A 144,179-nucleotide genomic window follows, 5' to 3' on the forward strand; every position below is an offset into this window, starting at 1 on the left:
ACCACCTAAATACTGTGCAACCTTCTTTGATGAGTTTACTGAACTGCTGTCTATAATCTGTCTTGATTTTGATTGTGTTGTCATTGTTGGTGATTTCAATATCCATGTTGATAATCCCCAGGACAGAGGGTCTATAGAGCTATGTGGTGTCCTTGATAACTATGACCTGACTCAGCATGTAACAGGTCCCACCCACAACAAGGGGCACACTCTAGACCTATCTAATCATCACCAAAGGTCTGGACATTTCCAAGGTTGCTGTGACGGATGTTGCACTCTCTGATCATTCCTCTGTTTTCTTTGAGAGTGCAATCTCCCTGCACACAAATGTCCAAACCAAGGTTGTGACAAAGCGTTACATCACTGAAAACACCAGTGAACTATGTATTCAGAAGTTCTGCTCCACACCAGGCCTCTCTTGCATCTCAGTCAATGAGCTTGTGGATGGCTTCAATTCTAAAGTTAAAAAAGTTATTGACGCCATTGCACCCACTAAGGTGAAGGTTGTCTCGGGTAAGAAAAGATCCCCTTGGAGAAATGCCACGCTGGTCAGAATAGAGAAAAGAGAGTGTCGGAAAGCTGAACGCAGGTGGCGAAAAACTAATCTCCAGGTTAACTGTGGTATCTATAAAGAGAGACTTTACAATTATAATTTGGAACTTAGAAATGCAAGACAGGCCTTCTTCTCTGACATCATAACCAAAAACAAAAACAATACACGCGCCTTATTTGCTACCGTGGACAGGCTAACAAACCCTCAGGTGTCGGTAACGGCTACGCTCCAATCCACCTGGGCATGCAATCAATTTGCCTCCTATTTTGCTGATAAAATTCAGAAAATTAGACAAGCAGTCGGTGGCTCCACACCAACCACAGGATATGTGTTGTCCCCATCTTTAAATAGCATCCATTCAAATATCATGACACAATTTCACTCAATTAACCAAAGAAGCCTAGAAGACATTATACAACATCTGAACACATCCTCCTGCTGCTTGGATATTCTACCAACACACTTTTTCAAAAATATTTCACACTGCATGACCGCTGATCTTTTACAAATTGTAAACACATCCCTTCTCTCAGGTGTCTTCCCACAAGCCCAAAAAACTGCAGTTATTAAAACACTTCTAAAGAAGGCTAGTTTAGACCCCGAAATATTAAAAAAACTATAGACCAATATCAAGCCTCCCATTCTTAAGTAAAATAATGGAAAAAGCGTTTTTTCAACAGCTGAACAACTTCTTGGCCAAAAATAACTGTTTCGATGTCTTCCAGTCCGGCTTTCGTCAGCACCACAGTACTGAAACTGCTCTTGATAAGGTTTTCAACGACATCCACTTAAACACAGACAGTGGCAGAATCTCAGTCTTAGTATTACTGGATCTCAGTGCTGCATTCGACACGGTTGATCATGACATACTACTAGACAGACTGAAAGTCTGGGTAGGACTCTCTGGCGCAGCACTTAACTGGTTTGAATCCTACTTGAAGGACCGACAATACTTTGTGTCGGTAGCTAATTACACATCAGAGCTGACTAGGATGACATGTGGTGTTCCCCAAGGTTCAATACTGGGGCCTCTTCTGTTCAACATCTACATGCTTCCACTGGCTCAGATTATGAAAAACAACAAAGTGTGTTATCATAATTATGCAGATGACACACAACTCTCCATAACTATATCACCAGGGGACTATAGTCCCATACAAGGGCTCGCTAAATGCATTGAAGAAATCAATAACTGGATGTGCCAGAATTTTCTTCAATTAAATCAAGATAAAACAGAAGTAATTGTTTTTGGTCCCAAGGACGAACGATTGAAAGTCAGCGCTCAGCTTCAATCACTAATGTTTAAAACCTCAAACCAAGCCAGAAATCTAGGTGTAGTTATGGATTCAGACCTCAACCTGAACAGCCATATCAAGACAATTACAAAATCAGCCTACTATCACCTGAAGAATATATCAAGGGTTAGAGGACTTTTGTCTCAACAGGATCTGGAGAAACTTGTCCATGCATTTATCTTCAGTAGACTTGACTACTGCAACGGTGTGTTCACAGGCCTCTGTAAAAAGTCAATCAGAAAGCTGCAGCTGATTCAGAACGCTGCAGCTGGAGTCCTCACTAAGACCAGGAAAGTGGATCACATCACTCCAGTTCTGAGGTCTTTGCACTGGCTCCCTGTCAAACAAAGAATTGACTTTAAAATCCTGCTGCTGGTTTATAAAGCACTGAATGGTTTAGGGCCTAAGTATGTTTGTGATCTGCTGCTACCTTATGAACCATCCCGGCCACTCAGGTCGTCTGGGACGGGTCTACTTTCTGTTCCGAGAGTCAGAACTAAACATGGAGAAGCAGCGTTCAGCTTTTCTGCTCCACACATCTGGAACAAGGTCCCTGAAAGCTGCAGGTCTGCTGAGACCTGCAGCTCCTTTATGTCCACATTGAAGACTTTTCTGTTTGCTGCTGCCTTTAATTGAACCAGATTCAATTACTGCATCTCACTACTGCATTTTATTTCTTAAACTGCGCTGCAACTTTTATTCAACTTTTATTTTTTAAGTTGCTTTTTCTACTTTTATTTTGTTTTTTGACTGTTTTAATGTTTTCTTAACTGTTTTTAAATCTGCATTATATTTTGATGCTTTTAATGGTTTTATGTGAAGCACTTTGAATCGCCTTGTTGTTGAAATGTGCTATACAAATAAACTTGCCTTGCCTTGCCTTGCCTTGAAGCAGTTCCTGTCCAGAACCCATTATTGCCCTCCTCACGCATCCAGGCAGCTTTTACAGGCAGCTAGTACACTGTTTCCTCCCCAAAATGACTTTCTGTCTGTCCTTTTCCCACTGTGCTTCTTTGTGTTTGTGGGGTTTAGGTGGGCCATCAAGTGGCAGAACTCTCAGAAACTATACTAATACTATTATTTACAACCCAACATACTATTTTCAAAGAAAACGCCACTCAAAGGCCAGTGAAAAGCAGTGAAACCCCAGTGAAAGTCTCTCCCCTGCTCTCTGCAGCTGCTCTGCTTTCTTCCACCCCTCCCCCACAGACAAGCTCACCGCTGTTATTTTTTTTTACCATTACCATAATGGACCGCAATGTGCCAACATGGCAATGGAAAGCTACGCTTCTTAGCGTTCAGAATCCGTTGGAATTACGTCGATGGCGTAAATATTCGAGGAGTTATGGTAATTTTAGTTTTGCATCCTGTTTGCATGTTACTTCTTGTCGCTGGCGTACTAGAAGGGTTAATATGATTAAAAAGCTCCAGAGAGCAGAATGGAAATGTTGTGATACGTCTCTTTGGGTTTGTCACTGTGAGCAGCACCTCTCACATTACAAGTCAACCGCTTGATTATTTGAGATGACATTTTTACAAATTTCTTGTGTTTTCATATTTGCACCTTTCATAAGAAATACACTTTGTTGAAGGGTTACTGTAATCAGGATGACCATTGAGGACACTGATCAGTGCCTTCTTGTGACCCTTCATCGCAGCTTGTACTCACTGTGTGGACAAGAGTTGTGAGCAGTGCGATTGTTCAGTTTCCCTCATTTGAAGGACTAGTGCAGTGCCCGTTCAGGGCGAGCACATTCAGAGTAGGCCGATTGTTTGGCCCCCGGTGTTGATGATTGCAGCATTGACTCCGGGTGTTGCCATTTGGAATGCATGCTCATCCAGAGCAGGCCGATTGCTTGGCCCCCGTAAGGGCTGCCTGAAGCGGTCTCTGCTCAATGTTTGTTAAATCCAGGGAAGTGGTGGAGAGTTTGTTTGTACATTTGGTATATTCAGCATTCAGCTGCGGACACCATGCTCTTTTTCCATGGATTCGTGGCTGCCTGGAACCTGGCCCTGCTGATACAACCATGGCCCTGCTGATGCAACTGGCCTGGAGCCGTCCTGCCAGCTGCCATGGCCCTGCTTTCTCCTCCCACTGCCCCTGGGATGCCCCTCCTCTCTACCTCCTTCTGCTTAATGGGTCTGGAACATGGACCATGCATACTACTCATTATATGAATCATTTCTGTCACATTCATTGAATGTGCTGTTACGTTATTCATTCTGGCCACATGACATCTATTGCTTCTGTCCATCCGGGGAGAGGGATCCTCCTCTGTTGCTCTCCCTCAGGTTTCTTCCACTTTTTTTCCCTGTGAAAGGGTTTTTACTATCTTTTTGGGGGAGTTTTTCCTGATCCGATGTGAGGTCCCGGGACAGGGATGTCATGTGTACAGATTGTAAAGCCCTCCGAGGCAAACTTGTATTTGTGATGTTGGGCTATACAAAATAAACTGAATTGAATTGAATTGACTGAAGCCCCGCCTCATTCAGCTTAGTAAAGCGTATTTATTCAAAGTCTAATGATATCAACACTGGGTCTTTGGGTCCATCAATACACCCACCAAATGAGAAGTAGATCAGATAGACGGTTCTCGATATATGCATAGAAAACACATGCATACATACGTACGTACTGAAAGAGATTCCTTTTAAAGCCCAAAGAGGTGGGAGTATCTGGTTTGTCACAAAAAAAGCATTGACGAGATTCAATTTATCTTTTCAATCATCTTTTGACCCATCAGATGTAACGAGGGTCTTCATTAAGCCCCCCCCTCCCAAGTTGGAAACCACAAATTTAGATTCAATTTACAAAAGATTTTGTGATTAAAAAATAAATCATTTAGCAGAGTTTCTCCTGTGGGGGTCATGTTTTTCCAAAAATCCTTCCTATAACTCAACTCAACCAGGTTCAGTTTGCCTCTTCTATGCAGTGAGTTGCTGTGCACATTACATGACCTTGTGTATGTAGAATGCCATGAGAGCCACGGATCACAGGGAGGATGACTTGGTGTGAAATTCTCTGTTTGCACGTTTTTGCATGTTAATACAGTAGAGAGAGTTTACAGCCTCTGTGTTTGCTGTTAGTTTCACTGCCCTCTGCAGGGCGTCTGTACAGTGCACGCCACATACAAAACACACATGTGCCCTTTGCCCTTTCTCCAGTGATACAGCAGGTGCACACCCTCTGCAGGGTATTTGCAATAGTATGACAGATGAAATACTTTAAATCCCCTGCATTAGCATTTGATGACACTCTGTTGATGCTCCTTCTGGCATAGATTAATAAACTAATCAACAGAAGCAGCACTCCCGTTAACTTCAGTCACAATACAATCCACAATACACTTTTCCCTCTCTTAGATAGTCTCATTTCAAGTTCTTCCCAGAGCATGACAATTAATCACACAATGCAACATAACGCACCCTGCATGGTGTTCCTTGGGCCTCTAAATGGGGTAAATAACCCCAGCACTCACCAGGCAGGGAGACATTTCGTCAAACAAATATGATCAAAACAAAACTAATGACGTGTAAATTGTTTATGATGTATTCTGAAATGAGCGAGCCCGGCGTGCTGTCTGGGAGTAATCATAGCCACGAGAAAGACATAATCAGGAGGAAATGAATATGAACATAGCTGGAGCGCACTTTGACACTCATCGTTGTGTGTCGGAGTGGTCTGAAGGTGCGTGATGCAAATGTGTGCTCTCCTGGCAGCGGCGAAACATGTGCTCTGCCATTTGTGATAGGTGAGAGGGAAAAAATGCAGTTTGAAGAGCGAATGACTGGCACAGATATGGAAAGGGTTCCTCCATTTCATAAAAGAGCAATCACAATACTGAGTGAAGTGTTATTTGTAAGAGAGGGGAGCTCTATTGAGTTTCCTGAACTGGCTGCTATTGAAAAGTGATTCAATAAATGAACTGAGAGGGCATCATTACACTATATTTCAATTAGCCAACAAAGGCAGCTACAAATATATACATTACAGTGACAGGCATGTGTGAAACAACTACTGTATATCAAACGCATAATGTTTTTTTATGAAAGGAACAATATATACGGCATTATGAACATTAGTATGGGAACAAACAACTATGTGTTATGCACACTAACGTTTACTTGAGAATTAAGTCGCTTTCTTTCCGTGTGTGTTGTAATCCGAGTTTATCTGTTTTCTGCTCTGCAAACCGGGCCAATATCATATAATAATATATTTAACAATGATAATACAAGATCATTATTGCCTGACTTCTTAATCAAAAAATGCTTTGCAACCCTCAGTACTCTGGGACCTTTAGTGTGTATATATTGTGTCACCAAATCAACCAGGACGGAAATCTCAAGGATTGAAAGTTAAAAGTATCACTTTCAATTCAATTCAGTTTATTTTATATAGCCCAACATCACAAAGCCACGAATCCATGGAAAAAGAAAGTAGAGTTAGTAATATGCATTGAAGAGACAATCATTTATCCAGAAGGAGAGAAAGAAGAGGTGAAGAGGAGGAGAGGAGGAGTGAAAGAGGAAGAGAAGGAAAGGAGGAGCTCAGTGTATCCTAAGATGTCCCCCAGCAGTCTAGGCCTACAGCAGCATATCTAGGGGCTGGACCAGGGCAAACCTGAGCCAGCCCTAACTATAAGCCTGAAACAGCCCTAACTATAAGCGCCATTAAAGAGGAAAGTCTTAAGTCTATTCTTAAATGAGGTGACTGTGTCTGCCCCCCGAACTGAAAGTGGAAGCTGATTCCAGAGAAGAGGAGCCCGATAACTGAAAGCTCTAGCCCACAACCTACTTTTTAACACTCTGGGAACCACAAGTAACCCTGCATTCAGTGAGCGTAATGCTCTAGTGGGGTAATATGGCACAATAAGGTCCTTAAGATATGATGGTGCATCACCAGTTAAGGCTTTGTAGGTAAGGAGAAGGATTTTAAATATGATTCTCGATCTTACAGGAAGCCAGTGGAGAGCAGCTAGTACAGGAGTAATGTGATCTCTCTTCCGCGTCCTCCTTAGTACACGAGCTGCAGCATTCTGGATCAGTTGAGAGATCCAAGGGATTTACCGGAGCAGCTTGATAATACGGAGTTACAGTAATCCAGTCTTGAGGTAACAAATGCGTGGATCAATGTTTCTGCATCGCGTTGAGACAGGATGTGCCGGATCTTTGAGATGTTCCGTAGGTGAAAAAAGGTGGTCCTTGAGATCTGTTTCACGTGGGAGCCAAAGGACAGGTCCTGGTCAAAAATAACTCTGAGATTCCTTACGGCGGTGGTAGATGCCAGAGCGATGCCATCCAGAGAAACCATATCATCAGATACTTGATACTTGATACTTCAGCAGCAGGAAGTTGCAGGTCATCCAGGTTTTGATGTCTTTAAGACACGCTTGAAGTTTGACAACCTGGTGGGTTTCATCTGGCTTGATCGACAGATATAGTTGGATCGACAGATACAGAAGGAATCGCTTCCTTAAATCTAGCAACAGCACCGTCAGTTAGACATCTGGTGTAAAAACTCTTGCCTAACGCTGTACAATCTGGTAGTATAAACTCAAAAGTTATAAGGCAATGGTCTGATAAAAGATGGTTCTGTGGAAACACTACTGAATGCTCCACGTCAATGCCATATGTAAGAACAAGGTCGAGGGTGTGGTTAAAACAGTGAGTCGGTTCCTGTACTCTCTGACAGAAGTCAATCGTGCCTCGAGGAATGTGCATATTCACATGACTTGGAGGAGTAGATTCATTTAGGCTGACATATTCCTCATGTCTCAGCCAGGTTTCAGTAAGACACAACACACCAATATCATTATCTGATATTAATTCATTTACTAATACAGCTTTAGAAGACAAAGACCTAATATTTAGGAGTCCACACTTAACTCTCCTATCATGTTGCACTTTTGCAATAGTGGTGTTAACCTTTATGAGGTTATTTTTTATACCTCCTCTCTTGGTTACTTTTAATTTAATTATGTTAAGTGGCCGTGGGACAGACACAGTCTCTATAGAGTTAAAGGTGGGCAGCTGCCCTAAAGAAAATGCAGGGAATGCAGAGAAGGGTGTAAGACTACAACTCTGCTTCTGCTTTCTGGTCTGTCATGTACGAGGTCGACCAATAAACTTGGTCATATTTGCAGAAAGGAGATCCGCTCCATCCGAAGTGGGATGGATGCCGTCACCCCTAATCAGACTTGGGTTTCCCTGGAAAGACCGCCAGTTATCTACGAAGCCCACATTGTTCAGCCATGCTTAACTATTGCTCTACCCAACCTGCCCAAAACATCAGCCATCACTATTGCCCAAAACATCAGCCATGTTATACTAGTATACAAAATGCATCAATCATCACTCATGACTGCAGTTTAATTATAAGACTGAACACAAGTCATATAATCTTTATAACCCCATAGTGAACACATACATATCCAACACAAATCCAGTCAACAAAAGGTACAGGTCAGCTCACTGTCGACCGATATCCATCGCTCTCCCACATAATGCGCCCGTATGTGCACATAGACACACACACACACACACACAGCCCTATTGTACTTTGTGTGCAATAATGTAGTCTGTAATGTAGAAACACAGGTCATTAAAACCTGAAAGTCCTTGAAACACTATTGAGGACATGTCCTCTGTAGGAGTAGTAGCTTCAGTGTTATCTGCCAATAGCCATAGCCTTTACCTCCACTGTGGACGCCTTTCCTCAACCAAAGCAGTGTGGCACTGCGGCCGCTGTGCGACATGTGCAAACCAAAGCCGGGGATATTACCAGTGCTAATCCCTCAGGCGAAGCTGGAGATTTTACAGAGAACAAAAGCTCTATTTCAAAAGTTTGACGGAGGCGTGGACATTTCTGAGGTTTTGTCAGGTCCCCAGAGTGCTACCTAGGAGGGTTTAGGACTGATTGAAGGTACAGACACACAATGCTTTTTGTAGAGATGTTAAGAAATAGGTCTATGTACTGACAAGAATATGGTGATACGATATGTATCATGATACAGGGATTACGATTCAATATATATTCGATATATTGCGATTCTTTAACAACATTTTTGGTGATTGGATTGACTTCATTTCTGTAAACTACTCAGAAACTTGTCAATTGTCAATATACCTACAAAGCCTTACATCCTCTGAGGCCTCTAGTTCTCAGTTGGAACATTTCATGAGGCTGTGATTATGCTAGAGGTCACGTCTTTCCATACAGTGACATCATGTTTTAAAAAATGGTCTCACTATGTGAAATGTCAACTATGGGAACTATTATAATGGATACAGTTGAGCCTACTGGATCCACAAGAGCCTCCGCTTCCCAGTCATACCCAATTTATGCAATTCTAAAACTGTTCAGGGACGACAAAAATATTCAAATAAACCATTTTAGAAAAGGCTGAAGTAACACATTCCTACTGCATGCAAACAACCTGCATGGTTTTGGCCCAAAACTGCATAGGATTATCTGTAATGGGGAGACTCGTAGGTATCCACAGAACTCGTTGTTATTCACATATCTTCAAGTGAAAGGTCAAAGGACCCCTTTGAAAATGGCCATTTCAATTTTTCCCTTGATAAAATGTAGCCCCACTTTCCTTCCTGACAAGTGTTGTGGGATTGGTACCAATGGACGTCGAAGGTCGTCCAGTTCAAATCAAGCCGGTTACAGCGTTTTACCTTGGTTTGGATTGCTGCAATCGGGCAGTTAAATGAATAGTTAAATCCAGCAATATGTGTGAGAGAGAGAGAAAAGATCTACGTCATTCTCATGTTTGTGTGTGACGTTCAGAGCTGGATTCAGGCAACGTGATCTCACAGAAAGACGTGAAGTGACCACGACCAGTGCATCGTGTGGTGGTGGCGGGTCTCATGTTGAAAGGACGTTGGACCCTCTTGGAATCGTTACATAGTTATGTTAGATTCATTGCTGGGCTTAAAGTAGGTACGTGAACTCAATTAAATATGTAAACACGTCACAAAGTAACTTCACATTAGCGCTAGGACCGAGACATCGGTCTCCTGATTGAAAGTCCTGTGCCATCAATATTCTTTACACTACATCACTCGCTCTGTTGGAACCTTTTTTTTGTCCCACATTGGGGCACATTGATAGTAACTGTGTTTACATGGGTGTCCTTTCAATTAATAATCGTTCAATGCTGCAAAATCCAGCAAATATTTTGCTTTCATTCTCTTCTGCTCCTTATCTATCTTTACACGTCTGGAACAGAATGGCACTGTGTTGCAAAACAATCCTCAGACCCAACCCTAGGTCTTCCTATTGAATTATATTTGTAGGGTGAACTCTGTATGTTTCTTTTCCAGCCCTGTATAATAGAACACCCTCCTTATTTCATAGGAAATATATCACGTGCAGCGTTGCCAGGAGTTAATTTACCACGCCGCAGATATCCCGCACTGCTCTACCTGTTTTGATATCGATGTAAATGGATGTGTTTGAGGGCTTGAGGAAACATGATTTCTCCATACAATCTCTGGGTGTAACAGATGGATTTTCCCCTCCAGGAGCTGAATGAAGAAAAAGAACATTCAATATGTAATTACCTTCCATAGACATCGTCACGGTGTTGTCAGGAATTCAATATGCACCCATGACACTGGCGGTGTAACGCAAAGGAAATAAATGTTTGTTTGGTTTTGTGGAGGAGGGGCAAGGGCCACCTGGGCTGTTCATCATGAGAAGCAGGTCTGATCCGGGGAGATGTCTCACCATGCCAACGTGTTCCAGCCAGAAAATACTACACACACACACACACACATACACACACACACCCACACACACACACACACACAAACACACACACACACACACACACACACACACACACACACACCAGCTACGTCTATGTAGTATTTGTAATGGTTGTGTGAGACTCCGGTGCAATATATTTTTTTATTCTTATTAACTGCAAGGGGTGCAATTTGTTTTGAGATACGCAACTTAGAGGAACATAATTGAGTGAAAGAAACAGAAGTGAGCTTAACTATCATTATCAAACTGGGATGATTACAGATGAAGGCCCAGTTTCTTATTTATTTTTACAAGATTTGAAGGTACAGTAAAGAGAAAAGATGCAGAAGCTCACACATATAATGCATACAAAATATGAAGGTGTTTTATGGAGTTTGTCTTTATCTGAATGGAGGGTCTAGTACACAGTACACACATGATGTACACAGCCCCTTGAGACAAATTAGTGATGAATAAAATTAACTTGACTTGATTATTAACATCTGACAAGGGACAACAGATGGACATTAACACAAGTCTGAATCTGAAAACTACTAGGCTACTCTTGCAAATATAAAAAAAGGCATTAGAGAGAGCCTATTCGCTAACCAGTGGCTAATGTGGCCACAAGTTACAATTACGGTAATGAAGTGGAACAATAGCACAAGTTGAGTGGAGTCAATATTGTCAGCCAAATAGCACAAATAGCATTATCAAACCGTAGATAGATATTTAAAGCATTAGGCTTCAGAAACTCTGAATGAACAGAAGTGAGCAAAATGTGTTTTGTTTCTTGTGAGTTCAGAGGAAGTAGTGACACAGACACACATACACACACTCCTATACGTAATAACAATATGTTACTGAACAACAGAATATACAGTGCTATCTGAAGGGCATAGCATTAGCTGCGTGCGGAAAGCCTTCCCATGGCCCGGATGCACCAGCATCCCTTTCAGACTGTGTGTGGTGTGTTGAATCTCTAATAACACTCTTTAATTTCACAGGCAGAGTGATTCATATCGGAGATTGGTGGATGTGATTGAGGATAGTCACACTTACGGGCTTAATTATGTGCTACATATTCACATGTTCTATTTTAATTTGTTTTTCACGATAAAAATGACCAATTTCATCTCGAAGTCAGACATTCATGATAAATAAAGCTTTGGTAAAAGAGTGCGGGTCATCCAGGTTCTATATGGATACCAGTAGGTGATTTCCATCCCCCATTTCAAAATGATCCAAATTAATGTATCATCTTTGATGAAGTCAAAGTTGTAAAATAATGGTTTGTGTTTGTTTGTCCTTGTTGAGATGTGATCAACCTCTATAAGTACAAGGAACGTGCGTCACCTCCTGAGCAGTGCCCAAATGAAATTCCAGGAACTCTATGAACAGTTGAAACAGAAGAAAAAGCTGTCAGTGAAGGCTATATGTTCTATGTTCTATGGGTGTCAAGGGACAGCTGTCAACATGGGAGCACTGTCCCTAATTTGTTTGATTTGAATCTTAACCCTGAACCTTGATCCTGTTTCAACTAATCCTTTAAATATGTCTCCACCTAATAGTTATCACTGGGAAATGCCCCCTTTTTGTCACGATCAAATGTAATTATATTTGCTTGCACACTAACATACATGCATAACGTTCCCGTGACATTATGCACATGGAAGTAATTAACAAGTCCGACGAGGTAGTGAGTGATGATTATGGCCTTACATGGCACATGAGCTCCATCACCGGAGTTCAACCCTCCCAATGTCATGATTATTCAGAAGTGCTGCTTGTTTGTTTACTTGAGGAGGCCCGGAAAGAGCGGCGTTACGATAAGGGAGAAAAACTACAGCTCGTAGTGCACAGTCAGGAGCCCAGACACGTCTATAAAGTGAAAGAAGCACTGCACTGTCGGAATATGACAGCCAATCCATCAGGGAAATGGAGGCTGTGTCTAAAACGCCAAGGAGAGAGTGCCTGGAAGTTTTATAAATAGTACCGCCTTTTAAAGGAAATTGGAAGTTGTCAGACACATGCCATCTGCATTTTTTTGAGAATATCTCCAATAGAGGCAGTCTTTAAACATGACTGAAGCATCATAACATATAAAGTGGCAGAGCTGAAAGCCTATATGGGAGCGATTGGATCTCCCGCTGCACTGAGAGCGGCCTATTCATGGCTCAGTAACACAACGTCAAGGGCTAATGAATAGAGTTTCCATGACATCTATTAACCTTGCTTACTTATGCTGTGTATGTGTTTCTGTGACTGAGTGTGTGTGTTGCTGTGTTTTGTGAACATCTATCTTCATGAGGACAGCTGACAAAAATCCTCGACTCTGTTTTTTATTCTTAGAAGGGGGCCAGTTAACCTCATGGCTGAACATGAGGTCGGTAGGTCCTTAATTAACACAGCTTGCAGAGTCCGATGAGCCTGTTCAAGAGCTCCCTGGGACTGGGGATGATACATGGCCAATGGACCTTTTCCAGTCTTCCACTCAAAGCTCTTTAACACTACATGTCATCATTCATCCATTCACAATCATGCATACACTGATGGGAGGAGCTATACCATGCAAGGTACCACCTCGAACTAACCATTCACAACCATTCATAGCAATTTGGGGTTAAGTGTCTTGCCCAAGCACACATCGACATGGACAAGGGAAGCCAGGTATCGAACCGCCGATCTTTTAATTGGTTGCTTTGGTAACCCAAACTGAGAAAAGAAACCTACTGGCACCTCTATGATGGACCCTTAAAGCATGGTGGAACCAGTTTTGGTTCTAGACTTTTTTTCTTTTCCCCTGTGTTTGAGTTGTCGTAGGAACCCCAAATTAATTCCAATACTTGTGTTTATTTTATGTATTTGTTCAGCAAAAAATTTATATCTGCAAAAAAATTACTTTTAAAAGATATTTTGATCAAAACTATGAACATTCAGCACGATATGAGCAAGATTTCCCCAAAAATGCCTCCTTGAGCGGTCACCGAGTTTCTCAAACTGTATCATGGTGCCCTAACAACAGCCCACATACTAATGAGACTTTTTGGAAAGATTAGGACCTAAAGAATCAGAATCTGCAACTCATATCATAATAGAACACAGCATTTGGGTGTTCAAAGGAGTTTCAGACAAAAAACTGTGTCGTTCGGTTCAAAAATGGAGTTTTTGTAAATTAAAAGGGAATGTTACTTGAATTATGTTTCACACCAGATGTTTCTCCTCACAAGGGTTGCGGTATTGTAGCAATTTAAATGAAGTTAAACAACGATGTGGTTCCGGAGATAATATGTTGTTGTTTTTTGTCTGATAATAGGCGCAGGGGGATTTTCAGGGAACCGCGTAGTAACGTCCAGTTTCGTCAACCCACACAATCTATGACCACTCTAGCAAAAGGTACTTCAACCCCAGGCACAAGGGCCATTGAGCTACAGGGTCTTTCTGATGGAGTTTAATGCCAATAAAAGTTTCCTAATGCCTGAGTGGCCAGCTAATTGTATCCCATGGGCCAGACGTAGCACTTACGATAACACTGCGATTACATGCCATAGATCTCTCTGCAACCCAACACATGTTGTTGGAGATGTTTTTGACAACAACACTGTACCCTCTTCACATTCTGTTGTTAATGTTTGATCTTTTCAAACAAAAATTCGGGCCAGATTTAACATATTGCAACATTTCACGTCATACTTAGTATGTCAATAAGGCAATACAAATGAGCCACAGTTAGGTAACTGCACTAACGCACAGAAATGCAGGTTATTAGTCCTGTCATTCTGATTCTGGTAAATCTGAGTCCGGGCTAACTTTAAGTACATTTTCCACTCAATGATACTACAACCCTTTAAATAATGCTAATTGCCCCAGCCATTGGAATCCTCTCCCACCAGGACTTCTGAAGGCCCCTGACGGAGCAACCACTGTATTAAAAAGAAAGAAAGGAAAACATTTACTTTTATCTTCATCACATTGCATGAAAAGATTGATTTTTACTGAAAGCTAGAAAATGATACTTCTTAAACTATAATTAGTTCAGCACGCCTCAGAAGTAATTGCTTACCAGTCAACATTTTATTGCAACGCATCGGCATGCACTGCCATCCGGTGAGTAATACGATTCACTTTCTCCAGATCTAGAATGGAAAGTAAAGGCAGTCTCATGAAAGATAAATGAAGAATATGGTGTCACATGATTTACACCATATGAATAGATAGATATTCCAATTTAAATGCAAAATCTTCAAGTGGAGGGAGGCTGTATGTGTAGATCAACACAGACATTTTGGTACATTTTACCTCGGGATTCATAAATAACATCCAATGCAATTACTCTTCTTCAAATGAGGTTTTAAACCTTACTTGTCATGGCGCGTCCTTATAGTAATGTTTTTATTTCCTAAACCCAGTGTTATTCTTGCTCTCGATGTAATTGCTTCTGTCCTCTGGCTCATCAAGCTGACTGACACTTCCTCAGCTCTCTGCACAATCTCCTCCACTGCTCCTCTTGTTGCAAGCATCTCGTTTTATCGTCTGCCGCATTTCCTCAGCGTAATGGGTTGAGGGTCATTTTCAATGCGTACAGTATGTTTGTGCACCTCATTTGTCTCGTTTAAATGACTCAAGCCTGTCTGTGCTTTCAAATCACAATATACTAAATAAACAGTTGAGTCCATGTGTGATCATTCAGGATATGCTTTTAAATACGTCATTAAAACATGATCATTTAGGCACATCTTCACCTCTGGCACAACTTCAACAGTCTGTTCTTTCTAAACCAATGAGTGTGCAGCTTCATGGACACATTTTCATTTTAATTTTGTTTTGATATTTCATTACCACCCATGAAGCTATCCTCCGTTTGACAGGATTTCAATTCCTCCAAAACTGTATTGTTTGGATCAAGTACAAAGTAAATATGGCTGAAGAGAGCATGCACCGCTTTTCTCCCAAAAATGGCTTTATATACTCCAGAAAAACTTGATGCAAATACATATTTGCCATCTGTATTATGTTCACTGGACAAACGTTTTCGGTCTAACAGCTAGAGTTTTGAGAGTACAGAACATAAGATACAGGAAGGTGTCCAAAAAGCAAGCTGTTGACTCTGAGTCTTCCCATACTGTGTTCCACCGGTTTAGGCTACTAACACACTTTGTTAGTCCAATTACTGAAATCACAATAAGAACTTCCTGTATGTTTTTGTAGTTCCGAGGAAGGTAAACAATTCTCTGGGCAGATAATATGGCCGTCATCTTACAATTCAAAAGGAAACATGAAAAAAACAAACATGTTCAATCACCTCTGACTGATGTTGGAGCAGAAAGCATTGTGGTGTAAACATGGAGCTATTTTGTATAGCCCAACATCACAAATACAAGTTTGCCTAAGAGGGCTTTACAATCTGTACACATAACATCCTGTCCCGGGACCTCACATCAGATCAGGAAAAACTCCCCAAATAAAGCCTTTCACAGGGAAAAAAGAAAGAACCCTTCAGGAGAGCAACAGAGGAGGATCCCTCTCCCCAGATGGACAGAAGCAATAGATGTCATGTGACCAGAATGAACAACGTAACGGAGTTACGGCACATGAATATGACAGAAATTATTCATATAATTCCTGTGTAGAGTCCTGCTCTCCGTCCTGCTGTCCGCCCGTCAAGCGCAGCTGAGTCCCGGACCACGATGGATCCAGGTCTCTGTGAAGATGTGCAACAAACAAATGCAGTGACATTCATGGGAGCTACCGGCCGCAGCACGTGCACGACTGCTGTTACTGACACAGAGCCTGATAACATCATTGTAAAGAGAAAACATATTGTGTATATTTACATTCTAACTCGGCAATTCTTGGCCAAGCAGAGGTCAGAAACACTTCGATTTTAATTTGATGGTCATCTGACCTAATGTTTAGAAGTGCAGCCTTTACGGCTCTATATCATTTGTACTACTCAGGACCTGTATAAGCTGTGATCTACTTGGTAAAACATTGTAATTCTGTTAAAAGTTACCCCTGGCCTCACTAACATGATCACATTGACCAATGTAATATCAGACCCTCATTTGTCACATTCCCTCCAACACTATCTGGCTGCATCACTGGCTCATGTTGATCAAATCAGGGCAGGAGAGAAAACGATGAAAATACAGATACTGATGATGACAATGATGGCTACTGTGATATCCCCACGCTGTTTTGATGCACGCAGATAAAAGACTACCTCTTTCCAGCACAATGCAGAGCCATTTGTCATCAAGCAAGGACAGTTGTAATCTTCCCTTTTGCTTGCCTACACCATCAGTCTTCCCCTTTCCATGTATCAGGATCAATCTAAGCTCATTTATTTTAATCGCCTCTTATTTGCTAAACTGGCAAAGTCAGTGGAGGACAATAGAAACAAGGCTAATTTTTTAAAATGAGCCAAAGTAGGTTTTTATTTATGCAAAGCATCCTTTGAAAGGAACTTTCCAGTTTCTTCATGAATCCCAAAGAAAGTCTGAATACAGTAAGAGCGTGACTTGTCAATGGTAAAAAAAAAAATGTTTTCTAAAAGAAAAAATTGCAGCAAATTAAGAAACACAATAGGAAATTAATTAGGGGACATTAATTATAGCCCTTTTTTAGCACTCAGGATAATCTAATCGGAACCAATTTAGGTAATGTTAGTACCAAGCTGTTCCAAACATTTAAAAAGAGGGGTCAAAGGGTCTGTTGCGTTGTCACAAACGCTACACAATCGCATCGTCAACAATAACAACTCAAAATAACAAATATTTTCAAAACAGATGGTACAATATAAAATATGAATATATATATATATATATATATATATATATATATATATATATATATATATACACACATACATTGATATTAACACATATACACCCCTATCCTCAAAACACCAAGTGAGGGACTATCGTTTGGAAGAATACAGTTCAATCCTTCCAAAATACTTTTACACACTTGGTTAATCATGGCAAGGAGCACTAAAGCTTTTCTGGTTTTCAGGTGGAATAACACTGAGACACTTAAGGTGTACCTAATGCCAGGTCTTAGCCTAACTCCATACACGGTATACTTGCAAAGCAGGAGGCATTGATATAATTTTTTCTAATATGAATTTCACAATATAGATTAGTCCTAAACGGTCAACTGTCAGTATTGGCCTATCAAGCTTCAGGGCAGACTTACAGCAGATAACACAACAGTTGATGGCGTGTTAAGCCATTTTCAACCCATGAAATGCAGATGTCTTGAAATGTCAATATTACCATCAAAGTACAGTCGTATTATTTAGAGTCACTGTTCTGGGTTCAGCTCTCAGTCTTTGTGAATGCTAATGCTGTACATATGTGTTTACAAAAATAGCAGTATTTCATCTCTAAAGTGATGGAAACGCCATTATTAAATAATACGATCATTAATAATTCTCGTGCATTCGTTTGCCCGCAACGTAACGGTCCTGTGCTGTTCCTCCTCATCTGTCCCATACGTGTCCCCATGGCAACATCCTCCGGTCGTTTATACGTCACAGCGGCTGTTTCCCATTGTCCACATAACATGCTGCTAAAAGGAGAGCCGCCTTGTTCCTTGTAGTAAATACGAACTACAAAGTGAGTGCTGCTTTCCCACGTTGTCGTTTCCCTCTACGGTTCAGCGCGATGTCGTTTAGTTGGATTTAACAACGCGTTTTGTTGCCTCGAACTCCTAATTATCAGCTAGCGGGCTAAGCTAGCTAGCCCAGCTGTGCTTTGTGACTTGCGCCTGGTGTTGCTAATAATGCTAATGCTAATTTGCTCTCCGCACAGTTTTGCCTCTTTACTCGGTCTTTCGTCGTTCGGCCGGCCGGACGCGCTCACACTTCTCTGTCATACTTGTATCTGCGTGGAGCCGACGGAGCGGTCTGTGTGCAACAATGCCGTAATATGACGCGAATGGCCACAGCTAATGCTAGCCACCGTTAGCTACTCCGCTTGGCAGACGAGGACGTGGGCTGCACTCTCGCAACGGACGTGTCCGCGAGGCGTAGTAGTTGTGCACGCGGAGACGTGTTAGCCGAGAGAGAAGCTGCGTGGATAAGCAAATAGCGCTTTGTTAGCAGCGGCGCGCTTTGTTTCCTAACACTAGGCTAACAGCAAAGGCAGTGCGCGCGTGGTTCGTGGCATCGAGCGGACTTCAGACCAGAGGACGTCTCCGGCTGAAGCTGCGGGGCCGAATCCCACGGCGCGCATGGGTCGCGTTTCTGCTTTCACTGCTGGGACTTCGTGCCCGTGGGCCCAGGTGTGCAGAATGTCAACAACAAACACCAGTCGTGGGGCCTTTTTCCTCCAAAGAGGGAGCAGAACCAGAACCCCTGAAACGGGGACTTGACGTAACGTAACCCTTGTGGGTTTTATTCAGCGAACCTGTTCCCGAACAGGCAAACATGGCTCACATGGAGCAGGCTGAGTGGACTGTCCTGGTGAACCTAAAGACACGAAGACCGTTAGTGATGCCGAGAGACCCCTCTTGTTTTACTGTACTAGATAGATAAATGTATACTTTATTCATCCCCAAAGGAAAATGTGTTTGTCACAGTAGCAAGCACGGTTACATAGAAGAAATATCGGAATGAAAATACTCAATATATACAACACATTAGCAGAGTGTATTAATTTAAGAAATTAAAGAATAAAGAAAGTGCAAAAATGCAAAGTATATGCAGTGTATATAAGTATGTACAGTGAGTACAAACAACAAAAGCGGTGCAAGGGCTGTTGATGTTGAATCAATTGATGGAGGATCTGGCCAGAGGTGACTTATTATACAGTCTTATTGCCGTGGGCAGGCATGTTTTCCTGTACGGTCCTTGTGACAGCGGAGCGTGATGAATCTGTTGGATTCGCTCCGCTGACCCTGCAGTAGGCGGTGGAGAGGGTGGTCCGGGTTGTCCAATATGGACAATCATTTTTTTCAGTGTCCTCCTCTCCACCACAGTCATGTTTGCACCCAATGATGGAGCCGGCCTTCTTCACCAGTTTGTTAAGTCTGTTGGTGTCACCGGCTCCAATGCTGCTCCCCCAGCAGACGATGGAGAAGTACAGAGCACTGGGCACAACAGACAGGTAGAACATCTCCAGCATCTTGCTGCACACATTGAAGGATCGACACTTCCTCAAGAAAAGAGTTGACTCATCCCCTCCTTGTACACAGCGTTGATGTTGGCCTTTTCAGTTCAGGCTGTCGTAGATGGAGACGACATCCCTATATGGATTCTTGGTCGTGGATCATGATCACTATTGGTGTGCCGCTGCTGTTCCACTGACGTATGGCGCTTTGAAACAATACAGTGTTTCACTCGTGCTCTACTGGCAAATAGTAGGTCCCACTGGCCCGTACTGGTTCTTACTGACATGCCACTATTGATTAGGGTACAGCCCGCTGTGGGCAACTATTAAATGGCACGTCACTCGTGTTCAGCTGGCAGGCGGCGCTCTCCGCTGACATGTACTGATGGTGTGTCTGTCTTGTTTTAGTGTGTGCCGCTCTGACAAGTGTCGTGTTCCCTCCTACACGTTTCCGATGCCGGTCGGGATCTCTGCTGAGGAAGCTAAAGAAAGAACGCTCCCTGCTTGCCAAACACATGCGTCTTCGCTAGCACCGTTCTATATGAAGCATGTCACATGAGCGAGTAACTCACCTGTGATAGGAGTGAGAGGGTATTAAAAAGTCAAGTTGACTTCTGCACAAACACATAAACGCTTTGTGGTTGAAGTATTCCTTTTGTAATGAAACTGACATGTCGATATGTTGTGCGTGTTCACGCCTCGCAGCTTGATTTTCCGTTGAGCCGGGATACTTCACACATTTCCGTTCAGGTTCATCTGGTTCTTCGTTGGTTGCACGTTGGTTTGTGACGTCAACGCCGTCAAACATCTTAATCGGCTTCACCGTCGTCTCTAAAACCATCGCCTGTGCCAACGCGAGTTAACACACCAACTCATGTACAGGGTTGTGACTCGAAACGCAATATTTACATAACACTAATGCTACTAAAATTGCAAATGTATTTATTTTGGTGTGCGTGTGTTTCTGTTTTTTGGCCCTATTTCTTTTACATGTGAAAAAACTAAAGGCCAAGAAGGCAAACTAGAAGTTGCCTATCCGTCATCGCTCTGTGCCACAAAGTAAAGTGTGCACTGAGCCTAAACACACATATGGCATCTCTCTGGGTTGTGGAGGTGCGTTGCATCTAGTCGGAAAAGCAGTCTGGCGTATGTCACTGGATCTTGAGGGGCAAACTCTACTTTTCAAGCTTGGTGCTTGAAGCAAGTTCAGCTGGATCAATCTCCAAAATATCCCAGGCTGCCTTGGAAAATTTGTGTTGGATAAATTAAAGTTCTGGTTCAGCTTATTTAATTAATCTGTATACATTTACAGAAAGGCATAATGCTGATAAAGTTTCATAAATCTAAGAATAAATGACACCGCTTTGAAGTTATTTACATCTAAATGGATCATGACAAAACACGGCGGCCAACCTCAGCCCTAACCTGATGCTTTTAGCTATATTTGAACGTGTACGGTTTTGATAAGGCTCTGCATGCATATATTTGTAGGAGGACAGAACTGATATTCCTTTGATTAATCTCCCTTTGACGGTTTTCACATTATCACCCATCCGGTGCGTTGGTGCTGTATCTCCTTGTAATGTGTGGGAGCAATCATCTTCAGGCAACACTTTAATAACAGGTTTCATGGGGTCGAGATTTCTCCAACTCAAACTTTGCTTCCTTGGGTTTCAGTGGACCGCAGTCTGAAGCGCCGGCAGGTGAAGCCCCTCGCTGCCTCCCTCTTAGATGCCTTGGATTATGACAGCTCCGATGACAGCGACTTTGAAGTGGGAGATGCTTCAGGTAAGCACAGCCTTGTAATGTCTAGCAGCCATAATTAAAGAGCTAATAAGAAAACGATTCTCAAAGGTAGGATGTGTTGCCAGCCTACTGAAGCTCCCATGACTGTGTACAACCCCCAGGATCGGACGGCACGGGCAAAGACAGCGATGAGGACGGGTCTAAAGGGAGCGCTGCCGGTTCAGGAAGCGACTCGGACAACGGCGCCGGTTCTGCAGACGATGGCATAGATGAAGAGGAGGCCAAAGACCTGGCTGCTGACGACAAGCTTACAGAAGATGAAGAGAAGACCAAACAGCAGGCCTCCTCGGACAGCTCCACCAAAGACCCCCCCACCGCCACCCCACCCAGAAGCCGACGCAAGAGCAAGAAGACGGCGGAGCCCGAGCCGGCGCCCGAGCTGGAGCCCAAGCCGGAGCCCAAGCCTGAGCCCGAGCCGGAGCTGGATCCCGAGCCGGAGCCGGAGCCCACTGCAGGGGCCGGCACTGAATCTACCTCGACGTCCGGGTCGGGCAGCGCGAACACAGAGGAGTCTCAGGCCGAGCCCAAGAAATGGAATTTCCGCAGGAACCGCCCCCTTCTGGACTTCACCACGATGGAGGAGCTGAACGAGATGGACGACTACGACAGCGAGGACGACAACGACTGGAGGCCCACGGCGGGGAAGAAGAAAGGCAAAGCCGCCGCTCAGAAAGGAGGGCCGGAGGACGAGGACGGGGGCAGCGCCAGCGAGGATGATGACGAGGACGACGAGGATGATGACAACGACGACGACGACGACGAGGATGACGATGATGAAGACGATGACAAGGAGGATGGTGATGGCGACAAAACAAACAACAACAACACCAACAACAACAGTAGCAGCGACAGTGACAAAGATGTGAAGAAGCTGAAGAAGAAGACGAAGAGCACCAACTCTTTTGATGAAGAGCTGACGAACGACAGCATGTCCCAGGGAAAAGGCAATGAGGTGAGCACCACTCCAGCTCTCTGTCTACGGAACAAATGTATTGCATATAGTAACCAAATATATTAGTTGCAACTTATTTTCATAAATAATTAACGTCAGGTATATCACCGGCTATTCTATGAAGATATCAGCCAGAGAGCCGGCTGAGACACGACACAGAGATTTCTATTGGCAGCAATTAGTAAACAAAAAAAAGCAATTGTCTGTTACTATTCAGATAATGGATTTTTTTGGTCAGGAAGTTTTTGGGATTCCACATCATAGATGGGAAAAGCTGAAAAGGCTGTTTTCTGAACGGCAGCTGAGCCACGACGGCTGAATAGAGCAATGTTCTTCTACACTGTGAGAAGAAGGGTTCGTCACGGAAGTTCACCGAGTAGCAGTCCAGAAACATTTCCCACTATTTAGTTTTGGGCTGTACCGAATAGTTGGACGCTCCGAAGCTTCACTCATAACGTTGGCATTCACATTTTAAATCCTTATTTAAATGCTGCGCATTTAATGTCGGTACCACTTCTCATGCCGATGTTATATATATAAAATCGGCTCCATTCTTTATCGCACTTTTTATCTTCATTACTAAATATTTGCTTTTTAATATATTATTTAAAAAAAAGAATGAATTCAGAAGAAGATTAGAATTTATATTTAAACTTTACTCAAATTTAAGGATTTGTAGGAAGATTTTAACTTTTTTTCAGGTGGGTTTATTTCATAAAATGTGACAACAGCTTTATAAAAAAAATGTCAATAGCGTTTGAATGCAAAAAACGATTTTTGGTACATCCCTAAGAATTTACTTGGAAAGTGTTAGTAGTTGCTAAATTGTAGTTGTTGCTTGTTGTAGTCGTTATGGTGTGGTACAATGATTTACGTCATAATTGTGTTATTTATGCATGTTTTGGACACATTCTTGTGAACCCGACTCCGTGCTCAGAGTAACGGGCTGAATGAGAGCGGCGACACTATTGAGCTGCTGAGCTTTGAAGCAAAAGCAATTCAGTTTATTTTATATAGCCCAAAATCACAAATACAAATTTGCCTCGGAGGGCTTTACAATCTGTACACAGACGACATCCCTGTCGTCTGTGTACAGCAGTCCTCATTGTAAAAGTTCTGTCCCCACTGCGGAGGACTTGGGCTTTTGGACTGCACATTGGCTTCATAATACCAAACAACAATATGAGTCACTAAGTCACCATATCATCCAATGAGAGGTTTTGATGGTATTGTTTCTGCCTTTGTTCTAATGGACTTAGCCCAGTCCATCAGGAATGTACTAACTAGTCAGTTACTGGATCTATGGTCCGATCAGAGGAGGAGGGGCCGTTGGTAAGTGGCTTTACTGTGTCTCTGTTTCCTGATTCCCCAGGATGCCTTGCTGGACCGGTCCCAAACCTGGAGCACTCAGCACATCCTCATCTGCTGCGTCTGTCTGGGAGACAACAGCGAGGACGCCGATGAGATCATCCAGTGTGACAACTGCGGGGTGACCGTGCACGAAGGTAGGCGCTGAGTTTCACCCCATACGCCGAGGTATTTGTCCCGATCGATGACTTTGTGGCGCATCTCTTTTGGATCGGTGCCGTCCCAGACGTTCATATTTGATGCTGACCATGCGAGGCGGATCAATGTGACGCCGATCATTTTCAATGACTTTATTTATGACTTCATTTCCCCGTGTTGTGCTAATCTAAACGCAGACGCAGAAGAGCTGCTGCTTTTAATTTGAACAGAAAATGTTTATTTTAATTTCAACAAAAATATGCATTTGAACTGATTATTTTAAGGAATTGAATATGATTAATGGATTTCAAGTCACTTGACAGATAAGTTAATAAAGACAAAAACAAAATCCTGCCTCTCCAAAAAATCCAGCCTCTCCAAAGCTGTGACCATCTTTCAAAATATAATAAAAGAATAACGCCACACACACACACACACACACACACACACACACACACACACACACACTGGAGATGCATTCAGAACTATATGGTAATCGTAATGACTTGACATGACAGTAGGGCTGTTCCCAAATCTTGAGTCGTAAAAATAAAGTTCCTTGTTTTAAGTTACGTGAAAAAAATGCCCATGCAGAAACCCTGAGAACAAAGTTTTGCAAAAGTGATGAAATATTGAGCACTGAATACAGACATTCCTTGGGTTACACATCAGCCCAGGTTCACATCCCTGTAACCTCATCGCACATGAAACACACAACATCACACAAACTCACACCGGGACACAGTCCACCATCACTGTGATGTATCAGGGTTCAGCCTTCAGGCAGCGGACACCTGACAGGTGCGAGCAGGACTTGTTGAATTATCACACACAGTCTAAACACACACACACACACACACACACACACACACACACACACACACACACACACACACACACACACACACACACACACACACACACACAAACTGTTGGGTGGGAATCGTCCTAATCACATATTCTCCATAGGCAGACAAGGGGATATTAGGAGCAGGTCTTAACTTTATCTTGTTCGTTGGGTTGCTTGATATTTTCTTCCTCTGAGACACGTGTAATCTCCCTGAAAGAGACACAGAAGGGAGACTAAGTGGTTTGCAGTGGAGGCTTGAGAGTGAGGAGGCAGTGGCAGCAGCACTTGCGGCCAGTTTCCTATCTCCTTCTCCAAGGACATGATGGTCTGGGGAAGTAGAAGATGGAACCGTGTTCCAGTGCACGTGTACTTGTGCTCGCAATGGAGAGATCTAGTGAGCTATTAGAGGTTTAATTCAGTGACTCAGCTGTTGTTTTTTTGTCTAGACATATGATCTTATCCTAGAGATTTACAGCGCAGAATCTAACGACTAAGCGCTTTGCCAATTACTCTGGACGTTTTACAAGAGGAGACGAGACGTCTGTGGTCTCTAACGTTGGATGGCTGTGTGTCGGTCTCCGGTCGAGCTTTCACAGATGTTTCCTCGCTCCATCTGTTTCGGCTCCTCGAAAAACAGACCAGATTAGCTGCATGTTTTTATCGTTGCGTTATCAGGTTCCCTTAAATCTGAACTCTTGCTTTTGGCTTTGCCACCAACCGTTCCTCCATCATCTGGTGACGTGATGAGTGAGCTCTGTCTCCGGCTGCTCCGTGCTGTGAGCTCATACCTTCAACTGCACCACGCTTGGAAGTTTACAAATTTGAGTTTTTTTCCTTGATGAGTGCTGATGCGTGAAAATGAACTAAATCGGTTTTATTTCTATGAAAACATGCAAAACGATGGGGAGTGCGAAGGGCAAGTAATCTAACCGGTGAATGCCGTAACCCTGGTAACACCAACTACCGTGGCAAGCCTACTCCTGGTAGAGTCGCCCAAGGGAAAGCTTCTGATGGCGGGGCTGATGTTACTCGCTCGACTTTATGTGGTTCATTCGCTTCATTCGCTTTTTTCCCCGCGTTATTTGTGCCATTGACGCCATCCGGCGGAAAGTTGCGTTGTTCGCAAGCATTCGCATCTGTGCATTGACTTTGCATGCAATCTACTCGCGCCAAAAATTGGCAACTCTTTTGATGTGAACGCAGCATTAGAGTCCTTCAGAAAGAATAGTTTGTAAGTGGTGGAAAAAAGAGAACAAGACGAAATATATTGAAGGAGGATTCCGTTTATTCACCATCACTGTAAACTACTTATTGTGTAGTACTGATAAAGACTTAGAGTGACTCATGCCTTACACCAGTAAGGCATGAGTCACCCTTTATGGATAACATGTAGTTCAAAGTACCTCAAGGATAACTTTTGGGCCCTATTTAATTGTAGCTATGTCCTGTGTGCCTCCACTGGGCAATGATATAGTGTATTCACTGCAATGGCATATTCTCTTGTGTAAATGATTAATAGATCTACAGACAAATAATGCTCACATAATCCTGCCCTACATTTAAGAATCAGTATATTGACAGGTTTATTCTTTTAATTTGAGTGCTTGGCGAGCTGGATAAGTGATAGTCCTGATGCTGGAGATGAAGCTGTGCTCATAACACCATTTAAGGATCACAAAGTACCTTCAAGGTCAGGAAAAGGTCAAACTAGGAAGGACTTTGAGGCATACGAGTCGGTCTTGCTGCTGGACGTCTTCTCTCTGTTCTCTTTGCACCTCCTCTCCTCTCAGACATGAAAGGTAGGCGCACACACATAAAACGCTGGAATGAGCAGAAGTCAAAGCGAGCGTCGACACAGAGGAGTCCCGTTCTCACCAGCCGGCCTTCTGATGATCAGAGTACAGGCACTCATCATTACCGTAGCACGACAGTCCCCTTTTCTTTTGCCTTTTGAGTCTAAATACCAATCAGGAGTAGGGTTGGGTAACCGGTGCCATAGTGGCACCGGTTCCAACACGTCCGGTACCTACCGGACCGAAAAGCAACGCAGATTTCGGTGCTTCCTTCCGGTGCCTGAGCCGATTTAAATACTTTAAACACAGAGATCGCTGGAGACATGAGCACGAGCTTTTGAACGTCCGTCCTCGGCTTGATGGAACAAATCTCTCCAGTTGATATTAATGACAACAGTGTCTGAGTTCTGTTGCTCACGGTCCCATCAGGCCACCTGATTGACTGGTGTCTGTTCTTTTTTTAAATATATATTTTTATAGTTTGAAGTTAAAAGGTTTGAAGCTGTAGTTTGAAGCGTGTTTTGTATGTACTTATTTATTTATATCTATAGTATACTTTAAACAGTTAATAATATTGTTCAATTTGAAGAAAAAAAATTGCCTTGGCAATAAAAAAGTATCGGTTCAGGCACCGTTTAGGCACCGGTATCGTTTTAAAAGTATCGGTTTAGCACCGGTATCGGAAAAAACCCAAACGATATCCCTCCCTACTCAGGAGTCTGAACATCCAGAACCTTTATTATTTTGTCATTTAAGTGCAACACATTTCTCCTGTCTATGATAGGTTACTGAAGAAAAGGTAAATGTTGTTAATTCCTCACCATCAAGCTGTCATCCTCTTCTGATCCAGTGGAAGTGATGTTGACTTTATACTCAAATGGGAGTTCAATGTACCGTAACCATAAGCGATTGCCACAAATGGCATTCTCAACTCATTTGTTCAGTTTGAGGAAAAAAACGTTTTTTGTCATTATCAACAAATCCCATGGATAACATAAACCAACCCTGTGTCTCTTAATACTGAGACTGTGGTACTAGACTCCAAACATAAACTTAAACATACGTAAAACATCTAACAAATATATATTTTCATTTAGCACAGAGGAATAACGCTTGAGTTGTCTCTTTGCCACCGAGGGATAAAATAATCACTCTAAACTGAAGATTATTTTGAGCTCATATTTTATGTGTGAGTGTTTTTTGGCTATTTGAAAAAAGAAAAAAGAAGAGAATAATTTATAACTACCAGTCATCAACCAGTTGTGATATTTTACTTTGACAGGTTAGTGATGAAAGATTCATTTGTTTAATTTGAACTACTCAGCGTCAGCAGTGTTTGCCACATAGAACTAATGCACCGCATCTGAAAGCATGAAATAATAACTTTTCTGCGTTTGGTTGGCGAAGACTTCTGTTCTGTAAACTGCTCAGAATCCCCTTTATTGATAAAGCCCCAGTCATCCCCAATTCATGCAGTTTCAAGACCCCCAGTATGCAGAAAACATTTTATTTTAAGAATAGGTTAAAATATGACATTTATACTACTGCTTGTTTTCTGCCCCAAATTGCATTTAATTTGCATAAAGGTGGCATGTCTGTAATGGCGAGACCTGTTGGTACCCAGAGAACCCATTGGTTTCATTCCCATGTCTGGAGGTGAGAGGTCAAGGGACCCCTGTGAATATGTCCATGCTAGGGTTTTAGCCTCCTTTCTGACAAGTTAGCATGACATGGTTGATGCCAATGTTTTTCTTCTCGTTTCATATTCTAAGACCACCTTCCCCCTCGCTCTATAAATCGCTCTGCTACCTCTGCATGCCAGGAAGAGGTTGCTGCTGTTGCATCAGGATTACGAAGGCCGTAACATAGGATTCACATCATTTCAATGACCCTTGTTCTTTGTATGGAAACGTCTGCATTCATCATCTTTCTCCACTCATTCATTCACATTTTCCTCTTGATCGGTCACTCATTCATCTGTATTATATGGTAGGTAGATGGATTGATGAATACTAGTAGACTGCTGCCAACTGCGATGTGTTGTCTGAATATCAGTTGCCGTTTTCATTTAGGTGAGGTCCTCATCACTTTTATTTCCATCCCGTGGGAAAACCACCCATGGGAACATTGTCTTTACTGTCTTTCATTCATTCTCACTGCTGGATGCAACCACACCAAGGGGGCTTTTGGCAAAGGCAAGAAAGCAGTTCTTTCTATTAAATCTCAATACAGTTTAAAGTACTGTTCCTGGTTCAGTCAACTCTACCTGGCCCCCTTTTTTTTATTGCCAAGCTCGTCATTCCTGACAAGGATAATCTTTCCTTAAGGGATTATGAAGATATCCAGTAGTCATCACTTTTTGTCAGCTTAGCTCATATTAGCCAGCAACCCGTGGCTTAACAGTCTGAGCTTTGTATCTTGGTTCAAAAGGAACACCGGAGATTTGTGCCCTGGTTCAGCCATAAGTCGGTTAAACCGGCATGGTGGTCGTTCACAGCCCTCAGTTCCACGGTTCAAAGCCCAATCAGGAAGGATGAAGGGCCCAACTGTTACCAAAGCTACTCCAGTAATACCTCTTTCTTTAAGAAAATAAACGTTGAGTAGAGATATATTGGAGCTGGTAGGATTTAGCCTCCTGTCCTCGCCACCTGCTGTGGGGGGAAATGGAGGAAGAAAAATGGGCAGTAGTTACATTCACATCTTGGGTAGTTAGATTCTCAGTGGTTTTCCCATTTTGAAGGTCACAACAAACTCCAGCTGCGACTTAATTGCACCAGTGTAATACTCAGAAGCTTGACTGGTGTATCCTGCCTCTGAAACCAAATCTAGTGGGCTGTATAAACGTAAGATGTGCCCCGCCAGCACCGGAGGAGCTCAAAATGAGTGATTCACCGTGACACACCGCAAAGGTCTCGCAATCAGAAAAGGACATGCGCCCACCAAACAAAGTAATGCTCTGAATAAACAGTGTTTGCTTTCGATGGGCGCCCGACTCCCCGGTGTGGCACACAGTGACGGGCATGCAGAGCATTGAGTTTCTGATTTGCGAGTCTTTCCCATTGCTCAAAAAGCCCTGAAGGCTAGTTGACTGAATTAGGAGTTAGTGTTATCTCCCCAGCGGAGGCAAAGTGCTGATTGCTGCCCTCATTGGTAGCGAGGAGCACGTCTGCCTGGTGTAATAGCTGCCATAGAAACCACATCAGCCAAGTAATTGTTTAGGCAACCTCAGAAAATTAAGAGGACAACATTAAAATGCTTTCGCTTGGCTGCTTCGTGCTTCTCCGGGGCGCTTTTTCATATCAAATGTTCAATTTGTGGTGCTGCAGAGTGCCAGTAGATTGACAGCTTTGAAACCGGAGCCAACCAGGTCTATTTAGTATTTTTAATTTAATATTTTTTGCTTTCGACTTGGTTCCCAGAGTGTTACAATAGCAAACCACATGACTACATGTACTGTACAATTATTGACCAATATTTCATTCAACTATATTCACACTGTGGTTCAGTGTCCAGTCAATTGAAGCCCAGGCATACAGTCCAGCAATGTAGTGTTTCTGGTTTGCCCCTACATTCTGTAGCAGTGGCTCAGGACTGATCTCAGAGCAGCAAACGACAACAGCATTCATGTTGTGCTTTTTGTGTGTCTACGTTTCCCTTCCATGGCTTTGTGTAGTTACTTGAAAGGCACTTGAAAGTAAGATGCACATCCATGTTATCTCTTTCCATTTGGGCTTGATGATTGATGGAATAATATGCCATTCAATTGCAAGGGTTTCTTGAATATTTAACCTCCAGAGAGAGGAAACTTGCAGATGAATATTACTTGTTTCTGATAAATAATGTTCTTGCTCCATGTGAGTTGTGATAGACGACATTATTAAACAAAAGGGGTTTTGTATTATTTCCAATATTTCTTCCACTTATCTGAATTCCATTTTATTACCACCTAGTTCTTGTTTTTGTAGATTTGGTCATCATTTGTGGTTATTACCTTGTACTCAACATGTTAATTGCTGAGAGCTAAAATATAGAATGTGGCCACATTGTTATTGGAAGTCTGACAGGGCAAGAAAGATGAACAGTCAGACGGTTGGAGAGGTCGTAAAGGTCGTTAGCCTTCAGTCGTTATCTTTTATGGAAGAGACAACGAATATGATTGAACATTTTTTTATGGAAAACAATCATCATAGTTTACTTACTTTTTAGATCCACTTCCTATTTCATCTTTGACATAGCGTCTTGTCTTTCTATTGGGCACATTTATTGTTAATACCAACAATTCAGGTGCATTCATTGTCAGTTTTACCTCTGAATAAAGAGGTTTTGTCTACAACTAACTTTAACCATTGGTCCTTTAATTACTGCAAATTGCATTTAAATGGAGTGATTACAATCATGTTTGGAAGTAATAAACTTCATAGATAACAGTAAATAAATTATTTAAAATGAGCTTGAGGTTTTCAGTGGCTCTCAGCTGGAGCCCCTGGAAGCTCACAGACTGCATGTCCTCTGCTTCTCGGTGGACGCAGTATTAACATCATCATCTCTTCTGTGTTTCCAGGATGCTACGGCGTGGACGGCGAGAGCGACTCCATTATGAGCTCTGCCTCAGAGAATTCGACAGAGCCGTGGTTCTGCGACGCCTGCAAGAACGGAGTGACTCCCAGCTGTGAGCTGTGCCCCAACCAGGACGGCATCTTCAAAGAGACGGACGCCGGGAGGTGGGATACAATAACGCATTAACCCGGTGGTCAGCCGCCATTTATGAGAGGCAGCGAGTGGAACGTGTTCAGAGACAAATAATGCCCAATGACCTCAGTCGCTTGAAATGCTGAAGGAAATATACGTACAAGCTAAATTGTACATACAGTATACTCAGCAGTGGAGAGAAAAATAAGTTGGATTAAGGAGGCGGGAGAGAGAGAACTGGCAGAGGAGCGAGAGAAGAGGATGGAGGGAGGAGAAGAGATAGAGAAAGAAAAGGAGTGAGAGAAAAGAGTGTGTTATGTGAAGCGTGGAGACTTCAGCCACGTTATCGCTGATAGTGCTCCTCAGCCAGGCTGCACCCGAATTTACTACTTCACTAGAGCATGAAAAACACAGCAAATTAAACTGTGAAGCGGTTGCTTGCTAGAGATGGATATCTTTATATTGGACTTTGGATTCTCTTCCCTAAAGTCCGCATTTGAAATTGTGTCACACCAACCACAGCTAGAGTCTGGGGCTACATAAATCTATGAATCCATTTCTTTTTGAAGTGTCTGAGCGACTCACTGCAGCCGTTTGATGATATGAAGTTTCTTATTGTCTGCACTAATCCACTGTACTAAATGCAAAAATAAGCACAGCCATAGATTTTAATCAATTTGATGGCGTTGCTCGAAATCAGTGACTGGAAATCAATACATTTTAAATGTCACCATTTTAAAACTAGCACAGGGTTTTCATACTAATGTGTTTTAGTTGTTTTTCTGTTGATTGACAACAAATCAGTTAGATTCTCTTCCTCTTCACCTTTAGATGGGTGCATGTGGTCTGTGCACTCTACGTTCCCGGCGTGGCTTTTGGAGACATCGATAAACTACGACCAGTGACTCTCACAGAGATGAATTATTCAAAATACGGGGCCAAGGCAAGTACTCTTTTTCCATATGTATGCAGCTGGGATTATACATTCCTGTTCATGTCACATGTTCCACATGTTGCAGAGTTCACTGTGTTTTTTATTAGCGTTTCAGGAAGGCTTTGCATGATGGTTGAAGTACTCGAGGAGTTGGAGCCCTGAACGGGTTTCAAGAGTCAGTTAAAGGCTTTAAAGTGACGATACAGCAGTGATCTGAAGCCTCAGGTCATGGCTGATAAAAAGAAAGATCATCTAAGCTATTATCTATACTTATGTGTGTGTGTTATTTTTAGATATTGGGTTTGTATTTTGAGAAATATTATTTTAATTTTCAGAGACTAAGTCTTTATTTTGAGAGTTTCTTGTCATTTTGAGATATTAAATTAAGAAAATGTATTGATTTGAGAATGTTTCTCATTACTTTGTGATACAAAGTTTTCATTTTAAGAAAGTCTTCATGATTGGGATGTACAGGATATATTTATTTTCATCACATTGACATAAATTTGGCTTCCATGCTCAGGTGAAGCAGAAATGCTAAAAACACTTAAAATCACTAAATGCAGTTGATCTCTTGTTTGAAGAACGAGATGAAGCTGAACTGTCGGCTGACGAGTATCAGATGAAAGCGGCTGTCCGTTTATTTGTGAGCGATGAAAACTGTCATGTGGGTTGAAGTGGAAGAGCTACAGATAGTTGTGTTTGCATTTCAAGTGTCACGTAGTGTAATAGCAGGCCATTCTCACAGAAGACATTTGGACTTGTTCTTGTAGGAAAGTGCCCGGTGTTACTAATAACTAATAATGTTCATGTTCATTGTAGGTGTGAGTGACAATGCATGCACAATATCTGAACCCTTAAATCAAAGCAGCTCAACTGGAATTCAGCCATCCTTCATTTAATTACATCTGTGCTTTTCTAAGGGCCTCCAGTCCAAAAGGCCTTGCGCTGAATGTAGCAGTAACGTTACCTCTGTGGTGATAGCTAAAAGAAAGCAGAGTGTGTTTTCTCCTGGCTGCAGCTCCAGCCTGAAGTCTCCCTGTTGTCTTGTGTTGCGTTAGGAGTGCAGCTTCTGTGAGGACGCACGCTTTGCCCGGACCGGTGTGTGCATCAGCTGTGATGCAGGGATGTGTCGCTCCTATTTCCATGTCACCTGTGCTCAGAGGGAGGGGCTCCTGTCTGAGGCCGCAGCAGAGGAGGTGAGTACTTCACCTTTCTGAAGGGGGAAAAACTCAAATCCACATTTTAGGTAACGTGCTGCTTGGCAACTGTCAGGGTTAGCAACCGCTTAAAGAGTTGAGGTTTCATGAGGCAGACACAACATGCACTGTGCATCTTGTACAACAGCTTGTCTGCGTTCGCATCACACCACATGGTCACGGTTAAGTTCTTCAATTACCATATTTACAATTTACCTATGACTTACAGTTTACATATGATTTTCAGCTATGAAGATGTTTTTTTTCTTTGTATGTTTAACTAAACAAATGTATTCTTTACCTCACAGAGACAGTAAACATATTTTGACAAAAGGAGATGGGACTCTACCGAATAGTTCAAAGCACTTGATGCTTCATTCATAACTCTGGCATTACAATTCTAAATAAAATTTGAATGCGGTGCAGGTTATCTTTTGTTTGCGTGTCTATTCTTTGTTTTTTAACCTGGTATTTCTGCACAGAGAAAGATCCGACTACACCGATATTTCATTAATATTATACAATTTGTAGATTCCAGTGGTGGCTGCGTGGGATTGTGTGATCCATATATTTCCAATAAATCACCAGAGTTTTGTAAAGCCTAAAAGTCTATTGAAAAAATATTGGTGTTACTTAAATTCACAATGGGTTTTTATCTCACAATAAATTCTTCTTCAATCCATGATTGTTGGCGTTTAGCCTTTCAAAAACATCTTCACTGTGGCCAAAACCTCACTCGAAGCTTTTAATGTAACTAGATGACATGTCGGGCTCTACAGTGTGAGTTGATCATCAGTCGGGGTATTGAGTCACGGCTCTTAGCTACAAACAGGGAAAAGCCAACAGAAACAGTCTGAGTTCCAACAAAATAATATGACACTTCTGGTTCTGTCCAAAAACTGTCCTGTCCATCAAAGCAGGCTCCACTGTGTCTGCTCTGACAGAGCCTCTCCAAGCAGAACAAAGCACTGCAAATGCATAAGACGTCTATTTTTTGAGGATGGATGAAACTCCAGGTCAAGTTTGAGCTAACCAGCTAAGCTAACAGAAATCCGTAATAATGAATCAATTTATAATATCTATATGTAGAGCGTATGTGTCCAGGTTGTCTTGCCATACTTCCGTCCGTCTGTCCATTCTCATGAACACGATATCTCAGAAACTCCTTGAGAGAATTTCAATACATCTGGCACAACATCTACTGAAGGATGAACTGATTAGAATGTGGAGGTCAAGCTCACTGTGAACTCAATGCTTTGTATGCTAATCATGACACTTTCACACAGATGTCTGAGAGGATAAATAGATGGACAGACGTAAACTGCAACTTGACTGGTTGGCGGAGGCATGTAACCGTGGGCCGATACTTAAAGTTTAGAGAAAGTATTTAAACAAAGAACTGGGATTTTGCTGAGCAGTTCATGTAAGCGGCAGACATCGCCTACTTCTGCACAATAAGCATCCAGAAAAGTGCCTCCCCACAGCAAACCACTTCATCCATTCAAGCCCACAAAAAGGCTTCCGTCAACATGCTGATGTCATCCAGGCAACTAGTTGGGTTAAATGGTTCCAGAAGGCCAGCAGCTAGAAAACCTGCTTCTGCTTGTTGTAACGTTCCTCCTGTGACCGAGGGAGGAAGCAAGGGGTCTGAGCGTGTTTCCATTCATTACCTATTGATACAACTGTTAAAGCATACGTGTGTTTCCGCTTCCTCAGGATATTGCCGATCCGTTTTTTGCGTACTGCAAACAGCACGCTGACCGCTTTGACAGGAAGTGGAAAAGGAAGAATTATCTGGCTTTACAGTCGTACTGCAAAGTGTCCCTGCAGGAGAGGGAGAAGCAGCTCACTCCTGAAGCCCAGGTACTGTTGATTCATTCACGTCAGAACAGCGTTTAAACATTTATGTTTGTGCCTCTCTCCAAATGTGACTTTACAAAGAAAAAATATCCCGTTGTTTGGACAATCTGCTGATGTTTACTTCCTTAGTGGAGTGGTGAAGACTAGGTCTGGATTATGATTATGATGAGGTTTAGCGCAGGAATATAATGAGTTTATCAGTATACAGCTGTATGTGAAGATGTGTCCATCCCACCGCAGGCCCGAATCACCACCCGCCTGCAGCAGTACAGGGCCAAGGCGGAGCTGTCCAGGAACACTCGGCCTCAGGCGTGGGTCCCCCGGGAGAAGCTGCCGCGACCCCTGACCTCTAGTGCCTCGGCCATCAGGAAGCTGATGAGGAAAGCGGAGCTGATGGGCATCAGCACCGACATTTTCCCCGTGGACACGTCCGACGCCAACGCCAGCCTGGACGGACGCAGGAAGCACAAGCAGCCCGCCCTCACAGCCGACTTCGTCAACTACTACCTGGGTGAGGAAACTCGTATCCTGCTCCAGTCGCTGCAAGGCTGTTGTGTTTTTTCCTCTCAGATTGCAGGAATATATCTCTTTGAAAGGGAAATAAATAAATACATTACTAGTAATGCGAGTGGAGAGTATTTCCAGATACTAGTTATCTGATCTGAGTTTTAGAACCAGTTGAGAACCGTTAACCATTTCCCTTCCATTCTTACTGCACCATGATTCTAGTGAAGCATTTCGTAGGATTGCTGCATGATGTATTGTTTCAGCATCGACGTTGGGACAACAGTCAAATGCGCAACAGTCAAACGCCTGTATTCAAAAAGCAGCAGCGACACGAGCAGCACGGCTCTCCTTTTCGTCTCCTCTTCCGTTCTCCTTCAGAGCCGCATGAGGAAGAGCTTAAAACGTGATGCTTATCTGTACGTTCGCTGACAGTCCCTCTCATGGCGGCCCCGTCCGTGCACTTGAATTCATAGATATGCATTTAGAGCATCAACAACATTTTAAAGTAGGAAACGTCTAATCTTCTAATTCTCTTATTTTCACATCCAAAGTGCAAAATCCGGTGTCATGATTGTAATTTGAACAAAGTTGAAAGGGTTTTGCATTTTTCTCTATATTGTGTGTATATATGCAGGATGGTTAAAGGCTTAGTTTGGGTGTTTTGAAGTGGGGTTTTGTGAGGTTATACATAGTCAGTGGTAATATTAGGTCGGCACACCCCCAGTTTGGATAAACGAGCAGGAGTACTGGGTTTCTCCAACTGCCATCTACTGGAGGTAGTAATACACTGACTCTGGATGAGAACATCGTACAACCCCACTTCAAAACACACAATATCCCTTCAGTCATTGCGGGAAGCTTTTTTTTTCCTCCCCAAATAAATGCTGGTGATGCCAGATGTGTGCGATGCCTCTCCAGTAACCTTGCAGCAGAGGGCCTATCTGCCATCAGTACACTCTCATGTGCGTTTTCCTGTGTATATAGATTGTGATCGTACTATTGATTTTTGTCCCATTGATATTCAGAGCGGAACATGCGAATGATCCAGATCCAGGACAACATCTCTGAACAGAAGAACTTAAAAGACAAGCTGGAGAGCGAGCAAGAAAAACTGCACGTGGAGTACAACAAGGTGAGCAACCCGACCCTAACCTCTCTGCTGCACGGAGCTTAACTGCTCCATTTCGTCAGTATTGCAGTAAAATAAGCAGAATTGTGAGGCAGTTATTCCAACACAAGTTACTACACAAACAAGACTATTTGAACAAAGAATGATCCCCTCTGGATAATACCTGATACTGCTGTAATAGGCTCCACCCACCAGTGTCATTCAAAAATCAAGCTAAAGAAAAAAAAATGTGTCTCTTGAAGTATATTGCTCGGTTATCTTTTAGCTTATTTATATTTTGAAAGGAGTTTTAATGTTATTTATTAATTATGTTTAAAGTAAGTAAAATCGGATTAAAAGACATATAATGCAAAAAATCATGGTGAAAAATGGAATTCTAGCAAGAATCCACAGTCATCCTAGCAGTTCTGTGTTGGTGTTGATTCCAAGATCACCATCTTAGTGTGTTAGCGTGCTAAGGTTTGATAATTGGCCCTAAATTTGGTATTTGGTCATAAAACAAAGTATTGGACAAATGTAAATGTTAACCCGATTATGGTGCTGGAGGATTATTTAGGGTATGACTGAAGTTGTGGCAGTTCATTGTGAGGGGAACGCCCATATCTCTACCAAAGGGACTCTTCCCTAAGCCCCGCCCCCTCACTCCGACTTCTTCAAGCCGTCAAAGCTTCCATGGAGCCCACACTGTCACTAACTGCACCTCAGTTTATTTTATATAGCCCAAAATCACCAATACAAAATTTGCCTCGGAGGGCTTTACAATCTATACACATAACATCCTGTCCCGGGACCTCACATCGGATCAGGAACAACTCCCCAAATAAAGATAGTAAAAACCCTTTCACAGGGAAAAAAGTGAAGATGCCTTCATAGAGCAACAGAGGAGGATCCCTCTCCCGGATGGACAGAAGCAATAGATGTCATGTGACCAGAATGAACAACGTAACAGAGTTACAGAAAATTCAATGAATATGACAGAAAGTATTCATATAATGAGTAGTAAGCATGGACCACAATCCATGTCAGCATGGTCATTGGCGCAGTATTTTGCGGCTGTATAAAGGAGGCATTATTCTGCTCTAGACCATTCGCTATGGATGGTCTAAAGCTTTAATAGTGTTGTTACCTGTTGGGTTGCTGGTCTCTGCAGTGCAACAGCGTCAGCATCACCAGTGCTGCTGTATGTGTTCACTTGAAACTGCTAGATTAAGTGAGAGAAGTTGTCAAATAGAACACAATCGATTTGTGAATTTCAAGCGGCGTTTGGTCATTCTTTTACCAAATAGACGGCCATCTTACCTCGGTTTCTTCTGGACAAGGTTGAGCTTATCTTGTGTTATCGTGTGCAGTATCACCACATTAGACATGGCGCCACTACGCTGCGTGGGGAGATCCCGTGTGAGCCTTTCTCTCATCTGCACTCAAACATGTGACCTCTGCAGAGGCTGCCGGTCCATCTGTCAACACGAGGAAGGGAACACAGCAGCGGAGTAAAAGTCACAAGAGTTAATGTTGCGTTCAGTCGTCTGCCGTGCGTGTTAAGCGTTATTAATGGAGTGTGTGTTGCTAATTGCACTGCCTGAGCTGCTTTTACATGACTTTGGCCTTGGAGGAAATGCCAGTGGAGGAATGCCATTACAAGTTTGGCTTTGACTGATATATAGCAGTGGAGCCCAGTGCAAGGTTGACTTTGTGACACAAGGTTCTACTCTTGCAGATCATATGAATATTAAACTGTTAGGTTGACGGCACATTCTAACATGTATAAGGCTACTGTTCTACCCAGGTTGCTAAAAGTTTGGTTGTATAGAAGTCTATATAAATGACTCTACTTCTGTCTTGATTTATTCCCTCAGTAAACATTGTAAACATGAGTTTATGTCTCAATCTCTAGTTTCAAGTCTTCTTCAATACAGCATGATGTTCATTTAGTAAATGATGGTCATTTAGAGTCAAACAGACCATAAAGCAGGGGATGCTTTAGGGGCGGGGCTTACTGCGGCTACCAGAGATGTATACAGCGTCTCTACGTCGCTCCTCCACATTCCAAATATGGTCACTTCCGTTCGTCGGTTGTGAAAAAAAACCAACATGGTGACAGCCGTTATCCAAGATGGCGACGGCGAAGTCGCCGAACTCATCGGTCCACAAACCAACGGGGGACGTCATGATGACTACGTCGACTTTTTATACACAGTCTGGTTCTACCCTTGTGACTGAGCCAATTGACTAACAGAGATACACACACATATGTATTATAAGTAGGGCTGTAACAGAGACACACAGATGTATTATAAGTAGGGCTGTAACAGAGACACACACACAGATGTATTATAAGTAGGGCTGTAACAGAGACACACACACAGATGTATTATAAGTAGGGCTGTAACAGAGACACACAGATGTATTATAAGTAGGGCTGTAACAGAGACACACAGATGTATTATAAGTAGGGCTGTAACAGAGACACACACACATGTATTATAAGTAGGGCTGTAACAGAGACACACAGATGTATTATAAGTAGGGCTGTAACAGAGATACACACACATGTATTATAAGTAGGGCTGTAACAGAGACACACAGATGTATTATAAGTAGGGCTGTAACAGAGATACACACACATGTATTATAAGTAGGGCTGTAACAGAGACACACAGATGTATTATAAGTAGGGCTGTAACAGAGACACACAGATGTATTATAAGTAGGGCTGTAACAGAGACACACAGATGTATTATAAGTAGGGCTGTAACAGAGACACACAGATGTATTATAAGTAGGGCTGTAACAGAGACACACACACAGATGTATTATAAGTAGGGCTGTAACAGAGACACACACATGTATTATAAGTAGGGCTGTAACAGAGACACACAGATGTATTATAAGTAGGGCTGTAACAGAGACACACAGATGTATTATAAGTAGGGCTGTAACAGAGATACACACACAGATGTATTATAAGTAGGGCTGTAACAGAGACACACAGATGTATTATAAGTAGGGCTGTAACAGAGACACACAGATGTATTATAAGTAGGGCTGTAACAGAGACACACACATGTATTATAAGTAGGGCTGTAACAGAGACACACAGATGTATTATAAGTAGGGCTGTAACAGAGACACACAGATGTATTATAAGTAGGGCTGTAACAGACACACACAGATGTATTATAAGTAGGGCTGTAACAGAGACACACAGATGTATTATAAGTAGGGCTGTAACAGAGATACACACACATGTATTATAAGTAGGGCTGTAACAGAGACACACAGATGTATTATAAGTAGGGCTGTAACAGAGACACACAGATGTATTATAAGTAGGGCTGTAACAGAGACACACAGATGTATTATAAGTAGGGCTGTAACAGAGACACACAGATGTATTATAAGTAGGGCTGTAACAGAGACACACAGATGTATTATAAGTAGGGCTGTAACAGAGACACACACACATGTATTATAAGTAGGGCTGTAACAGAGACACACACACAGATGTATTATAAGTAGGGCTGTAACAGAGACACACAGATGTATTATAAGTAGGGCTGTAACAGAGACACACACAGATGTATTATAAGTAGGGCTGTAACAGAGACACACAGATGTATTATAAGTAGGGCTGTAACAGAGACACACAGATGTATTATAAGTAGGGCTGTAACAGAGACACACAGATGTATTATAAGTAGGGCTGTAACAGAGATACACACACAGATGTATTATAAGTAGGGCTGTAACAGAGACACACAGATGTATTATAAGTAGGGCTGTAACAGAGACACACAGATGTATTATAAGTAGGGCTGTAACAGAGACACACACACATGTATTATAAGTAGGGCTGTAACAGAGACACACAGATGTATTATAAGTAGGGCTGTAACAGAGATACACACACATGTATTATAAGTAGGGCTGTAACAGAGACACACACACAGATGTATTATAAGTAGGGCTGTAACAGAGACACACACACAGATGTATTATAAGTAGGGCTGTAACAGAGACACACAGATGTATTATAAGTAGGGCTGTAACAGAGACACACAGATGTATTATAAGTAGGGCTGTAACAGAGATACACACACAGATGTATTATAAGTAGGGCTGTAACAGAGATACACACACAGATGTATTATAAGTAGGGCTGTAACAGAGACACACACAGACATCATGGTTCGGTGGGAGTTTGGTCCACTGTGAAAAAAAACACAAATGTTTTCATTCATTGAGAACAGTCAGTAGAAGATCTACTGCTCACATATTTTTTTACTGAATATCGGATGTTGTCAACTGGCAACTCTGGTAAACAGTTGTTATTATTAAAGATGAGGAATATTTCAAAGACTTTTCCCTCAAGGCAGCAGGTTCACAACGGGCTATAACTGAAAAGCATATCTTATACTATGAAATGTAATACAATTCTCTGTTTTGATATGCTTAATGAAGTCTGAGTGTGTTGGTCGGTGGTGTCCCAGCCTCACGGTGTCTCCTCTCCTCAGCTGTGCGAGTCCCTGAAGGAGCTGCTCAACGTGAACGGAGAGCTGCGGAGCGACGGCCAGGCCATGTGGACTCTGCTGGGCGGCATCCTGGGCCAGGTACCTCCACCATCACTGCCTCTTCACGCTCCATCTCCTCCCTTCTCTGTCCTGCTCTCCACACACAGATCAACGCTTACGGAGCACTCCTGTTGGTAGAATTCATTTTTTAGCGTAGCACTGATTTGCGATGGAGAGTTAATCAGATTGGGACCTGCGCAGCCAGCGGGGTTATTACCGACTGTGCGGTCTGTAATAACCCTGCTTTTTATAAAAATCCTTTCACTTTGCACTAACTGATTGACCTGTCATTCGCCATGAAGTCAGACCTGACTGTGGGGAAGTAAAAGCCGTCTCCCGCTTCCCGTTCCTATGGTAACCAATTGCCAAGATGTGCCACTATGGCTGATGGGTTTTTTAATGAATGTGAACTGCAATCTACAAAAATAGACTGAGAGCTTTGTTTTTTCTTTGGGGGGGACATACAGCATTCCTGTGACTGCTGCAGCATTCAGGTGTTGATGTTGTGATAACACTGAATCTGGTTTTATTTAACACTTTGTGGCACATGAATATGGTGCCCAAAAGGGTCTGGTGTAAAATATACAGCATGAAATGTATGATCCCGATGAATCAAAATGGTAATGTGTATATATATATATATATTTAATGCAAAACAGGTTCACACCCCCACAGCAAAGCAAATATCAGACAGTTACTCATTCAATTGTTCATGATTGAAATATTGGTAAACACATATAATCACACTTTGTAAAATGATCAGTTATCAACAACTAAAACAAGATTTAATTTAAATTTTATTCAAATACAAGTACCAATTCAGGAAAATATAAATATTTACAGAAAAAAAACTGTGACACCAAAAATTGCGATATTTAACAGTTCCCCTTACATTTTTTAATGACTCTTTCTGGCTTTTTATGCATTTTTGGTTGTCCATAATATCTTTCGGCAGTATTTTCTACTTACTCATAGCAATCACGAGTGTCTTTGACCTCTGAGATCAGAGGAAGCTGTTAACTCTGACCCTTACCCTAAAACTATTATTCTTCATTTCCACTGTGGTGCCTGGCACTCCTTCAGGGTTTTTATGTATATAAGTACCAGCTAAAGCCATAAAAAGCCTTATTAAAAGTATGGCCGTTGAGCGTATGAGCTGTGTGGATAAATGGTTGAACGATGCTAATGGCAGTGAATCTGCAACGACCACCATAAATCACCTAATTATGAACACGTACGATTTAAGTAGCAACATCAGTCACAGCACTGCATGCTTTTGTGTCATCTATCTGACACATTCTCATCTCCTATTTGTCATCCTGCCTGTGCATTTGCAGAAATTATTGATGTCCCCAACCGGGACTCTCATCCCTCTTCCAGTTCACAGTCAGAGGTTTTGTCCCTGACGCTTCTGGCAACTTCACAAGAGACTCACAAGACGTTTGCCACCAGCCACTTTAAAATGCCATGAGGCACAAACAGCTACTGGGCAGCAGATATTATATCGGACATAAGGGTTACAGTGTAGTCCAGTTCAGTGTTCATCAACGGAAATATAATTGCCAACTTGGCCTGCAAGCAGATATGCATTTATTTCTATTAGCATCTGAAAATCACAAATGTACAATCTGTACAGCATTATACCTCCTCTGTCCCGGGACCTCACATCGGTTCAGGAAAAACCCTTTAGTGGGAAAGAAGAAGAAGAAGAAGAAGAAGAAGACACCTCAGGGAGAGCAACAGAGGAGGGATCCCTCTCCCAGATGGACAGCAGTGTGATGTATGTTGTGTACAGAATGAACAACATAATACAATTATGACATAGCCGATCCATATGATAGAAGTGATATGTATAATGACAGAAGCAATAGCAGTAGTAACACTAATAATAATAATAATAATAATAATAATAATAGCCCTAACTATATGTGTAATCAAAGAGGACTAAAACTGGTTCCACAGGGCACTGAGGGCGACCAAGAGTCCCAGACTATCGCTGACCGCGTTCACACCAAAAGAGTTGCGAAAAAGCGCTGCAAAAATGTGCTTTTTCGCCCGACTCTGAGTTGCGAAAGCCAATCAGCGTTGAGAAGCTCCGCGCGTCGTCACCGCGAAAATTGGCAACTCTTTTGTGAACGCGGCATAAGGCTGACACAATGGATTTGTTTGTTTTCCTCCTGCAGTGCACACTTCCACTATTTCCCCCAGCATTGAACCTTTGGAGGCCTTGGAGTGCATAGCTGCACTAAAACAATCCTCAATAAATTCTTTGGCCTCTGAGTCACGAGAGTTGAAGTGTCTGTTAGTTTAGGTAGCGTTCTCTGCTTTAAGGCTTAAACCAAAAAGGCAAAACAAGAGAGAGAATGAAACTGAAGAAAAACAACTCCTAAACTAACCACAGCATGCTGTACCAGAACATACTTTTACTTTCTCCAAACTAGAATCATATAGTATAGTATGCGGAATGAAATGTGATTATGAAACAATATGAACAGGAATTGCACAAAAGTCACAAGCACAGTATTGCATGAAATTAAATGAATTTTATAAAACCAAAAGGAATAGATACCCATCTCTGAATGACGTTGAAGCTGAGTGTTATCAAAAGATAATGTATTCATTATAGCGAATAGATTATTACATTTTAAACTTTCCCATCCAACAAAAAGAATAATGTACTGTTCAGTTGACTTCAGTAGTGAATGTTTCGAGAAAAGAAAAACTAATAATATAAAAAACACAGGGTGCAGGTCACGATTATTTCCAATATTGAATATTAATCTGTGATTTTACAAAAACGGAATATGTTTAATTATTATGCATATAATCGTAGAAAACAGGGAAAAGCAGCAAATTGTCATAATTTGGGAAGCTGAAAATGAGTATGATTGCAAACTAAGGCGGATGTTTGTCTTGAAGTGTTGCAAATTTGCGCTTAACAACAATATGGCAACGGTGTCAATATATCAGTATTATGTCAATATGATGATATGAGACTAGAAATCCCCCTAGGTTTTTGGACATAGTCATAATGTAATATGGCATAAGTGTTGTTTTTTACTTGTTTTAAAGGCTGCATTACAGTAAAGTGATCAGATTTTCTGAACTCACTATTATTTTTCTTTACTCAATAAGTCATTATATGCACATTACCAATGATTATTTAAAATCTCACCTGGCAATATAGTCCAGATATCAATATTGAGGTATTACATGGGGCGCAGCTTGTTTCGTTCTAATCGTGTGTGTGTGTGTGTGTGTGTGTGTGTGTGTGTGTGTGTGTGTGTGTGTGTGTGTGTGTGTTTAGGCTTTTACAAAGGATTTCCTTTGTAAAACATAATTTAACACATATATACATAGATACCACCTGACTATATATATATTTGTTATCAGTTGAAATAAAGATCATTCTGATTAATCTAACTAAATCTAATCGATTATTCTATGTAATAAATGTAAAATTCCTATTCAGCTCAGAAACAGAAAGTATCCCAGGCTGCTGCTGCTCTGTGATGTCTCCGGTTTCTCCGAGGACACAGCAGTGTAGCAGGAAGCCAGCCGGCCTCAAGCGGTTCTGTGCGCCTGCCTGTTTCAACTCCCGATTTATAATCTGGACCTTCTAAACATCTTCATCTGTCTGAGAAAGCATGTTAACAATGTTGAAGCTGCTCCGTATCAGCAGCAGAGCACCGTCCTCGTGGCCGGATGCGGGCAGCCTGCGGGTGGAGGAGATAGCCCAGCAGCCCCGTGTGCTGCGGCCCATCTATCAGGCCTCCCTGCGGGGACGCTCCCCCGGCGCTGCAGGCGGAGCGAGCTCGCCCAGATTAGAGCTTCCTCGGGGGAAACCTTGTCTGTTTAGTGACAAACTCAGCCCCTACGAGATAAGTTTTCTAATTAACCTGCGTGGCAGCAATGCACCTGAGATACATGGGAGAATAAACTGGCTGCTTTTCACCTGCACATACAAGAGGTTCCCCTCTCAACTCTGCTGGGAGGGAACTTTCACGGCTCTGCTTTGGCTAACACTTTATTTGGACTGTGTAAACTCTCAGCAATCGCAAAGCAAGGGATCAATAAAGTGTCACTTGCTGGTAATACAACTATAGCCTACAATTTTACTTTTCATTCTACGGGTGCAGTGGATGATAAACAGTTTTCTCCTTATCAACAACATGAACTCTTCCTAAAACTGATTGGACGAACAGACTTTCTAAAAAGATTGAAAGCACTCAGCTTCTGCCAAAAAAAACACAATCAGTTTAAGTGACAGAATTTAACATTCTATTAAATTTAGGAAAAATATGGAAAAACTAAATCTGATATTAATGGATTGAGTCTCAATCTCAGGGTTGCTGTGGAGTTCTCGTCATGGTGTACAGTGACTTCATGGTCCTTTTTAAGTAAAAGATCAGAATAATGTTTCCACCACTGAGTGTCTGTGTCTGCTCCTTATTCACACGGGTGATGTAAGCGTTGCACTTGGACACAGGAAGGGACTTCCAGGCGTGCATAAGTTTGAAAGAACGTATTTACTTCTCTGAAAGCAGAAAATGCACAACGTAGACAACGTAGACGACGCAGGCACATACTGGTCGACTAAATAATGAACATTCTCCTTCTATCTTAAATACAGTTGCACACAACATGCAGCTTCCACTGTTACTCTAACAACTTCATTTAAGCTGCCGACACTCTGCACATTAACACACCTCTCATTCTCACCGGCTACAGGTGGTTACTGGCTCTCGGTCCCCAGACACCTCGTTGCATTCTACTCGCAAAAGTCCATATAAACTATCTTCATTCCTGATAGTCCGTTACTCTTCCAGTTATGATACATTTGTGTCGTTTTGTACAGTTTTTCCACCACTTTAACCCGCCTGAAAGCACAGAAATACATGCACGTCATCAAAGTAACTGCATACTTCAGGCTGTTGGTTCTATGGAATGAAGAAAGCGTAACATTCCCACAAGGACTCTTCAGCTGACTGACGTGAGCTTCACTCAGTGTAACCAAACATTACAAACAGTTTCTATTGCAGATGAACATATGCCATGTGATGAATAAACAAAACAATTAACAAACAATACAAATAATAAATGAGAATATGGGAAGGGTGTCCAGTTCCTATTATTATTATTATTATTATTATTATTATTATGTCCAAAATGACTGGTCATTTTTTAAACACATAATCTCTGTTACAAACACTATTACATTCGCAAGTGTGAGCCCATAAATGAAGGTGTGATGTCAAGCTATACGATTCAGCAGCAGCAACTTTTCTAACTTTATTCTAAAAAGATCCAGCAACTCCAGTGTTGACAGTTTTGAGTAGAACCACTTCCTTCATAAAGTGACAATCCGTGTGGAAACGGCGTGTTCTGTGGGTTAGCAGGAGGACAGGCTCTGGGTGAAGCCGGGACAGGGTCACTGTTTTGGGGAAGAAATGTTTCTGCTCATAGGTGTAACATGAACACACGTCTGCATCTTTTTTTGGCAGAAACTGAACACCCCAGCTGTTCTGAAAGCCCCAAAAGAGAGGAAGCCCAGCAAGAAGGAGGGAGGATCCCCAGGGAAATCATCCAGCCTGCCAGCAATCCTCTACAGGTGAACTCACGGTGTCCTGAGAGATGCTAAGCAACAAATAGGAAGGATTAAAGATGAAGGTTAAATGATAAAGTAAATATAGTGAAACTAGGGTGCAGTTGTTTTAAATATCATCGAATGCCAGAGGCAAAAACATGTGTTGCACTGCAGCCCATCATTGTTTTTAGACCATTTAGGGTTGAGTGTGTGTGTTAAATCTAAAACACATGGGACTCTTCTGTCACACGGTTTCTCAAAACCCTGCTTTTCCTGCCAAATAACCAGTGACCGATCTTTTCTCACGCATTACTTCACATGTTTTCCTGCAGTTGTGGCATCTGTAAGAAGAACCAGGACCAGCATCTGCTGGTGCTGTGTGACACCTGCAAGCTGTACTACCACCTGGGCTGCCTGGAGCCACCCCTCACACGCATGCCCAAGAAGACCAAGAACAGCTACTGGTGAGAGAACCAGGGGGATGGGGATACATCCTGGAGGTTAGGGACCTGAAGGCCACGTAGACTCCGTTAATGTCAGGAGTGTGTTGTTGGAGGCAGACGGCTGGAGAGCCGGTAGTGAAGGTTACGCAGTTCAAGATTCCTCAGAAGGAACACTCAGTGTGCCGCTCCGCCGGTCCTCCATCCGCTGCTTCATGACATCATCCAGCACTGAATATGAGAGGAAAAGGGAAGAAAGAGAAAAAGAAAGGGCAGCTGCAGTAGAAACGCATTCAACTAAAAAAGAGAGAAATATTATGAGTTATCTGAACACACAGATCTATTCAAGAGACTTAACATTTTCTCAGCCAATTAAGATTTTTTGTTGTTCTTGCTCTGAAGGATAATTGACAGCCAGACTCCAGACTAAGTTATTTCTCCACAGTCCCGGCTCCCAAAATAATGGGTCAGAATCAGTGTACCCTTTAAGCTGTGCGCGTTTTTTTTCAGGGGTTAAAAAATGTTTTTGCGCCAGTGTTTCTGAGATAGGAGTGAGCCATCTCCGCAATAATAAGATCTTTGATGTGTCGAGTCTTCTTGGCCAATCAGCGTCCCGTTTCTCGGCATGCGCTCTCTGTACCTCTGCTAGCGCTCTGCCTCCGTTAGCACCCCCCACCCCCGCTGTCCTCCTCCGGGCGCCAGGAGTGAAGCTCGCCCAGAGCGCCACATGAGCTCGGGCCGGCGCTGTTTAGGCTCCTCTTGACGGGCCCTACTCCAGCAGTTATAGGCCTCCATGGCGAAAAGAAAGGCAGAGCAGGCGCCCCAGAAAAAGGTCTGCCTAACGTTCAATCATGAGTGGATAGATGAAATAGTCCAAACTGACACAGGTAGGATGAAACTTTCAGACATATTTAAATATGAAGAATATGAAGTTATTAAATTGTTTATATAGGCTACCTTTAGGAATAGGCCTGTAATTATTGTTAAGCACTGCATTAGTATTTTTCTTGTCTTAACCAGTGAACCAGTCATAACCTCCCCTTGTTGAAGTTCAACAAAGATCCTTTAAGTTCAACTAAACTGACTGGTAAAACACCATCATTAAAATGTTCCCAAAGTCCAGCCATTATAAAGGATATTGAATAAATATCAACCTTGTATACATATTGATGCATTTGCTGTCATCTCTTTGAATCCCCTATGGCTAACGCAGGCTTGTGGTCATTTTCGGCAGGTCGCGTGGTTGCGAATTGCTCACAGTGCTGAAATGTGCGCTCAGAAGAAGAAAAAAAATGCTCAATGCTGAAAAAAATTAGAGGGAACATTGGTCAGAATATACCTTTAGAAATTCTAAATATTTAAGTTGTCAAATGATTCGTAAAAAGTCTCTCCCCAAACTCATCCGAGACTGCACTAACCTTTCAATATTCTAATCACAAATCACATTTGTTTTTATTGACGGATCATAATTCCCTCTCTATCTATTTCATATTACCGTGAAAATCGTCAAACAACTGCATTTATTCAAGGTCTAGCCAAAACTACATTTTACAAGATTGTATCTGAACCCATCATGATAGCGTTATAATTCGCCCTCGCTTAATAGACATTTTTACTGACTAGAGCTTGAACACACCATAATGCAGCATGCATGGGAATGAATCCACATGTAATGTGTGTGATGCAGTTAGTCGCTCCTCATGTGTTACGGTTGTTCCTCCAGCACTTATTTATTGTGCACTTTCAGTTTCCACACGTCAAGATCTTAGTTTTTTCCTGACTTGACCAGCTTAACGCAGAATTCTGAGAAAAGGTTTCTTCAAGCGAATGCATTATGCTTCCAAACATTTCTACATCCAGTCATCAGCATTAACATGAGACTTAATGACTGTTACCAACGGGCCAACTCTGCTGAACATCAAGTACCATTTCACAGCCTCTCAAGACTTCTCCACTTCCCCGTGGATCTCTCACAAACCAAATTGCTTTACTACATTGCACCAGCAGGGTATTAGGATTAGGTGTTGGATATTGTATTATTATATTTCAAGAAACTCATACTTTTTGATAACCCTGACATCATAAAACATCTCCCCTGTGTGAATATGAACAGGCGAGTGCGTTACATATTCATTATCCGTCTGCTCGCAGTAGCAACGCATTGGGATCCAGAGGATGTTTAGTCCTATTAGTTTTGACATTTGAGGCCAGTCGGTGGCGGCGGGATTATCAGATGACGGATGCTGAGACGGTGGAAATGTCACAGTCTCTTCTCTCAGCTACTGCACTTCCTGATCTCGACAGGAGATTTAGTGCATCTCCCCCACACATGATAGCTCTGAGATATTCTGTTGTTAGTGAAGTACTTCTTCCTCTGTTGGGGAAAAAGAGTCTCTCTGCTGAATTAAGGAAATGAAGAGATGGAGCTGGTGTTACAATACAATATGTATTTGTGTTTGTCTCACACAATCTGCCTGTGACTGGAGTAATTCATTTAGCATTAATTTGACTGACAATAAGAACCCATCCTTATGATAAGTGTGGAGACATGACTGATGCACGCTGTGGACGCTGTCAAACAGACGAGGCGCTGCTTCTGTACAACAGAGGAGGCGGCTGGTTTTTGGGAAGTGTGTTCACTCTCAGGTCCAAGGCTGACGTGATGCAGTAAATATCAGTATTATCTCACGGGGTTGTGTATTGGCAAGGACATCTGATAAGGTTTGGGTGTAGACTTTAGCAAACGCTGAACCAGGTACGGGAGCTGAGGACGTTTACCTCCATTTCTCTTCTGAAATACTGAGTGTGGCGCCTCTCAGACATGGGGATGTGTGATCCATCATCAGCACCAAAACACACTGATAACCATCCGCTCCGCTCACACAACACTCACACAATAATTCAGGCTGTTTACTTTTGACTGATACACGCTCAGTGTCCCTAGAATGCAGGTTTCATTCCTCTTTATTCATGTGTGCAGGCTCAAAAGATATATTTTCATCTGATTTAAAATATTGTGGAAACGTTATTAACTTGAGTTTAGTTCCTGGTTCAGCTCGGTGGACGAGTTCCACTAAATCCCATTATTGCCATCATATTTTCAGGGACATATACATACAAACAACAACAGCATCAAAACTACAAACGATATCTCAACAGGTTTCCACTGCGGCGCAAGCAGCTGTACTTGGGCACAGTGGTGTTTTGAGCTAACGTTAGCGTATTAGCAGCCAGCACAAAGAGCAGCAGAGGATGATGGGAATCATTAGTTCAGCTGGTTGGTGGTCATAAACCACTCTGACCTACTGATGGCTGAGAGACGTCTCATGGTGACCCGCCAACCTGCTGCACCAAAGTAGATTTGCATCAATCCAATATCGGTCAAGATATTCCAGTCTGTGCAACATATTGTTTATTGATTTTCTTTCTTTTGTGTCTCCTCTCTTTTATTTTCTCTTTTGATGAGAAGAAGCTGTAGTTTTTTCTCTCTTACAGTAAAGATCGGGGTCTGTGATAAAGAAATCAATCCAGTTGAGTGAGAGCAGTTCTGTTCCTTCTCCTCAGGCAATGCTCCGAGTGCGACCAGGCCAGCAGCGATGAGGCCGATATCGCCATGGAGACGCTGCCGGACGGCACCAAGAGGTCCAGGAGGCAGATCAAAGGACCGATCAAATTCATCCCCCAAGAGATGTCCCCGGAGCCCAAGAAACATCAAGTGAGAGGCCCGGTGTGTGTCGACACACCGGGAGTTTCCAATGTGATCAGTAGTGATTAGAGTGCAGCCGATTGATCGACTGCATACATCACAAGTAATTAACTTGAGCGCTCGTTGACCTCACGCTGTCTTTAAGGTCATCAGAAAGGTCAACGTGCGCACAGGATACACATCTGTTGCACAATACAACGTCAGTGTCCTCACGTCATTTCATTACAAGAGCAGGAAGGCAATAGCCTGCTGGGAAAATAATTGAAACAAATGTTTAAAATCATTCTGTGCTCTCACACACTCCAGAAATCCTTTTTTTCAATGTGCTTCTTAGCCTGCAGAGACTTTGTTTCTCAATAGTCTCTTGGTTTTTAAGGTGTTTCAAAAGAATAAAGAGAAATGCGAGGAAGCAGAATCAGCTGAAGCTCATAGGGCTGCAGCTCAAAGCACTGATGTCTCCACTGTACAAAGTGATGTGTAGCGTTTTATGGGGGAACAATAATCAAATGATTTGTGCACCTGACATTAAGATCAAGCCTCTACAAGGTTGAGCACAAATACAGTTAAATGTCGGTTTACATTTCTACGAGTCAAGGGTCACTCTGTCACTCACAAGATCCTCCACAAGGGGCGGGGCTGTTCTGTGTCGTCAGATTTATGATGAACGTCTCAAGTGGCGTAACAATATGAAGTCCTCGCTCACCAACTGAGCTACTGAACGCTGTCCAGGCAGAGAGAGAGACACATGAAGCGCCGTATGACGCCATGTTGGAGTGGGCAAGCTCTGCTAGTAAACAAATCCAATGTGTACTGAGCCGCTTTCTCTATAAACTGACTGTAACTCGCCTCATTACTGATTACCTTTTGGAATTAAATCCAGTCGGTCAGCTCGATGCCAGAACATCAACCTGAATCAGCACAGCTCCCTCTGGGAGGCTCTGATCTATGAAGAGTTTAAGCTTTCATGAATGTTTAATGTCTACGCCTATTGCATCGTTATGAAGCTGCATAGATGCTTGTTTTTTTCTCAAATTGTTTTAATAATCATCTCCGCCAGGTGGATCATGTGGTCGGCCGCGCGCGTGTGTGTGTTTAGCTTGCAACCATGCGCCAGTGAGTGAGTGAGTGAGTGAGTGAGTGAGTGAGTGAGCGTGCTCCTCCACGTCTGTCCGCAGCAGACGTCATCATTTGGGGGGTCGGCTGCGGCTGCATGCTCACGGGACCCTCGTGGTTGCAGTGGCACCCACTTTCTCAAAGCCTCTTTTTCACAGCCTGTTTGATGCGGCTGCCAACCGGCGACTCTGCGCCCAGTCGCTGCCCCGCTCTGTTGGGAGCATGTGGCCTGGGATTACACACCATCGCACCTCTTGAGGATCTCTTTTTTCTTTTTTCCCAGAATGCCTTCAAAATGAAGACATCTTAAAACACAAGATGAGGCTATAAATGATCAATAATAGATTTGAATTCATTTCAGATTAACGCTGATATGATGCGCACCAGTGACATGAGTGGAGGGTCATGTGGTTTTAAAGGCCGACTTGTTCTGCGTTACCTTCTAGCTGCTTTCACTGCAGCTTTTTTCTCCCAGCCTTTAAGTTAAAAAGAGCGACGGCATTGGGACTGTCAGCTTGTGGTGAAACATTTCCTGTCAGCATTGAGAGGGAACAGGACCGTCCCTCCATCCCTCACTGGATCCCACTTATCTGCACCGACCATGCTCTCTGATCCTGCGATACGGAGCAGCCTCCCCGCTCCCTCAAGGAACACTCCAGATTGATATCTGACAGCTCGGTGGTGGGGGGGACGGGGAGGGGGAATGTCTTTCACTTCCCTTTTTGTTTTTCCACTGTCAGCGAGTGACCCGGTGCCGCTCACTTGGGACCTGAAGTGAACTTTCCCTCTTGTGACCGCGGACGCTCGCCAGCAGAGTCGATTCGGCTCCCGACTGCGGTCTCTGTTACAAACAGAGAGGCGAACAAAGGAAGTGCCTCCGCCTCTCCTCCGCTCTCTGCAGCCTATCTGTCTTAGAGGGGGAACAGCGGAGAGCGTTGGAGCACAGTGGCAGTCGGGTTAATGTGTTCCTCTGTTCAGGTTTGGACTCCCCGGGCCCAGACGTGTGCCGAGGACCCTGCTGGAGCTCTCGGGGATTAAGCGGCTTTCTGATTTTGTCCTCGCAGCCACGGCCACTCGGGCGAGGCACTTCAGTGCAGCATTTATCTTCAAATGCAAGGCGCGCCATGGCAGACGCTAAAAGGGCCCCGCTTTGCATTTTTTATGCTTTTACCAGGGCGCTGGAGCACTGGCACTTCTCTAAAGCCACGTTTCAATATATCAGGACTCGCTAATCAACCTCCCGCTGGCCTCTGAGGGGTGTGTGTGTGTGTGTGTGTGTGTGTGTGTGTGTGTGTGTGTGTGTGTGTGTGTGTGTGTGTGTCAGTCAGGAAAGAGCGGGGTGCACACATTTGGTTTTAGTCAGGAGGGCCACCTTGTTGGAGCTGAGGTCCTCGTGGCTGTTCTTCATGGTAGAACCTTTAAAGGCAACCCGTGAGCTGTATGTCGTCAGCATGTGTGTGATGTCACAGCTGTATGTCGTCAGCATGTGTGTGATGTCACAGCCCTTCTAAAGATGGACGCCTCCAACACCCCTCTGTCCAGTCGAGCGCCATGCAAGGCCGAGCCGTTGGCTCACGTTTGTTGCTCGGTGTAAAAGAAAGGCAGCCGGGGTTTGGACCGCCTCTATCGTGGATCGAGTTTTAATACTGAGCATTTCTCACTGTCAGCAGCTTTCCGTCCCCCCGCCCCCGACGCTCTAATTAAGCAAAGGTGTTTTTGAGAGATAGCCAGTTGAAGCGCAAGTTGATCACTCTGAAAATGAAAGAACTTTGAGCAGCAAAACATGCTTCACAATGGTCTCTCTGAGGTTAGAAAATACACAGCAAAATCACCCGAGGCTTGTTTTTGACACGGACCTTGTGTGCAGAACACGGTAACCAGTAATATGTGGCAGTTATTACTCCGTCATGTTGCGTTACTGCGCCGCCAGGTTATGCATGTTTTTTGTGCCAGGTATGTTTCTGATCCGATGACGTGAACATGTACGGTCAGTCAATCTTCTGGAAAGGAGGAGAGGAACACTTCACACCGCTGGAAGTATCGGCATTATTTTGAGTTTGTCTCAGTCAGAGATGCAAAGAATATTCCGTTGTAAACCTTGACTTTACCGTTATGTTAAGTATTCGTAGAACCTTGGGTGCTCGTGAGAAGAGAAGTCAAAATCCAATGTATTAGTTACTAGTTGATAAATGAACGAATAAACGACGACGCATTAATAAGTAGTTCAAATGAGCTCCACCGTTGCCAGCTACCCCAAACATATTATTAGAAACGGGCCATTCTGCTCATGAATATACTTTGACTTTTGTAACTTTAAGTATATTTTGATGCCAGTATTTCTTTACTTTTACTTCGACAATATTTCTAATGCAGGAGTATTTTTACTGCTGCACCCATGTACTGTACTCATGTAATCATAAGCACTATGGTTGTATAGATATGGATGGTAAATGATGCTCCCGGTTAACAGTCGCCTCAGTCGGCCCAACGAGGCCCACATGGAAATATGATCTCATTAATAGGTCTTCTTATACTCGAGCACTATCAGATATTCTTTTTCAACGGAGAGCGCCGGTGGAACCCCGGCTCCTGCAGAGAGCATTGCATTATGGGTTAGTTGTAGCCGCAGTTATTATTTTAATCTTTGTTACGCTAATTAAAATCAAGGTGTCAGGGGTTGTTTTCACCGTGCCATTTGGGATTTATTTATTCTGTCCAAAAAAATCCTCCAATAATTACAAGTTCTTAAAAAACATTAGGTGGAGAAGTGCTCTGCATTCATTTGATGTGATGATAATTAAGGGATAGTTTAAAGGGGAATTCAGGGTTCCACAGGCTAACTGGAGGTGGCAATAAAATGCTCCTCCTAATAGGACGTGATTTACTGCTGCCTGCTACCACCGCAGCATTAAAACCTCCAATATAACCATATGCCATTAATCAGTTGGAAATTATGAGAATTAAGTTAATATATCTAGTAACTACCACTTCCTATGCTCTGTTAATTTCTCTAATCCTGTGTGAAATGATTCATGCTTGTTAAAGACGCACTGATGTACTTAATTAAAAGATTGATTTTGCCTGGGATTTATAAACTGCCTGCAGTTTTAATTTCCTCACCTGAGCAGAGCCTGAGATTAACGTGGCTGTGTGTGTGTGTGTGTGTGTGTGTGTGTGTGTGTGTGTGTGTGTGTGTGTGTGTGTGTGTGTGTGTGTAACTGCTGAACCAGCTGCTGAACTGCACCTGGCTCTCCCGGCCTCGTAGATTACTTCACAGACACTACTTTAATGCAGAAATAACGGAATAATCTCTTTTGTTTGGTGGTGCAGTCGCGGGAGAAACGGCGAAGGTCCGCCGGAGCCAGTTGGCAGCGTTCTTGCAGTTAGCCTTCTTAACGATAAGTGCCCCATCTGGCGAGCCAAAGGCGACAGATGGGATTGTTTTCACAATCTGTTTAAATATGTTGTCGATTTTTCTTCTCCTTTTAAACCCTCCCCAGCAGCTCCCGACGCTCGCTCGCTAGCAAACAAGAAGGGGATGTTTGATTTAATATTTCCCTTCGTGCATTGCTCAGTCTTCTGCGAGGATGGAGCACAGACCTGAGGAGACGGTAGCTTCCACTGAACCCGGCATCGGTGCTAAGGCATGTTCGGAAAGTCACGTTTAGGCTCCGCAGCAACGCTCGCTGTGGAAGAGGTGAGCGAGGACTGCTGAGTCGGCTCCTGTGTTGACGTGAAGAGAGCGGTGGTTCCATCTGGCTTCTCTATGACATGATTGGATGAGTCCTTCTATACAAAGACGTGGTTTGGATATTCATCCATAAGCAGCATTCAAAGTCCAGTGAAGCAGAAGCTGGAGTCTTCAGCGTCTTCAGCATTTGTACTCTGACGTATTCCCAAGTGGAAATTAATATTTCAGGATTTAAATAGAACCCTTTGCCTTTGATTGGATTGATACAATGTTGGTGAAGCCCCACACACACACACACACACGCACGTGCACACGCACACACGCGTGCACACACCCCTCCCTTGTTGCTAATGTCACCTGATGTATAATTGGTTCGTTGGTACTAGCTTACACGTCATTTATTTTGCATAATTAGTTCAGTATGTGAGCAATATGACCAGGATCGTGATCTAAAGGGGTTAAAATCTCATTTTACGTTTCATCTGGACTTTGTTGTTTTGTGATGTTGAGGTTTGAGCTGAATGTTTGTGTTTTGCAGAGAACCAGAGGGCAGAAGCGGAAGAGGGTTCCCATCGGGGAAGACCGAGAAGCTAAGATGGAGGTGAGTCCTCTTTACAGGCTCATGACGCATTCAAGCTCTTCATCAACCGCTCCCCTCTGTTCTCTTCCTTTACTGACGTTTGCTTTCTTGACCTCTTTACTTTGCTAATCCAGGTATATTTGAGTTGTAAGGATCAACGTATTGCGTCATATTATTGATCAGTCAATGGACACCTAATTAACCATTATGTATATGGTGGTAGAAGGATTGGTTGTGTTTGAGAGGCAATCAAGTGATACATTTATTTCACAACTTCATGTCAATAAATGGATTTTAGACTATTTTAGAGTGTTTTACTTATTTTCCTTGGATCATTATGAATCATGTAACAAAAGTCAAATATAATAGGAAATGCCCTCCAAAATTAAAAATTGCTTTCTCTTTTCAACCAGCAGCTCCTGTTCCATTCATGTGGAAAAGGAAGCAACTTTATGAACTCAATATGAAGCTTTACGAAGCAAATCTTTGGTATATTAACTTGATAAATAATTAAAATCGATTGAGTCACTGTTCACTTAATTGTCACTGTGTCAGGCTAACTAGTTTAACCTTTTGTAAATGAATGAGTTACAAAAGTGTGTGTGTGTGTGTGTGTGTGTGTGTGTGTGTGTGTGTGTGTGTGTGTGTGTGTGTGTGTGTGTGTGTTAGCTCTGGGTGGATGCAGGAGGTGGTGATCTCATCTCAGACTGGACTTACAGTTGGTGGTTTAAGGAGACGTTTTGCACTGGAACTATTTCTTGTGGAGCAGCACCCGAGCACAGTGGCTTTGTGTTGTCCTGACGTAGTCGCCACTGTGAGGCTGGAACTATCTTAGCTGCACAGAGACCAAAGCCCAAATCTTCTGGGCAACAAATGCTGTAGCCGGAGAAGCACAGGCGGATGGATGTGTATCCATCCGCCTGTGCTTCGTTAGTCAGGAAATAGATCCAACTGGAGTTGGGTTGATTTTCATACAGACCGGCTGAACTGGCCTTTGTAGTTATGGCACATTGTGGCAAAGTAGAACGCAGCATGTATCAGCCAGTGTTTGTCTTCATGCCAAACCGGTTTAAAAATGTTCACACCGGCCCGACCTAAAAAGCACGTTTGTGTATTTTGTAGAATGGTGGACGGCAAGCTGTTTCCCTCTGCTTCCAGTCTTTATGCTAAGCTAGGCTAACTCCGGCGCTTAACACAGCCACAGTCAGTAGTTGTTATTGCTTTCTATAAAGAAAAACCTACACCATCAAAACAATGTGGGAGATGTTTTTACCGCATAAAGAATGCTCCATGTTAGTTTATTAGGAACGTCTCCTGTGTTAAGAATCCACATCCTAACACTCACTTTCATGAATTATGTTCAGGAAATGATGCTCTGGCATTTCCCCCGATCTCATCCCCCAGTTTAACAATCCACCAACAAGTGTGCACCCAGGATTCTAATGAGCCGTGTTTCCATAGGAACCACTGCCACGGGAACGCCGACAACGGCAGTCTGCCATGCAGAAAAAACCCAAAGCCGACGACACGAGGACCGAGTGCACAACCTGCAGAGGGCCGGGCGACAACGAGAACCTTGTGAGGTGAGGGGGGGGGGGGTTCAGAAAGGAAGCAGGGGGACGGGGCTATCAGACACAGTGTGTGTGTGTGTGTGTGTGTGTGTGTGTGGTTCAGAGAGGAAGCAGGGGGGCGGGGCTATCAGATACACTGTGTGTGTGTGTGTGTGTGTGTGTGTGTGTGTGTGAGAGGGGGGGGGGTCTCGTGAGGCAGCGTATCCTCCTGATGATTAAAGTTCAGTCTTCATTAGGCTCCAGCCGCCTGGCTCTGCAGGCGAGGGCCCCTCGCCCAGCGGCCCCTCGTATTGACCTGCCACACACATTTGCACAGTTCATTAAGGAGTAATGAATAGCACAATTTATTCTGCTCCTTTTGGGATTTCAGGTGTCGGGCATCTAATAAGCAGGTTTTCTTCCTTTGACATTGGAATTCTGTGAGAAAGCATATTAACACAGCAGACGTCACAACATGGTCATGTGATGAAAGTCTTCCATGAATACTTCTCCATTTCATCACTAGCGTTGTAGTGTATAGTAACTGGAAGCAGTTTATTCATTTTGAGTTGTTCTGTTGAAACATAACTCGTAGTGGCAGGATGCTTTCATTTGAATCTGACTTGTTCTTGTTTTAAAGCTCATTTCATCATTTTGAAATCATCTTCCTCAATTCTGATCTGCTCCTGCTTTCATTTTCTGTTGATACGAGGAAAACGCTTCCTCCGTCTCCACCTGTTGTCTTCATCATGTAAACTCTACAGCACTGTCTCCACACTCGGCACTCTGCCGGTCAGTCCAGCATCTCAAAGGACTTAATCAGCAGAACATTACTTACATTTTGGGCTATTTTGCTTCCATTACATCCAAAATACACATTTAAGTGTTTATTTTACGACTTTATCTATTTGTGTCTACATTTCTCCTAAATGGCCAAAAGTTACCATCCGATGCATTTGCGTTTTTCAAACAGTATTTCAAAAAAACGTGTTTAAAATAATCGCTGAATGTAAGTCATCAACTGGGGAAGTTTCCTTGTGATATCTACGAGTTAGATTTGACCATATTCTATATTACTGTCTTCAAAATGTATGTTATTTTACAATACATAAGCCATAAATCTCCACTTGAGTCGCCACTACACTTTCAAGTATCATTCCTCTCTGTATTTTGAAGGTTTCTACAGAGCTTTGTTCATATCTCATATTCATTCATAACCTATAAGCAGTGATGCAACGAGATATTTAAAACTCCCTCTCTAAAAACCTTGAATCTAACATTCCAACGAAATGAAACGATAATTCTGAAGCTGGCTTTATCCGATGTTCACATTCCTGTTTTCAGCACATATTTAAGATAACCTCGTTTACATATTTAAGCTTAACACAAACAAATAATTGTCTCAATGTAAGTAATGATTCAGCTGGGTAGTAGAAGCATTTTGATGTATTTAGTGTTGTTTACTGATGAGTAGTGCTGTCAAAAATGTACAACATGCTGAATATTAGATGCAAGAGGCCACCCACCATACCCAACATATTTGACCAGTATTTGTCCGTGCATGCTTATTATTTGAGACTCAGCCGTTTCTTAAAAACTGGCTTTCATTCCAGAGTTTGTTTCCCTTTGCACTACTTCACACAGCAGCATGTGTAGACCCAACCCAACAAGAAAAAGCCATTGTAGAGTAAACATCGTAACATCTTTCACTGCAGACATGCAGCATGTCCGTGGAGAGAGGGGAAGCACGTTGTACGGGTTGCGGGTCGGGTTGTGAGGTGTGCTGCCCTGACTCTTTCTATCTTTGCATTGCACAGGTTGTGAGAGCCGGGGCAGCCAGCTCACCTCCCATAAAAACTGGGGACCGATGACCGTTGGCTTAGAGACAGAGAGGCAAATTGACGCGCTTGAAGAATGGCACTCGAGTCAGGCTGAAGATTGAGACGCCGCCCCGCAACCACCTCTGATCCAAACTGGACCAAGAACTGTCCAACGAACATTGAGCGGGACTGTCTGAATCCAAAACCCGGGGTCAGCGATCTTTGGCTAATGTTGGACTCTTAACTGCTTTTACACACTACGAGCAACTCGGTTGCTTCTTTTTGTGACCGATTGTGGCTCAAGTTGCATCTATGCAATTTTCTGCATCTACAAAGTTTTGACCAAGTAAGAAAAAGTTATGTTTTTTATACAATTCATGTATTAAATCATTCTGGCGAATAACCACAACACCTCTCTTGTGCTAGTTAGGGAGCAGTCAACACAAATAAGTAGAAGAAGACTGAAGAGGTTGACTAATGGTCGGACTGCTCCCAATTTAATTTGTAAGACATTGAGACATTGGTTTCTTTAAAGGTCGTATTACTTCCTTGATGTGAAGGATTTCCTCCAGACACAGTGAGGGATCTATCAACGATTAATGGGAAATCAGTTTGATTTGATACACTCTCATATAATAATAGTTATATAATAATAATAATAATGGTTCCATAAGGGTTCTTTCTGAAGGGCAGAGGTTCTACCCAGAACCCTTTGGAAATAAATAACTCTTCAAGGATTATTGGAAGCATTAGTGTTTAAAGATTCTTCCAGCCAACTCTTTCCCTGTGAATAGGTTCCAGGTAGAACCTTTGTGAAAGGTACTACCTTTATGAAAGGTTCTACCTGGACAAAGATGGTTCTCCTCTCGGGTCAAAGCCTATATAGTTCTAGTTAGCACCTTTCTTTATTAGAGTACTAGATGGGCAGAAAGGCAGGATTCTTCTTTTGTTATGATAGCAGTCCACCCACTAATGACCCACGGAGACCACTGAAGGTGCACTGTTTTCCACGAAGAAGCAGATAAATAAAAAAGAAGCAGTGCAATAAGTTTGTCCAAAGCTGACTCTTGAAGACTCGCCTGGCGGCCGTCTCCTCTGGAGGGACTCACTCTGGCTCTCGTTGGCCGTGTTGCTCCAGGGAGAGACGACGCCTGCTGCATCTTCTGGCTTTGGACACTATCGCAAATAATTCCTCTCTTTGCCTCTTGGTGCTCCCCTGCCTCCAACATGTGTGTGAACTATTTCAGGTCTCTACACTTCTGACCCCTCAATACCACTGCTCATCAGTATTATTGAGGCTCTCCCAGACTCGAATGTTGTGTTGTGTTTTTCTATGTACATAGAGGACCCGAAGTATTAGGAGAAGTCAGTGTTGTGAGTAGAAAAGCCAACCGTTTCTGGTTCATGAATGCTACTTATTATATAGCATCTGTAGTAGAAACAAACTAGTTTAGTTTGTGGTAATAGCGCCTAAATATTAGTCCCAATGTCTTTATTGTCTTTAGGCATTTAGGTCTTGCTCTGTCTCCGTCTCTTGACGTGACGGTTGAAGTGACACGTCCTCAGAAAGAAGCCCAGCTCTGTCTCCATGTCCCTGCGGCCCAGAGTCACGCTGTCAAAACAACAGCTGCCGGTTGCTCCGTCAGGGCTCATGACAAGTGTCCCGCTCTGCCCTCACGTGTCACTCTGCTGCCCGCTCAGGGCCCTATATGCATGCTTTTGGGAGCAGTCAACCCTTTTTGCTTCTCTGGCCACACTGGGTCCGTCTTTAGAGACGAGACCTCTTGCTGCCCCCTGACCAGACCTTTCCCATCACTCCTGCTCTGGCGTCTCAAGGTCAGTTCTACAATGCATGGCTGTCTCTAGTTATCCAGATCTATACAGTAATTTCCAACAATGTACAATAAGTGATGTGGTCTTGTTGAATTTGAATGTCAGGTAGCTATAAGTGTGACAATGTGTACAGTATTTATTGAAGAGGCCAATCATACATTTTTGTGCCTATACATCATAAGCTTGTGTTGTGAAAAGAGTTGAACTCTGATTTGTGATATAAGTCTTGAAGCGACTACCATATTTCCTTTTGATCGCCAAACATTGGTTGTTTACACCCATGCTTTTAGGGGACTATTTCTGATTAATTGTATTGTGATACTGTATGAAGTAAGAATGTGAATGTTGCTGCTGTTGTGTACGTGCAGTGTGTCCGCCTCTGGCCTACAGCTCTTGAACATTAAGCGGAGCTTTAATAAACTCTTGACTTTTTCACCTTATTGCCGTAGTGATAAATGAGTGTCAGCCAGCTAATTAATTGTTCTAAAGGTGGGGCGGCAGCAGTCCGTTTGTGCGTGTAATGCCCTCTGTCATCTGTGATTTATCACCTGGGAGGTGGCCTTCTGGTTGGGGGGGCGGGGCTATCGGACAGAATCTGACTGCTGCCCACATGCAATACAGTCTGGAACAGATCTGCTGGGTTCTCTATTCTCTCACTGCAGTCACTGAGCAGGTTTTATCAGCCACACACACACACACACACACACACACCTGTATTAACGAGGCGGTTTAGTAGCAAGCTAACAGCTGAATTGCATTCATGAAACCACAATAACAAAAAACTATTTGGGCCACAACACTATTATTGGTGATTACTGAAGTCATTACCAAAATAAATAAAATCACATGTATCAGCGTTTGCTGGCGCTTGGCCTCCATCATCACGTTCATAGCGACGACTGGAGAGACGTCAAAGAAACTCCTCGTTTGAAAGCATTCAAAGTTTTTCATTTAATCAGATAAATAATTTAATTCAAATCGAGGATTTTATTTGAGGATGTTTATTATAATTTTTTTTAACGGGTGATGACTTATATTGAAACATTCAAAGTGTTATTCAAAAATCTCAATAGAAGCTTTGATACAGCCCTAAATAATATTTCATGTTAATCACATCAGAATTGACCCCTCCGATGGTTTTTCATAAAAAGATTAATAAAGAAATTCATAAAAAAATTGAAAAAAACGTCCATTGAAGAGAAAACTAAATGGTTCATCGCCTCAGGAGCGTGAATGTAGTAGATTTCATGACACATCTGAGTCTAAAGTTGAGATCGGTGTCATTCAGTGTCCGACACGTTAAACGGTTCATCCTCTGGACGCCACGACTGCTCTGCGACTTTAATGTAAGCCTGACACGTTGGTGTTGAGTTCTGAGGCCAATACTGACATTCATATTTGAGAGTTAAATACTACAACAGTGAAATAATTGATAGCGTAAAATCGGTCACTGCAAACGTTTTGAATCACCATCATATGTCATGGCAGTAGTGGAGCTTTAAGGCTCATTGCTGACCTGAGACGGTTCATGACAAAACATTCTGACCACTTATTGGACATTTCCTGGAGCCGTCGGTGGAGCTTGTGCTGAGATTTTATTTTTGTCAAAGTTATAGATTGCGCTGTTGGTCAGTTTTTGACAGGCGGACGAGGCGATACTGGATGTGCAGCCGAGGGAACACAGTGTAACCCTGCAGGTCAGCTGTGCACATGCACACATCTTCAAATCTAACTATAGCAGCAATCAGAGGAAACACACTAGCAGAGATGTTTGTCAGGCAATAAGTGAATAAGTGGTGTTTGTCAGGCAGGAGTCATTAGAAAAAAGAACAGGCAATGCAGTTTAGACACGAGCACGTCCATCGCTCAGGTGAGGCAATGCACTACAGCCAATCAGAGCGGAGCTGGACGACAGCGTGAGAGCCTGAGAACAAAGGACTGGAAACATCGGCAGTTAAACACACACACACATAAGAATCATATTTCATAAATCATCCTGGAGAAATTAGTAAAATACAGTAAAACAGATCAATTAAATATAGTAAATAATAGATATATTGTAGAATAATATTCTCCCAAAAAGGAAACAAATACATATTTTTTTCAAGAATACAGGCAAGTTCAATTGTGTCAGAAGACGGAGACATTTTGCTTTGTGGCGTCTCTGAGATGGAACCATCCCACCGTGGTGAACCGTACCCCCATCCCTCATCCTCCATCCTGGGTCTTTAGGGACCCCGCAGCATCGGCTCGGCTACAGCTGGTTTCTGTTTGGGATGAGACCGGGGCGCAGGAAGGGGAGGGGCAACGAGACAAAGCTAGTGGTGGGGGGGTCTGGAAGGCAGTAACCTTTCCGATGATGAGTGCGTTTCCCATTACTGCTCTGACATCGGATCCGGGGAGATGATTTAATGGCGGCATTTTGTTTTCGCTGACTTCACCCTTTCCCCCCCTATTAAAACAGAAAACACCAGAGTTGTGTGGGAAGTGTGGCCAAGCAGCTAAAATCTATTACTCCCCAGCTTCTCCCCCGTCTCTTTATCCCACTGATTCCGCCACAGTGTGGGTCCGCTCCGATGCTTCCTGAGCTACACGCTCTCCCTCTCCTCCTCCTTTCTGTCTTATCCTCTTTTAACTGCACTGGGTTGCCTCCTGCCCCTTTTTTAATCATTCCATACTGAACATGAGCCACACAGCCCTGTGGGTGCCTTTATATCTTAATTGATAACCTCGTCATAGACTTGTTTTAATGGAGTTACAGTGGGCCACAAGCTGTTTGTATCTCTAGTGGAATTCCCGGAGGTACCAATAAAGAAGACCAAGTTCCCTACCGGGGTCGGACGCTACAAGGCTCAGGTTTGTCCCACAGAGGTGAGGGCACAGACCTGCTGTGGAAAAAGACTCTCCTCCAGGGTTGTACCCAGCTCACCGGGGCCCCCTGCTGGAATTAGAAGGAAACACGCATTCAGTCACACACTAAGCAGGTGAGAGCTGTCGACACGGTTCCTCTTTCCTTCCCCACCCAGCTGTGAATGAGTTGTGTCCAGATGAGCTAATAAAGGCCGCCGCTCTGACTTGGCTTTCACCATCGGTGCGACTTCAGTAGTCCATTAATTTCCTTCGCCCCTCTTGTAAAACAATGGCTCTTTTCTAATGTTGTAGTGACCCAACAGTAAATCAAAAAAAGTAGGAGGCTCAAGTCCAATAATCCACTCCTTTCTATGGAAAGACACCGGCGGCAAACTTTGTCATGGATGAGAGTCAATGGCTGAGTGCCTTTGTGTCGTATTGATTTCCGTCACGTGGCCACTCCCAAGGTAATTGCATTGCCCACTCGTGATAAATTCATTGCCTTGTTTCAACCACTTGGGCTGCTGGAGAGAAAAGGGTTTTTTTAGGCCACAAATGCACCGTCGATACATGGACCCATGACTGTGGGTACAAAGCAGGTGGAACGCCAAGCCATCAATAACCCTCCAGGTCCTGTTTCTCATCATTAAGGTTATTTAGCTCAGTTCTCAGTTTGGGTTTTAGATTTTTTTTCTCCATTGTTTTTTAGCAGTCTGCTTTGGTTTTGATAAGGACAGGAGAACGTGGGAGCTGGAGCCTTTCTACATCTGGACTCCCCAAGGCGTCAGACACCAAGAAGCTAAGCAGAAGAGACGAGACGATCAAAACTGGTAAACACGTTACTCGTTACTCGCATCCAACTGAAGCACCAACACTTAAAGACTGGCACTTTTATATGAAGAACTTATTTTTTCCAAATCATGCGATGAATTCAAAAGAAACAAAACATACCGTTACTCAATTGAATATACTCTGGTTGTGTTGCTATACCCTGACCAAGAATCGGCTCTGTTGGTTAGGTGTAACTGCACATACATGGAATATCACGACATGTTTCCATCTGTCATTATGTACTGATAGAGAATATAAAAAAAACAGCTAGGGTCAAGGACCACCAAGCTGGACAAACCAATAGATAATAGACAGGTACATAACATATACATTACACATACATATATTATGTATATATAAGTATATTAAAAAAGGAACAATGACCAACAATAAAATAAGAAATAAAACGTCTATATGCAAGTCAAGTGTTGTAAAAAATACAAATAGTGCAAAGAAATACATAATTAGTATATAGATAAAGACATGTAAATGTCTGAGGGTAATTAATGACACCATTGGCCATCGAACAAGCACGTGGGCTGATCATGCTGACCAGCAGCTTGTTTGCTAGAGTGAGCTAACTTTATGCAGATAATGCTGTATAACAGAAAAGGTTTGCTGACTTTTTTCAACCCGTATGCTTGTCTCGCCACCATTATGCTTTCGTGGCTTTGTGCTGGCGCAGGATGCTTGTGCTGATCAACTGGCATTGAGAATTCCACACTGTGAAAATATTTAGGCTTTGCATGAATTAACATAGATCAAGTTTAGAAATTAGCTTTCAAACGGACTTAATGTGTACAGTTGTGTTCTGTGATATCATATCTTGGTCTAGATAAACTAAATATCGACAGATTCTAATTGATAGGCGCCATCCTGTGGATAAGTATTTCTGCAGCTATCCTTCTACTTCAACATGGTTCACTGATCTTGAATTATCTCATTACATTCCCAAGTCCCAAAAAAAGTCACATTTAGGCAAATTATGTTTTATTCCATCCAACTGACTCAGTTTAATATTGCATCTTCATCAGTGCAATTTCATTTAGTTGTGGCGATACTTCAGAGAATATCTCTGCGTGGAAGGATGGGGGGCTCTTTGCGGATCCTCCTGCGATGGCGCTTCCTCTTCATGACAGCAATGTGACAGCTATTTTGAAGAGGTGGATGAGATCAAATGAAGCCAGCTCAGATGTGTGAGCCTCGAGCCCCGCTTGGCGAGGACAGGTCCCTCCCGGTGATGCCGGAGGGGAGGGAAGGGGGGGGGTCTCAGGACTTCACACAGAGATTAAATACCAGATGAAAGTGGACACGAATCGCCAACTGAGAGCAACATGTGTAGCAGACAAAAGCAATCAATCATGTCCCCTCCACCACCTCACCTCCAATAAGATTACATCAATCAATAACCTCTCTTATGAGTGATTGGATTTTGTCTGCTTCCAAAGTGGGAGGAGGGGGCTGCTCAATTTTCCCAATGATTAAAGCAGGGCCAAATTGCTTAGATAACATCAAGGACCTTGCTGTGGCTGGGTGTGTAAGGGCAAGTGTTTGGGAGCAGATAGGCTGGTGGTAGCAGCCGACTCAGACTGAGAACAACACTTGCTAAATTACGTAGATCAGCCGGTGAGGGTCTAAATTCACCAGCATCCAAGAGCCCAATGCTGCTCAAGTTTGACTTTCAAGGATCAAACGGAGGCCAAAGGTATGTTTCCTCACTACCTAGGTAGTTAATCAGCCCAACACTGGCCAAAAGCACAGAACACAGGGATGGTCTGTGTTATCGCCAATAGTTTCTAAGTGGATGTTTTGATGATTGACATGTGATTGTCCCGGTAGTTACTTGGGCTGGGTTCCATTTTCCTCGGAAGCTCGGAATGATGTGAAACCCTGAATGACCTCGTCAGAAAAAGTGATCATTACCATTTTCCTCCCAGTGTAGCCATTGGCAGTAACACCGGTTGACAACAAGACATTATGCGGTATTTTGTGTAGCAACATGTCCACAGATAGGTGTGGACAGTGTGTGTACAAGTACAAGTGATTTAGTGAGACGCCTATAAGACAGACTTACTAATTACTAAGGTATTACTAAAGCTTTCACTTCCGTTCATGTGTGGAGCAGCCATCTTGGATTTTCTTTGGAAATCTGTATTCAGACAGCTGGGTAATTCCAAAATGTAAAGCCCAAAACTTCCAATTTGGGCAAGGGGCTTCAAAATTAACTTTTTCTGTAAGCCATAAAGCAGCTTTAGCCATTACTTTTATAACAGTGTATTGGCCATGCAGAACCACGTGACACTGTAAAGTGGTCGCTCATAGTGATGAGCTTTCACAGAATAATCACCTGAACCTGCAGCTCCCTGCGATTTACAGAGCTTTAGAGTGAGTTTCAGCTCATTGTTTGTTTAAACTGAAAAAAAACTGTCAATCAGCTCAAAGACGTCGTATAAGACTAGCGATCTTTTCAGGCTGTGTAGCAGCAGTTGATAGGCAGCGATGTACTCAAGAGGGTTGTGCTGGAGGTCAATGGCAGTATAATAAGCACTCTCAGGCACATTTGTGATTCTCACATGATCCTCCTGGCCAAGATAAGAATGAATGCTAATGTTGGATGTGCACATTATCAAATGTTTGCAGTAGCAACCTAAAAGCTACCGGTATATGGTGTTTATAATGGTTTGTTTCTAGACTGAAAATATCTCAACATCCATGGATGCAATGAAATTGTGCACAAATATTCACAATCAGAATGACAAATGCTTTTGGTGATGTTCAGATTTTTACTCTAGCGCCACCAGCCAGTTCAACTTTTTCTTTCCCAATGTAATATGGTTCTCGAGGTAAAATCCTCAACAAAATTATTGCTCAACACTGACAATCTCATACACTGTTAGTCATTTGCATTCATTGTCATTGAGTACAAGTAACCAACAGTGTGTGTGATTTCTGGTTCCGTCTGTTCTTTAAAGGCAGAGGCTTCTGGAATCCTCATCTAGTGGCTGTTTGTGGTACTTTATCTTAAGGCACCGAGGCATACCCTTCAGTGTCTGGCCATAGGCACTGAATTTACAGTGTGGCTCTAACCTCTTTCCTGAACAAACATAAATCTAGGAAACAAAATTGTATTGCCAATATAGATATTGTTGTCAGGCAATTTTTTTTGTATACGAGCCCCTGTCAGGTGAGACAAAATTTACACTACAGCCAGCTGGCAGATCAAAGTTGCCAGACAGAACAGTCCAGTGAGATAGCTGTTTGTTTCCTGACTTACTTACCTGAGTGATGGTTTTGCTGCTGGTCGTTCTCCCAGGCGGCAACCAGAGTGAAGCCAATGTCTCAGCGTCTAAAACTTGCATTCTCTCTACTGACCAGAAGGGGGCGACTCTACCGGTTGCAAAAATAAGTTTTGTATATCTCCAGAAGTCTATGAGAAAATGACTCCTCTCTGGATTTATTCCCTCAGTAAACATTGTACACATGAGTTTATGTCTCAACCTCTAGTTTCAAGTCTTCTTCAATACAGCATGAAGTTCATTTAGTAAATGATGCTCCATTTAGAGTCAAACAGACTATATAGTAGGATATAATTCAGGGCGGGGCTTCTGTGATTGACAGGCCACTGCCGCTACCAGAGTCTGATACGACATCTCTACATCACTCCTCCAAATTCCAAGTATGGCACCTTGGCTGTAAAAAACAACAACATGGTGACAACCGTAATCCAAGATGGCGGCGGCGAAACGTCCCTCCACAAACCAACGGGTGACGTCACGATGACTTAGTCCACTTCTTACAGCCAGTCTATGGTTCCCCCTGCTTATGGTCTTTTAGCTACGCTAAGCAAAACATGGCATGAGTCTGTTGTGTGTTCATAACATACAGATAAAAATAGAACAATGGTTGATGTTGAACGACAAAACAAATCCCAAAATGTTGTTCAGAATGTTCCTTTTACTGGTGTAGTGGCTTTGTCCACTTTCCCCACCGGACCATACCATCAACTCCTGTCTCGTACTATTAGCTAGCCTGACACAGCTAATGCTATCATAGCTTGCTTTACTCAAGGCTGTACCTTTCCCTTCCCTCAAGGTCAGCAATGTCAAGATGTTTTGCTCTTGGTCAACAGCTCAAAGTACTGCGCCAAAGTCCATGTATCTCTGTGAGAGACGGCTGGGTGTTACCCGGCACTCTCAGCAGTGGACTGGGGTTCTCTGTGTGAATGTGTGGAACTCTCCCAATGTTTAGCTCATTTTAGCTAATTTGATTCCACCTTTCACGGATAAATGAAGATTAAAAACCACATTATCACCAAAAATAAACCCTGCATCTGCATCAGTGAGCAGTGCTTTAATTCAAAGATCTTCCCCACGATACACAACAAACATTAAACAAGGGTTCATTAAGGTAAAGTAATTAGGGAAGCATGCGTGCAGCCGCCACAGTCTCGCCAAATAAAAGAGCCCTCCTGTGAGTTTGGAAGGTCTTCAAGAGTCTCCAGCAGCGAAACTGAAGAGTTTGCTGCTTCCTTTTTTTCTGCCTTGGTTAGAGATTCATGTGAAATCAATTGGGCGGTTTGTGTGCAACTATGGGAGTGTGCTCATTAGTGGAGCGCACACACTTTGGTCATTTGTCTTCTATTCACTAGGTGGCCGGAGGGCACTTAAAATTCCCATCGTTTCCTCGGCAGATATGCCTGCTCAGCCCATCCAAGATTATATTCTGTGTGTGTGTGTGTGTATGTGTGTGTGTGTGTGTGTGTGTGTGTGTGTGTGTGTGTGTGTGTGTGTGTGTGTGTGTGTGTGTGTGAGAGATCCACCTCCTCTGCACATTTGTGCTAATGTGCAGCAGCTGTTAGCTCATGCCCCTACAACTCATAAGATGCCAATTATCTACACCAATTAAATTTCAACTCTGATTTTAGTAAATCCACTGGACTTGATATGTAAACATTACATGTAGATATTATTAGACATACGCACAGCTTCTTCTTTTTAGCCCAGTGCCAGAAGGCTTCCTTCATAACTTTATGTTTATTAGAGTCTGGCTTGTCCCAGTCTAAATGGAGGTCCTCACCATGTCCTGCTGGTTGCTTAAAGGGACATTGTAGTTTATTACCACTTGGGCTTTATTGTTGTGCTCTTTGCCATCATGCTTAGTGATGAGCCCAGTTAGTTAAGCGCTGACATCAGGGGTCACGTTAGTAATAGATGGGTGATAGTCATTTTGTTTATAATATAACTGCACTTCTATTTTCAGAAATCATATGAATATGGACAGATCCTAACTGGTCTGCTTTTATCATGCAAGTTTAACACAATTAGGTAAACATAATTGAATATACTGCAAATAGCTTTTACTGTTGATATATAATTCATTAACGGTAGCAGGCACAGAGCACTGTGGCCGAAGAAGTTAATCTGGAGATAACTATGTAGCTCGAAGAGTTGGAACAAGATGATCTTTGGCTGCTGCTAAAGGGCCATGTGGAGCTTTCTGGTACACAAACAAACATGTTGTTACCATTCAGTTACTATCAAAACGCATTGTGTGTTTTAGTTGGGTTCAATATGTTCATATTGCGCCATAACACCAGACCGGTAAACAGACTTTTACCACTAGGTGCCGCACTTAAAAACAACAGCTGCTTGTCACCAGGTCGGCTCACCTTAAGGTGGCCTCGGCCCCCAGGTTAACTCGATCTGAATACTTCTTCCACCACTGCTGATTTTCAATTTAACCTCAATGACTTAATTAAAACACCAACTATATAACATAGTGATATTTAAAATACATATGACAAGATGTTATGTGAACACAGTGTCATGTTGCATACTATTAATACTAATGGATCTAGCCCCATTTGCAAAGGTTGACGTTGGCTACTTTTTAGTTTGCATAAAATCAAACCGGAGTGAGCTCGTACAATGGACCAGACCGGGAAACCAGGAATCCTTGTCCCTTGAAGTCTAAGCAACCTGACTGGGGCATGCTCCTCCCCATAAAACATTTGTATTTTTAATCCGGCACTTCCCTTCTAATTAGTTAGTGTCCTCTTCCTTCCTGCCCTTGCTGGTGCATTGCAGCATGTCTTGGCATGTGACCGTCACCTAGTGATCAGTGGAGTGGTGTCACGTCCTTGTGAACAAGATCAACAAGCCAGTCTACAACTTCACAGGGCACATTTAACTTCCTGTGTGTGAAGCAGACCGGAGTGTAACACTCTTCTGATTGGCCCGTCTTTGATGTGCTGCAGCTATCATAGCAGATGCGGTTGGTCTGATTTGCCCGGCTTTGAAAAATTCACCAGCAACCCCAGAAACCATGTGGCGGTTCCTGTGGACAATCCACAGAACACACAGTGAACAGTTGTTATACGACCTACTTCTTCACAGAATGGCATTCTTTTTTAAAGAAAAAGCTTTTTAAAGCCGAAAATGTTACAAATTACTGTATTTAATTCTTAAATGCATTGACATTCTGTCATTGTTTGTTGTCACATTGTGAGAGATTTCACAAAAATCCAATTTATTTGGAAAAAGCCTAAAACATTTTGTTTTCAATTTTAGTTCTTGAATTCAAATCAGTTACTATCAGACAAGGCAGTTATTAGTATCTTCAGAAAATGAATAAAACTGCATCCACAGAATACAATTGTAACTTCTTTTGACTGAAGGTATTATGAAATCACTTGTTATTACATTATTAAACGAATGGAAGGTCATTAGAGAATTGGAATATCATAAATCTGTTGGTTTGCTCACATATACTATTCTCATAATACCAGTGTACCATGAAGTGAACAAAGTAAATATCGAGGGACCGGCTGACTCCTTCATGTTCAGACTGGACGTGTTCTCCGCTCTTCCTGTGGAACCTTGGCCACAGTCGAAGCCTGAGGCACGCTCTCCTTTCACCATATTGAACATGGCTGTCGATCAGATCTGACGGCATCAAACTGCCTAATTCCTTTCAGCGCACACGTCCAACACAAAGCTGGCTTCTTTGTGAGGGCTAGTAATTGATATCCAAACACCGGCTGCCATAAATCTACAAGACAGCCTCTTGGACGCAGCGTATAATGTGATTTCATGATATGCATCCTGAAACCACAGCTTGAGAAGGCAGAGCATCCCAACAGAATGAAACAGAATGGGTGTGGAGGAGCGCTGATTCAATACATCCTGTTCTTTTTATTGACTCAGGCGAGGAGAGCGGATCAGCAGCTTCCTGGATATCGGTGAAGAAAATATATGTGGAGCCTTAAAACAGCTGAAACATTATATTCATACTCGTTTCTCATTGGCTGGCAGATTTCCTGTAAAATGATGGATTGGAATGTCTCAAATATAGTTTAAGTCAAGTGTTTAACCGCTGTTCTACATCCATGTGCAACATTTTCAATGTGTTAAACAGCAGGTAACCACAGAAACATATCTCATGCAGTTAATTCTCACAACGCGGTATAATAAAATAACGTCACACAGAACCTTCTGAGACGCCGTCATTGGGAACTGTTTGGGACTAAATATTTGGCAGGCAATTGGATGAACCATTCGTCAATCAAACCCTTGCCGAAGCCAGTCGGGAGAAGAGAGAAACAACTTTCCCATAGTGAAAAACCTTCAGTGCCATAATTTGCTCCTCTTTCAATACTCCTCAGAACAGATATAACTGATGCTCTTGCAGCGTCTACGCCTCTGGTGTCAAACTCAAGGCCCAAGGGCCGAATCAGGCTCGCCACGTCGGCTTGAAAGGCATGACCACCATCGCGGACCCGTTTTCAGTGAGTCACGGGCCCTTGCATGGGCAAAAAAAAAAATCCTGTGCTTTTATAAGGGAATTTTCAATGCAGCAGAGTGCCGTCTACTCACACTCCTCAATGCTGCGTTCACAACACGCTTTACTTGCATGATTTACACGGCGGATTATTTGTGATAGTTCGCTTCATTCCCAACCTTTTTTATTTTTTATGTTTTGTGCATGAAAGCACTGAGTCTGTTAAAAAAAAGGCTGAAGTTATAAAATGATTGTGTGTTGTATTACCTCGTGTCCGGGAGATGCACTTTTGGGTTTTTAATTGAGTGTAAAAGGGAATATTTATTTTTGTGTGTGTTGGCATTCTGTGATATTCTGTACTTTCTCTGGTTAAAAATACACCATATTTTCATTAAATCAATTTGAGATGTTGAAAATGTTCCTTGCATTGGGTCTTTGCTTGTCATTCAGGGTGATGGTGGTCCTGCAGCCAGACCAGTTGAACCAGTGCCCCAGACCACATGCATGTTCTTATTTGCTCACAATTATTTGTTGGACCAGAGTTATTCCTTCTCAACTGTGACAAAAAAAGCTTTGAACAAAGTTAATATAATTGCAGTTTATATATGTCTTTGTTATTGTCTTCGTTAGATCTTTGATAGAGTAATGTGGGTTTCTTAACCCTAAATTAAATGGATATATGTCATAATAAAAGAGACATTTTCTTACATATATTTTTACATTTATTTAAATGCATGTACAATATTCTTACTTGAATAAACAATAATCAAATACAAAAGACAGCTATTTAACAATATGTTCGGTAGCAGTTACATTTATAGTGTTACAGTTACAACCGGCCCTTTGAGGGCGACCATGATGCTGATGTGGCCGGGGGTGAAAATGAGTTTACGCGGACCTCTTCCACCATGTTTTGAACCATCGGGCGCCTCCATGCTGTCTCAAACACGCCATGGCTGCCAGTAGCTCCTAACTGGAAGCTGACCACCTGGACACAAACTCATTACTCGAAGCCGGAGTAGATGGATCTCTAAGTGATCTTGCGATTCCGGAGTGATTTTGAGGGGGGAGGAGGTGGTGACTCAGGGCTGGAGCAGGTCACCTAGTCCATGTCGATGTGTCCTTAGGTAAGACACTTAACCCCGATTTGCCCCCGCAGGCTGTTCCTGTGCTGTTAAATGTGAGAGAGTGCTGATGGGCAGGTGGCACCTCTGCATGGTAGCTCCTCCCATCAGTGTATGAATGGGTGAAGCGCTTTGAGTGGTTGGAAGACTAGAAAGTGCTCTACTAGGACTAGTCGATCTACCTTTTACCATCTTGTGATATCACGAGAATCCATGGAATGGACATCTGAGAAAGTGCGATGATAGCCTGAACAAGAGTCAGTTTTACTGCTTGGTTTGTTCTTATTGTCATCCTTGATTCACCGAAATTGAAACAACTGCAGAGGAAAAAAACCTGCACTGCGAAATACAAACGTTTCAGATTCAGTGAGGATCGACTCATATATTTGGGACTCGAACCACTGATGCTCTAATTATTAGACAGGCATGGTAACCATTGAGCCACAGTCACAATTGATTGCACCATTGGTCTTTATGTTTCTAGTTTATTGAAGAAATATTTTAAAATAGGGTTTATCATCCAAAAACCTTCACCAATGATTTAAACATAGAGAAATATTGTCATTATGCGTTATTATGCTATGATTTTACTGGTCAGGCCTACTTGAGATCAAAATGGGCAGCAGGTGGCCCTTTAACTAAAATGAGTTTGACACCCCTGCTCTATGGGTTTGCGTTGTTTGGACCAGGACACCTTCATATTAATTTATGTTCAACCCATCTGCAGGACAAGTACATTACCATCTTTCTTTTCATTAACTATTTCCAAACTCTCACTTACGGTGAGCAGAGCTATTAAATAACCAAACAGCACGAAAGAGCTAAGGGAAGTCAACGCTGCGCTGACACTCAGTAAACTCCATTGAAAGCATGGATGTATCTGAGCAAGGAGGGATTGACCTGTGACTGCAGCACAAAGAGAGCAGATGTTCCTTTACTCCTGTATGAGGCTGACTGGTAAACACACAGACACACTCACACTCAATTAGAGTCAATTATGTCCTAATCAATGAAGGAGATTCACATTCTCCAATGAAAACCTGATAACAGCTTAACAGCCGGGGAGGTCAGCCTGAACCCTCTCTATTCATCTCCATTACTGGCAAAGGAGGACAGCGTGAGGGTTTAAAGACAGGGAGGGAAACAAGTGCACAATAATGACAAGTGTGTCTGCAGGATTCAGAGAAACTTTTTAAGCCCTGAGTTATCTTCAGGGTAGAGTTTAAAATCAATGTCTAACCTGTGAAATGAGCAAATGAGCAATGTACCAAGAACCCCGCAGGATATGTAAGAATGAAATATCAATCTAGAACCCCATTTAGACAGGGGGAAGAGGAGAGGGGGAAGTGGGAAGGGAACTATTCCCTGTGGTTCTCTGTACATGCAAAGAATCATTCTAAATCATAAATACAACCAAAAGTAAATAGCATTACCTGTAGCTGACATTAAGAACTGCACATCCGTTGTATAGATCCTTTAAAAGTGTGTTAAATACAATGACAAATGGAAGAACTATGCAAGGAGATTAACAAAAAATGGTTGCAAATGCAACCGACGCAAATTGACCTTCCAGATCTGTATGCTATTAGTGAGTGGGTAGAATACATTAGCAAGTGGCCCAGTGTGTAGTGGCCATGTGTGTGTGTGTGTGTGTGTGTGTGTGTGTGTATATATATATATATATATATATATATATATATATATATAGCCTGGGTGGACAGGAGGGGATGTGGATGGATCTAACAAACAGCCATCTTTCAGTGTTGATGTTTTTATCACGTAACTTGCGTACTTCAGTTACAGCACTGTTCCACAATCTTTTCCGAAAACTAATCAAGTGTTGTGCCCAAACTAAGTGGTTTGTTGCCTAAACCTAACTGAGTCTCTGTGAAGACGGAAGTTTATTTTAAGAAAGACTGTATGCATCTATCGAGCGGATATCGACTCGATTTTCTGGTGACGTTGATACCTTTTATGCACAAGAGCGCACAAGAGATCATATATCGTTGATAGAAATGATTTTACTACAGACAGTGTGTGACAGGAGAGGTGGGAGTGTCAGGCTGATGATTGGTTCTGCTGTGAACACACAGAAGGTTGATGGATTTGTTCCCTTTGCTGATCAACTTGTACGATTAGCTGCTTGGTGGGTTGCTCCAGCGTGTGATTAGTTAAACAGTTCCACGGTCATACTCATATTATGTGAGTAACATCAAGTAGTTTCACCCTATAAAAAGATCCACAGCATCGTTCTGGACTTATCCATTAGTGTGTCCCGTGTGGAGACTGACCGTTGTTGGCAAGAATGACCTTTTCTTGGAAAATTTAAACTTCTCTGTTTAAAGGGAAGAGCTGCTATTGTCCTCAGCCAGAGTAGTTTTGATTGGTTGCCACTCCTCTAACGATCTGGGGGTGGAGTCGACACAGCTGAAGTTAATTTTCACCAACGCTGGTGTAAAACCAGGTGGGGGTTTGAAGCATCAGCGAATACTCGTTGTATGAAGACTCGGAGGGCGGCTGAGTATAAACACTGCCCTGTAAAATGTGTTTTCCTTCCATACCCGTGTACATATCTACTCGCAGATACTACTAAAAACTACTCATCTCCCCCAAAAGGAGATGAGTAGTTTTTCTCTCTACCCGCTTCCACTGTTTACCCCACTGTCTTTTGAGTTTCATGCTGTGACAGTTACTCATCCGGTTCAACTAAACATTGTTGTTCTCTACCGTCCACCTGTTTTTTTTGGGAGATTCATTGGAAGAATTAGACGTCCTCCTATCGAACTTGTCCTCTCACTACTGGAGTCCCTCAAGGCTCCGTCCTGGGTCCTCTCCTCTTCTCTCTGTACACCAACTCTCTCGGCTCTGTCATTCAAAACATTGGTACTTGCATACCGTGCTGCGAACAGATCGGGTCCAGTCTACATCCAGGACACGGTGAAACCGTACACCCCGGCTCGTTCGCTCCGCTCGGCCTCTGCCAATCGGCTTGTAGCTCCGTCACTGCGAGCTAAACACTCAACAAAGTCACGACTGTTTGTGTCCTGGCTCCTCAGTGGTGGAATGAGCTCACCATTGACATCAGGACAGCAGGAAGTCGCTACATCTTCCGCCGTGAACTGAAAACACATATTTATCGACTATACCTTGAATAAGGAAGGTAGCGCCGTAGTAGCACTTTAGTAGCACTTAAATGTTACTTACTGATAGCACTCTATAGTTTAACTTTATTGAAGAAATTGTACTTTCTTGATTCTTGTTGTTCTGAGTTTGTCCTCATGGTTGAATGCACTTATTGTAAGTCGCTTTGGATAAAAGCATCAGCTAAATGAAATGTAATGTAATGTCACTTCACCTGAGGACACAAAGTGAGGTCAGCTTCAGGAGACCTGACGGTATATCTGACACTAACAAGGCCTGTATTTATCTGGCTACTCATATGAACCGTTGGACAGTCAATGGCTGTGTGAGGTCACGGGGCCGGAGTGATTAGAGGGACGCTGGAGCGCATTAACAAAGTCTCATGACTCACAACGAGCTGCCTTGTCATCATCCATCACAGCTCCGTGAGCTGGCCTCTGCATTGTGAGAGGACGGGGGCTTTATTGATGCGAGGCGTAACACGTGCCCTCCCTGTCCAGGTGTGACGAGTGCCGGCTCTGCTATCACTTCGGGTGTCTGGACCCCCCGCTGAAGAAATCCCCCAAGCAGACGGGGTACGGCTGGATCTGCCAGGAGTGTGACACATCCTCCTCCAAGGTGAGTGTGCGCTGCATGACTGTGCGTGACTCAGAAAGCAACTGAGGGGATGGGGGAATTTATTGTTGTTGAGCTAAATAAATTGCCTAAATTAGCTACTGAACTATAGCTGCAGAGCGTGTATATTCCCCTCTTCTAATCTGAACTAACTGAATTAGAATAAACATTGGATTTCATTTCAATGTGCCCCTCGTCTGTTGGTATGTCTGTTGTTCTTTTCACCGAGATATCGTATCAGTCACAAATTGACAATATCTCTGACTCTGAATTACAACTGCGAGAGTGACATAAAGGTTTTGTTCTGTCTCCGTTGCTCATACAGTCTGAACGATGACCTGATCAAGGCATTGCAAACTGCAGAGGAATACCAAGTACTGAGGTCATGTCTGTTTTTTTTCCCATCACTGAAACTGGACTCGGCTAACGCTTGTTAGATTCTTTCCTTTTTGTCATGCAAAACTAACACAGCGCCGGGCTGAGGAGCAGCTCAGCGGCGTCATAGCGCACACAAAAAGCCATGCCGGTGGGAATCAGTGCTAATATTAGCAAGCAAGGCTGACTCGCTTCCATTTTCTGAGGGGAAGACCAACGATCAGCACAATGGGCTCTAACGGCCACTAAAGCGCCACACAGTGGGTCAGACAGTACTGGTTGAGCACATTTACAATTTAAAGAAGGTTCAATTCAAACAAACCAAATTGATTTATTGATTTATAAACAGCTAGGAAAACAGTATTGAATAGATTTATAGTTTCACAACCTAACAAGAGACCTTCCCCGACTTTCTCGGTTGCAGATAACAGCTTGTTGACAACTTTCCATGTCTTTGGACAGTTTGGCCGCAAAAGCACAAAGGATTTGTCTGTAATGTGCCATGAAGTGTTTTGCTTCTCTTCAGCTCCTCAACAGCGCCAATAGTGTGCAGCCAACGTAGCAGAATACTGTCGAGAGTGGATAAAGGACATCTAATTCATCCAGAACCCAGGGGCTGATCTGGCTGGTATATTGGTTCATACTTCATGAGCTAATGGGTCCGTGTACAAAATACTAATAAACTTCAGCTTATAACCTGAGAGGATATGTTAGTTGGCAAGCTTGCCAAGTGACTTACCTAATCCATGATAGTAACTTAATAATAAGTAATACAAATAAATGTTGTAATGATACGGAGCAAAGGTGTATAACAAACAATTGCTTTCTCCTAGCTAAGATGCAACCTCCAGTTCTGCCGGGTGAAGCCGATGGGGAAGTGTCTTAAAACGTGCATTCTCTTTACTGACCACCAGGGGGCGACTCCTCTGGTTGTATAGAAGTCTATGAGATAATGACTCTTACTTCTCTCTTGATTTATTCCCTCAGTAAACATTGTAAACATGAGCTTATGTCTCAATCTCTAGTTTCTAGTCTTCTTCAATACAGCATGATGTTCATTTAGTAAATTATGGTCATTTAGAGTCAAACAGACCATACAGCAGGGGACGCTTTAGGGCGGGGCTACAAGGTGATTGACAGATAGCCGCCTCCACTGCACTCCAAATATGATAGCTTCCATTCATTGGCTGCAAAAAAAACGACAAAAAAATTGGTCGTGGTAAGAATACATAGACTGTGTGTTTGATGCCTCCTGCTTACCTACCTGCTTAATGTTGTGAGGCCCAAAGCTAACTGTAGGCTACATTTACCTGGTAATTGCAAAAGTCTTTTCACTTGAAAATAAATACATAAATTACAGTACAGGGGCTCTCATCTAAAAAAAAAACACATAAATAAACAATAAACCAACAACTATTTGATTTTAATGTATTCTTTGCTGTAAAGTCAGTTTGCAATAAAGAGACCATTCTGCTGCCTCTCAACCTAATTGATAGATATGTACCCCCTTTCTATCCGTCTAGAATCTAGTCATCTGTCCTGATAGGCCGCATCTATTCAATTCAATTCAGTTTGTTTTATATAGCCCAACATCACAAATACAAGTTTGCCTTTGCATCTATGTGGAATATTGGGCTGATTGATGCTGACGCACCAAACATTAATTATAAAAGCTATAGTGGAAATGCTACATCACAGGAATAGAACATTATCAAGAAAACCAGAAGGTTAAAGCTCTCTTTAAATGTTAAGTGGCCCCATGTAGAAATCTATTAAAATCTAATTTGTTTTGAAATATACTTTTAGTATTTCCATACCTGTTTTTTATTTGACATTCTGTGTTGTATACACATAAAGCAAACACACCTATGGTCTGATCTGTGGCATAGCTGAGTCATAGTTCTGATATGAATGAAGAACACATTCAGAAAGGCTGAATAAGCGGATCGGTCCAGGCAGCATAATCCAGTATCAGATGTGAACATCTGTCCTCTTATATCCAAAAAGGGATTCAGGATTACTTCCAGTCCATTGGGATCCTACTCTAACCTCTATGAACCTCAGCACAGCTCCTTCAGCCTTGCATCTTGACAAACTCATATCCTTGGTTAGTTAGTTTCTGTTTGATTTCTGTCACTACATGGACTCCATTTAATTTAGTCAGTAAATTCTATTTAGTTATAGTTATATATAAATCTACTCTTTCGTTGTCATCTGATTCTGGTTCCAGTCAATAGTGTTCCTTGCAACAGCATTTGTTTTATACAACAGATCAAGTTATTCTGTCCTCAACACAGGCAAAGCCAGTGTAAATCTTTGACTGGACATAAAAACATGAACACTGTGTGGTCACCCTGATGGCATACTGATCCAACCCAATAAGCTGTACCAATGTTTTTTGGGAAATCCATTGATCAAAATGTGTATGAACCCTGAATAATTACAAACCAATTCCACACACAGTGGCCTTAATAGGGTCATATTCACTCTGCTTGCTTTGTAATCATAGAGGCTGCAGTGTTGAATAAACTCCACCGTAAAATAGTATTGTTTGTTCTAAAGAAAAACTACATTATTTAGCCTCTAAGAAGCATGAACGTAATGTCACGTCAGTTTGAGGTTTTGATTTGTGCATCCCTCAACTCGAGGCTTAAGGCCTCGTTGCTGAAAACTAGATCTCAACGAAATCAACAAAAAACATTTTGTCATTGCCTTCCAAACTGATATCAGGGCTTTCTGATCTGGACCAGAGAGCGTTGTTCATCAGTGACTTCCAGAACGATCCCTGCCTGTTATGAGCATCAATATACCAGAGTTTTCTGATCTGGAGAATTAAATCCCCATGTCAGTTGAAACCTTTTCTAGATGGTATTTTCCTCTGTATCGTTGACTTCATATGTTTTATACTTTTATGGTGCAGACTTATAGCAGTAAAGACAAATAGTGAGTATTAAGCCGGTCTCTCTGCGCCTCAATTCTCTGTGTCCTCTCCCTCGTTCTGCCACCTCTTAGACTTTCGTTTCTCATTCCCTCTGGAGTATCTTGTCCCTATGAAGTCGCTCCCATCCTCCTCCCCCTCCCTCCTACTTGTTAACATCAAATGGGAGAACCTCTTGCCTTCAGCTCTCTCTAGCCCAGAGCAGGTCGACATTTCGCTGGTGACAGGAGGATAACGTTTTCTGTGTTGAAGTGACAAATTAGTGTGAACGTTTTTTCTCTCCATTCCTTGAGCAAGCAAAGATCACTCGTGTTCAAGAACTTTAAACCGGTTCAAAGCCTTAGTTATACCCATCTGCTCATATTCTACTTTGGAAATATACGCAAGAGTCAATGCTTTCCGATTCTGAAGGATCTTAAATATTCGCTTTGAGTTCTTCCAGCACATGAAGAGGCATATTTCAGCAACAAATGGGTGAAAGAAGCCAACACGTGTATGCCAGTTCTAATGTTGCAGGGTCTACATTCTGAGAGGCAGTGAAGAATGTGACATTTGTGAGAGAGCATGGTGCACAGACCTTTTTAAGGCACAAGGTGCTCAGAGTGTCTCAGTAATAGCAAGTGTAGGGAGATAATTGACTCCACTAAGGGCATCTAAAAAGCACTCTGAGATGAGAGCTGTATTTAAGGAAAGTTTTATTATCTGCTTTTAAATGCCAAGTCAGGCACCGTTTTTGCCTCTGGGGGGAGAATGTTTTTTTAAATGCCAGCACTAAGTGCACAGTATTACCTGATCATATAGCTGCTGGCAGAGATAGCGGATGGTCAACCCCTTTGCCTGGCAGTCTGGTACAAAGAGTTGTACAGGAAGTGATTTGAGCTCCCTGCAGCCACTGCTCTTATCTGAGAGGAAGACGCATCTGAAGGGAGAGGAATAAAATATCTGACAGTATGTGATGCTGAGCAAAGTTTTGGTTAAATGTCTTGTTTGAAAGCCAACCCGTTTCTGTATTGCACTAAAGATTCAAGAGGTTCACTCAATGATTTATATATATTTATATAACATTACCTCTCTATTTCTATTGGTAGATTTTCAAACATTAAGGTCTCATCCATCCACATCATCCACACAAAGGTATTAAAACCTGTTCCGAGCGGCCGACTCAAATGTACGACGGTGAGATTGCAGCCGTGAAAAGAGGCGAGATGCAACGAGTCATGCAAAGAGACATGAGAGCATGCTAGTTGAGTTGAGTCACAGGTTTTGCTAATTTCATTTGTCAAATCTTCCTCACATTGATGCATAAATCATGCAACAAGACTAAGTCCACAGCAGCCCTGTTGAATCAAACCCTGGAGCCGTTGTGCCTTAGTGCGCACCGTTGTCATTTCATTGGTTATAAACTTCATTTTGTTTGTCATATTATATACACACATGAAATAGGTCTTCTGCATTTAAACCATCCTTAGCAGGATAGCAGTGGGCTGCTGAAAAGCGCCCGGGGAGCAACTAGGGGTTCAGTGTCTTGCTCAAGAACACTTCGACATGCGAACTATGGGGAGACCAAGGATCGAACCGGCTACCCCTAACATTTAACTGTTTATTAGACCACAAATGAGACAATAATTAGCTAGCCAGTGCACCATGCGGTCCCTCCACCTCACTCCCCGCCACATGGATACCAATTTCCTGGTACAAGAGGAGTGGACAGCTCTGTAGTCTGCTAGCGGCAGAGAGTGACAGACAAACCGTTTAGAGCAAGTGCTGCGGCTGGCAACCCACCACTGTTGGGCTCATTCTCTGTAACCAGTGTAGCGTGAACGCATGGTGGAATTAGAAAGCTAGTTAGCTAACTAGCCAGCCACCTAATTGAGTAAAATGTAACAACGTAATTCTTCATCCACACACTATTGTCACGGGTTTTTACTCATCTTCTGTATGATAAGCAGTTTAGCATGAAAGCTGCTGTTCTCAGGCTCAGCTGAACATAATGCTAACATTATGATACATGCATGCTAACTTAATATGATACCAAGCAGGTGTAATGTCTACCATGTTCACCATTTCAGTTTAGCATGGTAGCATACTAATATTAGATTGTTAGCACCAAACACAACATACAGCTGAGGCCATTAGCTTGTGATTGCATTGGGTTGAGGTCCACCATATTGGATACATTGAGACTAAATTGAGACTTTGACCTGATGATGTCGCTACAAACGTCAGAAGATCATCAAAGTTAGTACAATTCATCCTGAGAGGAACATGAATGTCTGTACCAAATACCATGACAATCAAACAGCTGTTGAGACATTTCGTGGTTAAGCTCGAGGAAAAATCAATGGATCAGCAAAGTCATCCCACGGGAACCATATGTCCGTCCAAAAGTGTGTCAATCAATCCAGTAGAGGCTTCACTGAGTAAGTAAAAGCTTTGCCTTGCTGGTGGCACTAGAGGAAAGGTTACAGTATCACTAATCGATCGTCTAGTCACCGTGGATGTCTGTACGGCACTTTTATTTTACAGCCAGTGAGGTATTTCAATCTAGACCAAGGTAGTGGATTGACAGACTGACCGATATTGCCATCCCTATAGAAACTACCATGGCTAAAAATATGACCGAATAAGAGATATGAAAAGGATTGCTGCCATAGTATAAATAATATGGCATGATCTCTGATGATATACGTATTCCCTTAGCCCTATGCCTGCAAACAATAACAACAAGAAGATGAAATCCTGGAACATTTGGCCAATCCGTAGATTTCAGAAAAGTTACTGAGATGTTGGATGTCGACCTCAAGGTTGTTTCAGGCGGTGCCCTCCGAGTAATGTAGTCAGGGTTGGGAGGGTGATTTATAAATGTGTTCCAGTTTCAATTAGTGTGTTTTACATTTCAAAAGATGTGGGTCAGTAATCCAAATCAACTATCACAATATTGAATTAAGGTAACTTGATTACTTTGTTAGTTTTGGATTACCGCAATAACAAATAGGATTCTTCACCAGGTAATGCCCGTGAAGTTGGAGATAAAGTTTTATTTTCTATCGTTGTTGTTTTCTATGGTAACCAGATTACATCTTTCCAACAGCAGGGAGAAGGTGGAGACAGACTGTAGAGTGGGAATATACGCTGGTCTGTTTTGTTAAGTACAGAAGATAAATTGCTGTGAGTGAAACTACACCTGGGCTTCTGGATGCAACATCATTTACGCCATGTGCATTTAGATGTGGGCTAACGGCTTTAAGTATGGTATTCACACCTCGTGCGTTCTCACAGCTGGAAGGCATAGCGTGCTCTGTAATGTGAGGTTGTTCCCCTCACTGCTTTGCATACTAGATAAATCCCAGTTAAATGCATTTTTGTGACTAGTGTCAGAGGCTATTATGAGACTCACGCTGTTAAGTTTTGTAATGTGTGCGTTTACCTGCATTGCGGGATATCATACCTTATTTTAAAATGACAGTACAGATATTTTTGGACTTCACCCCTCAAAGGGCTCTTTTACTGAAAACACAGCAGTATGTAATGCTGCAAATTGGCGTATCAAACCTCAATTCTCTTTGGCCACTGGCTAACATGTCTCGTTTTTATTGTGGCGTTTAGTATCGTAAACAAGTATCAATGGTTAGCATTGTATGCCATGTCACATTGTTAGTCTTGCTGTTCTTTAAATATAGTTCTTATTTGCTTTGCCCTGCTATTTGTTTCTGTCACTGTTTATCATGGATGTAGCTCCGTAGCTAGCTAGCTACAGGAAGATGGCATACCTGGTCATCAATGAACACCAAGTCTATTTGAATTATTGGACAAATCTCAGCTTTAGTCGGTGCATCAAAGTTCTAAAACCGTGTTATTAAAATCTGGCACATCCCAAACACATTGTAATGCACGTCACGTAATGCTGCCACACATTGTGATTCTCATGTAGTTAGTGTTTGGTCTGTGTGACCAAACCAAATTCAAATGTACGACAAAGATGGTCCTATACTACTTTATTTCCCGCTCAACAAAAAAACCCTAAGACACAAGAGCTTTTGCTTTCGTCTGCTATTCTTTTGTGTGGGACTCTGTGAGGTCCTGGAGAATAACAACACGTCTCCTTGCTGATGATTTGTCCCTGTGATGTGCTCATATTGTTGAGATGTTTGTACAGCAGCAGTAATTACAGAGTAGCTGCTGGTTTACAGTGTTGCAGGCGAATGCAGCAGCTGAGTGTTGATGCCATTGCGGACGTTGTTTATGAGACAGGCTTGAGTTCATTATAGACGCTGTGTTCCTCCCGGCCTGCTCGGCTTAGATAAACCCCGCTCTGGCCAAGGCCACATCCCTCCCGCTGTCGCCGCAGGCCCTCGCTGAATTGATTTCAGTAGTAAAGTGACAGCGTCGCCTTAATATACGGATGGCCTTTAATTTAAGCCTGTTTCCGTGCGGCTTGTTTAAGGCTTTATTTACACCCTTGCAGCGCCGCCTGGCATGCTGGGCTCCACGCTGAATCGGACCAGAAGATTTGGATAAAAGGTTTGAAATGCCAAAAGCTCTTAAAGTTGCCCAGGCAGTGTTTAAAGTACTCAACTGTGAACTTGTGTGGGATGCACTACTTTAGCTGCACTCATACTTGTTGTCATCAAAAGGATTGCAACTGTTGGAATTACTGTCCGTAAAAGTTTCATTTTCCTCCCTTCCCCCACAGCCACAGGCCCACTCCTACACAGCGACCGCTCTGTATTTGAAGTTGTCATGACCTCGAGGTTTATGCAGCTCTGTCTATGTGTACGTGGCAGTTATGCGTTTAAGGATAGTCTTTGCCTATTTTCCTGTTTTCACTAGTGTTTGTCTATTTGGATTGTTTTTCACTGTTGATCGTTTGGATGTCATTCTGGATTCAGAGGAAGATTACCTTTACACGCTGCGCCATCAATCAGAAGCTGCATCGCTTGACCTGTGGAAGACTGTAATTAGGTTAGGCTAATTAACTTAATGAAGTGGCACGCTCTGCTGCCTTTACATATCGAGTAAATTGAAAGAAAAATAGGCATCATTACTCATCAGATGTTATGGTATTTAGAGTGAGACAGAGGGAATGCATTCTCTTTACCAAGTCCTCTGCCAGTGGATGTCTTATCTTAGTGCAAAAATCTAATGTTTACCCTGCTTTTATTTTCTCAATGAGCCTTTTTCATTAGCAGTCTGATCGGTTTACTCAGTATCGTTGGTGCATTTATGGAATGGAGACAAATCCCGGAGGGCGATCTGAATGTGTTGCTCTCTCCGTTCTCTTATCTGTATTCCAGTTGAACCGTAATGCCGTAAGGACCGCGCGATCAATAAGCCGGCGGTCGGGGCTTTGACTCAGGCGTATGAAGTGCTTAAAGCACGAGAACCTCATCAATGACGGTTGTCTTTTAGTCATGGCCAAAGTTTAACCACAGTTTAATGTGATTTAAAGGCAAGCCGGGGGCAGCTGAACTAGCCTGCAGGGAGCACGGGACACGGTCAAGGGTGGCCGGGTGGGGCGGCGAAGACGAAGAGAAAATCAATGGCTAGGAGTCACCTCAATCACTTTAACTAGGCGCTACAGACGCCCGTGTCCCTCTCAGGGGCCAATTTGTGGAGTAAACAGGAGTGTGTGATTGCTGCCGGGGTCCCCAGCGGCCCCGGCTGTCCATTTCTCTGGTCCTGGCTCATTCTAACAACCCTCTTAGCGGTGAGCGTACATGAGGCCGCTTTCGGACCCCCTCAGTATTTCATGGCCATAAACAGCGTAGCAGACAGTTTTTCTTTATCGGCCTTCGTTAAGGTGGCATTCCAACAAGTCCCCGGCTCCTGCTGCGTGGGCACAAAGCATGCTGGATCCTCCAATACATATGCAAAATAAACTTTAGTTTCACATGTTTTTGTGAACAGAGGGGTAAGTTGTGGCCTTAACTTGTGTTGGGTAATGAGCGTCGCACTAATAGACATGAGACTAGAAAGATAGTGTTGTATGTTGATGCTTCTCTTGTTAAAATGCTCATCTCAATGAGACCACTTTCCTTTTCCTTACAACGATCTCTGGCCGTGGTCAGAGCACATTGACCAGACAAGAGACGCTCTGTCTCGGCCTGCTGGGAACTAACGTTAATTATTCTACTGCTGTCGGCCATGTTGGGCACATTAACCCTCAAAGGTTACGCGTGAGGAACAATGAGGAAATACAAACAAGTGTTCTGTGCGTTGTAATTGGCTCTTTGTCATAATAACGACACAGAAGGGACTGAAGTATTTGTCAGAGATCGGTTGGAGCTGGAGTTTAGGTATGCGGGTATTTCATCAACATTGGATTGGCATGGCAGGTTAATGTTATAGAGAGCTCTGGGGAAAAAACATGATAATCAGGCAAGTAAATATTTAGCAAGGTAAAATGCTACACACTTATTTCATGAGATAAAGCTTTTTATTGTATTGATTATGAGCCCAAAAGGATGCATCTGTTTCTTTTGTCTTTGCTCCATATATATATATATATATATATATATATATATATATATATATATATATATATATATATATATAACATACAATTGTAACATGACCGATAAAGTCGTTTGTTGTGTCACGCTGAAGGGAGATTGATTTACAATGACAATGTAATCACTAATAAATAATACAAATGATTTCATTTGTATTTTTCTTTTTCAATGTAATAGTTTATAGTTAAAGGAATATAGCCGGTGAGGGATCCTGTTCTTGTTCCTGGGCGTTGTGATGGTGAGTGGGCGGGGCCGTGTTCACCTCTCTTCACACTACAAACGTTAAAAAATAGACAGTATAAACAGATATATACACTATATATATATATATCTATATATATATATATATATATATATATCTATATATATATATATATATATATATATATATATATGGAGGTGTCTGTTGTTTGGTGGTGGTGATGGGAGGCTGTCACCGTGGTGCAGAGTTCAGGGTGTTGACAGCCGAGTGGAAGCAACTGTTCCTGAGCCTGCTGGTCCTGGTTTCTATTGCGCCTCCCAGAGGGGAGGAGGGCAAACAGTCCATGGCTGGGGTGAGTGGGGTCCCTGACGATGCTGTGCGTTGTTCAGAGGAAAAGCAGAGATCCACAAGCACTTATGCCACAGTGCCCGAGCACTCAGGCCTGTTTATGATCCCCTGCTTTATTCTGAATGCTTGAAATTGGAATGGAAACAGAGAGAAAGCAGCTCTCCGTATATCCTCTCTGTAAGGCAGCTGGAGTTCTGTGACGAGGCGATAAAAAAGAAAAACCTACTCGTGAATGTTTTACCTCTGATTAAATTAGGCGCCGCCTGGTACCTCTACCTCGTGTCTGTCATGCCTCACTAAAATGGAAATACCTTTCTTGGAGAGAGAGAGAGAGAGAGAAAAAAAAAGGACATTAAAGAATGCCCTTTGTAATAAATGAAACGGGAATTGCAAATATGCGCAGTCATGAAATTTAATTGTGCTCTCTGGTGACTGGTTTGTGGGTGCAGGAGCAGCGCTGGGGGCAGAGGTGGTTAAATGGAACGCACTGCCGGAACCGCTAATGAAGCGCTGTTTATGACCCGCTGCCGTGTGTCATCTCCTGAATGGCAAGATGCCAGTGCACACACACACACACACTCACACACACACACACACACACACACACACACACACACACACACACACACACACACAGTGGTATTGTCTTTGTTCAAATGTATTAATATGTTAATGAGTAGTTGTGGTGCTGAGGAGAAGCCACATACCTACAGTACAAGCCAACAGTCTAACAGTATACAACATTAGAGTTGGAACGACTTCAGAATGTCAATGAAAAGAGTTATGAGTATGAGAAATACAACAGATTTATGTACCAAACATGGCCAATAATAAAAATATAATTCAATAACATATTGTGAAATAAACTACAGAAGCATTTCCTATTAATTTCTGCTATCACTCATGTTAATTGGCATGATATGAGAGGGAATTGTAATCATATAAAACTAACAATGTATGAATTGTAATTACAGTTCCAGATGTAATCGGAGGGATTGACTTTCAAACACTAATGCATTATTTTATATAGCTCGTAATCTCTGCACATAGTGATGACTAACGCACTTTGAAATATGTGTGTTCTGTTTACATCACCGAGATTTACATACATGTGATGTGTTGAGCTTTGAGAAAAAATGGAAACATGATCAGTAAATCAATCAGGCAATAGTCTATCAATAGTTTCCCAGTTTTACTTTTAGTAATTGCAGTTATTAAACGGCATGGAAGAAGAAAACGTACTTAGTTGCAGAGAAAATTACAGATTACATTTATTTATTTTAGTATCATAAACTGTAGCAGAGCCAACTGTTTAAATAATGATGTATTCAGGAATATCTTAATTATATAAATTATGAAATTATAATAGAATTGGCAATCAAAAACATTTTCAAATGCAGTGAAACAAAGTTTAATAAAGTTATGAAAATAAAGGGGAAATAACTTTTAGTGAGTTATAATACATTATACTTAGACTATTTTGCTTATTCTATTGTTTTATTTATAATTATTTTCATTCCTAATAATTGTTGACATTTTGGAATTAGATGACCTCAAAGAATATCCCAAAAATCCCTTATTCTTGTGACGTGGAGCTGACATGAGGAAGTGAACCTGGAGTCCAGATAGTTTTGGTCAGATTATGTTTCAGGTTATCGTTCCTCAGTTACTGCTGAGTCTGTTTGCCAATGATCATTTAAGCTTTTTGAGCATTTCAAATAATATATTAGTCATTAAACTGAACTAGGGTTTAATTAAGTGTGCAATGTGACAAAGTCTGATGGATTTGATGAAACATGTGAAACGAGTGAGACTCTACTTTCGTTGCACAGAAGTGTGCCGTTATCTCACTGAGAGGGAATCCATCCAAGGTGAGAGGACGCTGTGCAGCTGCTCTTCTGCAGACAGACGATGTGCAGCGTAAGACACACTCATAAATAAATAGCATGAAAGCAGAAAACAAGATAAGGAAATCAGTCCCGCTAATTAACGGCTAATTTGTTTGAGGACTGCGCAAGTTTGATAAAGGAAGGCAAAGCTTATTAAAGCTCACGCTGTGTTGTACATTATGATTCCTTTACCGCCAAAAATGTAATCTGCGCTTATGAGCTTGATTGCAGTGTGTGTGTGTGTGTGTGTGTGTGTGTGTGTGTGGGTGTGTGTGTGTGTGTGTGTGTGGGTGGGTGGGTGTGTGTGTGTTATTGTTGATGGTGCGAGCAGCGGGGGATATGAGAGGCGTAACAGTGTGAACGACGGACTGCTCTTCGTCGCCCCTACGGCTGAGTCTGAGCTTTCCTCTCCTCCTCCTCCTCCCCCTCCTCTTCCTCTCCCCGCATCACATGACAGAGACGACGCTGCTCCTGCCCTTTTAAAACGCCACCCCCGACTCAGATGAAAAATGTGGCATTTCATTATCATATATGTATATGTTAGTGCCAGGGGGCCTGCCAGCCTATGGAAAGCAAGCGGTGAAAACAACCCCCCTCCCTCCGCTTTCCTCCTACCCCTCCTACCTCTCGTTCCCAGAGGGAATGGATGGAGATATCCCACAATGCCAGAGCCCATCAGCTCTTGCAGGTCCGTCGGAGGGAGGAGTGGTGGGGCGAGGAGGAGCATCTGCCTCTTCACTTCACACAAAGCAAACGTCTGGAGCGAGGGCCGCTGATGCAAAACGCAGCTCCCTGCCTCAACCTCTGGAGTCCCTCTGTCCTCCTTCTCTGGATCAGTGGAGGAGCAGCGCTTAAAAAACCTGCTGCAAATCTTCAAACAGCAGATAATATTAGGTTTGCCATGATAATTATAGCTATGCTATTGTCTAAAAACAGGATCATTGATGTGATGGATATGATGCCGTTTGATTGTCACATACACACGGCTTGTTTCAAAGACACTTCACGAGGAGGGATTGTGAAACGTCCAACACCTTATCGTTCATCATCTCAGCATAAACCATATTGTCAATCCAGTCATTACAGAGTATTTTTAGTTTGTCAGAGCGCAACCAATGTGGAGATCCGTCAAGTGAAAAAGGAGATGCTTCATAATTGCACATCGATTAAAGTATTTCAGGAAAGATTTAGACATTGTACATATTTTCTTAAGTACAACATTATATCTTTATTCCTTATATATTTAAATAAATTTGCCAATTTGTCATGGAAAATTAATTTAAACGATTTTACCATAAGGCTGCAAATAATGTGAAGGGGTCTGTAACTGTTGGCCAATGCTTCAAATATTTTCATCTTGATAATGCATCAAATGACGTGTGTAATGTGAAAGGTGCGCTCATGCGGGAAGGTTTCTTCCCTTTTTTTTCTGTGAAAGGGTTTTTACTGTCTTTATTTGGGAATTTTTTTTGGGAATGTGAGGTCCCAGGACAGGATGTTATGTGTACAGATTGTAAAGCCCTCCAAGGAAAAATTGTATTTGTGATGTTGGGCTATATAAAATAAACTGAATTGAATGTGGACACACCCATCTTACAGCTCTGCAGCGCCTCTGAGCATCTTTTCAGCTCATCGTTTAGTTTTTGAAGCATGCAGTATTTAGTCAACTTTGTTTCCTGCAACTGCCAGGAATCTTTATTTCATCGGTCAAGAATGTCCAGTGAATTTCATCCACAGTGCAGGAAAGGGGAAGCTGTAAAGGCGGTGAAGCACAGTGGGAAAACTATTTTTACCGTTTTAAATGGTCTGTGGATTAGGGTTGGGCAATATGTTAACATTTTCCAAAACAGTGCTAAAATAGAGAGAAAATTGGACTGTGTAAAGGGTGGGCAGTTATTTTCCATGGGGTGCCACATGAGAAATTGGTTAGGCTGGACCAGACACAACTGTGATAGAATCAGCCATGCGTCGGATTTACGTTTTTCCTCGTAGTGACAGTGAATTGTAAATCTTAAATGTAGCAACTTGCTCCCTGCAGACTAAACACAACAATATAAACAAAACATATGCCCATGTCTTTTGTACATTCAGTGTCAACTGTATGCTTTTTACCACTCAGCTACTATAAAATACCGGGCTACGCGCTAAACATCTCTCATGGTTGGTAAGAAGTGCATAGCATAGTAAGAAGTGTGCTGTATAGTGCTATGCTAATAATAGCATAGTAAGAAGTGTGCTGTATAGTGCTATGCTAATAATAGCATAGTAAGAAGTGTACTGTATAGTGCTATGCTAATAATAGCATAGTAAGAAGTGTGCTGTATAGTGCTATGCTAATAATAGCATAGTCAGAAGTGTGCTGTATAGTGCTATGCTAATAATAGCATAGTAAGAAGTGTGCTGTATAGTGCTATGCTAATAATAGCATAGTAAGAAGTGTGCTGTATAGTGCTATGCTAATAATAGCATAGTAAGAAGTGTACTGTATAGTGCTATGCTAATAATAGCATAGTAAGAAGTGTGCTGTATAGTGCTATGCTAATAATAGCATAGTCAGAAGTGTGCTGTATAGTGCTATGCTAATAATAGCATAGTAAGAAGTGTGCTGTATAGTGCTATGCTAATAATAGCATAGTAAGAAGTGTGCTGTATAGTGCTATGCTAATAATAGCATAGTAAGAAGTGTGCTGTATAGTGCTATGCTAATAATAGCATAGTAAGAAGTGTGCTGTATAGTGCTATATTAAATGTTTTGCTAGGGTCCAAATCAAAAAAAGTTTTACAGTATGTCATGCAAACCGGATAGAGGTTACAACAATAGTAGCAGCTACAGGAGAACAAGAATGACGTAAACAACAGCACTGAGTAAATAAAGTTACATTATAATGTAAGATACACCAATAAACACAACACTTACCCCCATCTGAATAAACAATATGACTGTTCTTGTGATATTTCAATTAACACCAGCAGGACTCCAAATGAATCCTAATGTTTCTGTGTGTCGGTTGGATGTGCAAATAGGGATTCGTTTGCTGACACAATTTCCCACATTCATCAGGCGATACGTCACAATGCGTTATGTTTACAGCTTTCTCTGATGCCCCAAAGTGGCCAGGAAGTCGGGGAATGCGACTTTAAATAATGCTCCCGCTCTCAAAGAGGTTTACATCATCTTTTAATTGCAGCATAGATATTTCAGGTGCAGAATTATAACGCCATGACACAGTATGTGCTCTGCAAGAGGAGTTACGCCCTCCCCAAACAACTCCGAAGATGCTCCCCAGGTGACGTCTGCGTTTCAAATATGACTAACATATTGTCGTCCCCTCCATCTCTGTGACACTCTAAATTGCACGCTGCACAGGCAATTTCTGTAGACTCACTCCATAAGTCTGACTATAAGGGCAGATGGATGAGGAGTGGGCCCTAACGGAAGGCAATCTTAAGCTGTATTATCACGCCCAGCACAGCATTTCACTGAGATTCAAAGAAACACGAAAAACTGATGAAGATTTGGGGCCGTGTCCCCCCCACTCAGACTGGGGGCTCTGCAGGCAGACAGCAGGATAATACCAGCAACAGTGAAGCCGTGGAGCGCCGACACCCTCAGGCAGACACAGGTGTGACGGGTGGCTGCGGGGTTGGAGTAGAGAGGATCAAGAACACGAGAAATCCCGAGAGGCCGGGCGGCCGGTGTCAGCCCGGTCCCCAGGGACACGCACTATATCAGCGCGGGAGGCATGGGAAGCACATCTCTGGCTTTATGAGATAGTTAGCATGCGCTGGCCCCGCCTCCCCGCTCTTGTTTCCCATTTAAGAGCCGAATGCCCCCCCAGCCCGATAATGGATGGCGCCACAGGTAATTGGAAAATTGGCAGGCTTGTCAGAGAGATTTGGTGGATGGCACGGGTGGATACGACGGCGGAGTTCATGAGGTGTCACCCCACAGCTAGATTTATATCAGCCCTATGGACCGGCACCAGAAAGGATCCGGAGTTCAGGAAAATGTAGCACATTTTTCTCCTGGGCGAGACTGCTCCAGAGGCACGGACAAGGTTCCCGTTAGTGACGAAATGATATATGAGCCGTCCTTTGCATTAACCTGAACCCTTAATTTACAGTTTCTACACATGCCTTAACAAGCACATCCCACACGCTGATTTATTTGTGGCTCATCTTTATATTCCGTGGCAATTTCACTTTCAATCTGCATCATCAAACGATGGTTCACAAGATAGAATCCCAGACTTATTTTATTTACTAAAGACGGGTCAGGAATCTTCATTTCACCGGTCAAGAATGTCCAGTGAATTTCATCCACAGTGCAGGAAAGGGGAAGCACAGTGGGAAAACTATGAACAATTTATGTTCAAGTGCTTGTGGATTAGGGTTGGGCAATATACCGTTTCATGAGTAATGACTTTGCATCCAGTGACATTACATTACATTTCATTTAGCTGGCGCTTTTATCCAAAGCGACTTACACTAAGTGCATTCAACCATGAGGACAAACTCAGAACAACAACAATCAAGAAAGTACAATTTCTTCAATAAAGTTAAACTGCAGAGTGCTATCAGTAAGAGACATTTAAGTGCTACTAAAGTGCTTCTACGGTGCTACTTTCCTTATTCAAGGTATAGTCGAAAAATAAGTGTTTTTAGTTCACGGCGGAAGATGTAGAGACTTCCTGCTGTCCTGATGTTTCACCGTGTCCTGGATGTAGACTGGACCCGATCTGTTCGTAGCACGATACGCAAGTACCAATGTTTTGAAGCGGATGCGGGCGACCACCGGTAACCAGTGAAGGGCGCGGAGGACCGGAGTCGTGTGGGTGAATTTCGGGAGGTTAAAGACCAATCGAGCTGCAGAGGTTGGATGGCACTAGCAGGTAGACCTGCCAGGAGGGAGTTACAGAGGTCTAGGCTCGAGATGGTCAGAGCCTGGACGAGAACGTGTTGTAGCGGTGATGTTGGCAGTCGGGGAGAGTTGACTGTTGAGCGTCACGCCGAGATTCCTGGCAGTCTGGGTTGGGGCCAACAGTGAGTTGTTGAAGGTAATAGTGAGGTCGTGGGTGGGAGAGTCTTTTCCTGGAAGGAAAAGTAGTTCAGTCTTGTCAGGGTTGCTTTTCAGGTGGTGTGCGGACATCCATTGAGAGATTCAAGCTGCTACCGACATCATGAGGTCAACGTTTTTGGTGAACATGGTAAAATGGTAAACCTGCAAAACATCAGCACGGTGGCTTCGTCTTGCCGAGCGTGTTAGCATGCTGATGTTAGCATCTAGTACCACCTCACAGAGGCATGGGGCTATTGGTATCAAGTTGCAACGATAATCTTCAGATGTAATTACAACCCAACAAATCTTTAGACCAAATGCTTGAGAAAGTCTTAGACCATTGTCTAACGGTGTTAAATTAGTCTGCTAGGGAAATTCCCGCTCACAATCTTTTGTGAAAAGATGATTTTCTTTTCATTCGTGAGCCCAGTGTTAAAAACTGCGTCCCTGGTGATTGGCCTTGTTTTTTTTTTTAAAGTACTTTTGAAGTATTCACATTGTCTGTAAGCCTGCACCAGATTGTGTCAGGATGAGTATGTCTGGAAAGGTTTACAATATTTAAGAAATGTGTGCATTTGTGTGAGCACACAAAGAATCCATAGGGGAGTGAAAGCATTCGTGATTGACAGAGAATTAGAAGCTCCCAGCTCTCTGGAGGAGCGTGGATTCATGAGGCGTCTGTGGGCTGCAGGTCCTAACCTGGTGATCACACATTCTGGAGGGTAGATGTGTTTATTAACCTCTGGAGGGGGATAATTGTATCTGTCAGAGTCGTTTAATCACCGCTGCAGCTCTCTCCACTGTCACTTTCACTTTGTCTGTTTTACTAAATCAGCTGGCTCCTCGCTTGGCCCGCTACGACTCCTGCTCTCCCCGTGTCACTTCCCTTTTAGTTGGCTATAAAACTCACGTGTGCATTTGGGAAATGATTCATCATTTGTAAAAAAAAAAAAGAAATTTATAAAAAAAATGTTAAAACACTCAAATGCAGTGGATCTAACACCATCAGCCTGCTTGGAATGGAAATGAATCAGAAGCTGCATCTTAATACTGTGATCCAGCTTTTTTAAATCAGTAGACGTATACAGTGCATAAAACATCTATCGGGGCCAACAATGAGGCTCAGTGGTGAAACAGAAGCTAGCTAGAAGATGGTGAGGTCTTTGTAGCCATAATAACCTTTATTGAAAATGAACTACTTAACATTCATGCAAACTGATGAACCCTCGTCAGATGTGCTCCATGCCCATCTCGCCACTCACCTGCCTCCTGACCGTCTACCGCTCTGCATAAAGACTTAATTGGTCCTCAAAGTTGGCCCTGCATGTGCATTTGGAGGTGGGGTATTGGCTCTTCGCTAAGTCCTGCCCCCTTGAACACAGACCAGCCAATCACAGTCAAGCATCGCCCAGCTCCAACCAGGGACCGACAACTATGCTCCACAGACTCTCGTGCTATCGTTTGAGATCGTTTTTAGGATGGTTCAGTGGAGCCTGGTCATAGTTAAACGTTGTGTAATAGTGATAATCGTTACCCGGAGAGTTTGAAAGGAGAAATATGTTTCTAAACTATACATAAAAAGTAGTTTAGCACATCATTACCTAGCGTTAGCACTTCTGAAGTGAATAAAGACCTACAGCTCTACAGAAGCAGTGACTTGTAGCTTTAGATTCAGATTCAACTTTATTGTCATTGCACATAGTACAAGTACTATAACAACGAAATGGAGTTTGCATCTGTCCAGAGTGCAAAAGAGAAGCAGTTAAGGTGCAGTGCAATGTCTTGGATAATAATACTTTAGCTTCTATCTTCATATTTTTAACCGTCCCAGACATATCCCTTAAACGCCAATTATGGACCCTTCTGTCTGCTTCTCTCTGAATTAGACTACATTTTTCCAAAAATGAGAGTGCAGTTAGTGACAGTGTGGGCTCCATAGTAACGTAGCTCTAACAGCTTCACCACTGAGCTAAAGGCAGACTAGTGATCAGCATGATGACACCTGCAACCACCTTTTTACAAGACAGAAAAAGTTGTGGTATTTGCTAACGTGTATCATGTTCTGGAAGCAATCTCTTCAGCTTGTGTACAGACCTTATTTCAGGCATCTAACCAAAAACCCATTGACCTTTAGACGAGGAAACCAGAAGTGGCAAAATGCGGACTCATTTCTGGGCTTTAGGACTCATTCCTGCAGCTCTATGTGGACGTGATACGTGGGACAGCGGGCTGATGGCAGTACATCCACATGTCTGCAGACCGCAGTCAGACAGCATACTGGTTTTTAGAGAGGAGGCTCAGGTTTATTCTTTCTTTCTGTTCATTCCGAACGTCGACATGTTCAAAGGTGCCATCTGTTACGTGACGGTTTGTTGTGTCCTGTGTTTCCAGGAGGAAGAGGAAGAGGAGGAGGAGGAGCAGGAGCAGCTGGAGGAAGATGGCGCTGTTAAAGAGGAAACGGCGGAGCAGGAGATTCCAAACTGAACCCGACGAGCGGACACGAACACACCGCTGCTCTGTGGCTTCCCCTCCAGTCTTAGCATCTCGATTCAGACTATAGCACACGTAACTTTCTACTAGCCTCCCAAAGTTTCTAGTCGGCCAGCAGGTAGCTTCCACTCCACATAGTTTAGCAAGCAGAGGAGTATTTTAGAAAAAAAACACTATTTAAAATTGTGATATCTAGATAGATTTAAGGAAAGAGTTTGTACTTTTTATGAACGAGGCTGGACAGACGGACAGACATCGCTCAGATCTCAGACCATGAAAGCATCACCACACCACTACAGCAGAGGGATGTGTCCGGCCGGCGACGCCCAGCCAGCGGACGTGTTTATGACACTTTCCACGCAATCTATTTTCATACACTAAGGATGATCAGACAGTGTGTCCAGACAGAGTATCCTCAGTGTCCTGTTTACAAGATAAGACCAGCGGAGCGGGGTGCACAGGTCCCTGCCGAGCACGCTGACGTCAGCAGTGAAGCGTCCTCTCACCGCCTTCACACGCATTTCACTCGACATTTGACTGGAGGATTTTATTTTTATATTTCATTCATATCTTCTTTATTCCCCCATTTAAAACATCAACTTATTTTCTGACTTATTTACAGTTATGTGAAGTATTATTGAGTCTGTTTTTTGTGCTGAAAAGACATGTTTTAATCGTTGATTTACAGTATCTTTAAGTGCTACATACCAATCTATTTTGTCATTGGATTTGTAATAAAATCATCCATGTTTGATTGTTGATTGTATTTATATCTGTAGGTTATTTTTCTTCTACTTTGTCTCTGGTTCTCTAACCTGCTAGTAGTCTGTGGTCCAGACTGGGTCTCTAAGCTCCCTGGAGCCACAGATGCATCAAGTGTTCACAAGCACATCATCTTCAAATCAACTACCGCCTGTAATTTGCTACTAAATGTAGCATTTAAACCCAAATGTCCTCATTTAGCATTCATGAGCTGACCAATCATTAGATTTGACCAGAAACTACTGTCAGGTCAAAGCGCTGCCAGACGATCACAGTTAATCTGGAATTATCCTTTAAAGTGCCAATACATTTGAACTGCGAAAGTTTTTTTGCTTTTCAATCACTGAGAGCCCATTGTAGCTCCACCACTAAGGCAGCAGCGGAGGAGTCACAGAGCTGAATTGATGTCCGTGTGAAAGGGACAGCCGGTACGGAAATTTTACATTCGGCAACCTTCAGTTCTGAAAAGTGAAGCGACTCCTCTGGTTGTATAGAAGTCTATGCTTCGTGTGTTAAAGCTGCATTCTCTCTACTGACCACCAGGGGGTGACTACTCTGGTTGTATAGAAGTCTATATAAATGACTCTACCGTAAAAGTCAGGTTACACGCCGCTACTACCTTCGGTCAGTGTCCCCGTTTGCTCTCCGCTGTAGCCAGCTGGCGCTCATGCTAGTTCCCCCTAACTTCCGCTAGCGCTCCGCTAGCTCCCCGACAACCACCAAAGGTAGCGGGACCAGCCCCGGCTCGACAGACGACTTGGGCAGAGGGGACACGGGCAGTAGCAGCAGCAGGGGGGATCTAGCAGCAGCAGCTAGCTCCCCCCTGCTGCTGCTAGCTGGTGAGCTTGTAACCCGACTTTTATGATTTATTCCCTCAGTAAACATTGTAAACATAAGTTAATGTCTCAATCTCTAGTTACTTCAATACGGCATGATGTTCATTTAGTAAATTATGGTCCTTTCTTCTCCACTTTTTATAGAGAGTCTATTGACTACATTCACACACACACACACACACACACACACACACACACACACACACACACACACACACACCAGACACGGTTGTTTCTTCTGTAATGCCTCATGCTATCTGAAATCACACACAGGCAGCATCATGTTGTCTCATTCAGTGTCAAAAAGTGAAGCCACCGTTGAGGCAGATTTGACTTCCCACAGTATTGTGGAATCTGTGTAAAGGGGCTCGTGGGTTTTCAGCCCTCACCCTAGAAATCATTCTAGCCCCAATGAAATACTGAGTTTATATTTATAGAACTGCATTTACTGTTGGATAGTTCCATCAGCTCAGCTCACAGTGTGACACAGAAAAAGGATTTTTGCTAAACTGATGTATTTCCTGTCCGCGTCAATCAACCCATAAAATGAAGGCGGGCACAATGAATATTATATCCCTAGTGGTTCGGTCTCTGCTCTACCTTTGTGCAGCGGGTTTCGGGGTCATATCATGGAGCGAACTTTGTTTTATTATCTCTTTTAGAGGGGCATCGCAGTGAGCCGGTAGCATCGACAAGACGATCAATCTGGGACGGACTAAAGTTATCACAGGAGTCCTCTGTTATATTGAGACATGGTAATGAATCAAATGCAGAAGGAATCACTTCTTTAAATGTAGCTACAGCAAGGTTGTGTAGTTTGGTAGGATACATTCAAAAGGTATTAAATAATGGTCCGATAAAAGAGGGTTATGTGGAAAGACTAGCAAAGTCAATGCACAGACGCGATAGGTTGCGAAAAAGCGTTTTTGAATTATTGAAGGCTTTCATTGCCGACATCCACATGAATATTAAAATCACCTACAATAACAACCTCATCAGTAAGGACTAAACTTGATCATTCCGATAGGATTTCCTAATACAGACCTGGGGGCGGGACACTATGACAAATATAATTGTCTGCATTTTTTTCCAGGTTGGATGTGAAAGACTAAGAACAAGGCTTTCAAATGAGTTATGCTTGTGTTAAAGGTTTCAGGGTTATTAATAGGCTTGAGTCAGAGATGGCTGCTGCTCCTCCTCCTGGGCTGACAGTCAGGAAGTATGGTATCCAAACATGGTGCAGGATGCAAAGGAAGAAGAAACTTAAGGATGTAGAGACTATGCTTTGCCATTTAAAACAGTGTGAACAGCTCTCTAATAAATGCTATAAAGTGAGACAGCACTGCGTAATGTCTCATGACATTATTAAGTCTCACAGTGTTTTCACGGGGAGGAAGGGTTTCCCTTTAATGCTGAGGATTAAACACCTCCAACCTTCATTCACACAGATCACACAGTGGTACTGTAAAGGGCCACGCTGAGCAGCGAGGGAGGAGTGTGTGTGTGTGTGTGTGTGTGTGTGTGTGTGTGTGTGTGTGTGTGTGTGTGTGTGTGTGTGTCCTGCATATCTTTGCACCCTCACACTGTCCTCCCCTCCAGTGTGTTCCTCAGATCTTCATATTCCTTCAGCAGTCAGACGCGGGACGTCAACGCTCTCGCATTCTGACATTAAGGCATCGAGGGGTGTAATTCCAATTTGTTTCAAAGGAACTATTAATTTGCCCATTTCAAGGCCAGGCAGGAGGGAAGCCCTGTAAGTCTGCCCAACCGTGAAAGACATTATCGGGAGGTCTCCGATTTTTGCTGTGGAGACGTGTAGAATTGATGGCGCGAGGCGTCGGTGCCTGCAGACGTTTGAGCCGGGCTCCCCGCGGTCGGGCTCCCAGCATGCCATCTGAGAGCGATGTCATTAGGCGTATGATAACAGCGATGGGCACATTAATGACAGAGTGGCCCGCTCTGCCACCCGGTGCCCCGCCAATCTCCCATTTACACCCACGGCATACTAAACAGCTCCTGGTGATGAGGAAAATGCGCAGAGGCGGGAGCGGTGCTCAGCACAGGAAGCGCTCGCTTTGTTGTGCCCTCGCCTCCGCGTTACATCCTCATCACCCAACACACGTGTCCTGATGATGCCAGTGTAGTGCAAACACAATGCTGATGAATTGCACAGATTCTGTAGTCGTTAAGTTATTGTAAATGTGATTTGGATGGTGTATAATATAATATGGTGCTCATTCTTCACTAAAACGCTCTTTAGCTTGTAAGCTATATGCGTTCACATTGTACACCACTCAGAGCGTAACTGTCCTCCTCAAAGATACTCGTTTGTAACTTTGATTGAAACAAAGTTCTGACATATTTCCTTAAACACCACTGATCAAATATGGCAATATGGCATATGATCAGTGCATTGTTTATTTATCGCCTCAAATGTTTTTAAACATATATTTTAGTTCATGTTGAAAAAAGTTGAGCCAAAAACCAAGCCCGCCCACCAAGCGCAGCAAACGTTTTCATTGGTCATTTAACAGGCAGCAACCGCCTTAAACTCCTCAGATCTGATTGGTTGATTTCTCAAACGTCATTAGGAGAACTAAAAGCTGGCAGAGGAAGCTGGTGTTCTGTGTCAAGCACTATTAGCAGTACATTGTGAAATAAGAAATTATAACAAAAAAAGGTTACCAACAGTAGCTTTAATATTTAAAAAAATATATTTTATATATATATATATATATATATATATATATATATATATATATATATATATATATATATATATAAATAAGCAATTCATTGAAAAACCCCAAAAGCAAATGTGTAATTGTGATTTAATTTGGGCCGAGCACGTTCATGCTTCTCACAGGATGAACTCTTTCTTTGTTCTAGCACCACCCTCTGGTCAAACCTCACACCAGGGATATCTCATAAACTGAGGGTTATATAGTCATACACTTTACTCTTTATCCGTTTCTGACTTCAAACCCCTGTCAGTCCTACCTGAATGCAAACACACACTTTCATTAGACGGTAAGCAGATTGGTGGACTTAATGTTGGACTCGAGGAGATGAAAACAGCCGTACATCAAACACAAGCTCAGAAAGCAGCAGTGAGGGTTTGGGGCTGGTGTGGACCCCCGTCTGCTCAGGAGCCAATCAGGATGTCTATTTTTAGAGGTTGTGAGCGAAGCACAGGTCGGGCAGCAGATGGTATTTGAGAGAGAGTGGGGTGCAATTTACAGTAAACAGATTTTTTATCCTTGGCAGGTCATGGAGAGAGCTACAACGGTATGGCGATTTAATAAGAGCGCTCAAACAAACTCGGGCAGGACAAGACTTAAGTGAGACAGACTAACCTCAGCGTGACTCTGACACGAGGCCTGAAGCCGCCGACGTCTTTGCTCTGGCAAATTGTGTATCTTTAGATCAGTGTTTTTCAACCTTTTTTGAGCCGCGGCGCATTTTCTACAATAAAAAAATCCCGCGGCACACCAACAACCCAAAAAGTTACAGAATGTCACAGCTTTAGGGGGGGGGGGGGGGGACTGACGGACATACTACATCGTGGCACCTCACAGTACTACAAAGTAATACTTCACAGTACTAGTGACTCCATCTGTGCTTTTATAAATAATAGAACATTGAAATCACTTTCAATTAAACCAGATTGCTCCATCAGACAAAAACAAATGTGTTATCACTTTGTTAGAAAAATTAAAATAAAGTTATATCAAATATGCAAAAAATAACTAATATTTAGTTACAACTAAATAGCTTATTGTGGAAAACAACAAGCTATTTTTTTGCAAAACAGAATGAGTGCAGATGTGTGAGCATGACGTTGTATCATTAATAGTGGCTGCAGTGAGCTGCTTTCCTCTACAACTCTTTTTAAAACGAGGTACATTTGATACAGCCGTTCTCAATTCATGCTCCATGTTGAGCGACGCAACAGCAGAAAAGACAACCTCACGGAGATCTCATAAAGATCGGCTTTTGGCGAAATGACAAGAATCGGCGAGTCGTACATGCGCATGTGACCCATTAACGGCGTACGGTAAAATCAGCACTTCCTCTTGCGCCCCACCTGTAATACGCCCCAGTTTGATAAATACTGACTTAAAGGAAACATAGTGTTCATTTATTTTAATGATGACCACAAAGTGAGCAGGCTTTGTCACTTGAGTGTGTTTTTCGGGCTTTTGGAAGAATATTTCCAGAGCCTCAGAAACGTCAGAAACGTCATTGATGGAGCGCCAGGCTGCAGCCTGTTGGATGTTTGTCTTGACCTACAAATACCTTAACTGTTGGGCTTTAAACATGAGAGCTCATAGCTTAAAATAGTGAAAGCTTAAAGCAGCAAATCCCATTGTGAAAAGCACGCGACATATTTTTCGCCGCTCTCTCTGTCCACTGTGTCTCCTGTGTGCATCGCATCGGGGCGGAAAGAGTTGTAACGCGACCCAGAAATGACAAGCTGTCGAGTACGATCAACAACATACGGCCGTTTAGTTTGTTTAATAGCAGAACAAGGTGCAGACCTGTTCTGTAGGAAACTACTAGGCCAGCCACTATATTGCAGCTCAGACGCTCAACAATGGAAAATTATTTGCGGCAGCTAAATAATATTTTTTTGGACCAATTAAGTGAAATTGGAAATTTTCTCACGGCACACCTGACGATCTGTCACGGCACACTGGTGAGCCGCGGCACAGTGGTTGACAATCACTGCTTTAGATGCACAAGGTGGACTGAAAAACTCTACAGCGTGGTGTGTTTTCAAAGAGCAGATATAAGGAATGCAATCTTCAAACAGACAGGAAGGAGATATAAGTGAATGTATTTGTTCAGAATTAAAAAAGAATCCATGTCCTTATGTTCATCAGCTAAAAATACATATTTACCTGGAGAGATGTGAGGCATTAACTGTAACAATAATACGAAAGGGCTTTGAGATTATATAATGATGCACCATCTGAAGTACCATGATGCTGTGATGGCATTGAACGTACTGTGTATAAACAGCTATTTTCAAATGGTGGCTTTAATGCAACATCATGTAAAGTATGAGTCACTGTACTTCGATAAAAACTATGAAAAGATCCTATTTGAAACACAGTGTTGATACAGTCGTATCATTATAGCAGCAGATGTGTTTGCAGCAAGTCTCAAGTCAAGTCTAAAGGAGTGAAAGACAAGTCTCAAGTCAAGTCTCAAGTCAAGTCTAAAGGAGTTAAAGACAAGTCTCAAGTCAAGTCTCAAGGAGTTAAAGACAAGTCTCAAGTCAAGTCTAAAGGAGTTAAAGACAAGTCTCAAGTCAAGTCTAAAGGAGTTCAAGACAAGTCTCAAGTCAAGTCTCAAGGAGTTAAAGACAAGTCTCAAGTCAAGTCTCAAGGAGTTAAAGACAAGTCTCAAGTCAAGTCTCAAGGAGTTAAAGTCAAGTCTCAAGTCAAGTCTCAAGGAGTTAAAGACAAGTCTCAAGTCAAGTCTCAAGGAGTTAAAGACAAGTCTCAAGTCAAGTCTCAAGGAGTTAAAGTCAAGTCTCAAGTCAAGTCTCAAGGAGTTAAAGACAAGTCTCAAGTCAAGTCTCAAGGAGTTAAAGACAAGTCTCAAGTCAAGTCTCAAGGAGTTAAAGTCAAGTCTCAAGTCAAGTCTAAAGGAGTTAAAGACAAGTCTCAAGTCAAGTCTAAAGGAGTTAAAGACAGGTCTCAAGTCAAGTCTCAAGTCAAGTCTCTTGGCTGAAACAAGTTATGACATTTTTAGTGTTTTGCTTCGTCTAGTTTTGTTAGCACTCAATGGCTGAAGGAGGAGGAGAAGCAGACTTAGTGGTGGATTTACTGTCGACACCTTTCTCACAGAGGGTTATGGGCATGTTTGGCGGCGACGATCCTAATATCGACTGCCACTGTCAAGCAGACATTTTCAGCCCTAAAACGAGAGGCTCGACTATCCTCACTGGCGTGCATGGCCATCGAGAAGGACCAGGTACTGAGACTGACGCGTACCGGTAAACAAACTGTACAACAACTGTTTAACAAAGAGGAGGTCTTTGTCTTTAAGTGAACATCAGCTGGTGGGTGAACTGCTGTTTATGTTACTGTTTTTACATCTGCAGTCGTATTTAATCATAAACAAGCCACGGCGCTGTCGGGTGTCGAGCCGGGGAGCTAGCTGCTGCAGCTAACGCTGACAACACTTTTTATTTTTGTGCTGAATTTGCAGTGTTGTTTACCAGAGCTCAAACAGTGCAGGGCAGCAGCAGCTGCTACTCGTGCTGCAGCGCCTCTCACCCCGCCATCTCGCTTGGTTCTCCGCCGGAGAAGCTAGCGCCAGCAGAGCTAGCTCTGTGGAGGTGGTGGGCGAGGCAAGGGTTCCCTCGCCGTCAGACCTGTTCTCCATCGGGTGAGCGTGGTGGCGAACTTTACGGTAGTTAATATTGTTCCTTCTGATCGTGGCTCGTGCTCTTGAGTGTGCGGTGTTTTAGTGCCGCAGTTTTGTTGGATTGTTTTGTCATGTTTTGTTATAACTAAATGTGACTGGTTCTTGTTGATGTGGTCTACATGCATTGTCTGTTATTGACGCAGCATCCCGTCATGTGTGCATTTATGTGTACGATATCAGACGCCACAGAAGGCCTAGGTAGAAAATGCACACCCCACCAGTGAGTAATTAGAGGTAGCTGCTGTTTTTACGATATGTTACAACTATACTCAAGGGATTTACATGTTAAAATTACCATGGGACCAATTTTATGTTATTTATGTTGTATTTTAGTCCACAATCTACATCATTAGGTTAATTAATTTAATGTTGCGCTAAGGTTACAAAACTATGTCGTTAGGTTTTACAACGTAATGTTAGCTTTAGGCTACAAAACGTCATTACGTTTAACAACCTAAAGTCACATTTAGGCTGCAAAACTATGTCGTTAGGTTTAACTATTTAAAATAAAATTTTGACAAAAGTACTAAAATTATGATTTGGGTTCAATAATTGATATGGAACTACTAGCGTATCCTAGATGGTTGAAAATAACCGGCTAGATAAGTAACTTGACTTTAACAGGTCGTATTTCTGCCCCCTAAAGCAGCCTTGACTAACACTGCTAACGTGCTCCACCTGCGTCATTGCAGCAGACTGACGGGTTGATATCTCCAAACCAATGCAGCCCTTTGACCCGACTGTACTGGTAACGGACAGCAGAGACGTGTTTGGACGGCATGCGGGACGGAAAGGCGACATAAGCGATGTGCATGTCCTTGAGGGACTGAGAAGAAAGACAGGAGCCGGTCTCTGAGGTGAGACAGGTGGGTGTTTTATGAGACGGAGGGGAACTGTGCGGCTAACCCCCAACCACGAGCCTCACACACACTCAACTACACATCCATCAGTCAGATAAACTGAGGGTGTGTGTGTGTGTGTGTGTGTGTGTGTGTGTGTACAGTTTACTGCTGATATGTGCTCTTCAGATGGTGAATTTACGGCCAGGATTAAAATGTTTCATTGAAAATAGGAACGGGGCCGAACACATCAGAATAACCGCGGTGTTTTACCCATAAAATAGAACAAGAACAATCTGACATCCACAGATAACGTGAGCAGCATATGATTCTCCATCATCTTATCCACTCCCCTATAGGGTCTTTTACTGGTTGAGGTATTTTGGAGGTACTGTATATGAGCGGATAATTTCTGAAAGGGAGACAATTCTGGGTGAAGGCTCACTGGTGGGTGATGTCTGTATGAATTACACCTTCCATAAAGCTGTAATAGGAAGGACAATCAGCAGCTTGTATCTGTGCAGCCTTGCAGGGTATTTACCTTTTTATGTGGGTGTAAATTTGACATGTGCCAAGGACGAGCGTCTCCCCAGATGTCTTTCCTTTTTGTATTGACTCATAGGCCACATATAGTAAGAACTCATAACCCACTAAAAACAAAGCCACACGTATCTGGTCATGTCGGGGTCGTACATGATGCTGGTTCAGAGGCACCATCAAAATAAAATGATTATTTGAGATCACATCTGAAGCAGAGAATGCTATTATGACTTTAATGGTCAAACCTAAACATGAACATGAAATATGTTTTTCTTTTATCCATCCAAGTAAAAGTAAAATCACAGTTAAACACGCAAAGGAAGGAGAGTTTTTGAATATGCAATGGCTACATAATTAAACAAATGGGATTCCCTTGGCGCCGTTAAATTCAACGAGCAGCTGTACAGTATGTAAAAGAAATGACAGTGAATGTGTCATCAAAGCTGTTTGCCTGAGATCTCTGATTGCTGCTTGTTGGATCTGTCATGAAAGCTGTGGGTCATGAACAGACTGAATTATGGGATGTTGTTTTGATGAAAGAAAGAGCAAACAGATTCTTGGTCGTATCCAACACATGGTGGACACACACACACGTGGATACACACATGGTGGACACACACACGTGGACACACACATGGTGGACACACACACACACGTGGACACACACATGGTGGACACCCACACACACACACATGGACACACACGGGGACACACACACGTGGACACACACATGGTGGACACACACACACGTGGACACACACATGGTGGACACCCACACACACACACATGGACACACACGGGGACACACACACGTGGACACACACTCGTGGACACACACATGGTGGACACACACACACGTGGACACACACATGGTGGACACACACACACGTGGACACACACATGTGGATACACACACGTGGACACACACACATGGACACACACACGTTGACACACACACGTGGACACACACACACATGAACACACACGTGGACACACACACACACATGAACACACACGTGGACACACACACGTGGACACACACACACATGAACACACACGTGGACACACACACGTGGACATGCACACACGTGGACACACACACACATGAACACACACGTGGACACACACACGTGGACATGCACACACATGGACACACACACAGGTGGACACACACACATGGACACACAAACACGTGGACACACACACACGTTGACACACACGTGGACACACACACAGGTGGACACACACACATGGACACACACATGTGGACACACACATTGACACACACACACAGGTGTACACACATACATGGACACACACACGTGGACACGCACACACGTGGACACACACACACACGTGGACACACACACACGTGGACACACACACACGTGGACACACGTGGACACACACACACGTGGACACACACGTGGACACACACAGACACACACGTGGACACACACGGACACACACGTGGACACGCACACACACCTGGACAGCGAAACAGATCATTTACGATTCCATGATCTCTTTTCTATGTTTTTATGGGCCCTCCCTCCTAGAGAGGACCTGTCAATCAATGCCCGACTGAAGCAGAGAGCAGGCACATCTTTGATGAAGCGAACACAATCCCACAACACCTCTCTCCACAAGATGCCGGGTGCCAGTAACAGCATGAAACACCGTTGGCTTTAATTCTGCCAAAAGATGCTGCAATACAGACATTCAGTCCTGGAACATGGGGAACATTCAACGCCAGCAGGAATCCACTTCTACAAAAAGTTTGAAGCTCAAAATGTCTGTCAATCCTGTTATATAACAAATAGAGTGGAAATCTAATTGTTCCTTCAAATCCAGGTCATAAAAAATGTCATATAACATAACACATACACACATATTTACAACACAAAGTGTGCAACATGACATTTAAAAGAGGACAAGGCACACAACTTAGAACGTGGGGTTCTTTTCTTCCAATCATGTATTTTTCCGGCTATGCTAATAACTCCTTTAAAAGCATGTCATGGTGTTTCCTTTGTTGTTAGTTGTTTTTCAGCTGCTGCTTTCCATTCATCACAACATGTGCACTTGGTCTCTGGCTTCAGAATGCACTTCTGACTCAGAGGATCAAACCCGGGATGTCGTTCAATCAAATCCCAGAAGAACAGCGATGTGCTTCTTAAGGAGATGGGTGGAGCCGAGACAAAACAGGATGCAGAGAATGTGCTTCAACTTCAACCTGCGGGACCATGACTCTGTTGCTAGTCATGCTCACTGATGGGAGGCTGGTCAGGGATCATCGACTCACCTGTGACTCCTGCTGGTTGGATGGGATGCCGGCTCAGAGGAGAGAGAGGTTAGTAATAACGTGCATCAGAACACATGATGGTGATATGATCTCTTTTAGCAGAGATGAGTGCAAAGATGTCGGTCGGCAACATGTTCAGGTGACAATGTGAAAAAACTAAACAATTAAAGTAAAAGTAAAGAGTGTTCATAAACAAGCTATGCCATCATTAAAAACAGTAATTTGGTGACTAAATATTGATATTCCAGTGGAATCACCACAATTCATAAATTTGTTTGTTGAGCCAAAAATAAAACAGTGTGAATCTCCCATAGAAAGACAATGAGGAAGACTTTAATCTTGCATTCTCTCTACTGTCCACTCCTCTGGTTGTATAGAAGTATATGCTTCATGTGTTAAAGCTGCATTCTCTCTCCTGACCACCAGGGGGCGACTCCTCTGGTTGTATAGAAGTATATATAAATGACTCTACTTCTCTTGATTTATTTCCTCAGTAAACATTGTAAACATGAGTTTATGTCTCAATCTCTAGTTTCAAGTCTTCTTCAATACAGCATGATGTTCATTTAGTAAATTGTGATCCGTAGAGTTTTCTGTGTTTTAACTCTTTCACAGTGTGTTTTAACTTCATGAAAGTTAATTGTAACATTTTGGTCACCTAGAAATGTCTATTTCAGTTTCCGGTTGTACTTAGCTCCACCCTCTTGTGTCGCTTCTGGTTGAAAAAGAAAAAAGATGGTGATGGACAAAATGTCAAACTCTAGCCCCATTGTCCCCATAAACCCTTAAACCCTGAACCCTAAGGGTCTCATGTGACAATTAAAGGATTGAGTGTGAGACAGTGGAGCTTCATATGGTATGAATACGGATGAGACAGCACTTTCACTGCGACATATCCCTTGCTCCCTGATTTGAACGATTTTGAGCAGCTTTCGCCTCTGCAGATGTCAAATGTTGAATAATCTTTTTACTTGTTTTTGTCAAAACAGCTTTAATAACAAAGTGGAAAGAAATGTTTGATGAATAAATCTGTAAATATATATATAATATTTGCTTCCATTCCATTTATGTTCCATCTTCAATCCTTAAAGATGTAATTCTGTGTAAATGTAATTTGCCAGCCTGAACACACACGTGCCGTCCTCTTTGTGTACCTTTGTTCTTCTTCTTATGTCTCCGGCTTCCATACTTCTCCTGGTAACCCTGTGTTTCACGTCACATTACTATGAATTGTGGGTAATTCCCTTGGGCAAAGTCTGCAGAAATGCTAACTTACGGTGTGTTTGTTAAGGGCTCAAAGTGTCTGCATGCGACCCCCCAAACACTCACTGGTTCAACGGGGACAGAACTAAACGTCAAAACAATGCAGACACATTGTGACATGATGTCACCGAGCCGCGCTCTGATGGCCGGGCACACAACAGGGTCAAGAAGGGTTTGGGTGCATGAAACTTTCCTGAAAGGTCACCAACAAACAAAGTGAAACTAAAGGAAACATGTTGCACACGTTGTCCTTTCTACCAAAGGTGCATTCACTTCATGAACGTTTGAGGTCATCGTGCACAGATGCAGCAGCCTTTCAAGTCCATGTCATATAATTGAATGTAGTTTAATTCATTATGGCTTTATTTTCGTTTCAAAAGCATAATAATATGAATATAAAACACCATTAACATAACTTTACGATTGCTTTATAATAACATGTGTCGTGTCTTCTCCTGGGAGTATTTTAAATTTTACAGGTCGATAAATTCTTTGAAATCTAATTGACTGTCTCTCTGGGTTGATCACTAATCAACGCCAACAGCTCAGTGATTATTTGGACACTCTCATTAATGTGTGTGTGTGTGTGTGTGTGTGTGTGTGTGTGTGTGTGTGTGTGTGTGTGTGTGTGTGTGTGTGGATGCAAGAGGCTGCTGTCAGAAGCTCCTTCAAACACAGTATACATTAGAATGTACAGCAGACACACACACACACACACACACACACACACACACACACACACACACACACACACGCATGCGCACGCACACACACAGCAGCCGGAGCAATAAAGCAGCAGAGTTTGTCATTAAAGTCGAGCAGGAAAAGGTCATCCAAACGTCTTCACCACATGGAGGAGATGTTATCTCAGGAATTATCCCCAGCAATTAAAATCGCAGAAACAGAATAAGAACGCTCTCAAATCTTTTGGTAAATGTCACCGTGAAAGCAAATCTTCCTTTGCTGCCGACTCGTAGGCGACGTGCTCCCCGGGCCCCGAGCCAGCTGTGAAAGTCTGGTCTCCATGGGTTAAAAACATTCACAAAGTTCAAAAAGTTGGTCTGCATAGCTGTGTCCCAAATCACAGCGTGGTGAGTCGGCCATTTTGTAGTCCCACATTGACATCGCACAAAGTGTAAATCCACTCAGCATTTCGATTAGAGGCAACAAATAGCTCTGATAAGAGGACAGGTCCAGGGGAGACCTGGTTAGCATACAGCCATGTGAGTACATGTGGAGATGCTAGTGATGCTACACACTGGACATCAGAACCGTTGTCTGTTGTAAAGCTGGTCAGTGACACGGGATGGTTCATTATGTGTCCTGCAAACTGACTTGGTGGGTGTTCAGCAAGCCAAGGTGTTTTATTGTTTTTGAAGACGGAGACGTTAGCTAGGAAGCTAAAACAGGTTAGCTCAAAGTCTGGAGCTATGTCAGTCTCATCACTCACTCATAATGTCTCTCTCTCTCTCTCTCTCTCTCTCTCTCTCTCTCTGATATGTTGAGATCTTTATGAGAACTTTCGTTAACTCCCCCCCCCCCCCCCCCCCCCCCCGGATATTTAACATACGATTAAAGGGTTGTTAACCTCAGATGTGAATATTTTCTCCATTTATATATATATATATATATATATATATATATATATATATATATATATATATATATATATATATATATATAAATATGAACATGCAAACTCCACACCGGAGGACCGTGTGCTAACAGTGCTAACAGTGCTAGCCTCAACATGTGAATACTGGAGCAAATTAATTGAAATCATTTGGACTGTAAGGGAAGGTGACTAGGGCTGCAACAACGAATCGATAAAATCGATACAAATCGATTAGCAAAAGTGTTGGCAACGAATTTCATTATCGATTCGTTGTGTCGCGCGATTATTACGGCAGTCACAAAGTCGCGGAGAAAAAAAAAAGAGCGGAGCAGAGCAACTGGCCACTAGCGTGTCTGAGATTGGAGTGAGAGACTGAGAAACGCTGAGGTCGTGATCTTAGCAAAAATAGAACATCTTGGATGTGACGTATCGCGTCTTGGCCAATCAGCGTTAAGATGTCAACAGCGGCTTCATTTCCTTCAAACTTGTTTTTAATGGAAGCTAGTCAGCTAGCTATCACGTTAGCTAACGTGTTTGGTTGTGTATTGTCATTAAAGTTCCGTCACAGTTCAGTCTTGCTTGTAGAAAACCTCTCAAAACATGCCGTCACCCCCCGGTCTGGTTCAGTTCACGCTGTCACTCGTTAACGTTAAACCGGCTCACCGGAGGATCTGATGAAGGTTGTTTTTTTACTCAAAGTAGACTGAATCAAATCAGGTAGTTGGGCTTAGCCAACAACGTCATTTCGTGGTCGTAAGAGGCCCAGAATGTAATAGTTTCAGGAAGAGGACTCTGTATATGCAGCGCAGCTTGATGCAGAGCTGAGATGAGGTGGAGCTGGGCCTGAAGGTGGAGGTCCAAACAGACGTGAGAGGAGCAGTACAGCTTCCCTCTGACCCAGTGCTTCATACATATTGATAAAGCAGGGCATGCTAAAGCAGCCTCTGCTCCAAGGAGATCAATTACAGTAAAAAAAAGGGCTCACATTTGGCAGATGTAAAGCATACATGTGTATGTTTTTAGTGTTAGTCCATTTTAATTTAATTGTTTTAATTAACAGCTCAGGGATGTTCAAGGAGCAACCTGTTTGTGCTTTCTGAACATGTTTTGCACTGTCACTTCTGTTTTTGAACAAAGGGTTGGAAATTAATGCTTTTTTGCTTTTTTATCCGATTCATCGATTAATCGAAAAAATAATCAACCGATTAATCGATTATTAAAATAATCATTAGTTGCAGCCCTAAAGGTGACACTAAAAGGAAGGCCAGCAGTCACTAAAATCCTTTGGAGTCATCCTCTGAGGACCATGAATATGAACCATCCTTAGCTAAGTACCCAACAGCCGTAATTGATTTGTGTGAAGCCTTTAGAGGAGAATATATTCCATCATACCCCCCTCTTCCTTGGCCCACTGTTAAATACAATACAATATGGCAACGCTAAATGATAAACAGTGTCTTCTGAATAGGTTCAAAGGAATGTGTTATTTCGGTGTAACCCTTGAGGTCAAACACAGTTGCCCTGATCAATCGCTCTGTGCAGAGATTGGGTGCAGAGTTAAAAAACGACAGACACTAGAAAATGCCCTTTGAAATGCAGCACTTTAGCACCGCTGCAGATAACGCAGCTCGTAGAATCAAAAGAAGCTGAGAAGTCTATAATAAACCCGCATCTCCCGCTCTGCACCCATTTAAAGGTCACCGGTGGGTTTTACAAGAGGAGGTGAGGGCATTCCTACATTTCCCAGGAATTGGCTGATTCACTGACGGCTTGTTCATGAGCGGCTCGCTCCTCTCCAAACCCCAGTGCTCATAAAGTACGGCAAGCGCTCCGATTCATCGCTGAGTTAGCGGAACGCTGACTGACGGTTCCCACTGCGCTGCCGCTTTGCTGGCTGATCCAGGTGCAGCCGCGAGCCATTAGTGTATTTAGTGGTTAGCAGGGACTGTCGCATTAGGCTGATAGAGGTCTCACTGTAGGCTGCATTCACATCAAATCAGGCGTTGCGGTGAAAATGCCAATCATGTGGGTGGTGTGTTTATTCTCCAGCGAGGGGATGCAGAAAAAAACACAACAACACAGTGGCCTGCGGTGAAAATTTTAAAAACAATCAACTTTTGCGCCGGCTGTTCACACAATCGGCGATCAGGAGCTCTACAACCCGGCCGTTGCTAATCGCCGTGCGGTTAATGGGCCGTCACGTGACGCACAACCGCTGCAACGCCTGATTTGGTGTGAACGCAGCCCTCACCATGTCCTTCTATTACATTATTACTGAACTGATCATCTTCTGAGAACATCATAAGAAAACCGTTTGAGTGATGGAGATTAATGAAGTGGAATGAAGGGAAAAGGCAGCCTGGTCTCCTAAAAATGACATCCCAAGACAACAATACGGCAATTATTGTTGTTTCCAGCCTGCCAAACCCAATGCACAGACTGAATATAAGAAGTGGATGTAGTCATCATGACATCACCCATTTGTTTCTGGACTGCACTTTTGAAGCCTCGAGTTCGGCGCAATCTTCACTTTTTTCAACCAATGAGTGGAAGTGACTTCATCTGAAATGCGAAGGAGCAGTGTGGACGCCTTCCAGACATTCCAATGAAACGGCACGTCGCATTCATGCGTTAATTATGAATTTATATACATGTTATTCAAGCCCCTTCAAGTTGATTGGTTGAAAAAAGAAAACCTCCATCCCTTAAACACGATGGCTTGCATCATATCTCAGGTAGACGGCCTGATGCTGCTTGTTGTGCCGTGTTGTCTCACCGGGCTGACATTGAGGAAAAACAGCCATTTAAGCCGAGCGGTGCCGAGGACAGATACTGATGCTCAGCGCGCTCCCTGCTCTCCAGCCCTGTGAGAGGTCGTTGCTCTTCGCCTAGCATTTCCAGCACAGTTCTATCTCTCACCTCCAGCGATAGCGCCGAGGCGCGCTGTAATTTCCCTGCGATTTTTCCTCATCTTTATCTTCCCGGCTGGTTTGGCTCTGTATGAGCGGAGCGTGTCCTACACACACCCCAGAGTGTAATCTCACGTTGTGGAGCGGCTTCATTTAAATGAGGCCCTCCTCGGGGTCGCCACCCCACTCGCTCGCTCAAACGCAGTCCTCCATGGAGGCACTGTGACAAGGCTGCAGCCTCCAGCGGCCTCACAGACACACAGGCCACGCCGCCAGCGGACGGAAAGCATCTTCTGGTTCATATTCTCCATGTGAGGCTTTCAAATGTTACATTCAGGGACATAGGAACAAGCACAGATCAACACAAGGTCATGGTACATCCTGCAAACAATGTGACAATGTGCATAAAGTGGAACTATTTTCTGACAGATGGATCAAGACATTAAATGGAGGGAGTTAGTAAACGCTGGTTAGTTTGTCTTTGAATAGAATGTCAATAAAGTCTCTCACAACAAACCACAACAGGAGGAAATCGTGCTCGTGTTCGGGACTATTTTAGTGTGTGTTGGATCGACTCGGATCAAAATACAGTGCGAGTGTTTACGGTGGAGCTCTGTGGCAGCGAGGAAGAGGAAGATATCAGGCTTTGACACACACACTTGTGTATGTTGTTGTTCTTTTTGGTTGGCCTCTGCATGTGGAAGTTGTTGATGATGAGAAAAATATAGAATTCCACCAGACTTGTCTGTTCATACAGTTTTTCATGCGCTGGTCTGTTTGGCTTCCACATTATGTCGTCTTTCAGACTGGTGGAAAGAAAACATCAAAAATACACATTTAGGCGTTTTTATTTACTTTGTCTATTTGTGTCTGTAGATTTCTCCAGAATTCACCAAAAGTTAACACTGGATAACACCTCATTTGCATATTAAAGTAATCAACTGGGGGACGTTTTATTTGTATTTTTTTTAAACCCTACATCTTTGCCTGGCTTTGTTCACTGGTCATATTTCTGTTCTGGGAATGTATGAAAATTAGCAGATATTTTTGTCATTTGCACTTTTAAGCATACATTTATCAGAAAAATAATTGTTATGATAAAAAGTAATCAACTGGGGTAGTTTCATGGCAATATCTAGTTACATGTTTTACCCTATTCACCTGGGAATGTCTCCAATTTACATATTATACATTGATATTATTAAAAAATATGATATCAGACAAAAACAAGGAAGTGAAGCACTACTCAAATACGACATCATCAGTATGGTCATGGTTTATAGCAAATAGTTATCTATGGGACAGTATTATTAATATAGAAATCATCATGGCAGCACACCTGTTCCATGGTAGAGAAGTGAATGACTGTACCTTAATATGAATGTGCCTGATGACAGGGATGCTGCTCTCCACGTCCGTACACATGTAGGAGGAACCACCGGCAGCAGGTTGGACTCCAGGGTTTCAGACCAGCGGCATTAGAATGTTCTGGAGCCGGCTCAGCTGGCTGAGGCCTCGGCCCGCGGCGGGGCGCCTCAGCTGGACGGCTCCACGCCGCCGGAAGGCAAATCGCATCACGCCCACCGTCTGAACCGCACGCGATAAGGCTTCATTACCATACGTTTATTTTATCCTGTTCAAACGGCTGCTAAAACAAAAGGGCAGTTGATTATTTTTCCTTGATCAGTGTAGCATTCAAGGCGTCTGATTTGAAAAGGGGCGGCGGGCGGTGGGGGTGAAATCCCTCCCAGGGAATAGGGGAAGGCTGACATGCATACAAGGCAGGGAGGACAACTGGATTCTCGAGGTGGGACCGGCCTGTCCAGCCTCCACAATGGACCCACGAGACAAGACGGACACACAAAAGAGCCGAATCTGACAGCCGTCCGCTCGGCCAGCTCGCCGTCTCCAGAGACGGCGAGCTGGCCACGGGCTCCTCCGCCGCCACAAAAGCCTCCTTCACCATTGTGCTGAATATTTGACAGATTTGACACATTAGACTCAGTTCACGGAGCTACGGACACACGGGGAATACACTCATTTAAATAGGAGGGGGGAGGAAGCTTTCTCGGCTGGGCTCCCGGATCGTGCCGTGCTGGAACCGGGCCTGAGTCCACGCTTTGTGGCCGAGGGGGCCAATTCTAGCCAGACAAACAGTTCCTCTTGACTGAACTACACTTGAAGCAGCTTTACCGTCAATGACGAATCTGCAGATGTTCCAAAATGGGCCACAACGGTAGCGTCCTATTAGCAGCCTTTATCCATGATACACGGAGTGTACGATCAAATACTGAAGAGTCCAGCAGAAAGTGGATCCGGTATTCGTGAGACAAAGAAATACAATCGGCAAAGTCCAGTTTGAGGAGCACACCCGTGAGTTTGGAGGCTTAATAGAGACTAGAACGCTGTGGTTTACCTTTTCAAAACCATTAATAAGATGGAAAAATAAGTATGAACCTGAACCAGCCCTAACTATTACACTTACAAACCTTTCTAGGTAAATTCCAGTAGTTTAAAAAAAAGAGTTTTTTCTAAATATGACTTGCAGATCTTTATTTTGTCAAATAAAGTGGTAATGCGTTTATTTTGCTATTGATTCCTTGACACTATCCTAGAAATAACTATTTAAGCTGACTTTAAATTGAGTCAATGGAACCGTATTTAGAAGCAGTTGTTCACTTTTAGGGGAACTTCCCAAACAAAACTCCTCCGTCTAAATTAAACCATAAGAAGCCTGGTGGGCGGGATGACTGGGAGGCAGGACTTCGAATCATCCCCTCGCTCTCATGGTGTTTCTTCTTTGAGAGCCTTGAAACAGAAACCTTCCCATGTTTTTGTGTGACTAATGGAGGAAAGACATTTTTTAAATGTGTCCAGTATCGAGGGGGACCGCTGCAGGGACCACTAAACGGGCTGCGAGGTGAACTATGGGGTTAGTTCAGTCTCATAAATGACAAATGCACACAGAAAGATTCGCAAATGCGCACAGAACAATTCACGAATATATTCAATTCACAAATGCACACAGAAATGCACACTGAAAAAAATGCATTTGCAAATCCAAAGCACTCAAAGTCTGATGAGACTGAACTAACCCCATAGTGATCCTCCACTCCTCACTGCAACGTACTAAGAGTACTTGATGTTGTCACTGACAGGCTCAGATTGTCCGGCAACATGATGGAGAGAACTATTGGTGCAATTTACAACGTTTAGGGTACAATGGTTTCAAGAGCTAGTACTGGGAAGATGGTTTAGTGTGGCTGTGTTTTTGGGCGCCACAGCATCCAATACAGACCCAGTAATTCCAGCGCTCGTCCACTTTGTAAGATGGGCTTCAAAGCTCTTCCTGGAGGCTTGAAGACAACGGTGACACCATGAGCCACGAGGATTGTTGTCACAGTTTGTTGTGTTGGAGTACAGAAAGCTTGACTTCCTGTTACCTAACATATTTTCAGTGTCATTGTCTGAACGTTTGGCTGATTTCGATGTGGATGAGGCCCTAACCCGCTCATGAGACGTAAGAGAGTACGAAAGGTAAAGAAAAGGGTTTATTTCCCCTTTAAGTGCACACCAGCATGCTGACATTCGTTCAGTATTATTAGATGTTGAATTAAAGGTTGTCAGTGTCAGTCTATCATTCGTCTGCCAGGTTTATAACTGCACGGGAGCTTCTTGACCAGCATGTGAACATATAAATAACCCTAATTATTCCATGGAGTGACTTCCTGACACCTTTGAATTATGAATCAATAAAGGTATGAAACCCCCCAAAAAAGAAGACATATTTGTGTGGAAGAGGGAAATCAACACATAAAAGAAGATTACAAATTGATGCGATGTTGATTTTTTTGTACATTTATTCTCACAATAACCTTCAAGCTGTGACCTTTCAGAGGCCACGCCTCCAATCCAACACCAACAAGTGTTGATGTGTCAAGTGTGATTTGAAGTGAGAGAAAACTCGCTGGCAATCTTACAGGCATGAGATATCTTAAAGCCGAGGATGAATCGTTGAACGGTCTGATCTCACGTCACCAAATGACCCAACGAGCGTTTGACCTCCATGTGACCACTGATTGGCTGAATGCGGGGGCTCTGATTGGGGAGCACTCTCACTAACTAGCCGCTAATTTAAAAAGGCTGGATTGTTTCTCCGTGTGAATTCAGAGTGAAGGGCAAACTGAGCCGCGTGATGGCGGTGATCCCCGCAGCGGCGCCCTGCACCCGCAGGTCGCACGTGTGTTCCGGCAGCCGGATGCTGATTGGATTGTGTTCCATCACCTTTTTGTTTGTTTGTCTTTGATGAATAGGGATTAGATTTAGCATGAAGCTGCGTCTGAATGGAGAGAACAGCAGCATCGCTAAGAAGGCTAGGAAACAGAGGATTACAAGAGTCTTGTTGCTCCCTAATTTGATTTTAAAAGAGTCTTACCTTTGTTCTGTGTGCCCAGTTCGGATGTGCTGGCAGGTTGAGATTAGCGCGGGGAATCGAGTTTGTGACAAAGCCGATTAGCAGCTGAAACAGGGCCAACAACGGGTTTCTTCTTCGATAATCTGTGACGTTATCCTGTCGAGCACGCAAGCGTTTCTACTTCCTGTTCCGATTTCTGTGCCGAAATGTGTGAATTATTTAGGACTATTAACTATAACGGGCCGCAGCTGTGCCATGTATGCTGTTAACACATTTCACAATAAAATATGAGGATGTTGTAGTTTTAACAGAAGGAGTCAGCTTCAGCTGTACTGTGGTTGTCTACTGCCACCTGCTGGTTGAATGCATGTCACATCAAATGCATTATCACAAACAATGTTTTCAAAATAACTTTGAACCTTTTTTCTTTTTCATGATTTTCATTTAGCTGCCTGAAATAAAAGGCTTTTCTCAAAACCCGAATGTTGAAAACTGTACCACTCAGGTTCATGATGTAATAGAAAATCTATTGTTTAATAACTCTAATTTTGATTCTATCTGTATTTTATACTTTCAATTTATATTTTTTTTAATTTGTTGTATATTTTATATTATGTAGTTGCACCGCAGATTTCCAATCAGTAGCTCTTCTGGAGATTTCGATGATTTCACACAATCTTTCACACAAAAATTGAGATTGAAGGAACTATTTTGACCCATATTGCAAAAATAAATAATACAAGATTCATTGAACTGCCTCAGTGAAAGTATCATTTATAAAGAGACATCATATAGTTTTATAGCATCTCATACGGAGTGTTTCAAACATTACACAGTATAATATCTGATGAAAGAAATGTCATGAATATGTCCTAAACATGTCATGGTATGGTATTTCATGAAAGTTTTACATAATGTCATAAATATAGTATGCCAAAAACAAATTATACATTTGTTATAAAAAATATGTATGATATTGTATGTCATAATAAATGTAAAATAAAAATAAATCCTCATGTTTTTTTCATTTGGGTGTAGCAACCCTTCAAACAATGTTCCCAGTTACACAATGAACTCTAGATATTTCCCTCCATCAGTGATGAACACGAGCTGACTGCACTCAAATAAGTAGTCAGATTCTTTAAGGCGGGACTGTGGAACCTTTCAAAGAGGAAATAATACACATACAAAGTGTGTTAACCACAAACTGCAGCCATGCTTCATCCAACACACGGTAGTGAGCCGTACAAAGACATGGCTGTGACAGCAGGACCCAAAGGAACCAATAGTCTGTCAGGATGAAGTCAATGACTGCATAGCCTGTCTGTCCATCCTTAAAGACACCATGCAGTCTTCTTCCTACGTTGGCAGCTGATCCTCCATCATGTGTGTGTGCATGCGCGTGTGTGTGCGTGTGTGTGTGCGTGTGTGTGTGTGTGTGCGTGTGTGTGTACAGTGTAGTCGGGCTACGAGGAGATCCCTCACGTATGAAGAGGAGGAATGATTACATCCAACAATGAGCCAGCATGTGAGTACTGGGTTAATTGATTTCTGGATATAGACATTGCCGTTTTATTTATTAATTTATTTGATAGGGACAGAGCACGTTAATGGTTATAGCCATGCCGGAGTTAGCAAAAACATTACAAATACGAAGAGGCAATACACAAGTAAACAGGACAAAATACCTTGTACTCAAAGTCAAGATCAAATCGATCCCAGTTCTGCCTTAAGCTGTTTGAGAGGTCTTGAGGGAATCTGGAGACATTCCCATTCCCTTTGAGTCTGGTTCGATAAATAGCACAACAGGAAGTGCTATACAGTTTGTTTGTTTTCATCTATTCATAATAAGAGATGTGTGATGGTGCGGAAAGTTTAGACTTTATTGCTAGAGTTACTGAAAACTATGAGAATAGCTCCCACATCTAAACCTAAAAGAAGGTTAGATGTGAGCGGCAAGGGACGTTTCACATGACCTCCAGGACCTCCAGGAGATCGGGTCCACCACGGGACAGACGTCGCCCTCGTGTTCCCAACAGGAGACGATGCAGGTTTTACTGGACACCCACTGGTTATTCATGGAGGACACTTAGATGCAATGCTAATGTGGTGTTGACCAGAAACAGGTCTTGGACATTGAGAACACTGAGTAAGAGAAATGGCCGGCTATGCCTGTGATTGTTTGATTAAAGATTAAAGACTGCTAACTAACTAGTCACCTAACCCAATGGTTCTCAACATGTTCAGTGATGTACCCGAGTGTAATATTCTTTAGGCCAAGTACCCCTAACCCGCGCAAAGCATCTTTGGTTGAAACAAATATGTAATACACAGCGCTGTGCCACGAGTGTCTGATTTAATATAGAATATATACAATTCAGTTTATGAACTTACATTTATATTTCATTGAATATTTATTAAATAACTATTTTCAAAGGATTTTTTAATGGATGCTAATTCCCCCTGGAGTTCCTTCACGTACCCCCATTTGAGAACCACTGACCTATCAGAAAAGCCTGCAGTAGGATTAATAATAAGGTAATATTAAGTCATATTTTTGTTCCGTTATTAAAATCGGTTATATTTGTTATTGTTGTGAGTTTTCCTCCATTAAAAGTTGAATTTCCTCCAAAACACAACAAAAACACAGGTCCCTGTGGTTCAGCAGGTTTTCAGTCAATAAAGTTCTATTTGAATAAAATAATTCAAGACGTTACCATGACCACCTGTACAACTGTTACATTTAGACTCCTACTGTCAAACTACTGTTCATTGTTAGCCTGTATAATATTTGATGATGGTGAGCGAACTCTTTTTATTGATAGTTATGTCGTAGGTTTCATTAAGATGTTTGTATGATAGTTATGTTGTGGGTTTCATAAAGATGTTGGTAGTTACTGTATGTCTTGTGGTAGCTTCTCATGGAGACCAGCTAAGCTAAGCTAGGTCCGCTAAGCTAGGTCAGCTAACTGGAAGTGATTCTCATCATGTTTTCTTTCCAGCCACCCAAGACTGGAAGAAAAAAAGCCGGGAAGGGCAAGCGTTCAGCGGACGAGAGGTTGAAAGACCAGGTCTATGAAACTATGAAGCTGTGTTCAACTAGCTAACTAACTAGCTAACTAGCTAACGCTAGTCATGGGTGAACCAGCTCCACTGCCCAGTGTTTGGATGGAGACACATCTTGTTGTATTTCAACACATCGTGGTTCAAATGAAATACTGGCGGTTAAACAGCTGAGATTCACCTTTGACGTGAATGTATTTATATGCAACAGTTGTGGTGGGAGACATTTATTTAGTTAAAATAAATCAAAAACTGACACAAATGTCCCTGCGACCTTCCAGCTGGAGGAGCAGATCGTCCTCCTCCGAGAGGAGCTGGTCAGAGAGCGGAAGGAGAGGAGCTACTTCCAGCTGGAGAGCGACAAGATCCAGAACAGCTGGGATCTCTCCAAGAGGAGGCTGGAGGAGGAGAGGGGGGAGCTGAGGGGGAGACAGCGGGAGAGAGAGGAGAAGGAGGAGCGGCACAAGGAGTCCACTGTGAGAACACACACACACACACACACACATACACATACATACACACTGACACACACACATACATACACTCACACACACGTACACAATCACTAACACACACCCACACACACACAGACATATATACACATACACAATCACACACACACACACACATATGCACACACACAATCACACACACACGCACACACACACATACACACAATCAATAACACACACACAAACACACACACATATACACACACACATACACACACACACACAATCACACATACATACACACACACACACTCAGACACATACACACACACGCAAACACAAACACACACACACACTGACACACACACACATACACTCACACACACACTGACACACACACATACATACACTCACACACGCGCACACAATCACTAACACACACCCACGCACACCCACAAACAAACACACACACATACACACACAATCACACACACACACATACACACACACATACACACACATACTCACACGTGCACACAAACACTAACACACACACAATCGCACACACGCATACACACGCTCTTACACACACAAACAAACACATGCTGCTACAGATTCCTGTTTTCCTCATTCCTCATTTTACTGGAATACTTTTTCATGAACTAGTTTTTAAATTGCATGTTCAAAAAGCCTCTAAACTGTTAGTGAAACAGAGTTACTGAAACCGAAAAGAAACTGAAGGACAATACTAATAAAAACTAATAAAAATGAGATATACAAATGAACGAATACATTTACGTTGTTTTATACTTCCTATGTACTGCTTACAATCAAACTGTGCAATCTGTCCATACCTTTATCCAAACGTCACATGTTCATCCATTTGGCTTATGTCAACATGAAACATGTTCTTCGCTTTATTCTTAACTTCTCTGAGACTTTATGTCCAGTTGGGTTCTGCCGTTACACCGAGGCAACGAGGGCTTTAGTCACCATGGGGATCAGGATCACACCGCCTCTCCTACAGTGAACTGTTGAGTTGAGTACGTTGAATGTCCTGGTGACACTCCTCTAGGATGGGAGCATGAGTCTGACCTCAGTCTGCCCTCAGTCTGACCTCAGTCTGCCCTCAGTCTGACCTCAGTGTGACTTCAGTCTGACCTCAGTGTGACTTCAGTCTGCCCTCAGTGTGACCTCAGTCTGCCCTCAGTCTGACCTCAGTGTGACCTCAGTCTGCCCTTAGTCTGCCCTCAGTGTGACCTCAGTCTGACCTCAGTCTGCCCTCAGTCTGCCCTCAGTGTGACCTCAGTGTGACCTCAGTCTGACCTCAGTCTGCCCTCAGTGTGACCTCAGTGTGACCTCAGTGCGACCTCAGTCTGCCCTCAGTGTGACCTCAGTGTGACCTCAGTCTGCCCTCAGTGTGACCTCAGTCTGACCTCAGTCTGCCCTCAGTGTGACCTCAGTCTGACCTCAGTCTGCCCTCAGTGTGACCTCAGTCTGACCTCAGTGTGACTTCAGTTTGCCCTCAGTCTGACCTCAGTCTGCCCTCAGTCTAACCTCAGTCTTCCCTCAGTCTGCCCTCAGTCTGCCCTCAGTGTGACCTCAGTCTGCCCTCAGTGTGACCTCAGTCTGACCTCAGTCTGCCCTCAGTGTGACCTCAGTCTGCCCCCAGTGTGACCTCAGTCTGCCCTCAGTCTGCCCTCAGTCTGCCCTCAGTGTGACCTCAGTCTGACCTCAGTCTGCCCTCAGTGTGACCTCAGTGTGACCTCAGTGCGACCTCAGTCTGACCTCAGTCTGCCCTCAGTCTGCCCTCAGTGTGACCTCAGTGTGACCTCAGTGTGACCTCAGTCTGCCCTCAGTGTGACCTCAGTGTGACCTCAGTGCGACCTCAGTCTGCCCTCAGTGTGACCTCAGTCTGACCTCAGTCTGCCCTCAGTCTGCCCTCAGTGTGACCTCAGTGTGACCTCAGTCTGACCTCAGTCTGCCCTCAGTGTGACCTCAGTGCGACCTCAGTCTGCCCTCAGTGTGACCTCAGTGTGACCTCAGTCTGCCCTCAGTGTGACCTCAGTCTGACCTCAGTCTGCCCTCAGTGTGACCTCAGTGTGACCTCAGTGTGACCTCAGTCTGCCCTCAGTGTGACCTCAGTGTGACCTCAGTGCGACCTCAGTGTGACCTCAGTCTCCGGTGTTCAGGTGTACAAGGTGAAGCTGCAGCACGTGCTGTCCGAGCACCGTGACGCCGCCTCTGCGCTGAAGGCGGATCGCGTTGCCTCCTCTGCGCTGGTGCTGAGCCGGCAGGCGCAGGCGGAGCTCGAGCTGCGGAGGGAACTGTACGGCCTGCAGGCGGCACGCAGGGAGAAGAAGGTCCACGACGAGAACGGCATCAAGGAGCGGCAGCTGGTGAGGCTTCGTCTGTCTCTAGTTTCATTTCTACCATTTTGCAGCTTCACCATGCAAGCACATTTGTGTAGTAAAATAATATATATTTAAAAGAGATGAAACGTCATAATTATGAAATAGAAAGTCGAAATTATGAGATAGAAAGTCAAAATTATAAGTATGTGCGCATGCGCTTCAGTGGCGCTGGCTTTTTTATTTATTTTTTCTTCCTGTTATCTGGTGAAAAACAAAAACTCATATCTCATAATTGTGACTTTCTATCTCATAATTGTGACTTTCTATCTCATAATTATGTTTTTTTTATGATTTCTTTTTCTTTTACGGTCAAATATGGGCTTCCATATTCACCAGACCTGTTGGGCCTTTTGCTTCTCAACAGAAGCAGCAGGCGGAGTTAGTGGAGCTGGAAAACAGCTGGGATGAAAGAGCCATAGGTGAATGAATCCAAGCCTTCTCGAGATTATTCATAAACGCCTGTCATAACCTGTGACTCACGTTTTTCCTTGCGTTGCTTTCCAAATAGAAATGGAGATGAAATATCACATCAAAGTGCGGTCCATCATCACAGCGGACACCAAGAAGCAGCAGGACGAGGTCGGCACCATCGAGGGCCAGATGGGGAGCCGCATTGAGGCTCTGATGGAGGAGCACGACAACGCCGTCCAACGCGTTGCACATTACTGTAATACTCATAAGAAACAGCTGCAGGATCAGAGAGATATTAAGGTAAGGACGTTGCAGACTCACCAGGGAAACAACAGACGTGTGTGTGTGTGTGTGTGTGTAACACACTAACTCACTATGCAGCTCCTTCCTTCCTGCTGCTGTCAAACTGCACAACCATCACTCCCAGTCGACCACACAAACCCAACCAAACCTGACAATTCCTCATTGATTCATGTGCAATATAAATAATCTGTTCAATCCACTGGGCAATGTTAACCATTCAGTCGGACTATATCATATAGTTTTGTTTTTTTTACTAATTTATCATACCTTTACTGTGTGATTACGTATTTATTATACTTGTTTACAAATCTTATTTTATTTTGTATATATATTTCAAATAGCTTTTATTGCCCTCCAAGTAAAGGTTACTGACCTAAAAAAAATCGAATACACAAAATTATTTTGTGTTGTTTCATAAAGATGTTTTTGCCTTCTTGCATCTTCTGTCCAGACTAGAATGTCATTATTTGTAAATATTTGATAATTCATGAGACATTTCTGACAGTAAGATGAAGTGAAATGTATGTTTTACCAGCCAATCAGGGCTTTAGGAGAGACATTGTTCTCCACCGTCAACAATCACAGTTTATAAATAGTTATTTTCCCCTCAAAGAAAAAGTACCTGGCTCTACAATCAAGTTTGTGTTTGTGTTTTGTTGATTTTGCAAATACTTTAGACCACTGGTGTCAAACTCAAGGCGCGACGGATTGAAAGCCATGAAATCGCGACCCGTTTTCAGTCCATCAGGACGGTCATTTTACATGGGCATAAAAAAAAAAAATCCTGTGCTTTTATTTTGAAGGGATTTTTTAATGCGGCAGAGTGCAATTTATTAAATTTCAGTCATATTGATGTAATGTGTTGTAACTCTGTTACGTTGTTCATTCTAGTCACATGACATCTATTCTTTTGTCCAACAAAGGTTCTTCCTGTTTTCCCTGTGAAAGGGTTTTTACTATCTTTATTTGGGGAGTTTTTCCTGATCTGATGTGAGGTCCCGGGACAGGATGTTATGTGTACAGATTGCACATTTCATATTATATATATATATATTCACACACTCCTCAATGCTGCGTTCACAACACACTTTACTTGCGTGAGTTTACACATCGGACTATTTGTGATAGTTCGCTTCATTCCCAACCTTTTTTTTTATGTTTTGTTCAAAAAGGCTGGAGTTATAACATTATTATGTGTGTTGTATTACCTTGTGTCCTTAAGATGCACTTTTGGGTTTTTTCCTTGTCCTTCTCAACTGTGACAAAAAAAAGCTGTGTATGATGTGGCTCTTTGCGGTAACACAGTAAAAAATGTGGCTCTTAGTCTCTGACTGGTTGGCCACCTCTGCTGTATTGGATTTGTTTAACGAAGATGTTTTTTGCATTTTGCTGTCACTTGTAAAAATCAAGTAGAATTGGATGACATTTATTTGAGAATGTTGTCCAATCAAGACTCTTGAGGTGACTTTAACAGCTGCAGATGTTCAGAGATCAGTGTGTTGAGGTTGCTGCTGCTTTGTTGCTCGGCAGGTTAAACTTGCAGAGGCGACGAGGCTGAAGGGTTGCGTGGACAAGAGGAGCTCAGCCGGGGAGCAGGAGAACAAGCGTCTCACAGAGTCTCTGCTGGAGAACCAACAGAAGCTTCCGGAGCTGCAGAAACAGCTGCAGGACCACCTGCAGGCCTCGACCAAGACAACGGTGCGTTCAGGGCCCGCCGGTTCCAGCAGCATCATATTGAACGTTGCTATCTAAACTGTGACACAAATATACTGACTGTGTTTCCAGTTGATGAAATCCTCTGTATTTCTTTATTCTTCTGAGGTGTGCATTAGTGTTCAGCTGAAAGGCAAGGTTTATTTACATTTAATTTTATATTGATTTGAATACATTTGTCCATCTTTCACATTAGTTTCAACATCTTTTTAACGAACACACACCGTAGTCAGAATGTTTTAGTCCTACATAAAGGGTTTCATCATCTGAGCCACCTGTTTTCAAACTAAATGTGTTGAGGTTCGATAATCAACCTTACGTTTAGACTCCTGTTCCGACATATAGCTTTTCAATACTAATAACTATTATCCCTAAATATTGATATTAAGTATAAAACTTTCCTTTGTATATTTTTGCTACTTCTACCATAGCTGGGTCCGCTTTCAACTGACCATTTTATAGTTCAAGGATCCTTTATTCGCCAGATGAGTAGACTGTTATAACTGACTAAAAAAGACTAAACTAAGAACATAATACCCCTAAAACCAAAACAATGTTGTGTGACAGGCGGCGACTAAAGCCCGAGTGAAGGCCCGAGTGAAGGCCCTGGATCAGGAGCGGCGGGACCTGTTGGTGGGCCGTGTGCTGCTCCAGCAGGCCTTTGAGAAGGTGAGCTGCTTCAGGAAGGCCCGGTTACCTCCACTCAGCTCGGCGGGGACTCACATGGTGGCTTTCCTCAGGTTCAGCAGGAGTGCGAAGAGCTGTCGCAGAAGCAGACGGAGGCCATCTTGGACACGGAGCAGAAGAGCAGCCTGAAGCACTTGTTGCTGGAGAGGAAAGTGGCAGCGCTGACCCAAACGGTGGAGAAGAAGGAGGCGCAGCTCTGCGCCGCACTCTCGGCCTCCAACGTCGACCAAACTGCAGCCAGCAGCGCCGCAAACAAACTCCAAGTATGTTTTTTTGTTTTTTTTCGGACGACCTTTGCTGACAGCCTCATAACAAGCACCCTTTTGATGACCGAGGGGGAACCACAGGGTTCCATGCTCGGCCCATTATCATTTACAATCTGCAGGACCAAAATCATCCCTCCAACTCAGACCAACATCATCTGTTTTTATACAGATGACACACTCCTGTATCCATGTAAAGCAACGTCTAGACTACAGTTTCCCTTCAGCGTTACTCAGAAGACTTCGCAGAACATCAGACTGACGGAATGCGTTTAGTCCTCAAGAAGCCATCAATCTTCTTGATGTCCATCTACATACAGCAGCATCCATGAATCTGACGTTGTTCAATCTTATACATATCATTCAGTTCAGACAGCAGTCTTACTGTTAAACCTCACTTAAAAGGGGTTGTGTGCATTGTTTTCCCGAGAGAATCCATAAGAATTCCTTTTCCCAACGTCCCTCACTGAACGATCAGCTGAATGATCTTCTGTCCAACACGTATATGATGCATCATGAACCATGCAAACTACAGGGGACACTGGCACGGTAATGAAGATTGTCTTAAAATATTTGTGCGGGAGCTTCAAGAACCGCTTTCTGAAAGTGTTTTCCTGCTCGTAGGAAACGCTGGAGTCCAAACAGGCCGCCATCAGCAGCTTGCAGAGCCACTTGGCTCGAGATTGTACGGTCAGTTCCTTTCAAAGGGTTTGCACGCATTTATTGAGAGTAATCTGTCAGCTGAATGCAATAAACGTGTGTGTGTGTGTGTGTGTGTGTGTGTGTGTGTGTGTGTGTGTGTGTGTGTGTGTGTGTGTGTGTGTGTGACCTGCAGGAGTATGACAACCTGCTGCAGACCTGTAAGGACAAGCTGAAGGCTCTGGGCGTCCCTCTGTACGACTTTCCCTTCAAGCGTTCCAAGTGGATCCTGGGGGGACCGACTCGGGGGCGGGACTCTGCTGGACCTGCCTCCAAAGAGTGAACTCATGCTGCACTCAGCGGCTCCACCTGCATGCTCCTCCCTCCCTCCCTGTCTGTTACGGGATCCTTTCCTAGCAACCACGTGGCGTGCATGAATAAAGAGCATGAATGAAGAGCATGAATAAAGAGATGAATAAAGAGATGAATAAAGAGATGAATAAGCCGCTCCTAGCTGCTTCCCCTCTGTCCAGGTTATGGAACCAGAGTCCATGTCTTTCTGTGGATGCTGTCGAGGTGTTTACCAGGTGAACTCTGTGCCTCCTGTTGTTCAACAACAATAAACAATGTTTACGTCATCACACCTTTGGACTCTCTATGCAACTTCTTAAATGTCGTATTTCCTCAATGGGCATTTCTATTTATCTTCAGGTCTTCATTTTATTTGGTGTCTTTTCAACAATTATTATTAGTGTCGTTGCTGAATTTGGGTTATTTAAAACTTTTTAAACCACGTAGGCCCATTAATGGGCCTTTTTTAATTTATTGCAAAATATATATATATAAATCACAAGAAAATATATTAATGTTGCACAACAAATTAAACACCAAATCCTTTGGTACAAGAATCAGTAAGCCATTTACCAAAAAAACTCAAACAGAAAGAAAGATAATCATAAAAGTATAAAATGCATTGTTGTTACACTTTGTTTTTTACTGTGTTGTACAGTTTGATCCAAGTTCATTCAGTTAATTTGTGTGTGTGTTTTATTTTAATGGGAAATATGTAGGTTGTTTCATGAATTTAAAAAATCATAATTCATGAAGAAAATGCTGTATTTGAATGTATTGATCACCATAAGTAATATACAAGTGAAATACACTCACCTAAAGGATTATTAGGAACACCATACTAATACTGTGTTTGACCCCCTTTCGCCTTCAGAACTGCCTTAATTCTACGTGGCATTGATTCAACAAGGGGCTTAAAGCATTCTTTAGAAATGTTGGCCCATATTGATAGATAGCATCTTGCAGTTGATGGAGATTTGTGGGATGCACATCCAGGGCACGAAGCTCCCGTTCCACCACATCCCAAAGATGCTCTATTGGGTTGAGATCTGGTGACTGTGGGGGCCATTTTAGTACAGTGAACTCATTGTCATGTTCAAGAAACCAATTAGAAATGATTGGAGCTTTGTGACATGGTGCATTATCCTGCTGTAAGTAGCCATCAGAGGATGGGTACATGGTGGCCATAAAGGGATGGACATGGACAGAAACAATGCTCAGGTAGGCCGTGGCATTTAAACAAAGCCCAATTGGCCCTCAGGGGCCTAAAGTGTGCCAAGAAAACATCCCCCACACCATTACACCACCACCACCAGCCTGCACAGTGGTAACAAGGCATGATGGATCCATGTTCTCATTCTGTTTACGCCAAATTCGGACTCTACCATCTGAATGTCTCAACAGAAATCGAGACTCATCAGACCAGACAACATTTTTCCAGTCTTCAACTGTCCAATTTTGGGGAGATCTTGCAAATTGTAGCCTCTTTTTCCTATTTGTTGTGGAGATGAGTGGTACCCGGTGGGGTCTTCTGCTGTTGGAGCCCATCCGCCTCAAGGTTGTGCGTGTTGTGGCTTCACAAATGCTTTGCTGCATACCTCGGTTGTAGCGAGTGGTTATTTCAGTCAAAGTTGCTCTTCTATCAGCTTGAATCAGTCGGCCCATTCTCCTCTGACCTCTAGCATCAATAAGGCATTTTTTTCCCTTTTCACACCATTCTTTGTAAACCCTAGAAATGGTTGTGCGTGAAAATCCCAGTAACTGAGCAGATTGTGAAATACTCAGACCGGCCCGCCTGGCACCAACAACCATGCCACGCTCAAAATTGCTTAAATCACCTTTCTTTCCCATTCTGACATTCAGTTTGGAGTTCAGGAGATTGTCTTGACCAGGACCACACCCCTAAATGCATTGAAGCAGCTGCCATGTGATTGGTTGATTAGATAATTGCATTAAAGAGAAATTGAACAGGTGTTCCTAATAATCCTTTAGGTGAGTGTATAAGGTTTGGTACATGATACAATTCAAATGGCACAGATGTGCCCCAATGTGCCCAAATGCTCATTTGAGACATCGCCTGAATGCTCTGTACTAAACCCTCTCTAACTTTATTCTGCTTCACTTTTTCAAAGACAAACTTTGCAGAGAGAATGTTCACATAGTGTGTTATGATTTGGGAGAAGTTTAGACCTTACGAATGTTTCATTTCAAAGAAATAATAATCCTGAAAGTGCTTTTTTTCTAGGCGGACCTGAAAACTTTAAATTTTTTCTGTCTGTCATCTTCATTTACTCTTAACCAGTAACATATAGACTGATATTTACACATCTGAACAAAATCTCACATTATACTTGTTTATTATAAGAATAAGAGTATTCAAATAGCCCTAGTGGTTGCAGGGATACACCCTTTTTAGTTTGGGTATGCAATTTTCGAGCGGAAGCCTAAAAATAGCTTGGTGCTTAAAAATTCCAGTGCACAAGTACTAGTGTAAGGTATGTGTCTGGGGCTTTTATTGTGAAGGATAAAACGGAAGGAGGAGAAAATGTTATAGCAGTGTGTGAAAAGAAATAAAGTGGTTGCTGTCTTGTGCAGAGTACGGAGCTCTGTCCCATCCATCCATTATCAGCCGCTTATCCGGGGTCGGGTCGCGGTGGCAGCAGGTTCAGCAGGCCGACCCAGGCTTCCCTCTCACCCACAACACTTTCCAGCTCATTCTGGGGGATCCCGAGGCGTTCCAAGGCCAGCCGGGAGATATAATCCCTCCAGCGTGTCCTCGGTCTTCCCCGGGGTCTCCTACCAGTTGGACGTGCCTGGAAAACCTCTAATGGGAAGCGTCCAGGAGGCATCCTGAATAGATGCCTGAACCACCTCAGCTGACTCCTTTCGACACGAAGGAGCAGCGGCTAGACTCCAAGCTCCCTCCTGATGTCCGATCTCCTAACCCTATCCCTAAGGCTGAGCCCGGCCACCCTACGGAGGAAGCTCATTTCGGCCGCTTGTATCCGAGACCTCGTTCTTTCGGTCACGACCCAGAGTTCGTGACCATAGGTGAGGGTTGGAACGTAGACCGACCAGTAAATGGAGAGCTTTGCCTTCCGGCTCAGCTCCCTCTTCACCAGGACGGACCGGTACAGCGCCTGTTTTACTGCTGCAGCCGCACCGATCCGCCTGTCGATCTCCCGCTCCACCTTACCCTCACTCGTGAACAAGACCCCGAGATACTTGAACTCCTTCGCTTGGGGTAGGCAGTTTGTCCCCACCTGGAGGGAGCAATCCACCGGTTTCTGGCAGAGCACCGTGGCCTCAGATTTGGAGGTGCTAACTCTCATCCCTGCCGCTTCACACTCGGTTGCAAAACGCCCCAGTGAATGCTGAAGGTCACGGTCCGAGGAGGCAAACAGGACCACATCATCCGTGAACAGCAGAGAGGCGATCCCGAGACTCCCGAACCGGATCCTCTCCGCCCCCTGGCTGCTCCTAGATGTCCTGTCCATGAAAGTGATGAACAGGACCGGGGATAAAGGGCAGCCCTGGCGGAGGCTAACACCCACCAGGAACGTGTCTGACTTACTACCAAGGATACAACACAGCTCCTACTGCAGGCGTCCAGAGACCGGATCAACCAAGACAGCCCAACAATGTCCAGCGCTTTCAGCATCTCAGGGCGGATCTCATCCACCCCTGGCGCCTTGCCACCAAAGAGCTTTTTGACAACCTTAGCGACCTCTGCCAGGGATATGGGTGTCTTCCGGCGCTGCCCCCTCTCCGGGAGACATGTTGGCCAGGTTTAGGAGTTCCTCAAAGTGCTCTTTCCACCGCCTGATGATGTCCACAGTCCGGGTCAGCAGTTCCCCCCCCCTGCTGAGAACAGCCTGGGGTAGAACCTGCTTTCCCTTCCTGAGCCGTCGGATGGTTTGCCAGATCTTCCTAGAGGCCAACCGAAAGTCCTTCTCCATGGCCTCCCCGAACTCCTCCCATGCCCGAGTTTTGGCATCCGCGACCATCGCAGTTGCAGCCCTTCTGGCCTGCCGGTACCCGTCAGCTGCTTCAGGAGACTCCTGGGCCAGCCAGGCCCGAAAGGCCTCCTTCTTCAGTTTGATGGCTTCCCTCACCCCCGGTGTCCACCACCGAGTTCTTGGGTTGCCTCGACGACAGGCACTGATGACCTTCGACCACAGCTCCACACTTATTCCATGTCCCCAGCCTCCCTCGGGATCTGTGAGAAGTTGGGGGGGAGTTGAAGACCTACCAGACAGGATCCTCTGTCAGACGTTCCCAGTTCACCCTCACTACACGTTTGGGCTTGCCAGGTCTTTCTAGCAGAATCCCCCGCCATCTGATCCAACTCACCACCAGGTGGTGATCAGTTGACAGCTCTGCTCCTCTCTTCATCCGAGTGTCCAAGACATACGGCCGCAGATCAGATGATACGATTTCAAAGTCGATCATTGATCTCCGGCCTAAGGTGTTCCGGTACCAGGTACACTTATGAGCCCCCTTATGTTCGAACATGGTGTTTGTTTTGGACAAACTGTGGGTAGCACAGAAGTCCAACAACAAAACACCATTCGGGTTCAGATCGGGCAAGCCGTCCCTCGCCCTTTCCAGGACCCCTCCCACCGACTCCAAGAATGCCAGATACTCTGAAATGCTGTTCGATGCATAAGCACAAACAACAGTCAGAGCCTTACTCCCCGCAAGCCGTAGGCGACCCTCTCATTCTCCGGGGAAAACTCCAACACAGCGGCGCTTAGCCGGGGGCTCGTGAGTATCTCCACTCCCGCCTGGCTCCTCTGGGCAACTCCAGAAAAGGACCCTTCTCCAGGAGCTTGGTTCCAGAGCCCGTGCTGTGCATGGAGGTGAGCCCAACTATATCTAGCTGGTACCGCTCCACCTCCTGCACCAGCTCTGGCTCTTTCCCCGCTAGCGAGGTGACGTTCCACGTCCCTAGAGCTAGTCTATGCTGCCGGCAATCGGCTCGCCCAGGTCTCCTGCCTGGCCCACCGCCCGGTCTACATAGCACCCGACCCCGATAATTCTCCCTGCGAGTGGTGGGTCCACAGGGTGACTGCTGCTCCATAATGTGTTATTGTTTTATTACTATTATAAGGTATAGACGCACCATAACCCTCAGCTACACTAGTGTAAGAGTAACATTGTGTGATGCAAACCCAGGGTTAAACCATTTAGTATGAGTATTTAGTTCTGTTCAGTTGATGATCTGATAACAATTATGACCACTAGGCGGCGCTGTTCAGGCGTCTGGAGGGTTGAGAGTTGACTAAAGTTATGAGGAAAACCCAGAGCGTGCTGGACGGAAGTATTCCTGATCACACACACACTCGCTCACACTAGTAATCATCACGAGAACAAATACACGTCCAGTCCTCCAAATGAGATCTTCTCCAGTCGAGGACAAACATCCTGAGTGAACATGTAGTTATGTTTAGTTAATTATTCACCACTGTATCTGGCAGAGAGTGTGTGTGTGTGTGTGTGTGTGTGTGTGTGTGTGTGTGTGTGTGTGTGTATGTGTGTGTGTGTGTGTGTGTGTGTGTGTGTGTTGTTACGCCCGGCCTAGGGGAGCTAATTTAGGATTTAAGAGTTTACACATTACAAACATTGTGAAATATTCTAAAATACAAATGTGAAGATCAAATTCAGTTTAATTTTGTTTTTGTATTGGGAACTGTACAAGCCGGGTTACAAGCCGCTCCTTTTTTCCCCGTTGCGTCACACAGCGGTTAAAAAAGGAGATGATGAAATTTACAAGCGCCTCATCCTCCATTTTTAAAGACATTAGCACCTGATCTGCACTGCCCAGCTTTTTGCACAGGTCTTTGAAAATGATCTTGTCGAGGTTCTTCAAGTTTTTCTGAGAGAGCTCAAAGTCAACACCCTCGACTTCGGCCCACGTGCTTTCAAACAGATGCAGAAGGATGTCCTTGAGGGGACGGTCCTGATTTTCATAAAAGATTCTGGAAAACAGCTTCTCAGTGACTACCTGAACAAACGTTTCCTTCTTTACTTTTAGCATAGGTTCTGATTCAAAAATGGTACAACGTTCGCCTCCTTCTGTTCTATCGGTGGTGAATTCATGGCGCTTCACATCTTTAGTGTGATGAGCTCTGACAGCTTCCTCAAAGTATGTTGGTTTAAAACTTCTGGGTTAAAAGTATGTCTGTTTAAAACTTCTGGGTTTAAAGTATGTTGGTTTAAAACTTCTGGGTTCAAAGTATCTTGGTCTAAAACTCCTCGGTTTACAGCTGAGTGTTTCCTGTCTCTATTTACAGACCTGCTTGCGGAACTTCCTTTCAAAACAGTTTTATTCTTAACCTTTTAAGCTGAGCCCCCCGTTTCGCCTGTTTCAAAAAAAAAGGATCTTTTAAAAAAAACGTAAACTTAATTATCTCCGCAACCACAACGTTTATGAACTTTAAAAAAGTTACTGTAAATTAAGGTAACTGTTAAGTTTAAGTACTTAGGTAACTCCATGAACTTGCTGCGGCAACCGTACCGTTTCATTAAACTTGTGTACCCCTTACAACGTCGGATTTCACTAACAAACACATCAGAATCAGTGGCGGTGCGTCAATAGAGGGCGGCGCCCCTCTTAAAATTTTGCGATGAAAAAAAAAAAAAAAGGAAAAAATAATAATAATATATACCGTTGACGCTCTAAATGTATGTGGGAGACCGTAAGCCCCTGTCAACTACCACTTAAGTTAAATGTGTCAAATATAATATATCGCCATTCATCATCACTGAGAAAAGCCCCTCCCCCTGTCGGGGCGCCGGCCAAATGTGAGTCTATGGCAGCGAGCAAACATTTCACGGTCGTTACGGCAAGGACAGCTTCTCATTGGCGGATGAAACGAGAATCTTCGGGCGCCCTAGCCAATGACATCGTTTCTTATTGCAACGTGAATGAACTATTCGTCGAATCAGAGACCTTTATCATTCCCTCACAGCCCATACAGCTCCAACGTATCTACGCGAGCAACACTAGCAGAGACTTTGATTATTTCAGTATGGCGACTGAAAACTCGGTGGTATCTCTACGCGAAACACCTTTCAACCGACGGTCAGATGTTGGGACCCAAACGTCCGGATTTAAAAATTCAGCAGCAAAGCACTGACGTACACCCGGAGCTTCTCCTCAAGCCGATATGCTAACCGGAGCTGGTTAGCTGGATGCTCAGTGTGGAGCAAAGCAGTGGCTCTGAACAGCGAGGAAGCGCCGGGCTGTGAAGAAAGATGAGCTTGAAGGATCGCTGCAGAGGTGAGTGTCAACATCAGCAGATGCCTGTGTTAGAGTTTAATGTTTCATCTTTCCCACAGCAGAACACATGCTGGACATTGTTAGATTTGGGTAGATATCATATCAGACTATAACTTTATCTAAAATACAAATTCAACTGCCTGTGTGTGTGTGTGTGTGTGTGTGTGTGTGTGTGTGTGTGTGTGTGTGTGTGTGTGTGTGTGTGTGTGTGTGTGTGTGTGTGTGTGTGTGTGTGCCATAGCTCCAGGCTACAGCCATCAAGGTGGCTCCTTGATGGCTGTCTTTTTATGTCTATGTTGATGAGCCATCAAGACACACAAAACATAGTGTTTTGTCTGTAGTATGAAGCCTGTTTGTAGTAGATATTTCCCCACATTTTATCTGTCTTTCTCTCTCTATATATTTATCTGTAGGTTTGTGACACCATACTTGGACACACCAGGGGACGCTTTGCCTTCAAAGATCACCTCACCAGTACCACCTTACTGTAGGGCCCCCAGTTTAAATGTCTTTACAAGTAGTGAGGCCTACTCTGTCAAACACCCAATGTAACATGTGATGTCTCTCTTTCTGAATCTATTCTGCTCTAAACCTCTTTCATGTGAGGCTGTGGGCACCTCTTTTATTCTGTAAACCTCTGAAACCCAACGTTTCTTAAACCATTCTGCTCTGAACCTCTCATGCCCAAAGTTACAGTTTGTTGATAGTTGTTATTGGACAGTGTTGAATACTGTGTTTTCTTGAAATAAAGCTTTATTTTTTAGAATATTCTACTCAAAACCTCTTTTCTTCTCATTGCCATTTAAACCGTGCCGCCCAACTGCGCCCCCCCTCCCCAAAAAACAAATTCACCAGCCGCCACTGATCAGAATCCTTATAAACCCCCTATTAGTACCTGTAAAGTCACAAAACGTGTTTTTTCTTCTTCTTCTCTCTGTCTCACGTAACTGCTTTCTGTGCCTTTCGTGTACCGCCCACATTTCTAAACATGTCATAAAGCAATGTTTTCCCATTAAAAAAAAGTTTTTGGACTGGAAATCCGTCGCAACACCCCTAAGCTTTGTTTTATGGTGATTCTTTAGGTCCTAATAAAGGTGTCGTATTAGTACGTGGGATGTTGGTAAGGGCCTGAGCCATACATTTTGTACGAAGTCGGCGACCGCTCCAAAAGACATTTTCGGGAAATCTTGCTTAGATCATGCTAGATATTCCTAGATATGATCAAAATATGTTATAAAAGTGATAAAGAATCAACAAACCATGAACATGCTTATTGACTAGATTAGTTTTCTATTTTATTATAATTGATAGTAATTATATATATATGTAAGGAGCTCCAAGTGTTTCAAGTTGAGACTTCTGAGGGAAAAAAGGGCCTGAAAGAGGACAGCCATAGTATACAGAACCCAGCAAGATATACAACAGTTCCCCAGCACTTAAACTAAAACTATAGGTTTGCTGGTGTTATGATATTCATGCAAATAGAAGCTACAAGTAAGCCGATATTCTGATATTAATGAAAACTGAGACTATAAGTAAGCAGTGGTCTAACATTATTACAAAAAACTATAGGGCTGTAAGTTAGCCAGTGTTCTGATACTTATACAAACTGAGAATATAGTGAGCTGGTGTTCTGATAGTCATACAAAAGGAGGCTATAGGCCAGCAGATGTTTTGATAGTCATAAAAACTGAGGCCATGTAAAAGCACGCTTGTTAGCCACAGTTCTGATATTTATACTAAAATCCATCTCTAAATTAGCTAGTCCTCTGACGTACTGTACTAAGCTAGCCTGTTCAGAATTTATTCAACTGCCTTTGGAACTATACCAGTTCAAGTAGTCATGTTCAGACTACTTATACGACCTAAAACTTGTAGTAATAACTACAACTTCATACAATTGTCATAATTGTTGTGTGTATGCAAATTTGATTAATTCAAATGTCTTACTCTTGCGTGACGTAAGCACACATTTAAGCGGTCACGAAGTTTCAGCTTTTCGCCGTCAGTAGGAACATGCATTATGAAATGTATAAATAAAATGAATTATAAACGCGAACATTCAATACTAAACTAGTAATACAGCACACACGATACGATACTACGATAGTCAACTTACTATGCTTTTTGTATAGTTTGAAGCATCACCACAACTTTGTAAATTTAATTTAGAATTAAGGATATTAAAAACATATTAAAGCTGCTCGCAGCTGTGACTGGGCCCTCGCTTCCAGCACGTCGGGGTAAGCCGAAGGATCGCCGGCTCGTCCGTCCGAGAACCTTTGCCTGTCAGGCGGATGTTCGAGGCCGGGAGAGCCGGAGACCCGCAGGCGTCCCCGACGTGCTGGAAGCGAGGGCCCAGTCACAGCTGCGAGCAGCTGTGCGTACTGTCCTCCATCAGAGGCCAAAGCCGCCTGCAGCCCTGCGGGGTCAAAGGTCATTCAACTCAGCTGTTAAAATAGTGAATTAAAATAGTATATATCTATAAATATACTATTGCTACTCATAATTCATACTCATGGAAATAAAAAATATGAAACTGTATTCAATCTCAGCATCAATTTGACATGTGTGTATGTTACATTAGACATTATTATTATTACATTATGACGAAATGTTTTTTGACCTGAACACTTTTCTGTACGTATACGTGATTATGTGTGTGTGTGTGTGGGTAGGTATGTGTGTGTCTCTCCCTGTGTGTGTGTGTGATGTGTGATGTGTGTGTGTGTGTGTGTGTGTGTGTGTGTGTGTGTGTGTGTGTGTGTGTGTGTGTGTGTGTGTGTGTGTGTCTGTGTGTGTGAAAACACACAGAAGATGATAATCAATACTTTGTCACCATCTTGTGGTTGAGAAAGACATCACTGGTAATCTCACCTTGTGCTGCACATTTACACAGAAAATGGACGAATACGATATAAATATTATGAGATTACTTTACTAAATACACCAACTCTCAAAAATAACGCCAACCAAGTTATTGATTATACTCATTTATACACATATATTTCCATCTGATGTTGCCCAACATGAGCTATTAGACTTGGTTTCAACCACTCCAACTATATAAATTAATATTTACTGTCGTTGTTTTCTACTGAAATATTTACAATATGTATGTATGTATGTGTGTATACATTGTAGATTGTATATACAGAAAATACTGCTCTCTTTACTGTAGATATCATTTGACCTTATAAAATATGACATATGATATTGATAACTACCAAACAGATGGAACAAGTGGTGATTTTCTCCAACTTGTATTAAAAAAAGGGCTACCAGTCTGTCTGCCTGCCACCAGATCACCACCGCAGGCCACACCCACCATATAATAAAATTTGATTTTTGACATTTGTTTGTTTGTCTGAGCATTTTATCTTTATCTTATAATTGATTTAAATATCATTGCACTGTTGCTGTCGTTGACTGTTGATTGTTGTTTGTCTCGTCTAATGTTTGCACCTTCCGCCTAACAAAATTCCTCGTTTGTGTAAACATTCCTGGCAATAAACGGTTTCTGATTCTGATTCTGATTATTTACACGTGTCTACCATTGTATTCATATATTCCACTGCTTTTGTGAACCGAAGACCTTTGGTAAACCAATTTCAATCACCAAAACAGTTCGTCTACATGAGTAAAGCTATGTTTTCAGAAGAGATATGAAGAATTTCAAAAATCAAGTGTCAACTTTTCAGTTTTAGGGCCATATTATCTCTTTGTGCACTTGTGCCTTAGGACAATGGTGCCTCATTATTTAGAGAGCTGAGATTTTTCTGCAATTTATTTTTTTATGTAAAACACATGGGTGTCTATCATATGAAAATGACCCCCGACCCCAGAGAGTTAATCGCTGTCACACTCAAGAGAGGTGTACATGTTCAGGTTTGCCAGGCGGAAAAATTATTTGAAAAGACGATATGAAAAGTGCAAGGTCGCGTCAACCATCGTCCAGCAAGTACCCTTGACGATCAATGGTGCTTGCAGCTTTAATTTGTTTTGTACTTTATACAAATCCGATGTTCACTGAATCAGCAGAACAAGTCTGAATTGAATAATTACTACTCTAACAGAAAAAATATGAGTGAGATGAGGAAATTAAGTTTAAACAATTTTTATTGAATACTGCCACTGAGGTGACTTGAGAGGTCACCTCCTGCTTCACCGGTCTCGATTTTTTCCCCTCAAGATGTAAAGCACAATGCAGAGTTTTTTTTAAAGGATGGGAACCGGATCACCCGGAGAGACCTACACGCTACCTAACCTAACCTACACAGGACTGACCCGGTTTTTTTGGCCGATGATGTTCCCGATTTATTCGCACATGGAATGGAAGAACCTGGTGACGCAGTTCTTTTTTCTTTCGACGTTCCGTTTAAAGGACGATCCCAAGCATACACCAAGTACCTTGTCGTTTCGTAACAAGGAGAAATACATCATCTCTGCACTTCCCAGCGTCTTACATACGTCCCTGAGAATGCGCTTCTCAAGGATCTTCCCAGTTTTTTCAGAGATATCAAAGTCGACACCCTCGACTTCGGGCCACGTCATTTCAAACAGACGCTTAACGAGGACAGTGGGTTCCTCTGCTGTTATGGATATTTTGTTTGTCAGAAAGAGTTCCGTAACCAGCTTCTCTACGATCCACACAAGGAAACTTTTCTTCATTTCTACCAGCGTAGATTCTGCCTTAGTCGGACAAATCCTGTCCTGGTTGTTGACGACCGGTGACAACTCATTCATATTTAAAGCCTTTCTTACTCTTCCAGCGATGATCTCCATCTGAGTTTTTTGCCACCATACCATCAGTCCCTGGAAGTTCCAGACTTTGTCCCAAATTTCGCCGTATAGGTCAACGTCTGGCATCGGAAGAACGCTCCCGGTCCTTGCGGCTTCGTCCGCCATCCGCTTGAACAGAAAGTCAGTAAGTCTCTCTGTTAAAATTAGAGCTGCTGCTCTCGGACTCGTTTTTTCCAACAGAGACCTACTATCCCGCTGCTTTTTCTCTTCCGACGTCAAAGGGATGGGGGCGAAGAATGGTATTTCGGCCAGCAATATGGGAGAGCCCGCAGGGTCCTGCTGGAATTTGTTTGTTAGTTTAATGAAGACTCTATTGAGCCACGTTTTGGCAAAGTGCTTTCCAAAAGCGTTCTTGAATTTTCCCCACTTAGTTTTCGTGGCTGTGTCCTCCTGCAGTTCTTGAATAATTTTTTCAACCTCCGTTTCTTCCAGGCAGCTATCGGATTGGAAACTGTCATACTGTGAGTCTGGCATTTCAGCGACAAAAGGACCAGACATCCCATTCAACTCATCCTGAATTATTTTGTTCCATTGCACTTCCATCTCAACGTCGCTGTCTGAGACCTTCTCTGGGACTTCTGGTTCCCGGGTGAAGAGCTTCTTCACCCGGGCTGCGAAGTTCTGCATCACTTTTACAAAACAACGCACAATTCTATCCAGTCCTCTGGGTCGAGTGATGTGCATCGGCACCCCAGACTTTACAGGGTTAGAGACGCAAGAATTTATATTTGAACTAACCTCACTGTTGATCAGGTCTCTTAATCTATCTGAGCTTTCACATGTGATGTCATCAATAATATCCAGGGCAGTTCTCAAACAGTCTTTGACTATTTCGCCCAGTCTAGCCTTCACGTATTCTTCAGACACCTCTACTTTGCTCAGGACAGCGGTGGCGAAGGCTTTGGACAAGATTGTCACCATTTCTAAGAGTAGTTCTGCCATCAGAAGCTTCGTGGTGGCATCTGGGCTGCACGATGTCAACAGTGTCCACTGTTCTGCTGTCAACTGATTAAAAAAGGACTTGGCTATTTGGATAATCCTACGTTTCACCTCCATCATCGTGCTGGTTGATGGTTGATCACGAAAATCTTTAATGTTCATGTTTGTTTAAAGTCTGTTTAAACTTTACCGCTGAGAGTTATCTGTTAAAGCTCGGAGACTTATCTGTTGAAGGTCTAAGAGTTACCTTAAGTAGAAATGGTGCTTCTATATACAGTGTTTCAGCAAGCTATCATCATCATCAAAGCCATGTAAGCCCCGCCCCCTGGCTCCTGTCATACAGTTTACCGATGGGGAACGGGGCTTAACGAGATTTGAACTGTCGCTATGCCTGTACAGTATACTCACAGGGGGGTTGGAGGGGGGGCGGTCCTCCTCCATCAACAGCCGGAGGGCAGATGAGAGAACCGGGAAGTGACCTTCTTCTGCTCTCTCTGCACAAACACACCTTTTATTTCTGTGCTTATGTATTTATTTTTATTGACAGCAAGTCTGGTTTCTGGTCAAATCTTTACTCATACAAACCTATAACCAAGATGGTTTTGGTTGCATTTGGTGTACAGACATTCATGGTGCAACAGCCAACTATACTGACAAAACCTGTATCGGTCATGAAATGTTTATAATATGGTAAAAAAAAAAATTTTTTAAAGCTTCAAACTGCAGGATCTCTTAATACTCACATCTGTTACTGTAATGTAACATTAAAATACTATAATTAATATAGTATGTCAGAATAATTGTTATAAAAAAGTCATAGTATGGTATGTAATGAAAAAGTATCGGGAAAGGTCAAGGTATATTATGTCGTAAAACCACCCTAGTATATGTAGTATGGCATAAAGAAAATGGCTGATGAAAAAGTCATAGTATATTATGTC

At 43.0% G+C, this 144,179-nt stretch overlaps 2 protein-coding genes across 2 annotated transcripts; both read left to right on the forward strand.

Moving 5' to 3' along the window:
* Positions 1 to 19,862: 19,862 nt before the first annotated feature.
* On the forward strand, positions 19,863 to 98,007 carry phf14 (PHD finger protein 14; the record flags this gene model as incomplete). The annotated part of the gene is made up of 18 exons (XM_079232409.1): positions 19,863 to 19,896; positions 21,400 to 21,510; positions 21,630 to 22,480; positions 23,853 to 23,985; positions 31,191 to 31,350; positions 32,150 to 32,261; positions 33,314 to 33,451; positions 35,168 to 35,314; positions 35,552 to 35,822; positions 36,844 to 36,950; positions 41,462 to 41,557; positions 47,023 to 47,129; positions 47,438 to 47,569; positions 51,110 to 51,260; positions 56,594 to 56,656; positions 58,097 to 58,218; positions 78,064 to 78,181; positions 97,893 to 98,007. 18 exons carry the CDS (start codon positions 19,863 to 19,865, stop codon positions 97,983 to 97,985), a joined length of 2,946 nt encoding a protein of 981 aa, XP_079088535.1. The 3' UTR covers positions 97,986 to 98,007.
* A 21,689-nt stretch (positions 98,008 to 119,696) lies between these two features.
* Positions 119,697 to 130,203, forward strand: LOC306749159 (dynein regulatory complex subunit 4-like; the record flags this gene model as incomplete). The annotated part of the gene is made up of 13 exons (XM_079232416.1): positions 119,697 to 119,741; positions 123,260 to 123,454; positions 124,773 to 124,826; positions 125,180 to 125,257; positions 125,411 to 125,464; positions 125,587 to 125,829; positions 126,209 to 126,263; positions 126,353 to 126,555; positions 128,089 to 128,256; positions 128,839 to 128,940; positions 129,012 to 129,221; positions 129,846 to 129,911; positions 130,057 to 130,203. 13 exons carry the CDS (start codon positions 119,697 to 119,699, stop codon positions 130,201 to 130,203), a joined length of 1,620 nt encoding a protein of 539 aa, XP_079088542.1.
* Between the last annotated feature and the right edge of the window lie 13,976 nt (positions 130,204 to 144,179).

Source organism: Taurulus bubalis (assembly GCF_910589615.1).
Source record: "Taurulus bubalis genome assembly, chromosome: 16".
Lineage (NCBI taxonomy): Eukaryota > Metazoa > Chordata > Actinopteri > Perciformes > Cottidae > Taurulus > Taurulus bubalis.